The 144,179-nt window shown below is 42.5% G+C and overlaps 2 protein-coding genes and 1 long non-coding RNA gene across 8 annotated transcripts; 1 reads left to right on the forward strand and 2 right to left on the reverse strand.

Moving 5' to 3' along the window:
• Positions 1 to 28,796: 28,796 nt before the first annotated feature.
• Positions 28,797 to 31,599, reverse strand: LOC125442801. The gene is made up of 2 exons (XR_007246034.1): positions 31,371 to 31,599; positions 28,797 to 31,038 (listed from the first exon to the last, which is right to left on the reverse strand). It is a non-coding gene; the product is annotated as an uncharacterized LOC125442801 (long non-coding RNA).
• Positions 31,600 to 38,079: 6,480 nt separating this feature from the next.
• On the reverse strand, positions 38,080 to 99,295 carry LOC125442413. 3 transcript variants are annotated; one of them, XR_007245996.1, is made up of 4 exons: positions 60,226 to 61,200; positions 59,982 to 60,045; positions 49,871 to 50,066; positions 38,080 to 39,622 (listed from the first exon to the last, which is right to left on the reverse strand). XR_007245996.1 is itself a non-coding variant. In XM_048513740.1 (4 exons), the coding sequence occupies exons 1-4, from the start codon at positions 99,234 to 99,236 to the stop codon at positions 60,022 to 60,024; spliced, it is 624 nt and encodes a 207-aa protein (XP_048369697.1). In that variant the 5' UTR covers positions 99,237 to 99,295; the 3' UTR covers positions 60,020 to 60,021. The 3 variants fall into 3 exon arrangements, 1 of the variants encoding a protein (XP_048369697.1); XM_048513740.1 differs by lacking the exons at positions 38,080 to 39,622; positions 49,871 to 50,066; positions 60,226 to 61,200 and adding exons at positions 84,764 to 84,999; positions 97,739 to 97,802; positions 98,937 to 99,295 and having other exon boundaries at positions 60,020 to 60,045; XR_007245997.1 differs by lacking the exons at positions 49,871 to 50,066; positions 59,982 to 60,045; positions 60,226 to 61,200 and adding an exon at positions 41,215 to 41,325.
• On the forward strand, positions 99,032 to 105,859 carry SLITRK4 (SLIT and NTRK like family member 4). 4 transcript variants are annotated; one of them, XM_048513736.1, is made up of 2 exons: positions 99,032 to 99,134; positions 102,127 to 105,859. In XM_048513736.1, the coding sequence occupies exon 2, from the start codon at positions 102,180 to 102,182 to the stop codon at positions 104,688 to 104,690; it is 2,511 nt and encodes an 836-aa protein (XP_048369693.1). In that variant the 5' UTR covers positions 99,032 to 99,134; positions 102,127 to 102,179; the 3' UTR covers positions 104,691 to 105,859. The 4 variants fall into 4 exon arrangements, with proteins under 4 accessions (XP_048369693.1, XP_048369695.1, XP_048369694.1 ...); XM_048513738.1 differs by lacking the exon at positions 99,032 to 99,134 and adding an exon at positions 99,702 to 99,944; XM_048513737.1 differs by lacking the exon at positions 99,032 to 99,134 and adding an exon at positions 100,974 to 101,242.
• The last annotated feature ends 38,320 nt before the right edge of the window (positions 105,860 to 144,179 follow it).

Genomic DNA, 144,179 nt, shown 5'->3' on the forward strand with positions numbered 1-144,179 from the left:
TCAGTGCTGTTTTCCCAGCCTGAAATAAAGAAGAGTTTGGATTTATACCCCACCTTTCTCTCCTGTAAGGAGACTCAAGGTAGCTTACAAGCTCCTTTCCCTTACTCTTCCCACAACATACACTTTGTGAGGTAGGTGGGGCTGAGAGAGTTCTGAAGAACTGAGCCTAGCCCAAGGTCACCCAGCAGGAATGTAGGAGTACAGAAACACATCTGGTTCACCAGGTAAGCCTCCGCCACTCAGGCGGAGGAGTGGGGAATCAAACCGGGTTCTCCAGATTAGAATCCACCTGCTGTTAACCACTACACCATGCTGGCTGTCATGGATGCAGGGTGTGGGACTGGAGGGGGAGAGACATAAATACAGGTTATATATCTTGTACTTTACGCTGAAACTTCTTTTGGACCATATTTAGTTTACTTTAATATCTTCCTTGGTCTCCTTAAGAAAATGTCCTTCCTTCCTAATTAAGATTTTCTTAAATGGACACTGTCACTTAAAGAGCTGTGACTAAGTCTGTCAGTGATCTAATCATGATAAAGAAAATTTTGTACAGTTACTTAGGCACTATAGATCTCAAGTGGGATTTCAGGATGTGCATGCACCATAATGAGCCAGTGTAGAGTTCTGAACAATCTCTTGTGAATGGTCCTTGTAATTAGCCTCACAATATACTTGAGGATTTGCTTGTAGCCAGCATGGTGTAGTGATTAAGTTAGTTGAACTCTAATCTGGAGAACTGCATTCAATTCCCCACTCCTCCACAGGAAGCCTGCTGAGTGATCTTGCTCATAATTCTCTCAGAACTCTCTCAGCCCACACAGGGGTTGACAATGACAAATCACCTCTCAATGTCTCTTACTTTGAAAACCCTACAGGATTGTCATGAGTAAAGTTGTGACTTGATGGCACGAATAACACACACAGATCTGACTAGTGGTCCATGTTTCTGTAATGCTGGAATGCTTCAGTGCTCAATTCAAAACCAAATAGATTTTTCCAAGTGTGCCTATTAACACTTAAACATGTTCAACAGGCATTTGCTAACATTTGACAAAATGTTCACCAAATATGTACCTTCACATAGGTGCCTGCTCCCTTCCCTCTGGTTTCTTCTCTTCCTATATCACATTTTATTTCCATCACAGGAAGGGCTAATAACCTGCCACTACAATTAATTATTTGAACAAAGGATATGTCTGACCAAGACCTGTCTTACCTGTAAACTGATTCTTGCCAGCAAGAATTGTAACTGGGCTAGATGGGAAATATAATATTTGCAGCAGTCTGAATAGCCTGGAGTAGCCCCAGCTTGTTGTAGTTCCAAAACTAAACAGGGTTGATGTGACAAATTAGGCTTTTATATGGTTAATTTGAAAAGGTGCAATTCAGCCAGAGCAGAAGAACCAAGTGTTAACCAGAGCACTACCTGATCGGCTGGCTGAGATGCAGTAGCCAGGAGTCACAGGAAGGGTGCACTCGCTCTTATAAAAGCAGGAAAAGCCTGTCAGACAGACAGAGTTTGGGTTTTTGGGAGATTTTGAAAGTAGCTTGTGAGACATACTGATTGTGTCAGTCCTCAGATTCAGTCAGTGGAGATCGTATATACAGGCAGAAAGAGACAGGGAGAACGGCTAGGGGACCAGTGTTCTCAAAGAGATCTCAAAGACTGAGAGGAAAAATCCTTGTTTTTACCAGAGGCTAGGAGGCCTGGTGGTGGTAGAAAACAAGAAGGAAGCTAATCTCATGAGGACACTCCTAAAACCACACAGAGGGCTTGGCTATTGTCTCATGAGGAGACCACACCTAGATACTGAGGCAGAGAGCCCATGAGGGTGTGATTAGCTTAACTGTCAGAGTTAAGGGTGGGTTTAGTGAAAGCCAGAGCTTAATCTGTCCCAAACCAGTGTGAGTTTCCTTTGGAGTTAAGGGTGGGAGTTTTAGGAGAATGTTCAGAACCATGTTGAAAAGGTTTACCCTAAACAGAGACACCTCTGTGTGTGTGTGTGTGTGTGTGTGTGTGTGTGAGGTTATCTGGAAACTGAAATAGTATTAGCTCTGTAACATCTAAGTAAATATCTGCCTAAAGAAACCAGTACCTCTCTGTAACAACAACCTGAGAAGAAAACTTGTAAAATAAAATCTAGTTTTGTTTTATCTTTCAAAATCCTCTCTAAGTTCAATTTTTTACCTCAGAATTGTTGGCAGCTTAATATTAATTTAACTGACAGGATTTTTGACTAAAAGGCTTGTGTGAGAGAGAGTGGAAAGCGCCTGGGCCAACAACAGCTATCAAACATCCACCCCTTGCAACATGCTTTTCCCCTGTTGGGCTTCTGTCTCTCTTCAGGGAGTGGGAGGTGTTGCAGTTGGCAATGGTCAGTACTTAGACAGGACATCACAAAGGAAGACCAGGGTTGCTATTAAGAGGGAAGCAATGGCAAATCTCCTCTGCTTATCTTTTGCCTTGAAAACCCCATGGGGGTAGCCATACAACAGTAGCAATTTTATGGCATTCAATTCTTTTTAGGAGGAGGGGTTGTGGCTTAATGGAAGAGCCTCCGCTATGCATGTAGAAGGTGCCATATTCCATCCCCAATATGTCCATTTTTTAAAAAGAAAAGCAGGCAATAGATGACCTGAAGGACCTCTGCCTGCCACTCTGGAGAGTTGGTGCCTGTCTTAGTAGACAAAACTATCTGAGATGAATTGATGGTCTAACTCAGCATAAGGTAGCATCAAATATGTTTATGTGTGTTTAATATCCCACACTAGGATGCAGAGAAAGTACAGCTTCCATTAACAATCCAGCACATTCCGACAAAGCAACAGTAGCAGCTGTCTTTGTGATAGTTAATCCTGTCAGCTAGGTAGATGCACATACATTCAAAACACTGCTCATTTTAGACTTTTCCCTACCTCTTCTCATTTTAAACAATTCCAGAGGTTGCAGCTGTCAGCTTAAAAGATGACAGGCACTGTACGTGTTATAAGTTTGATCTTCAGCCCACTTTTTGGCAGGGTCACTGTGTATTTCTAACAGTGAGCAAATAGATGCTAATAGGATGTCCAGAAGGATGACATAAATGAAGAATCTTTTCCCCACTGTTTGTCTCCATTATCTGGCTTCAAAGGTATATTGGCTCTAAATATGGACATTTTATCATAGCAAAACATCTTTTTTTGAATGTCATCATATTTTATTGAATTTCAGGCCCATAATGAAGAGAAAGCCTCACCAATATTGCATGGGAAAGCAGGAATTATATCGCCCTTTACAAACAATATTACTTATATTGAAATTAATTTGCATAGAATGGCAGTGGGCATGAGTACACTGGTCTCATACCTACCTACCCACATTCACCAGCACATGGGCAACAAGACTACCTTGTTTAGTGATGCTTGAGTACCACCAGTTCAACTCGCATTCTGCTCACTAGCAATCAGGAAGTTCATTTAAAGATGGGTTCCTTGCAAGCCAACATGACCTTGTTCACTGTGTGATGTTTCACATATTAAGATGATATAGTACAATATTATTAACTGTAGTGCACATGTGCCTGGTCACACAGTTCTAGTTTTCCCTCTCCCCCCAACGACCTGTCATTACTGCTCATCATTTCTCAGTCAATTGTATAAATAAACTGTGAGCAAGCACTGGTCAGCCAATGGTGATAAATGAATGATCACAACTATTTAACTTGTTACATTTAGGTATGCCAGACCTGTTCACTGTAAGGACTGCGGCATCTCTAACAAGCCCAGTCTCGCTCTCTGTGATCAGAAATGCTACCATTTCAAATGAGGAGGGACCTTGTATGTGGAAGACCTATGTAAGAGCCAAGGAAGGTGTGATGTTAGATGGTCTGGGACTACACACCACATAACTTTTATTGGTTAACAGAAGTCATGAGGAGGAAGGAATGGATACAGACCTTGCCATGAGGATGTGTGTGAGAGTTAAGTATTGTCAAGGATGGGTGTGTGAGCTAAATGCCATCAAGTCACCTGCAGCTGATGGAACTCTGTGAATTTCTGACATCCAAAATGTTCTATCTTTAACAGCCTTGAGGCCTGTGGGTTCCTTTATTTAGTCAACCCATCTCATGTTTAGTCTTCCTTTTTTTCTGCTGCCTTCAACTGCCATGATGATAGGGAAACACAATATATTTCTGCCGGCATAAGCCCAATCTGAAATACTCCTGAGAGATTCTGTTTATTCCACTGAGGGAAACAAACAGGTTATAAGAAGACAAACAGGATCTTGGGATCAGGAAAATAGCACAGGAGGAAAAGGTTCAACTTTCTGTCCTATGCACTGCAGTGATAAACTGAATCCCACTCCCACCTCCCATGGTAATTAGTCACCAATTTTTTTAAAAAATGCTTGGGACATTCATTTGTGTCTAGCATCTTGTCTAGTTGACCGTTAGGCTATTGCTATTAAAATATTAGCATAACTGCAGCAGCTCTTTACCTCCAGCTTTCAAAGGCTCACACTATTCAGAATCAGACTTCCTCTCTTTTAAAACTCTCCTGCAAACTTATTTAAATCTCATTATGCCAGAGAAACTATGCGAATCTTGTGGTCATTAATTACAATGTACATATATGCATTTCTGCTAGTTGCTAAAGCTTCTATTCCATTACAACTTGGCTACAAATTTATTTTTCTTCCTCCAGGCACTAGGGTGATTTTTTAAAATGTGCCCGTTTCATAGGCAGAGCCTGAGGAATAACTTATCATAGTGTTTCAACAAAGGACAAACAATATGTCACAATCCAGATGTCGTTCTTGGAATTATAGAATGAAATCAGTTTGATTAACATCTCAGTGTTCCTTTCCGATTTTCCTGTCCTTTCTTACTTTATTTCACTTTTGCAAAAATACCTCAAACTTCTAATTACAAATGATAATATGTATTATTTAGAAGATCTGCTTGAAAACTACGCTATTAATTTAGTAGTACGGACATGTGAGACACTCTGACTTGTTACCATGGTCTGGGGCACACTTTTCCATGCTCAACTGGATCCTCTTTCATGGCTCATGACATCTGCAACCCATATGGAATGTGAGATTTCTACAAAGTGATGGCTCAACTATTTGGAACCATAAGCACAGCATCATTAGTGGACTCCATAACCAGGAAGATATTCGATATGCTAGGCTAGAATACTTGTTTACTGACTTTATCCTTGGATGCACTTCATAATGGTACTAAACTGGAAGTTCAAGCTATACCCTCAACCTAGTTATACACTCAAATGAGAATGTGATATACTAAATGCATGGGTTAAACTGGTTTTTATTTTTGGTTGATCTACATTAGGGATGGCTGTTGACTTGGCTCAAGTACCACTGGTTGTGAGCAGAGAGATGAACCATTGATGCTTGCAAACAGTCTGGGCCCTAGGGGCATAGCTACAGAAAATGGCACTCCTGGACTTTTGCTGCCCAGCATGGTCTCCACAGTGGGGTCATGGTGTGTGGCTGGGGTCGGGGGGAGGCACCGAGCCTCCCAAGTTATATTAACTGGAAGAAAGAAAGAATTAGAGAAATGGAAAGGCAGAAATAAAGTCAACAAGAAATAGAGAGAGAGAGAGAGAAAGAAAGAAAGAAAGAAAGAAAGAAAGAAAGAAAGAAAGAAAGAAAGAAAGAAAGAAAGAAAGAAAGAAAGAAAGAATGAACGAATGAACCCACCCACAGGAAGAGGAAGGAAACAGCCACACTCTCCTACAAAGTGCCCTTCCTGCTTCTGCATGGGGAGAGTGTAAGGAATTCCATAGAAGCAGAAATAAAAGGCTCTTTGGTGAAAAAAGACCGTTTATTCAGACATCTTAGAAAGCTCAAGTACACGCAGTGGCAGGAATGACACTTCCCGCCAGAAGCACAGGTTATAACTCTATCCATCCCATCCCCCTCCCGGCTTCCCATGGGAACGGAGACCTCATCTCCCGCGCAGAGATAAAGTCTCCGCAGTTGAAGCTGGCCCATCGCCCGGGCTGTGGAATGCACTCAAGGTTACTTTACCATCAACACCATTGAAACCTTTACACTCTGCCTCCCTTAAAGAAGCCCCCTCCCCCCCAGGTTTATGCGGAAAGGCGCGGTGGAAAGCAGAAATAAGGGTGGGGGCGTCAATATTTTCGGAATAAACCCATTGATTATACCCAGAGGAATATCCCACCCAAGAGACTAAATATTGCAAGCGTTTGCGATTAAAGCGAGAGTCCAGGATGGCGTCAATTTCGTAGTGCTTGTGGCCATCAATAATAGTCGGTGGGGGTCTCTCCGGCGGGTCGTGCCAGGCATCGGAAGCGGGAGCCTCCTTGTGCGAACTGGAATGGAAGACAGGATGAATGTTACTAGGAGAGTTAGGCAAATCCAATCCAGCAGTGACATCATTAATCACTTTAGTAATCTGAAAAGGTCCCACCGAATCTTTTGCCAAGTTTGGAAAATTTATGCACGTCTCTGAGATTTTTTGGTAGACAAATACACCCAAGCGCCCACACGAGAGGGAAATCCGAGCGGTGCTTATCCGCTTGCAGCTTTTGGGAGTCCTTAGCCTGTTGTAAAGGCGGTCTGGACCGATTTCCACCCTCGGCTAGGGATGAAATCCATTGTTGAAACTCTGGAGGATCCAAAGCTGTCGCGGAGTAGTTGTGGCAACGGCGGGAAGGAGCGACCAGACACAATTTCAAAGGGGGTTTTCTTTGTACTGCTATGAACCGCATTGTTATAGGCGTACTCAGCGAACGGAATGAGCTTCGCACCAATTGTCTTGGTGGTAGTTGGTGTAACAACGTAAATACTGCTCTAGGGTTCTGTTCGTTCTCTCCGACTCACCGTCACTTTGAATGTGGTAGAGCGGCGACACGGGCGGCCCCAACAACCCCAAAAACGCCTTCCCAGAACTTTGAAATGAATTGGGGGCGTGATGCGGTCGGAGACCACCTTAACGGGGGCGGAATGTAGACGGTAAACATGTTGAATGAACAGCCGTGCCAACTTAGGAGCGGAGGGGATGGAAGCACATGGAATAAAATGGGCTTGTTTAGAAAATAAGTCCACCACCACCCACAAAACCGTGTTGCCATGACTTTCGGGCAAATCTGTAATAAAATCCATGGAGATGACTTCCCAAGGGCGGGAGGCCACCGGGAGAGGTTTCAACAGCCCATGGGGCTTTCCCGGAATGGTTTTGGCTTCTGCACAAACCGAGCAACCTTTAATATACGCCTCAATGTCCTTGGCGCATTCTTGCCGCCACCAGAACTGACGGCCAGGGCCAAATGCAGAGTTTTCAGAAGCCAAAATGTCCAGCCGAGCGGGCATGCATTGGCAGGCTTCAAGAACCTGCTAGCGGAGGAGGCACATACCAACACTCCCCCCTCCGCCAAACTCCATTCTACACACGCAATTGGGAGTCACCTTCCTCCGGCTGGAGGCTCGTGCAGCCCCGCCTCCTTGAGTTCCCGCAGGAAAGGAGAGACGAGACTAGGAATGGGCGGTGAAGGAGGAGTGGACGTTTGAGATCGGGTGACAGCCAGCCCCAACTGGGAGGGGGAGAGAACAGTGCGTGGAATGTCACAAGTAAAGGCAGCTCCACCCCCCTCGGGTAGAAGCGCGAGAGCGCGTCCGCCAGTTTATTGGTTTTCCCGGGGAAAAAATGGACTGTAAAAGAGAAACGAGAAAAGAAATCGGCCCAACGGAGTTGTTTTGCGGACATCTTGAGGGGGGGTGGAAAGAGCGGCCAGGTTTTTGTGATCCGACCAAACCTGAAAGGGGTGTTTAGCCCCCTCCAGCCAGTGGCGCCAAGTGGAGAGTGCTACTTTGATGGCCGCAGTCTCTTTATCCCCTACAGTCCAGTTGAGTTCAGCACCAGAGAATTTCTTTGATAAATAAGCACACGGAACCAGCCTACCATCTTTATTTTTTCTGCAACAGGGCTGCCCCAAGTGCTTTGTCCGAGGCATCCACGTGAACCACAGAAAAGCGGGAGATCTGGGTCAGGGTGCTTTACGATACGTTCCGTGGTAAAAGCAGACTTTAAGAGTTGAAAGGCTGTCTGACACTCTTCAGACCAGGAAAGGGGGGCCCCGGGCTTGGCGGACAGTGGATCTTTACCCTTAGTGCGTAAGAGGTCTGTGAGAGGGAGAGTCAGTTCAGCGAATTGGGGTATAAAGTCACGATAGAAATTAGCAAAACCAAGAAAAGATTGGAGTTCTTTTCGCGGTTGGTGGGGCAGGCCATTGGAGGACCGCGTCAATTTTAGCAGGATCCATTTTCAAGCCCTCGGGCGAGATCTAGTAACCCAAATAGTCAATGGAGGTCTGGCGAAAACAGCATTTGGAGAGTTTGGCAAAGAGAGAGTTGTCGAGCAAAGCGTTTCAATACCTCGAACCAATGTTACATGCTCTTCTATGGTTTGTGAATAAATTAAAACGTCATCTAAGTATACCACAACTCCCTTGTACAATAAATCATGGAGAACTTCGTTGATAAGGGCCATAAAAGCCCCGGGGGCCCCACTTAACCCGAATGGCATTATCAAGTATTCAAACTGTCCAAACTTTGTGTTAAACGCAGTCAAGTGTTCATAGCCTTCAGCAATTCTGACCCTGTAGTAAGCTTCTCTCAAGTCCAATTTAGTAAAAAATGCGCCCTTTGCCCAGTGCATCTAAAAGGTCCTTGATCAAAGGCAAAGGATATTTATTGGACAGGGAGACTGCATTGAGACCTCGATAATCTGTGCAAAGCCGTAAAGACCCATCTTTCTTTTTTTACAAACAAAACGGGAGCAGCGTGTGTGTGTTTGGTAGCCCGCCGTATGAACCCGCGAGCGAGGTTCTTGTCCAAGAAGGCACGGGTTCCTTCTCCTCATTGGGACTCATCTGGTAGATTCTACCTTTGGGCAGTTGCGCCCTGGTTGTATAACGATTTTGCAGTCAGTGTCTCTATGGGGTGGCAACTGATCGCATTATTGCTCCCTGAAAAACTCTGGCTAGATCTTTGGTATGCCGGTGGGATGCCAATAGAATCGGGAGCAATTGCTGATGAAGCCAGGGAGGGGTGTGTCAGGAGAAGTTGGGTTTTCCCAATTCATGTGTTCACCGCAGGGAGGATCAGTGAATTCTAAGATCCGTTCTTTCCAAATGAACTTCGGTTCATGTAACAATAACCATGGCATGCCCAAAACTATGGAGTGTTTGGCCACTGGCGCCAAAATAAAACTAATTTTCTCCCAATGGTCGGCGTAACGGAGGAGAACCGGGTGTGTTTTGAACTGGGCCGGTCCGTCGTTCCCGAGTGGGCTGCCGTCCATGTGGGTGAATGGTAGGGGCTTAGCCAGGGGAATTTGGTCCAGACCTAGCTCCTCTGCCACCTGGGGCCGCATTAAGCAATGGGAGCAGCCAGAACCCACAAGGGCCGAGGCTATAATGCGAGTATGTTTAGCGGGGTTGGCCAGAAGCGCTTGGACAGTAATGGGAGCCGCTGCCTTCACTCACAGCGTCAGGAGTCGGACCCATATCCATGGGGGCTGAAGAAAGGCAAACAGCTGCTTCCCCTCCTCTGGGTCGCCTTCGATGACCGCTTTAGAAGAACCCGTCGGAGGCGGCCCCGACTTGCGTGGTGGTTTGGCAGATGGGGTGCGCGTGGCTGGAGCGGTTGGTTTTGTTTCTTTGGATAGTTGGCGGCTAGATGACCTGGTCCTCCGCAGTAAAGGCACAATCCCAGTCGGCGACGGCGCTCAGAGGTGGTCTCGGTGGGGGCGGCTGGGCTTGCCTTGGTGGACGCAGTGGCAGGCTTGGCGCAAGCGGCCTCCGGCACGAGCGTATTCCAAGCGAGACGCCACCTGGGATCCCAACTGGATCCAATCAGCAACAGTCGCGAGGAACCCGAATTAAAAACACCGTTTCACGCAGCTTGCTGTCAACAGCATCTGAGAAGTATTCGCATTTCATGCGTTCAGGCCACTCAGGAGGGAGTCGAGCAGCCGCCGCATCGAAATTCCGCGGGCAAATTCTGCAAGCGGGCCGGTTGCCCTTGCTGGATAGTTTTGATGAGTGCGGATAGCCTCATTCTCGGCGCCCGGATCTTGGAAGCTGCAGCTCTTAAGGCTTGGAGGAATGCGGGCACCGTGCGAGAGTCTTCATCTTGCAAATCAAAGGGTCACAAACCAGTCGGCTGCTGCCCCATCCAGGACTGAGCCGATGTCCCGTATTTTTTCGCGCTCAGACCGGTATAAATCATCATAGTCCTCCATGTGGGCATCGAAAGTTGCAAAATGAAGTAGGAAGTTTGCAAGCGGTCCCATCAAAGCGGGCAGGTATCGGGGCCTATAGTAACCCCTTTCCATGGCTCTTGGCGCCGGCAGGCGGCGGTTGCACGGGTTGAGCAGGTTGGGCTGCAGCGGTTGCACAGGGGGGGCCGGAATCGGGGGTGGTATCAATGCCGGTGCCGCTGGCGTTTGGGTGGCAGGACCCAGCAACGTTGCTCCTCTGGCGCCGGCAGTATTAGTAACAGCATAGACTCCAACTTGGGGCTTCCTGGTCTGCTGCCTCCTCAGTTCCCTCTCCCATGCAGCCAGCTCTCTCCCCTTGCGGGTCCACGCATCCTCGTGCGCATTCAGAGCTGCTCTTTCTCGTTCCAATTTAGCCAGTTCGGTCCCGTTTAATAGCTGCAGTAAGCTCACTTTGCGTGCGCAAGGCCTGAACGCTTTCGAACGTTGCCGCTGTAAATCCAGTCTGGAGTGTTCCAGGACCTTATCATGGACTGACAGATTCTGCGCATATTGCCGTTGGAGCGCATCTTTGGCACGGTCCAACTCGAGTTGGACTTCTTTGCGTTGCTGTTCCCGGTCCCTCTGCAGGTTTTCGCGCTCTCGCTGTAACTGTGCCCGTTCCTCCTCCCATAGCTGGCGTTCACGGGTCCATGCTTCTTGGGCATCTCGCAGTCGCCCCACTTCCTCATCCCAGTTCTCTCGATGGGAGAGGGAACAGATCCGGCTGGGAGTGCAGGCTTTCTTCGGACTCTTCGTCGTCTGGAAGCGAGACATCGGAGACACCGTAGCCACCGGTGGCTCCCCGGGGCACCTCAGGTGTGGCCGCTGGCCCGGGATCAGGGGGGTCCAATTGGAAGACGGTACGGATACCCCTCCCAATCCCAGGTTTAGTCCCAGTGTCCTTCGGACGGGCCCCAGTGCTGTGCCACGGTGGTTCTTTGGGAGCATCACCAAAATACGAGTCCAGGAATCGTTCAATGGACTCCTGGGTTGCCGCATGAAAGGTGGTCAGGCCCGTCTCCTCCATGACAGGTTGCATCTGAGGTTTGTAATCCACACGAAAACGGGTAGAGATCCGATCCACAGGCGCTCGATCCATAGACAGCGCCCCAAACGACTCATGTAAGTCCCCATGGTCGTCGTCATGTCCCTCGTTCCAACGGAGTAAAGGAAGACTCGTGCTGATACGAGGACGGGAAAGAGTCACCAGCGAGGCCCGTTCTCCCGCCGGTTCCTCCAGATCCAGAAGGGAAAGGTCGGAGCCCTCTTTGGGGGCTACCGCACCTTCCGCAGTAATATTCAACCTCTCCATGCCGAGACACCAGAGGTCCACTGCACTAGGGATATAGATGAATTAAGGATTCCTGCCACAATGTAAGGAATTCCATAGAAGCAGAAATAAAAGGCTCTTTGGTGAAAAAAAGACCGTTTATTCAGACATCTTAGAAAGCTCAAGTACACGCAGTGGCAGGAATGACACTTCCCGCCAGAAGCACAGGTTATAACTCTATCCATCCCATCCCCCTCCCGGCTTCCCATGGGAATGGAGACCTCATCTCCCGCGCAGAGATAAAGTCTCCGCAGTTGAAGCTGGCCCATCGCCCGGGCTGTGGAATGCACTCAAGGTTACTTTACCATCAACACCATTGAAACCTTTACAGAGAGTCTCTGGCCCTCCCCCCTACAGCTTAGCCAACCCTGCCTAGAAGAGGTGGGAATCTCTGGGCAGTTCATAGAGAAAGAAACAGTGGATGGGACACACTCACTCATAGTCTTGGTCGAGCAGGGGAGGCATTGAGGGTGGTATTGAAAGGAGTCTGGCCCAAGAATGTGAAAATGCATTTGTAAATGAGGAGCCAGCCAAGCAGCTCTTGTAAGAGCCCCTCATGCCACCATGCCTACTCATGAGTAGAAAAGGGCAGATCAGAGGCCGCTCCTGGGCTGACAGAGATACAAATGGATCTGTTGCCCTCTACACTCACTGCAAGCCTGTTGTTACCTAGCTTAACAGGGGTTATGAATTTATTACAAGGGAATCTCCACCTGCTGCTAAGAGTGTAACAGCACACATATGTTTTAAAATAGCAAAGGGGAACGAATACTTGACTTGGCAATGCGAGAGACGGCTAGGAGGGGATTTTTTAGACTATGTATACGGGGAAGGGATGGTAAGGAGCATTCCGCAGAGTAATGCAAGAGTCCAAATTGAGTTTTAAAATATTTATATAAATTTGGTTTCAAAAGCATACATACAGCAAGGCATAAGAGCATATACATACAAGTTCCTAGTATATAGAAAGGTTGGAAAAGTAGGTGGGAGGATAGAAAGGGAGTTGGGAAGCAGCAGGGTGATATGTTACCTAATGATCTTAAGAAGCACACGAAGCAGTAGAAGGCAGGGATTCCACGCCAGCACAGAAACCCAGTAGAAGACGATATATCGTGTCTCACACCAACAGGACCAAGGGAGGTAATGAGCTAGGTGTGAGCAAACTGTTACAGGTGAACCAAGCTTTTATAAGGTAGATCATTCTCTTGGTGGGAAAAGGAACCAATCACACTAAGTTTCATTTCTGCACATCTGTGCTGGGTTTGGGGTGCTGATCTAATTAATCATCTCACCTATTACTAAGTCCGGGACAATAGGGCCAATTGCATTGTTAAGCTAAACGAGGAAATGCTGTAAGGCTTCATGCAGATTAACTCTGTAGAGACACTGCCCAGGTTATTCAGATTTGGCTGAGACATTAGATTGGGATAAGGTGAGTGGTTTAGGAAAGTCATAACAATAGATGGAGGAGATGCAGAGAAGCAACCATCTGTTGCTGACCTGGTTCCCAGAAGAGATAGTGAAATGCAGCATCTGATTCCAAGGTGGCTTTCCATATTCTTTTGTCTTACAGTGTCTTAGCAAGGTGAGGTAATCAAGCATGCCCTCAAACAAAATGAGATTTCCAGGTTATGCTGGAGTAACTCATCCTCTTGATTAGATTTTGTGAAGCAAACCTTTGACCTTTGGATTGCTGCCAAGTGGACACGCTGCTACCTACACAGAGAGGTGTTGTGAGAACTGGCTTCTGCCAATATGATTTTTAAAGAAAATATTTGCAGCAATATATGTGGGGGGTGGTCAGGGCTGTAACACTGTGCTGCCATTGGTGGTCTTTTCCAGTCTGATTGCTGTGGTTGCTGCTGGAAATGCACATTCAGCCATGCACCTCTGGTTGCCTTTGAGGTCACCAATGTCTCTTCTGCCATTGGCCCTCCAGGAAGGGGAGGGGGAGGTACAGGAGGAAGAGCCTGGAGGTGTCCCATGTGTCCAACCCCTCCTTCTTGCTACTTTTGCCTTGGCAAACTGTGCTGTCAGCCACTACCAGAGCACTCCCTCACTTGCCTGCATGCAGTGTAAGATGAACCAACTGCTATCTGTCACACTGTCCTCACAAGGTGCCCTCAGGTGTTTTTCCCACCACAATTGTAACTGTCACTTTCAGGGCTTACTGAGCAGCTGCCAACTATTTTTCTTTCTCAGGTGTTTTTCCCATCTGACAATAAAATAATAGAAAAAAATATTCTGCTCAGTGTGGACAGAGGATTAGGTGATGTATGTAGAAACACAAAAAGAACCCTTTTCTTTGTTCTCAAAGAATGAAGGCACAAGAGGCTTTTGGTACTCTCAAAGATGAATAAACAAAAAGAAGTTTTATTTACAGGAACAGTAAAGATTTGGCAAGGTAAAATATATACAAGATAACTAAAGTGGGCAAGTTATGAAGATATTTTAAGTTCAGTTCAGGCTACTGCTCACTCCATGTATATATACCAGCTTAGCTACTTTTCCATAAGAAAACTTTCTGTTAACTTTCAGTTATCCAACCCTTGTGTCAGCTTTTGTGAGTGTTTGCTTGTAGTAGGGACTTAGTATGGATTTTCTTTATCTGATCCCGCAGTCCCTCTTCACAGAGCTTTCTGGTCACTACTAGACAACAGAGTTCTCTATAGACACATCCATTCACCGTACTCCAACTAGACAGAACAGAGCTCTCACTACATAGACAGCTCAAAACTATCTGAGCAAAACTCACATCAAAATTCCAGTGTTGCAGCTAAAGAATTATCCACAATTCCAGCCAGCTAATCACAAGAAGTTCTATTTTAACCCCCAGGACTCTGCATTCCAACTTCCTGAAAGCATCTAAGTGCTGGAATTTGCCACACAGTGCAGCAGGCTGGGCCCAGGTGTGTGCTGGCTGCTTTGCAACAGCTTTCACCCTTGGGCCTAGGGCCGTGGTGGCAAACCTTTGGCACTCCAGATGTTATGAACTACAATTCCCATCAGCCCCTGCCAATTGGCCATGCTGGCAGGGGCTGAAGGGAATTGTAGTCCATAACATCTGGAGTGCCAAAGGTTCGCCACCACTGGCCTAGGGCAAGTTGCAGTCTTTCAGTGGTTTAATTCCTCACTTCTGAGGGGGTGGGGGTGACTGACCCCATGTGATTCACCAGAGTTGCACCCAGAGCTTGAACCCCCTGGCCCCCTTCACAACATCTATGCTGGGCCCTTACCATCACACCTTCCCACAGATATCCAATGTCGCCCACTGCTCAGCAACAGCTCGCATGCTCTCCCCTCTCCCACAGACCTACCATCACTCAGCCGCTTTCTCCTCACATCTCCCTCACAGAACTCATGGCAAAAGGCCTGATCCAAAGAAGTGGGACTCTAATTAAACCCCCCATCCCCCCAAAAAACCCCTCAGTTGGTTGAATAGAATGCATGACTAATAACCCTATTCCATGGCACAGCAGGAACCTTGTGCTGCATTAAAAATAACTCAAAGTAGGCTGCAAAGAAATTACTTGTTACCATATTCAGCCTGAAAACAAAAGCCAACAATAGCATATAAAGATTCCTTGCACTGAGTCAGACCATTGGTCAAGCTGGTTAAGTGTGTGCTGAATAGCATTGGTATTTCACAGAGAAAGGGTTTTTTCCCCCAATACCTGCTACTAGAAAACCTTTCAAGGGGGGTACTATGGCTGGCCATAGGTGGAAGATCAAGGGAGGATTTACATTTCCAGCATTCCACTGACACCACGAAGACACTTCCAGAGTGGCATGGAAATGACAGCATTGTGCTGGGGTGATATCATGGCATTCACCTCAAACTCTTATTTAACAGTAGAGTTTTTTTTGGGGGGGGGAAGTTGGAGTGTTGTCTGAGGCAATTATACCACTTCCAGCTTTTGCTGGAAGTAATTTCATAGTACTGGTGTAATGCCCTATTAATCCCAATGTTCCCCAACGTATTTCATCCACTGCCCAGCTCAGCAGCAGCAAGCAGAGCCAGCAGGAGAGGGGGTCTCTTACCACACCAGGAGACCTGATCTAAGATGGGTCCTTTGACATGCAAGCCATGTGTTCTGTTCCTGATCCACACCATTTCCAAATGTGAATCCTTTCTGAGTCAATAGAGTATCCCTGAACTATCCAGATTCAGCCTGAGAAAACAAGAGCAATAATGGCCATAGGCTGTGTGCTTAAAATCCAGCCCGCTGCAGCTAAACAGGCTAAGAAGTCCTCGCACAGTTCCATACTACTTTTGCTTCTTTTGATATGCATCTGTGCTGCAGTCAGCTGTTCAAGAGGTGATTACGCCTTCGGATTAACAAACAGCAATGCAAATTCCCTGAGAAGGAAATGAGTTGTATCAGTTTAACATATTTTTGTCCCTCTTGCCTTGTTAGGCCAAGCTACGCTTCACCACTTCTGACTCAAAAGGATGTTCTGCTTTGGAGATTTTGCAAATAGAGGACAAAGTTTCCACTTTGATGTATATCTGATGTGTGCATATGTGTTTTCACCTTCACACTACCCATCAGGTATCCAAGATGTCCTAAGCCTATCAGATCTCAAGGCTGTCTTCTTCTGTTCTGCAAACAACCCTTGGGTGATAAAAGGGCCTACTGTTATCAGTTGTTTTATATATATTTGTGTATGTGTTTTTATCTGTTGATGGCTATCTTTTACTGGTTTCGGAAGATTTACAGCTTTAGCTGCTAGCTATTTTTTTTATGAAAAGGAGTCTTTTTTAAGGGCATACTCATGTATGCATCCCAACACATGCAAATCCCAGACCCTGGATCCAAGTGGAGCTTGTGGTCCATGCATTCCCAAACATGGCTAAGTTTAATATATTTCCAGAAAGGAAAGACAAGTGGCAGACACTTCACCAGATGGCAACTTTGTCCTTTCAAAAATGCAAAGTTGCGAAAAAAGAGAAAGCTATTGACTAAGGACAAATGGCTTACTTTTAAAAATGAACCCCATACTTTTGTGGCTCTGAAGTGACCTCAATGAATGCTTGCAGCTCAGGTGAAAATACCACAAGGTGCACAGAGCTTTGTTCATGGACAGTGTGCTAGCCCACTCCCTCCCCATCCCTGCAAAGTTGTAAGATGTCACTAGATGGCTTTAAACTACATTTTATTAAATGAGCACTCTGCATAAACAAACTCTTTACCACTTTTAAGTGCAGGTTGCAACTAAGGCAACATGGTAGCTACCACCATTTGGGCAACAGCACACTGATTCCAGACTTGGCCAACAGAACCACTGGCCCTGTTTCTCCTAGCCTGCCAATTTACTGTATTGAGAGGCATCAGGCATACAGCTCAAGCAACTAAGGTATGGTTGACACAGTTCAGCACCAAGGACAGATATGGGCTGTTTTAGGAATGGTCCTTCAGCATTAGATGTGTTAAGAGTGCTCACGGATTAACCCTATCTGTGTTCTTAGCTGCCTGTGCTATTCCTGACATCTCTAGTTATGGAAGCATTTACAGTGGTGTTGAAAAATGCCCTGACCTTTTCAATGATTTTCTTGGTATTTTTGAAAAAAGATGATCTGTTATTTTACACTGACACCTCTTACAGTTTCTCAGTTCTTGATTGTCTATACAATGCAGTGTGTTTCGGCTAATGTTACATAACCCCTGATTAACAGGACTGCCCATGTGATGCAACAGTGTAGTGTAATGGTTAAAAGGGGTAGACTCTAATCTGGAGAACCAGGTTTGATTCCCCATCCTCCATATGAAACCTTCTGGGTGACCATGGGCTAATCACAGTTCTCTCCAAACTCTCTCAACCCCATCTACCTGTTGTGGGGAGGGGAAAAAAAGAATATAAATCACTTTGAGATTCCTTAAAAGCAGAGAAAAGTGGTGTATAAAAACCAACTCTTCTTCACATAGCTAATTCAGCAAATACTGTTTTTTTTAGTCTATTTGGCTTCACACTGCATAGCAAATGCAATTTGTTATGGCAGTTCATGACATCAGCCTATTGCCTGGAATCTCCCATGAGTAGTGGGGAAAATTTGCTTAGTGAAGTGGGAGACTAGTGCAGAACAGCTAGGAGAAACAACAAAAAGAACCAAGATCAAAACAGATGAAACATTTGCACAATCTAAATGTGTTTTAGGAAATATTTCTGGTAGCACAGCTGCAAGTCACTATTTGAACCACCAAGTGGAAGAAGAAGGAAGAGTTTGGAGTTATACCCCACCTTTCTATCGTGTAAGAAGACTCAAGGTGGCTTACAAACTCCTTCTTTCCTCTCCTCACAACCGACACTTTGTGAGGTAGGTGAAACTGAGAGAGTTCTGAGAGAACTGTGACTAGCCCAAGGTCACCCAGCAAAATTCAAATAGAGGAGTGGGGAATCAAACCCAGTTCTCCAGATTAGTCCACCTGCTCTTAACCACTATACCATGTTGGAAATTGGAGAGTATTGGGCACAGCGCTATTCAAAACTCTAATTGCTTCCTTTGACCTTATAAACAAATGTTTCTCCTTGGAAGGCCTTCCAATGTTTTGCTTTAATGATAAGCCAATGGCAGTTCTGATTGTTAGAGCTAAAGGGAGGGCAAAAAGATCAAAAACATTGTGGTTGCAAGCAAAGTATTTTCACCAGCACCATTACTGGGTGCAATTCAGCTACTTTTCAAGCTGTTCCATAAATACTAATTGGTTGTTTGTGCTAAATTAGACCTCTAATTTCCTGTTAAGGATGAGTGTACTTAGTGGAGGACTGAAGATTATTTCAAATGCCTCATGTAATGATGATAGTGGATCTGCTGTACTGCTGGAAGGAAACTGATTAGGAAAGAGGAATGTTTGAACATTGAACATTGACTTACACACTCTACTCCATGTTTATTACTGAACTTTCAAAAGCAGACAAATGAATGGGTAAAAAGTCAATCTGATCATTGAAGGGTTATTCAGGTAGCAGCAAAGAGAAACAGACTTCATCAACCTGTTGCAGCAGTTAGCAAACCTATAAGGATAGCAGACTTTGATCACTTTGACCAATAGAATAGTTATCTAATATTCATAAACTGGTGGGATTCACTTGTTAACCAATGCAAATGGTTCTTTCTCCCACCCTGGACATTCCACCGGTGTATCTACTCCACTTGCTTTACTACCAGCAGATCCTATGAAAATGCCAGCCATGGATGCAGGAGAAACGTCAGGAGAAAATGCTACTGGAAAATGGCCATACAGCCCGGAAACCCCACAACATCCCTGGTGGGATTCAGTTTAATTGCTTGGGGCAAATAAATGCTGGGTCTCTGACAGTTCATTTGTTGTTGTTTTTTTGAGACTCTTGGTTCTGCTGTGTTTGCACAACAGGGAAGGAAAAGTAAGTGTTAAAGACAGGTTTCTAACAACAAATGGTCCCTTTTGTTTCAAAATGTGTAAATGATAACTCATTTTTAAAGTCTCATAAAGGCATTATGGCAGACCTTGCTATAAAGCAGGGGCTACTGTTCCAAATTTGTAGATGTCTGGGAGCTGCTTGGTTTGTCGTATAAACAGGCCCTTAAGACCACCAAGAAACGTCCTGGTGGAATTTTAATGTTTGTGATTATTTTAAAATGTCAAAGCTACATTGCATAGTGTATTTATTTTAACTGTATACTATTTTAACGGTTGTTAGCTGCTGTGAGCCTGACTTCTATTGGGAAAGGGTGGAGGTAAAAATTAAAATCAAATTTAAAAATTCTGAGATGTGGTGAAGAAGGGCTCACAAAAATGAGGATGTACCCATCCAGCATAATCTTTTCATGGCAAGAGACAAGATATGCCATTCTGGTCTAGCCTTACTGCAGTAAGGGATGGGATGTGCTCACCCAGCAGAGCCTTGAAGTGTTCTCCTAGCCTAGCCTCATCACAGTGAAAGATAGGATGTGCCCGCTTGGCTTAAGCAAAACTCATTGCTTTGAGGAATGCTCCTACACAGCTTGAACACAACAAGGGGCACACCCATTCAGCCTCAGTGAACCTAGCCAGGAAGAGACCTGGCCTAGTCTTACTCTACCTGGCAAAGGATGTGCCTGTTTCATCTCACCCTACCCACCTTGGCTGTGAACCTCCTATCTAGCTAGTCTCTAGCCCAGGGGTAGGGAACCTGCGGCTCTCCAGATGTTCAGGAACTACAATTCCCATCAGCCCCTACCAGCATGGCCAATTGGCCATGCTGACAGAGGCTGATGGGAATTGTAGTTCCTGAACATCTGGAGAGCCGCAGGTTCCCTACCCCTGCTCTAGCCCTTCCTCCTTTTAGGGGTGGGGCCAAGGTAGGGCTCTTTTTCTGCATTTTCTTACTTTGCCTCTGCATAGAAAGATAAAATATCATCAATGTTAAAGCCACACATAAAGAAATAGCAGCATAAACAATAAAAAGTGATATGAGAGTCACTTTTTAAAATCTAAATCTGTCAGCATAAGTGAAGGGTGCCCACCCTCTGACAATGTAGACCACAGATGTCAAACTCGCAGCCCTCCAGATGTTATGGACTACAGTTCCCATCATCCCCTGCCAGCATGATGTTGGGAACTGTAGTCCATAACATCTGGAGGGCTATGATATAGACTAAACAATATAACAAAGGAAAAATTTGTAATAAGCCTATCAGGGAGATTTATGCCAGCAGTCTTGAGTCAGTCAACAGCAGACCAGAAAACAGGATAAATGCATGCACACTTACTGAAAAAAACAAGTGACTTTGCTGTACCTTGCACATGCAGATAACATACATAAAATTGGTGAGCTGACTCAAAAATGGGAATGTGGGGCTTCTTAAAATGGAGATCACCTTAGCTGTTCTAGCCAGTAGGAGTCTGATTCATTGCAGGCCTCCAGGGCCAGCTCAAGGATTTTTGGTGCCCTGGGCAAATGACCTCACCACTTTTCCCACACACTACAGGGAAGCTGCTGCCTGCCCTCTCCACCCAGCACCATGAGGAAGCTACCCCCACTCATGTTGCCCTCACTGGGGCTAGGGCTTGCCATGTTGCCCCCTGCAACAGAGGTAGATTGGGAAGCTAGCCCTGGAAAAGGGCCTCTTCTGGCCTACCCATAGGCCAACTTCTAATGAAGATGAGGGAAGGAGGAAGAGGGCCATCCATGTCCCTGGAGATTTCCTATGGATTTTTTTTTCTGTCTAGAATGAGCCAAAGGGCTGGTTTTGGTACCCCTCCACCTGTGCCACCCTAGGCAATTTCCTAGGTTTGCCAAATGGATCAGCCCATCTTGATGGCTCTTATTATGAGAGTTACAACTATGCATGGCTATATTTGCATCAAGTGATTCATGACTCTCCTTAAAGCCATGTGACTAACCAGCTAAATGTGGTTTTCAACCTAATCAGTTGAAAATATCCAGGCTGCTTTTTGTCTTTCTCTCCTTGCATCTGCGTCTCTAACATACAGAAATGAAGTAGGTGAAATTTTCCTGCATCATTAACTGCAAGCCAGGAAAAGCTTCCCTGGTTACGCTTCTGCATATCAGGCTTCTGTAAAAGTCATAGGAGCAGAACCTGGGGAGGGAAAAGATGGCATCTCTTGATGATAGGTCTAGAAATGAACAACGCTGCTAATTTCAAAACAGGGATGAGAAATGTTCTGCTGTGCTGCACTATATGGTACAAACATTTATGTTTACAATGCTGTAAGGGTTTGGGTGTGTGCGTGAGCATGGTCTTGAGAGGAATAACAAAACAGCTTTTGGGGAAAAGTTCTAATTAAAGCCAACCTGCAAGCTTTCAAACCAACATAGCTATGCTTCAGTGATCATCTGAAACTCTCTGAAGAGGGTCCCGCTACTACAGACAAGAAGGAATCTTCTGCTCATTGTCTTCTGACAAAGAGATTTCAAGGGTGCCAAATGACAAGTTTCGCATCAGTGGGTTTGGGGGATTAGCTGCCCAAAAGGCAGGAAGGAAAAAAATAAAATTGCCAAAACTGAGAACAAGAAAAAAGCACTTAGAATCCAAAAGAAATATGTACTAAACAACGTAAAGAACTGCACAGTTTTGGAAATCTCATTGAAGGCTGGTAATAAAGGAAATAGTCCTTTTGAATTTTGGCACTAAGTTGCAAGTGAGGAAAAAGCAACCTTCCAAATGAGTATGAAATGGGGTGGAATAGTCATGCTAACAGTGAACTTTCAATCATGTCAGTGATGTAGGGTTACCACGTCCCCACAGCCACTGGTGGAGGTAGAGTTTCCAGATGCAGGATGGGAAAATCCTAAAAATTAGGTGATGAAAGGACATGAACCTCAGTGAGATACAATATCATAGAGTTCACCATCCAAACCATCCACTTTCTCCAGGGGAACCAATATGCGTAATCTGGGGATGATTTTTATTTATTTATTTGTTACATTCATAGATCGCTGTCCCCCACTGAAGTGTGAATTTTGGAGGTGGGGCAAACCCAGTGGTGGGATTCAGCAAGTTTGCACCACTTCAACAGAACCGTTTGTTAAAATGGTGCTTGTAAACAACCAGTTGTTAAATTATTTGAATCCCACCAGTGGAACCGGTTGTTAAATTATTTGAATCCCACCATTGGGTGAACCCTACTGGTCGACAATCAACTGCACCCCTGCCTTGAACTCCACAGGGAGTTTTGAGGCAAGGTGCCATTGTGGGAGGGTGGACCTGTAATGGACCCCCATGGGATCATAGAAAGTGCTTTCCTTTTTAAATTGGCTGCTAGAGTTGTTGCAATTAGGTGTCTATACTCTTTCTCACCAATAGATGGCAGGAGATTTGTAAATTAATCTGCCATTTCCTGCCCCTTCTTTGTCCTTGAATGCTTCACTTGGGTCTTAGTGATTACCTAGTTCTGATCCCAAGGCACTAGGACCCAAGCAGAACAATCTAAAAGTGTCATATGGAGGCTGTAATTTACAAACATTAATTCAATGTTTTATTATTGTTTCAGGATACCAGAATCTGGACCAGTTACAGGCAGACCAGTTTTACTGATGGATCAGGATAACTTGGATACAGACAAGCAGCTATGAATGCCTTCTTGTCTTTCTCTCACACCATGTCCTTTGAATAAACTTATATCCTGTTTAAGTAACTCAGCATATTCCTGAGTTTTTTATGCTCTTATCACAAGGAATGGGATCTAAAACTGGCCATTCCACTAAAATTGCTATTTGTGGCATTGAAGGTTGATTGGGCAATGTGTATGGCCTAATGGAGAAATCTGGATTTGCAATCATCTAGCAGTAAAACAGATTTCAGATAACAAGGGAAGGTGCAGTCTCTAATGAGACTATGAGAACACTCAGAGGTGCTGTCATCTCCATTGTACTCTGACATTTTGTGTGAATGTTTAAATAGAAAATCATGCATGGGCACAGATCTTAGCTGAAAATTGGCAATGATTAGATGTGCCACTGTACCGTCACAGAGTTGCATGCTGACATTGATGGATAGCCTCCAGGTCCACTGATATCATCTCTACTAACAAGGAAGTGAGAACCTTGGGAATTTGATGTTCAGGGGCAGTATATCCCAGCTACTGGCAAACACATAGTGCTGGAGGGAATCACATGCTCTGTTTGTGATCTTCTTAGATACAACTGCAACCAGAATGTTAGACCAGACAGAGGCCCCTTCCGCACACGCAAAATAATGCATTTTCAAACCACTTCCACAACTGTTTGCAAGTGGATTTTGCTATTCCGCACAGCTTCAAAGAGCACTGAAAGCATTTTGAAAATGCATTATTCTGCATGTGCGGAATGAGCCAGAGTTTTGATCTCAGTCAACAGACCATGTTGAGATGCTGGTGCTCATTACTCACAGGAAGAGTCTGTACCTTCAGCAGAGTTGTTAGATCCATAGGAGACTGGAGGGAAGGGTACATCAGTGACAGTATGATGTCTCTAGGAATCGTTGGAACTCTTTTGTGGGAAAATCACAAGGGGCATCTGTCCTCTCTAGGAATTTCTGAAAACTCTGTGGTGATTCCTAGAGTTGTGACATCATTTCCAGGTTTCCCTTGTAAGTGACAATACACCATAGGCCTGATGGCCATTGATTTATTTTATTGTTTCTCTCACTACTGCTCAAAACTCCTGGTTCTGGACGGCTTGCATGTGGTTCTCCCTGAGACTGCACCACTAACCATGCTGGGACCTATGAGAATCCCTGAACCAGATTGCTTGACCTGCATCTGAGATCCATTTTCTGCTTCGGGATTGTTGTTTGATGAATCAAGAAATTGGAACATGACAGTGTGTGGGTGGCTTCAGACAGCTTTTTTTTCACCTCTGCACAATTTTTGATGTTTCTGCACTGTGGGATGCACAAGTCGATTGTCTGGAGAATCCCATCACACTGACAGCTAATTGCTCTTAGACAGTGCTGTGTTGTCATTAGAATAATTATTGTGTGTTCTCCAAACACAACGAGGCCATCAACATATACCCCACTTGACTCTGAGGCAGATGGGAGCTATAACACAACCCCATCATCAACCATATATTATTAACAAGAGGTCTTTAAAATAGCATTTTGTAACCAAAAAGCACAATAGAGATGGGGGGGGGGGAGTTAACATCAAGCAGATAATAAAAGCAGAAGCACCTGCCTAATAAAAAACATCTGGATCTGTGTAGCTGTTGTCTCTGTTCAAAAGTTGTTTTGATTGGTATGCGGATAGCAATGCCAAATGAGGATTCATCAATAAAAATACTTTTTGGACATTTTGATCCCTCAAATTCTAGTTTTCCCAATGTCTTTAGGTAAGTTTTCCCTTCATTTAAAAATGTTGATGAAAAGGTCTTTTGGTAGGGGGTAGGATGGCAACAATATGTGAACAGATGTGTGCTTTGCAAACATCACTTTGAACATTCACACATCACAGGATTTTTCAAATCAGTGTGATGTAGAGATTAGATTGACCAACTAGGAAACCTGATTTCAAGAGTTCACTCAGTCATAGGGTTTACTAACCACATAGTGGGACCAGGAATCCTCCCAGAATTACAACTGATCTTCAGAAATCAGTTCCCACAGAGGAAACTGCAGGTTCAGAGGGTTATGGTATCACATCCTGGCTAAACTCCCATCATTCCCCAAATTCTGTCCTCCTCAGGCATGGTCCCCAGGTCTCCAGGAATTTCCCAAGCTGGACTTAGCAACCTTACTCCCTGAGTCAATAACGCTCACACTTCCTGCCTAATCCACTTCACAAGGTTGTTGTAAGGTTAAAATGGAGGAAATGTGAATTCTATAAACCACACTTGATTCCTTGAGGGCAACATGAGTTAAAAAGTGATAGAAATGAAAGGGGAAATAAAAGGGGCAATTAAAAATCACATCATAGATTTGCCCAATTCTAACAAGAAGACCAATATTAAAAAAAATTAAGACATGTTTCTGCACCATTTGAAAGTACTTCATGTCACTGTCTATGATCCTCCAATGTACGGGGAGAATCATCCTAATTGAGTGAGGGTAACACAGCTGCATTTTGATTCTAGGGTCCAAGAACAATTAGTCTTACAGATTTTGGTGAGAATGCTGCACATATGTTAAAAACATGCTATTACAATTTACAAGCTTTTATTATGCTTTGAACAAGCGGGTAATATGGTGCAAATCACTTCCTATAAAAGTGAAGATCCAAATATTCCCTTTCCAAGAGGGGCATTAAGCTGACATGTGGTAGTCATTAGACTACAAAAGCCTTTTCTCTCCCATTACAATGAACGCACGTAATTCCCTGTAAAATACATTACTGGCTCTTGATGTCCATATTGTCCTCTGCATTCACTGACCATTATCAGAGCATGCATAAAACCAAGGGCTATAGCAATAAAATGCAGAGTAAATTAAAATGTGCATTGATTACATTATGAATTGGCACAAACAAATATGTGAGGAGTCATTTATGAGTGCCAGTATGCTGTCATCTCTCTTATTTAATACCCCAGAAAACACACAGGATGCAGTAATCGCCACACCCAGTCTTTTCCATGACCTGGAAAAATTAGGCCAATCAAACAAGAGAGACTGAACAAAATGTAAGGCAAAGAAAGACAACATGACAAAGAAGAGAGGGTTTGCCACCAAATGGGCCTTCAACATGGCAGGATTGTTGTCCATCCTTTTCCAAAACCTGAATCCAGGAACCTTGCCTCAGACTTCCAAACACAAGTTGTTGACCAACTGCCAGCAGTCTCTTGTTTCCTTTTATAGGGGTAATGGAGATCTAGTTCAGAATGCAGTGTCAGATGAGTTTACATTTCAGGTCAAGAGAAGAAGAAGAAGAGTTTGGATTTGCACCCCACTTTTTACAACTATGAGAAGTCTCAAAGCACCTTACAAAGTCTTCCCTTCCTCTCCCTAAAACAGATACCTTGTGAGGTATATGGGGCTGAAAGAGTTCTGAAAGAAATGTGACTAGCTCAAGGTCATCTGGTTTCCCAGATTATAGAGTCCACCACTCATATGGAGGAGTAGGGAATCAAACCCAGTTCTCCAGATTAGAATCCACCAGCTCTTAACCACTTCCTGACAAGATCCTGTTGGTTCCTAGTTCTGTTTTTCCCCATCATTCAGTTTGTTTACCATTTCATAGGGAGACAACACTAGACTTGTGACAATTAGCATCACAGATTGTGCCCCATCACAAAATGCCTTTCTAATTAGCATGTTAATTCCACCCCAATATGACTGAAGCAACATCAGCAAGTGGTATAACCATATGCTGCCAAGGCAGGAAATAATTTGCAAATTGTTTAAATGTCTTCTGGGAGAGAAGGAGAGAACTGATTTGAGGTGATGTGGTGTCTTGAGAAAATTATGCTCTGCTGCTGTCACAGCTTTTAAAAAATCTATTATGAGAATGTCAGCTTTTCCATTTCCATTTGAAGAGTTGTGTGATTTATCACAGAGCGCAAGTTCTCTGAAATTAAGCTTGCTTGTTCATCAGTGTCCAGGGATGGAGCTGCCTCCCAGCACCAGGAAACTTGTTGCACCCCTCTCCTTGTCACAGACACTTACCCAGGAACCCTGGAGCACCCCACAACTGGCAACCCCACCTTTAACTTACCATTAGAAGCTGAGACCTCTAGGAAGCCAGAAGCTGGGAGAAACTGCAAAAAAATGGCAGAAGAGCCCAGGCTGCAAGAACAAGGCTTAGTAGTTTCAAGGAAAAAGGTGGAGATAGCACAACCCTAGCCAAGTTGCAATCAGCAGCCCATCACAGCCTTAGAGAATGGGGTGGGGCTGGCACAGGACCAACCAGGCTGCAATCAAGGAGGAGGGCCAGGAAAGCTGAATAGTTAGTTCCAACTGTCAGAGCGCAACAGATAGCTTGCCAGCCACTAGGATCTTGGAGCAGGAAGCTCCCAGGAGGGAGTTTTCATCCTCCTGAGAAGGATGAAAGGGAGTCAGGGCAAGAGGGAGGTTGGTTGGTATTATGCAGGGGCTCAAGCTTACAGGAGTTCTGATAACTACCTAATGAAAGTAAAGAGTTTATGAACAGTAGCCACACCTTGCTCATTCTAAAAGGGTAGCCTAGCTCTTTCAAGGCCAGTGTGGCCCACCCTGCAGTGGAGGCTGGTGAAGGGTGCTGTCATAATCAGTAAGAAGTAAAGAAAATTCTAGATGGTTTATTTTGCTTTAAGAATAGGTTAATTTGTTAGCAGTAAGGTGACATGACTGAATCTATCTACTATCACTGCGCAATAAAGCTGTGCATTTCTTGATACCGTGTTTCATTTGCTGGAAAAAAAGAAGCTGGGCAATTATAAACCTTGTTCCAGGCCCTTTCCTAAATTCCCATTGACCTTGCACCAGTTATGACTGATAATGCCTTCCTCAGTAATAAGCATTTTAGGAAGTACAAACCAATCCATTAGAATTCTGAGAATTTATATTTAGCTTCAGAGAGCAGGAAGGAAAGTTGGATGCTTGAGCCTTCAGCCTCACTGATGAAATGGAACATTTTTTTTATATTCTCTTGCATCTAAACTGGCTTCTCAATGCTTCTGTTGAAAGAAATAAATAACAGTCCATTGCAGATATTTAGAATTTAACCAACAGAAAGAACAAACTGGGTGTTGGTTACTTTTTTGCCATGAAGCTTCTCTTATTTATAGTTCTTTCATCTTCAGTATTTGGCATTTTGATTGGCTTGCTTACATGACTCACCTGAAGATATAGCAACAGTCATCCATGTGATGATTATATCTTGCTGTAACAAGGGATGGACCTGAGAAGGTGAAGCCCTCACACCATCATTTGCTCCAGTTCAGAGTCAAGATGGAACAGGGACAGTGAGGGCCTCCCATTCTTGGTGTTTAGAGGGTAGAGGAAGTTCCTAAATGGTAAATCAAATGTATTGCTGCCTCTGTTGTTACTTGCATTCTTTCTGTGCTGCATGTCCACTTGTCCTTTTCAGTTTTCCTACCTTCTGTTTTGACGGCTTGGAACTAGGAACTGGGCACACACCTTGGTCTCAGCATGAGTTCTGGTTCACCAGGGTTTATGTTTCTGTCTGCCAGTAGCTCTGTATATAGGTTGTATATAGGACAGCCCTTGCCAAGTGCTTGGAAGCATCATGTGGTTCAGAAGACAATAACCTGTCTGTTGATTGTGGCACATAGTAGTGATTGTATGGTCCCAATAGGAAAAGATTTTCACTGGCTACCAGATTAATTCTGGGTACATTTCAAGGTGCTTGGCTTGTTTTACAAATCCCTAAATGTCTGAGACCAACACATATAGAATACCACTTTCTTTATGTGTTTCTCTGTCTAGCATTTAAAACAATCTCCTGAAGCCCTTCTTCAGGGGCCTTCCCATTTACAAATAAAGCAATGTCAAGCAGATGGAAATCCTTTCCTATGATGGTACGTTAGATCTGAAATTACCTTGTAGAGAAGATTGTCCCAGTACCATCATTTTATTGTAGGTCAGGGGTTTTTTTTAGTAACGGAGGCTCATTCCGCACCTGCAGAATAATGCACTTTCAAACTGCTTTCAGTGCTCTTTGAAGCTGTGCGGAATAGCAAAATCCACTTGCAAACAGTTGTGAAAGTGGTTTGAAAATGCATTATTATGCATGTGCAGAAGGGGCCGGAGACTTTTAAAAGAATTTCAGCTAGGATGCCATCTTGAATTTGTATTTATTTATATACAATTTCCCTTTAAAAAAAACCCTCAGAGTGGTTTACAACAAAGATTACAGAATCCGATACATAAGTCAAAATACATTACAATCAACATCCAGAAATAACAAGGGGCACAAACAAAGCCACATTCATTCAATAGCCCTCATAATTAACGTGGCTTTATGCCTCTACATTGCTGAGAAGGGACATATGGCCTTCACTGCACTAGAGACTTCATTTCCCTAAAGATAATGCTGCCACAGAAAATGCTCTTGAGTCAAGGACAACTATCCTTACATCTTTGAAAGAGAGAATAAAAAGCAGCCTCAGAATAAGTCCATCAGTGGCCCTAGAAAGATTAATCATGCCCATATAGGGAGAGGCCTTCAAGATTTTCCAAAGGGGAAGCTCAGGGTATAACTTTGATTTAATGAATAACTAAATCTGATAGTGAGATCTTCCCTTAGCATGTACATCCTCAGCTAAGAAGGGAAGGGGAAGAAACTAAAGAAAAGTCCTTCATCAGAATGGAGTCACATGGAGCCATCCAGTCAAATGATTTGCTTTCATATGATGTTTTATTGGATATGAGTGGTGCGATGAGAGACATTAAGAATATTTGTCAAAGGGGCCCGGGTGACTCTTGTACAGTTCTCATAATTCACTCCTTTCTGATTGCATAAAGATTCCCATTAACAATCTCTTTGCTGAGGACCCCAAAGTCCTAAAGCTGATCCAACTGGGGATTTGGAGGAAAGGTCAAAACTATGAGACAAGTCTGGTCTGTCTATTCTAAGGGCACATCATTGAGTCCAGACCCACTGTCACTATCTAGTGGCTATTAAATAGATATATGCAGCAGAGATTAATAAAATATATTTGTCACTTTGAAAATCCTACCCTCAGATGAACCCTCAGAGAGAGATGTGTCTCATAGAAGCGACAGAAACATCAAAAAGCATTCATCATGTAAACATAAATCAACTGTGTTTGCTAAATACTAGAGCTAAGGTTATGCAGTGATTTGATTAGCTTAGCATCAATGGACTCCATCGTAGGTCAGTTCCCTTGAATAGCCTTGGGTAGCTAATTGCTGTTAATATGCATTCATTACTTTCACCATGACAACTCATTTGATAATGGTACAATGAATTGTACAAACCAACTTGCACAATACCAGGCATTTTCCAGCTGGAAATGTGTAGTGTGGATGCCTTTTCATCACCCCACTTTAATTATTTCCCCCCAAATTGTAACTTATTGACCTTTTCCATTGTGCTAATTGTTAAAACACAGTGGGAATTGCAGGCCCTCATGATGACAAGTTTGGATAGAAAATGAATGGTTTATCATTTCATGGACAAATCTAAGCTTCTTCAAAAAGCAAAGTACATAGTGTTTTGGGGTAGCCTGGTCTTTTGACGTACACGGAAATTTTCTGGTGGGCTACTGACTTAGAGGGCTTCTGATGGCCAGGTATACACAACCAAGACCCAGACACTCTGTCAGTGCTTCCAGGGCCACTTGACTCAGATCACTGGCAAAAGTAACCAGTTTCAGCTTGTCCACTGACTCCTGCTTTGCTGTCAGTTTGGAAGAGGAAGCAACTGATGAGCTAATGTTTATTGCTGGAACTATTGGGCTGAGTGGCCCCTGCTGCCCCGGCTTCTAGGGACCACTCAATTTGGCTTATTCCAAGGTGATTTTCATTTCCCAGTCCACTCCTGGCTAATGCCAATTTATGCCACTCCTATATAGAAATCTCAAGGTGCCGCATGGCACAGAGTGGTAAGCTGCAGTACTGTAGTCAAAGTTCTGCTTACAATTTGATTCTGATGGTAGTCAGTTTAGGTAGCTAGATCAAGGTTGACTCAGCCTTTCATACTTTTGAGGTTGGTAAAATTAGTACCCAGCTTGCTTGGGGTAAAGTGTAGATGACTGCAGAAGGCAATGGCAAACTGCCCCACTAATAAAGTTTGCCTTGTAAATGCCTTGATATGACATCAACGCATGAGTCAGTAATGATCTGGTGTTTGCACAAGGGACTATCTTTATTTTTAGAAATCTAAAGGAGGTTTGAAGCCATTTTAGAATCCTTTTATGCATGCAAAAGATGGGAGGTTTAATCATCCCCAGACAAAGAACCGTAAGAATTAGGATTGAAAAAGACCCCTTTCTTTATGTCTTGGAAAGCTATTGTCAACTGGCATATATCTGACAGTCTTAGGCTACATGGACCTAGATCAGGGGTAGGGAACCTTGCGTGGCTCGGGAGAGTCGTGATGCGGCTCTTTCTGTCTCTTGCAGACCTATGGCGGCTCCAATGTAGAAAACGAAGCTAGCTAAGCTGGTCTCCCTGATCCTTGCCCTCGCCTCTGCAGGCAGTGCAGGGCGGACTTTATCCATGCTTCCTTCTAGAATGAGCGGAGTAAAAGGTAAAAAAACCCAATATATACAGCATTATCTTTATTTTAAATGTCAAAAATTATTTGCGGCTCCAAGTGTTTTCTTTTCCCATGGAAAACGGGTCCAAATGGCTCTTTGAGTGTTAAAGGTTCCCTACCCCTGACCTAGATTAATATGGTGATGTGTTTATACTTCTGGTGCTAGGGAGTGATGCAGATGCAGATTTCAGAGAGAGTTTCTTCTGAAAGAAGTTATCTTATCCCATTTCAATAAGCCTCTAAAGGATGATTCACACAGGCTGAATTTTCACTGAAAATTTAATCTAAATACAACCAAGTTTCAAAAGAATCGGCACCTTTTCATCCAGGTTCCAACATCCTCACTGCAGCATGTTTCTAGTGGAGACATCTAGGCCTGCCCCTTGGGGGGGGGGGTGCCTGCTGTCAGGGGTGCAATTGTTAAGCTAGCAGTACCAACATTTCAGAGTATCTTTCAGAGACCCTCCTGAGGATACCACCCAAGTTTGGTGAAGTTTGGTTCATGGGGGCCAAAGTTATGGACCCTCAAATGTGTAGCCCCCATCTATTAGCTTCATTGGAGTGTTTTTTCCCCCAAAAAAGATGCATATATGCAGGAAAATCCCATGATGGGAAGAGGAGCGCCAGAAACGGGACTGATCTGTGTTCCGCAGTTCAGCTGTGAGGAGATCTTGAGGAAACCTGGATATTTCGGGTGACTATCCCAGGATTAATTGCCAGTGGGAATTTGCCCACAGTCACCATCCAGGGATCCTGTTTGTGGAATGAGATAAACATAAGAACAGGTATTGGATCAGATCAAAGGTTTATCAAGTTCAACATCTAGTTTCCAACATTAGAGAATGAAGGCCCCTTAGAAGAGCACAAGTAAAGTATTACTGGTATTCAGAGGGACTCTGCCACTGACTCTGGAGGTTTTGTTTAGCTTTTGTAGCTGTTGTCAGACCCATCCTCTACACATTTATTTAGTTTCTTCTAGCTATCTAATCCAGGGGTCATCACTACTAAGAGTGGATTCCATAAATTGATTGTGCACTGTATGGAGTCCTTTTTTTCACACAACATCACAACACCTGGAGTCATTTTATGTCTTTGCTATTAGCACTTCCCCTTTTGGGGCCTTACCTTTTTGCGTACACCATATACCCCTCACCTCATCCGCATAAGTGGGAGGACTGGCTGTGATGAGCAAGTTAACCACAGATAAACAACAAAAGGAGATAAACAGCCAATAGATCTCTTTCCTTCAGTGTTTAATCTGAAGTCCAAAGGGATTTCTTTGTCAGTAGTTATCAAGTAATAAATGTGCATGAGTGAACCAGCTTTAAACTGGGCAGATACATAGAAAGCAAAACACTGTGGTCTTTGCATGCACATACTGGCTTAAAGGGGGATGAGACAAATTGATGCAGGAAGAATGTGTCACTCAATGGTTATTCATGAATACTAAATAGAACCTCCATTATCAGAAATAAAGGTAGTTATTGCTGGGGAGCTCATTCATAGACATCTCTGGGGACTTTTGGCTGACCACCAAATGAAACAATACTGGATGAACTGCTGGTTGATCTAGCAGAACACTTCTCATGTTCTTATTGCCCCCCCCCCCCCAATTTGCCTGGTGTGCTGTGGAGGTCAAAGGAATCAGGACACTGAATATTGATTTTCATCAGAATTATTCCACCACTCATTTGTTAGACTTATGTCTAACAAATCAGGAACTAATTGTCTACTAAGTTGTTTTGATATATCAGTGGTGTCTATTTTTATTCTTGGACTGCTTTCTTGCAGCTGACCCTACTGGGCTCCAAATAGTTAAAAGGCATATAATTGTTGGAGAGATCCATTTGAGATTTTAACATTGTGACTTACTATTTAGGTATCTTTCTGTGCCTTTGTTATCTGCCCATGCACCTAATTAATCTTGTGATTACTTTTGCACAGGAACAAAAAAATCAGATATTATGTCCAATGTCAGTCATTATAAGAATGTATCTGACTACAAAGGCAGAAAAGGGGAATGTAAAGCAAGAGATTTCATGCTTAAAAAGTAGGTCAATTTAATAACCCAGACATTACTACAGGGAATATGTGCCTCTTCTCCAGTAATTGATAAGACTGATAAAATTTAACTCATAGACTGTATGGAAACGAAAGCAGCGTGTGTATGTGTGTGTGGGGTCATATTTTACTAATTTACTCTCCAAATCAGATAACAACAAAACCCATGCAAGATGCAGCATTTGAAATCTCTCTTGACGTTGCCTGTCTGGTTTCATTATAACAAAACAGAACCTCCCCGGGCATTAGCTTCATTAATGATGTATCATTATTTATTTATATACAACCTTGCAAGTTGCAACACAAAATTTTCTCCAAGTGCTTTAACGAAACATTTTAACCCCCACCCCCACCCCCCACACACTTAATAAAAAGATTTGGCTATCTGATGCCTTCATTTTCTCTGATGGCTTTATGCATAGAACAAGAAACTGTTGGAAGCACAATTTTCAGCTGGAGCTGGAATCTATGCCCATATTCTTAGAGAGCCAACATGGTATAGTGGTTAAAGGCAGCAGACTGTAATCTAGAGAACTAGGTTTGATTCCCCACTCTTCCACATGAAGCTTTCTGAATGACCTTGGGCCAATTACAGTTCTTTCAGAATTCTCCCAGTCTACACAGAGGCAGGCGATGTCTCTTGCCTTGAAAACCTTACCGAGTTGCCACAAGTTAGCTGTGATTTGACTACACTTTCAACCACCACATTTCTCCATACATGCCTCTCCATACACAGGCACACCCACCAACTTAGTTGCAGGTAAGAGGTTGCTAGAGGAGACCCTGCTTTTTCCCTGCCCTTCTGTCATTTCAGAAAGCTTGCGAAGCTGTTCTTTTTCAAAAAGCATTTGGTTGAGAGTTTTGAGAGCAAGCAGCTGCTTGTTTGCTGGGATTTTGCTGGTTTCTGGGTTGTGAGCCTTGGATTTACTGTTGATCTTTGTTTTCATATTGTCATTCTTAGCTGCTGTTTATTGTGAGCAGCTTTGAGCAAATCTGAAAAAAGTGGGGTATACATTTTAAAGTAATGATGTAAACAAAATGATGGAAGAGTGTCTGGCTGTGGCCTCCCCAACCTCTTGATGGTGTCACTGATGGCAACTGGAAGATGGAGTGGGAGATCTGTCAGTTGGATTCCAACATCCCACTGGATCAGGAAGAGTTTAGAAAATTAACAGTCTCTGATAGAGGTGGTGTTGAAAAGATGAGAAAACAAAGGAGGAAGCATCAACTCTCAAGAGACTGAGCAATGTATCTCGGGAAATGCTGGGAGATTTTGAGGGTGGTGCCTGGGCAGGATGCAAGTGATGCAAGTTCACTTCTGGGTGATGTTCAAGAAGTTTTCCCTGTGGTAAAAACCACAGAGACCGGGAAAGTTCCTAGAGCATCATTATGGAGGTCATTTTGCAGCCATTTTTTCTCAGGCTTCTCAATTTCTTGAGGGTGAGGAACTAGATCTAAGATTGAAGATTTATCGACCATGGGAGAGACAGTGGTAAGTCTTGTGTGAAAACGGCACATGAATATGATGCAAGCAGGATATGTGTGAAGCACAGGACTAGGGCTCATTCCACACATGCAGAATAATGCACTTTCAAACTGCTTTCAGTGCTCTTTGAAGCTGTGTGGAATGGCAAAATCCACTTGCAAACAGTTGTGAAAGTGGTTTGAAAATGCATTATTTTGCACGTGCAGAAGGGGCCTAGGTGTACAATTGAGAATTTTAGGAATTCTAATGCAACTTCTCCATTTGAAGTAGTTCAACTCGCTTTGAATTATTTACAGATACTGTGAATCTCATTGATGATGCAAACTGGTGTTTGCCCTTGCAGCAAGGAGCATGTGGGCCTAGCAGGGCTTCACTGCCACTAATGACCCTGTCTTCATCTCAAAGGTGAGGCTTTTGACTTGGTAACTGGCTGGGAGGAATGATACATTTCCCCTCGAGTTTTCTGTCCAAAGTTTTCATCCACTTATTTATCTAAGTTTTCTATAGAATGCTCTTTAAAAAGCCTGCCTTTTTGTTTAGATATTTACAGGAAAATAAATCAGTTTGGAGGCATGCTTGTGGAGAACAGGTCATGCATCAGTAGCAATAATATATTTCTCTAGCATATTTGGGCCTAATTTAAATGTGACCATGGGCACATGTAAGGGGGAAAAAATTGCCTGCATTGTATTTCATGCATCTTATTGAGCTCAGGCTTTCATCTGTTAGGTGTGCAGTATTAGTATACAACATGGCAGTCACTAGAATCACAGACCCCTGGAATGCCAATGAGATAACCAAATTGAAAGATGATGTCACCTGCATAGACCACAGTTTTTCTTACCTACTTGGAATTGCATTTATGTGTTATGTGTTGATTGCCTTAGAATAAATAAATGGGAAGCTCTGGAAATTGTCACCCCTTCACTGTGCAGCCAGCAAACAGTATGTAAACCTGTCCTCCATTTAGCAGGGATGTAGGAATGTGGTGGTCTTTCTCCCTGGGAGAATTGAAAACATCATCATGAAGTATGAAAATATGTGATACACAAAAATTTGCCAAGCAGTTGAGTATTCCTGGAATGGATGGGAGAAGCAAATTGCATTCTGCTGACCTCAACCTTGGTTCATTTCATAGAGGAAAGACAATAATTATAAGCATACTAAAATAACCGCTCAGTGCTTTCTGTTAATTGAACATGTTTTGGCTCAATAACGAACAGTATAATTTTACAGTAGTTATGCAAGAGACATCATGGAAGTCAGTTAAAGTCAGGAAAAAAATGTCAGAATTAATGTAATAAAAGGTATTCATTTTCACAGCAATTTTGCTCTTACTTATAGGAATGCTTCTGAAATTAATTTCTCCTTTTAATCACTCCACAGACTTTGGAATTCCAAATTTTGTTTCCTAGAAGAAACAATACATTGAAAATTCTCTGGGGGTTTTTTTGTACAGCATATTGTACATATACAGCTTGTCATAGCTATTCCTCTTCATTTGTGTTGTTCCTCCAGTGCTATACTACTGATGTGCACAGTTGCATTGACAAAACATGAAAATCCCATATATTTTGACATAATTGTATGTAAACAGTTCCTTTTCAAACCTCATGGAGTCTCAAAGCAGCTTACAATTGCCTTTTCTCTCCCCACCTGCCACAACAAGTACCTTGAGGGGTAGGTAGGGCTGAGAGATTTCATGTGGAGAAGTAGGAATCAAACCTGGTTCTTCTGATTAGAGTTCACTTCTCTCAACTACTGTACCACATTGGCTCTTACCATACTATAGCATCTTCACAAATATTCCTGAATGCATTTTCCGGGCTGTGTGGCTGTGGTCTGTGGATGGCATCTTCAGAGGGGGAACTGTGAACAGAGAAAACAGAGAAAAGTCTGTTACACACTGTGTCCAGTGCAGTGACGAAGGGAGGGGGAACTGTGCCCAGACCATGAGCTGCCCGCATTCCCCCCTCCTGCCCCCCTCCATCCTGCCTTCAAAATGCCCCCGGCCCCGACACGTGACGGCAATGGCAGCACCCAGGACAAGCCGCCCCAAATGTCCCCATTGCCGCTACACATCTGGTCCAGTGCACAGTGGACACAGTGTGTAACAGACTTCTCTCTGTGATACACCTCTGAAGATGCCAGCCACAGATGCAGGCAAAACGTTAGGAACAAGATCTACCAGACCACAGCCACACAGCCTGGAAAACCCACAACAACCAATCTCATGGCAAAGCCATTCATTAAAAAACGTTGCCAACATTTTTCAGACTCTTTTTTTGCAGTTGATTTTAATGTATTTTTTTGGCATCGCATATATGTGTTGCATGGGTTTATATTCAGTTTATATGTCCATCAGTTATACCTTTAATCTTTATACATAATTCGCTAAGAATAGAATGGGTGGCGACGACTCACTTCCAGCCAATCACTATGCACTCCAGCCTGATGTTCCAGTCCCCCGCATGCCATCCCCCCAAAAGGAACAAGCAGAGCCTGACTTTGGCGCCAAAGCAACCTCCTTCCTGGCCCAGCACCACCTCTCCCAGAGAAAACAACATTAAATATTTGGGGGTTGAAATTTCAAAAATGAAAACTTCAAAATCATCCCTAAAATAGAGAAATCTGTACATCCCAATGTTTAAACATTCCCTTCGTATCACCGGCAAAATAAAACACGTAATTCCTTGTATTACTATTCTTTGAATCTCTGATGTGAGCTCTGTTTGGACTAGTAGATGGAAAATATTCTTCTCACATTTAATGTTCTGTGAACCTGCAAGGATTAGATCAAAATGTGAGACTGCCAAAAAAGTTTTTGTCAGCTTTAGTTTTGATCATGGAATTTAAAAACTCCATATAGTGATACAACATCTTCCAGGAGGAAAAACTCCAAGGTGATACTCTGAAGTTTTCTCCTACTAATTAATGCTAAAATGCATCGGGAACATAAGGAAAGATCCCCCATTAATTTAATTAGTATTTCACTGATGTAACTGAGAAGAGACATTCACCTAGGATGTTGGCATCCAAAGGGCACTCTTCATCAAAGAGATTCTTTGATGGAATACATCTTCACATCCCCTATCATTGAATTCCCTCTGTGATTTCACCCATCTCTCTCTCCACTATCTTCACACACACACACACCCCTCATCATTCTTCAGTGCATATCTCATATATCAGGAGTCAGGTGGGAACTCTGTTTCTTTTCAAGATGCTGCAGGTTACCCAATGACAAACTGAATAGAAAACACCTTAGCGACACATTTGATTCTTGGTTTTTAATATTAATGGTGCAATACAAAAAAGGGGGAAGGTTTCATTACCACCACTAGCATACTGAAGACATTCTAGGGGTGAACAATGCCACACCACATTTACTGCCCAGCTGTTAACTTGAGAAGTTGTGGGCCCGGCACAAGTGCGGGAAACAATTGGCTCAGCTTGCCAAAGTGGTTTCTGTGCCAAACGCATGAAGTTTTAATTATGAGCAGTTTGAAATATTTATGCTCTCACATTTCCTTATTCCTGTACAGAAATGAGATAAAAGTTCTTTTTGAAATCCGATGACATAAAACATTTGATACCAACACCACACAGTGGCAGAGTAGTGAGTTAATTAGATAGAGTGAATGTTTATTTGCTTGTGTCGTCTCTTGATGTTCCCTTGGCTCAGGCATGCCTTCAGCAATGAAGAAACAGTGTCATTTAAAAAAAAATGACCTATATTGATGAGCAATAGAAAAAGCAGCTCCTTTCTGATATAATAGATCTTGCGTTAAAAATGTAAGAGGAAGGCTGCTTAAAAATTCAATTTTCTATTATTTTAATGCATGTTGTGAGTTTTGAAGACATCTTCGGAAATCAAGAGGCAGGTGAATAGCTCATGATAGTGCTCCAGGATCTGAAGAATGTACATATCTAAATGTGTACTTCACTGAGATTCCCTCTTCAAATGTAGAAGCATGGTGCCATGCCACAGAGAGGTGCAACCCTCTGAGATCTTTTGCTAAACTACATTGAGGCTTCCTTGCATCTTCCTATACAGCTTTTGCCTAAGAAAATTTGTTTCTAACCTGCAAACATTTTAAGAAATCCTGTATCTACCATATACTAGTCATGGATAATTTTGCATGAGAAAGGATTGTTAGATTTGTTTCACATTTGACCATAGGTGGAATTTTAGTGGCTAGTCTAGAGACTCTATGTTTTCTAGAATCTATCCATCTATCAATTCGGTTAGCACATCTCTATTCTGCTCTTCTCCCAAGGTATTCAACTTCTCCTTTCCTGCTTTATCTTCACAGTAACCCTGTCAAGCTGACAGAATGTGCATCCACAAAAACTAAAAAAATGCCACCCTCAGCAAAGTTCACTATCCTAAGCCCACTGATTTCAGTGAATTTAGAAGGATGTAACTCTGCTTAGTATTACACTGTAGGTGTCTACCTAAAATGAAATCTATTTTATTAAAACTAACTAAAATGACACAATCCATCAATGTACAAGTTTTTTCAGTTCTCCAGAACTGCTCATCAGGCTCTTTTTAAAAAAATGCAGCCAGTAAAGAGTTCTGGAGAACTCAAAAACCTGCACAATCTTGTGATGTGTTACTTTGGCTAGTCATAATGAAAAACACTATATGTGGTTCTGTTTTCTGCATTTTGCTATGGAGCAAACTGCTTGCATAACACACGTTCTAAGTGCCGACTTACTCCTTTAAGCTCATCTTCCTTTTTCATCTTTCACTTTTCCTTCAAGAATGTCAAGGTGATCCACGTGGTTTTCTTCACCGTACTTCATTCAAACAGCATATATTAAGCTGAGAAAGAATGGCTCAAGGTCACCAGGGAGATTCATGGTTGAGCAGAGAACTTGAACTGAGGTCTCCACAGTCATTATCTGACAACCAATCTGGCATCCTCAGTGTTTCCACATTTTAAAATAAAACTCTACTTTCTAAAATAACTTGTTGAATTTAGGCCGATACAGAATTTTAATACAGACATAATAGCACAGAAAGAAGTCTCACAGCATCATTCTTTCATTCATTTTTCATAGTGTTCAGTCCTGTCCCAATGTCAAAATAAAAATGAAGGGGACTGCCTGTTTCTAGTAGGAGAATTAAATGAAGATAAAAATAAACACAAGCACTCCTTGGGGGAAACCCTCTGAGATTTTGCATTCATTGTGCAACCACATGCAGCTGCTTTATACAGTCTCATTGGTTGAGGTAGCCCAGCACTGCCTTACTCTGACCAGTAGAGGTTCTTCAGCTCTGAAGTAGAGAAAGGTCCTACCCAGCACCAGTTACCTGAGGTTTTAATGGGATGTCACATGCAGAATAAACAGACAGAGATGGACCCCCGGGTATGCATTAAATTATGACTTTGTAAATTAACCAAAAATAAGCTCTGGTAATCAATTAAAGGGGGACGGGGAAAAAGAAATCAGACTCCTCAAGCCCCAGAGGCAGTTGAAAGCACCGTGGCAGAAAATCTTAATAGTTTGGGAATTTCCAAACTGCTTCCCCATCTGCTATTCCACATACCATGCTTAGCCTGTTATTATTAGTAGAATTATTATTTATTTCATTTTTGTATTTGTTGATCTCAGGAAATATAAAGTGAGATTTAAGAATGACATTAGTGTCTATCATTATTGAGACAGGATGTGTTGAAGGTCCCAGGATTAAATCATCTGATTTATTACGTTTCTGTTGTAAAGGATGACAGAATGATCCTTGTAGGTTCAACACAGGTTTATTTAAGCTAACAAAAGGAATGATAAGAACTCTAGAGCAGCAAACAGAAGGTCTTGGTGTGAACTCTTCCAAGTCCAAACTACAACGTATTGTGCCGTTTGCACCGGCTCCTGGTGGAATTCCTGATCGTCTTCAAGGTGCTGGTATTAACCTTTAAGGCCCTTTGTGGCTTGGGGCCCTCATACCTGCGGGACTGTCTTGCCCCATATGTCCCGAATAGGCCGCTGCATTCTGCGACAGCGGAGTTACTGGAAGTCCCTGGCCTTTCAGTGATGCAGCTGGCTGCTACCCAGGCCAGGGCCTTTACGGCCCTGGCCCCTGCCTGGTGGAACACTCTTCCTCGAGCTGTTCGGACCCTGCGGGACCTTGGTGAGTTCCGCAGGGCCTGTAAGACTGTATTGTTCCACGTGGCTTTTGGTGAGGCTGGCCGCGGATTGGCTGCCCCTCCATGAAACCCTGCTACATTTTGTTATCTCTGGCAGTGCCCATATTGGTTTCATCTTTGGGCACTGCCAGTCCCTCCTGGCCTTAAGACCAGGTGCCATCAATATGGGTGGTAGACTGCTGTCATGTTAATAACAGAATTGTTATGCTGCACATTGAATTTTAAATGTTTCTAGCTGTGTTTTTAGTAATCTATTGGACATTACCTTGTATTGTGAATCGCCTAGAGCCCTCCGGGGATGAGGCGGTCTATGAAATCCAATTAATCATCATTATCATAATCATCATCCATTCAAACTATTAAAGGCACACATCACCACCTCTTCCCCCTTTTTGAATACATACTAAATTACAAAGTTACTTAAACAACAATATTAAAAATCCTATAAATAAATACAGGTTATTTCCTAACTTGAGGTGATGAATAGACTATCATAGGTTCCAAAAGCACCTACAGATTATTCTGCCCTGTATTCGGTTGCTATTACTATCTACACATCAGTCTATATATTATTGTCTAAAGCATGCACATTTTGGCTATCCTCTATAATTCATGACTTTCTAGAGTTCAAACTTTTGACACCATGTTGGGAAGGATGGTCCTCATGGGTTCAACACAGATTTGTTTAAGCTAACAAAAGGAACTATAAGAACTGTAGAACAGCAAACAGAAGCTCCCAGTCTGAACTCTTCCAGGTCTAAACTGTAACTGCTTTTCTCTGCCCATTCTTAACTCCAATTAAAAACGTTAACATCACCACAATTACAGTTGGCATGTCACAGCTGCATTTTTAGTCTGATAAATAGCCCATCTCTTCAAAGGTACATGGTTGATACTAAAAAGATATACCATCTGATACATACTTAGTGGAGTATACAAATATTATTATCAATACTGCTATTCGATGGGACATCACCAGGAATTGTTGAACATCACCCGAAATATCATGAGGCCCTGTCCGATGAGCTTTAAGGCTGAGGATGATCGGGACCTAGAAACTGTAGTCCCACCACCACCAATGCGTGGCTCCCCCATCACCATAACATTTCTAGCTACAGGCCTGCACCTCTGTAAGATGAGCCTTTAACAGAAACTTGACCTGTAGGCATAACATACCACATAAAAGCCCATCTGGTGTTCTCTGACCAGTGAGCTTCTGACAGGTTTTCTTTTCCCCCTGATCAATTGGCAACCCTTTAGTATATACTGAAATACCAAAACCTGATTGTCTGAACAGTACTCAGAGCCCACTAGCAGCAATTCCCTATTTGAATCTCCTGACCAGATAGTTCAGTTTTCAGCCTGGAGGAAATACGTAATATGGAGTTTGCAATTGTGCTGATACAAACAACCATGCTCATAAATTGGTTGTGGTGTGAATCTTCGCTGTCCCCGGAAGAAACCAATTTATCTCCCACCCCTCCATTAAAAAAAATCAATTACAGCATCCACTGCCTTAGAATTTCCTGAACTTATATAAGTGGTAGCAGTGTCACTTCCCTTTCTTCTCGTAGATGTGCATTGCATATTCTGGGAGATCAATACTTAACTAAACTTTGTCACACAAAAAAACACATTTTAATCCAAACACATCTAATATTGTAGCTACTGGCACAGAGGTAAATCAAGGCAACCAACAGATGCTCAGAATCACAAAGAGAAGAAATGGATATCTGTATTGTCAAAGGCTTTCTTGACCAGAATCAACTGGCTGTTTTGGGTTTTCTGGGCCTTTGGGTGAAACATTAGGGACAAAAACTACCCAACTATGGCCACACAGTCCAGAAAACCTGCAATAGCTAAAAGAATATCTCCTTATCATTCCATATAAAGTTGTTTTGCCTGTTGCTTTTATACATTGATGTAAGTTTGGGAAACTAATCATTTGAACCCCAGCTCCTTTAAATATACCCATATAATGCCACCTTCTCTGAGATGAAAGGCAATATTATATTATTAAGATACATTTGTTGAAGTACTGTGGTTCAGTCGTAGAGCATCTGTTTTGTATGCAGAAAGTCCCAGTTTAAATATCTGCCCTCTCCAGGTAAAAGGATCAGATAGTAGATAATGTGAACGTCTCTTTACCTGAGACCTTGGAGAGCAGCTGCCAGGCAAAGCAGACAAGACTGACCTTGATAAATTAATGGACTGATTGAAGGGTGTATTTTACTGATGGGGGCCAGGAAGGCCCAGCTGAAGTCCAGTGTTGTGATTTGGCAAATTTATGTTGTATGTACACATACAGTGGCAGATTCCGCATGGACCAAAAACGGTGAGAAAACGGTGTGAAAACTGTGTTTTTGGCCTATGCGGGAAGTGTGCCACAGAGTATACTGGCATCATACGATATAGATTTATTGACACAAATATCATCATTTGTAAGGGGATAAAGTAGTATCAGAATCCAGAAAATATGTTCTAAAAATAACAAATCAGGGATTTGGCTGGCATAAACTCAAAACAGGAATGAATAAGTTGAAACAGCAGGGTTGAAAAATTCAAAAGGACCCCTACTGGCAAGTCTGCAGGGTTGTTTTTTTCTCTTTTCCCTCCCCTAGCTCTCTTGTGTTTGTGCCTCTCAAATACAACTAAGCACATCTCTGGATATTTCTGAACTTGTGCGTAACATGTGAAAGCTGCTGAGCCTAACATCTGGGAACAGAGAAAAGAGGTGAGGGAAAGATTGAGGCAGTCACAAGTCTTCAGTCACTTGGCTCACACACAACTCTAGCTTCTGCTCCTCACTATGTGAGTCACTGTGCACAGAAGCAGCCATAAAAAAAGAGCCGAGACCACACTTGTGTCATTTTTGTGCAGGGATGATCAAAATGAAGCCTGAGGTTAAGACCAACTCAATATTTAAGAAATATTTTAATCTTTTTTTCAGGCTTCTACCCTAACATTTGTGTAATTTGCTTAATGCTTTAATTAGCCAGTCACACTGAGTTATATCCACTCCATTGTGTTCGCTTCCATTCCCAGCAGCAATTATCACTCCCCAAATGTGTGTGCACACACCCACAGGCACTGCATAAACAACTTCATTCAAAAGCACATGGTGTAATATTGCTTTGGTTAGGTCCCTGCTAGACTTTCCAAAGTGCTCTGATTGGCACTCCCAGGATTAGACTTAACTGGTTTTAAAGCTAATTACCAAATGCAAGTTATATTTACTTTTTATGACTGTGTGGATTGTGAAAATCTATGGTTGGTTGTAAAAGTAATGGATGTGCCACACCATCTGATTATTTTGATGCACAAAGTATACCCTAGGAAAAAAACAACAACTGTTAGAACAGCTTATGGAGAAACAGAATGGTTTCCAGTTGGTAAATGTGTCAGAAAAAGATGTATTTTATCTCCCTGTCTGTTCAATCTATATGCAGAATATATCATAAGAAAAGCTGTGCTGGTTTAGATGAAGGTGGAGTGAAAATTGGTGGAAGGAACATTAACAATTTGAGATATGTAGTTGACTTCACATGAACTGGCAGATGACAAGCACACCTCTGATATGACTACTGATGAAGGTTAAAGCAGGAACTGCCAAAGAAGTATTGCAGCTGCAAATCAAGAAGACAGAAGTATGGCTACTGAGAAATTACACAACTTTATTTTTATTTATTTTATTTTTTAATTCAATTTTTAGATTTTAGAGAAAAGTCAGAAAATTTCCATTCTACTAATGGTGAAATTATTCTGGATCCAACCCATAACTCATTGTTGAATTTATTGTTTGCCGAATTTTTAGGGCTACTGGTTGACTGCTGTGTAAAACAGAATGCTGGTGTAGAATCCCTTGGGTCTTTTCCCGTAGAACTCGTCTTATGCTCCTGCTTCTGAAAACTTGATCAAAACACACTTTGGCCAGCTTTCTATAAGGCTCATTCCGCACACGCAAAATAATGCACCTTCAAGCTGCTTTCACAACTGTTTTTGCCATTCCGCACAGCTTCAAAGAGCCCTGAAAGCAGCTTGAAAGTGCATTATTCTGCGTGTGCGGAATGAGCCTAAATCTGTATACCAATTCTGATGTTTTGACATCATTGTATATGCATATTTTGAGTTCTTATTTTGTTCAAACATTATATATAATTTGTTAATCCTTTTGATATATGTTTTCCATTTGTTTTGGTGCTTGGAGAGTATTTGATACTTATCAACATATTTTATGCCCTTCCATCCATCCATCCATCCATCCATCCATCCATCCATCCATCCATCCATCCATCCATCCATCCATCCATCCATCCATCCATCCATCCATCCATCCATCCATCCATCCATCCATCCATCCATCCATCCATCCATCCATCCATCCTGCCTGCCTGCCTGCCTGCCTGCCTGCCTGCCTGCCTGCCTGCCTGCTCTGGTTTGTCTGTAAATCAGCCAAAGTCAACAAAGAGCTGTAGAAATTGCTGGCATATGCACAGAATGACAAACAATGCCAGCTACTCAACTAAAGATGTCAATCAGGCAGAGATGGTGTGAATCTGGAATTTCAATTCTATGCATACTTAATATGCAGTAAATCCCATTAAATTCAGTGGAACATACTTCCAAGTAAGCACTTATTTTTTTGGGTGGTGGGGTGGAGAGTGATGCTAACTTACAATTAAAGGACACCAAAAATGACTCAAAACCACACTGGAGAACACTGATAAAAACAGCAACAGTATTCTTTGTTAAACAAAAATACACAGCTTCTAGATTATTATCACACACAAACACAAATTTTCACTGGGTTCTGAAGCCAAGAGAGTGTGACTGTTATACCCTGAGAGGATATACTGCTTAACATTGCATTGTTAACTCCCTTAAAATCAGGGTTAAAGGAGGTTCACTTGCTAAAAGATGGTGCTTACTGAACATTTGTGAGAAAGGAGTTATGACCATAGAAAAGGCTCATTTTCCAGAAGACACTGGAAAGAGGAGGACTTGAAGGAAGGTCTCTACCTATAATTTCAGCTAATAGACAAGTTTATATGGGAGAAGGTGATCCGTCAGAGATCCCAATCAGTGACTGTTTGGGGTATAGATGACTTAAGATGTTTTGTCCTTCTTGTTCTAGCCTGATTGTGCCTCTATCGTGTCTGAAATTAATCTGTGGTTCATTTTAGGTTTCCTCATATATTACTCAATGCTGTTTGCATATTAGTAAAACAGAACTATACTTTTAATGAACAAATTATCTATACAATATTAAGTAGCATTTTTTCTAATGAATCAGAAGCCCTTTCCCAGCTTATCCCTTAATCAGCTATGAGCCAGTTTCTGACCACAGACTTCTGGGAACTTGTTCAGCAGCTTTTGGTACATTCATGATCTGATCATAAATGTCAACCAGGCCAAGTCTCGTTGCCAGACATGTTTGTGGTAAAATTCATGGCATCCTTAGTAGACTGAACATCAGGATGGAAGCAGGGGGAATGCCATAATGAATGTGTCACAGCACAATCCTGTGCACATTTACTCAGAATTAAGTCCCACTGCATTTCACAAAAATGTACATTCACAAATATGTACATTTTTTTGTGAAATGCAGTGGGACTTAATTCTTGTCTTGACTTTTTAAGTGCATTTAGGCCAAACTGAACACTATATTTTACATGTGTTCACCACAGGAACCTGCAGCCATAATGAACTTGCAAATTCGCAGGGACAGGTTCATCTACCAATTCTTCAGCCGCTCAATTTGGAGCCAGACTGCAACAGTCTGGGGGGGGAAGAACAAATACTGCTACTGATTCTCCCCTCTTCCTGGGTTGTTTTGGCTTGGGAAAACAGCCTGGGGGTAAGGCCGGAGCTCCTCTTCCTTCCTACGCAGCAGTCCTGATCCAAGCCAGGTATTTACAGAGCTTCTAAATGGAACTGCCACCAGGAACTCACAGCTGCAGTGCAGCTGCCAGTCCCAGTGGAAACTGTTTGTTAAAGGTTACATCTAATTTGGTCCAGAGACATATTTTATTGAACCAGTAAGTCTTGGTTGTTGGCATGTTTAGTTATCCTGGGACAGCATTGCTCCAGCTCAGATCAGCTTCTGATTTATTTGTGGATGAATCAGAGCACGAAAGCAAGGCACTGACCCTTGTGATCCCCTTCTCTTTCATCCTGGTATAAATAATGGGGATACTGAAAGTACAGTTGTTGCCATTATTAAGTAGAGTTTCCAGTTCCACAAGTAAACACAGTGACTTGTGAATGACCACTCAGCAGGGATGAGTGGGTTAAATGTCCTTGGATTCCATATTTGTATTAAAAAGTACAGGCAGTCCTCTGGACAAACTTTGAGCCATTACTGACTCATGCATACAAACTACAGTTTATTAATTTTTTTGAAACAACCACAGTCTTCAGCATGGGACTGGGAAAAGTTGTGAGGCTTGAATCTAACAAGATTAAGATTCAACATATTTTTTGACATCTTGAGAGGCCCAAGGTGTTTTGTCTGTTTCTCTCGGGTTCTTTTCTTTTTGATGAAATATAACAGGAGATCTGTGATAACATTATTAGCTAAGCCTATCCTGAATTCCTTACACACAGCAGTCGGCCAAATTGCCATTAAAATCAGTAGACATTTAAGGGAGAAATACAAAAGTAATATCACAGGCAACTTCAGGGGCAGGGCCAATGTATATTGTGTAGGCTTCACCTCTACATATTCATCTTGATTCTTGAATTAGATGTGCAACCTTTGCCCCTTTTAAATGTATGGTGTCAGGGATGCTAACCAGGTTATCTATTCTGTTACGGCCTTAACAGGGAAAGGGGATTTTGGGATAGGATTCTCCACCAGCTGCTAAAAGTATAACAGTAAACATAGGATTTTATAAGTAGCAAAGGGGAATGAGCTCTCACGTTGGCAGTGAGAGGGGCCAGGAGGAGATCTTTTAGACTGTATGATACAGGGAAGGAATTCTGACAATGGATATTCCACAGAGTAATGCAAGAGTCCAAACTGAATTTAAATGCTTTATATAAATTTGTTTAAAAATACACACACACAGTAAGACACAAGGGCACATACATTCAAGTTCCTGAGATATAGAAAGGTGTTAAAAATATAGATTGGAGATAGAGAGGGAGGGGTTTTTTGGGGGTAATACGTTACCTAAATTCAGCTGAAGAAGATCTTGTAGAAGGCAAGGATTTCAAATGACCAGCAACTGAATCCAGGTGAAGGACGATATCGTGTCTCAAACTGACCAGACCAAGGGAGTTACAGGCTAGTAAGAGCACATGTGTTGGGGTGAACTGACCTTTTATACTCTTTTGCCCAGGAAGAGGCGGGAACAAGTGAGTTTTAAGTTTCCTTTTTCTAAATTCTCTGGAATTTCCCATGCTGGGCTTGCTGGGTGAGCTAATTAGCGACTCTTCTATTGTTCTACACCTTGGGACAATGAGAGTCAATTGGTCCTAGATTAAGTCAGGAAGCACAGAATGGCTTCATGCAAAGTAACTCTTACAGTCTTTGCCTTCAGTATTCAGATTTGAATGAGGCTTGATTGATTCAGGATGGGATCTTCTTGTAGGGAGATCATATCTATAGGTTGGGGAAATGCAAGGAAGGAACCATCTGTTGCTAGAAGAGATAGTGAAATTCAGCAACTGATGCTAATGTAGCTTTCCATCTTCTTTGTCTTTAACAGTTTCTATAGCAAGGTGTGGTAATCAAGCATTCTCGTGACTCAAATGAGGCCTCCAAGTTATGCTGGAGTAACTCATTATCTTAGCTTTTGTTAAAGTAGTTTTGACCTTTTGGCTGTGGTCAGGTGATCATGCGGCTACCTACACCCATAGGAGTGCTTTTGGCAACTGGCTTTTGCCAATATGATTTTTAAAGGAAAATATACTGCTGTGAGAAATATATATATTTTATAGGATTGGTCAGAGAGCTTACAATTCTGACATCAAAATAGTGGCTGGAATAATGGCTGCTGATGTCACAAAGTTATTAATGATTCCCTAAACATGAGGCAAGCCGTGATATTCTTTAATAAGCTCCTGGATGGTGGTAGAAGATTCTTATCTGGGGAAAGGCCAGGGTTCAGCGGTAGAGGATCATCTGTGCCTGGAGAAAGTACCAAGTTCAGTCCCTGGTATTTCCCAGATAAAATGTCCCCAGGTGATGCGAAGAACCTGTACCTGACACTCTAGTGAGTTGCTGCCAGTCAGAGTAGTCAATACTGTTCTTCATAAACCAAGTGTCTGACTTGATATAAAGCAGCTTTCTGTGTTCATTTTCGAAACGCAATAATTTTGCCCCACCTCAATATTTTGATGATATTTCCTTAAATACCTACAAAATGGTTTAGGTCGGAAAAGATGGTAGAAAGTTAGCCAGCCAAACTTGCAGATAGAACATGGTTTTAAAAGTACATGTACAGAGCTGGTTCTTGATTCATTTGAGTAGACAATCCAAAACTACTAACTGAGAGACTTCTGCAAATTTTGCTTTACTTAATCTGATTTTTTTGCAGCAAGTTACTAAAGTTACCCACCAACACTTCAAATTCTATTTTGTCATGAACTGGAAATTGCTTTTTGTGGCCTGTAGTGATTGTTTGTTCATATCTTCCAAGTAACATCGGCTCAAGAAATAAAAATTAAAAACAAGGATGGAGGGCCGTGCTGGAAGGTGAGGAATCAAATAATATCATAGAGCCACCTGGCAGATTCACACATTGTCAGCTCCACTTAATCATGAGCACAACAGACGGGGACAGGATCCTCCTCCAGTTTGAGAGATGAAGAATATACAAACATACACCTTTGCCCACAAGGCTGTCATGCTAGTTGTGTTTAAAATGCTATTCCATCACAACATTCAAGGCTTGGTTAAAAAGATATTTACTCACAGAGTTCAAGGCAAAGAGAGTTCAAGAGCACAGTAGTTCCTTGATGAGGATAGGTGTTTTTTTTTAAAAAAAGATAGTGATGGCTGGACCCCTTCAACGTAACAGTACTTTAGACATTCATCTGCCCACCATCTCTGCCCATCCGTGATTCCTCCTTTCTTCAGTTCAGAGTGGATTGTTCAAGATTTTTTTTACCCTGCAATTGAAAATCGACAGTCAGATACTTGAACATGCACCTCACCTCCTCCCACATGAGAGGAGCACAAAACAGATACCCACCACACACATCACCGTGTGCCTCAGAGAGAAACATATATTACTGTGAGATGCCTCTGAAGATGCAACCACAGATACTGGCGAAGCATCAGGAGATAAAATTACCAGACCACAGCAACACAGTCTGGAAAACCCACAACAGCCACTTTTTACCATGCTTCAGACACCCTGATTTTAGCTATAGGGAGCAAGGTAAGGTCCTTCCAGATGGGTGAGGCGTAACTTCAAAAATCCTTTTAAAAGGAAGATGCTCATTAGAACTAGGTAAAAGCTTCCAAATGCAAACACAACACATTTGAACGCATAAATTAAATCTAGTCCAGTTGGGGACATCAGGTCCTGCAGAGCCCAGGTCTCACTTGAGAGAGTCCTACCAGGCCAGGGCCAGAGCTGAGAATGCTTTGGCTCTGGTTGAGAACAGCAGATTTTTTTTTTTTGGGGGGGGGGGGGCGGCAGGATCATGATTCTATCCATGATCTTGTAAGATCTTGATCAGAATTTTTTTGTAGTTGCAATTAGGGATGCTGAGAATTTCAAGTGTGTTTTTTAAAGCACAGTATTTATTTATTCCTGATTATTTACATCTGATGATTTCTGACTGATTTAGCTTTTAGTTTATCTAAATGACCTCCTGCCAAATGGAGAAATGGCACAGCAAGGGAGAAAGTAAAATTCTAGTGGTCTGTATAGGAATGTGCCTGTGTGAAAAGTCAGTCGTGCTGCATTGCGTTGTGAAAAAGGAATATGGTGAAGCAACCTGCCAATCAAGTAGGCTGACAGATAAACCAGCACAGAAGAAGGCAATGGCAAACCACCCATCCTCTTCTTCTGGGGATGTCTCAGGGAAGGGGTCATCATGAGCCAGTTGCTACTTGATGGCACATTCTTTGTCTTGTTTATGGACCTGAACTGACAGATGATGAAATTCCTTGTTCCTAGTTACACTGTGTGTGAAAGCTGTTCTTCATTTTGAGGGTCTTTTAACACCCCTTTGTAAATTTGGGATTTTTCGGTTATCCTAGAAACACAGATTTGTAGAAACTCCTCCCCTTTTAGAACAAGGTCTCGTGCCAAATTTTTGATCAACAAATGATGCCAAATTCAGAATTAGCTAAATGTTGGGAAATTTGCCAAATGGGTACGATAAACATTTCCTTCCCTGCCATGCACAAAAATGAAAAGAAATGGAGAAAAATGCAGCTTCAAACATCCCCATAGGCAAGGTTATATGGTGGCTAACATATCAGATTGTACATGAGAAACAGAGCTCTAGGTCACTTCAATGCAATCTCTGTTTACTAGTTTTATGAACAACAGCCATTTTGATAATAACATTCTGTGCTTTAATTTTAGAAAGGACATAACCACACTAGCCAGATCTTCATCTTGATTTAATTGCTGAGGTTCTGCAGCATGTTCCAAAGCTCTTAAAAATAGATCAACTCCCATCTGCTTTTGCTTGTTTGAGCTTCTAAGCCTTATTTCTGAGGCAATATATAAGCAATAACAATTGGTCTTTATCACATCTTTCCACTACAAGTATCACATTCCCTTGAAATTTCACCCCCGTCGGCATTTATAAGGTCTTGTCAGCAGGTTTGGAAGCCTTGGCTCTACAGTCCTATCCTAGCCCTTAAAGCCAAATAGTAACATGTCATAGCTAGGGATAATTTTCATCTAATGTTTGGAAATCAGAATAAAGCAAAAAGTTGTAATGAATCTCCAAAGACACTTTCGTTCTCCAAGAATAAACCAGAAACAGTTATTGTATGAGACAGTACAACATTTCTGTAGCCCGGAAAATTTCATTTGAATTGCAGCAAACAAAATCTCATGCCCACAATGAAACATGACTAGCAATGAGATCTTGCACAGCAGAAATAATGAAGAAATAGTCTGAATTTGAGTTGACTACATTTCTGAAGAAATGTATTGTGATCAGTTTGGACTGAATGGATGAAAATAATTACAAACCAAGTCTGTTTGTGGAAATCATCCATTATTCAGATGGGGAAGGGGAGATAACATGGGTGGAATTCATAAATAGAATGAAGGCAAAAGACAAGTCAATTACTAACATGGGTCCATTCTGCACAGCACAAATAAGGTGTCCTGAGGACACAACAAATGGTGTCTTGGGGAGAAATGCCACACAGCTTTTTCACCAGGATGTCTTACTTCAGCCCATGCCATCTTAGTTTGAAGACGCCAGACGGAGGACTTTTTTCCCTTTAAGTTGTCTGTAAGACGTCTCCTGCCTGGCTGTGTGGAGTTCAGGAGCTCAGGAGTTGTCTTATGTTTCCTACCTGACTGTTAAGCAGTTTTCTGGTCAGTTTCTTCCTCAGTTTATGCTCGACATTCTACTGCTGAAGGGATTCTCCCTGCCACCATTTGCTGAAGGTTATCCCAGGATGTCTGCTCTGCAGCCTCCACTCCTGAACACTTTTCAGCCCAAAGAGAAAATAGTTGTCCTCAGCTTGTCCTGCCAATTTTGGCAATATATAATTTACCTTTTTTAAAAAGAAAAAACCCTTTTCAATTAGCTTTTCAAAGCTACACAGACATGAATATGAGAATCTTCACCACTTGGAAGACTCATCTACTGTCCATTGAGAAGTGTTCGGTAGACCTGCCCTTCGTGGACCATCTTTTGTTTTTTCTTACTAAATAGAAACACCAAGATGTTCTGTGCAGGGCTGGTCTTCCCAATACTTCTCAGTGGCTGGTGGACAAGTCCTCCAAGCAGCTAAGATGCTCATATTTGTGTCTGCACAGTTTTGAAGATAGCTAATTGAAAATATTTTTTTTAAATAGGAAAACTATATATTGCTGGAATTGGCATAATGAGTTGAGTACAACTATGTACTTTTAGGGCTGAAAAGGCACCCAGGATCGGAGCCTGCAGAGCAAACATCTTGGGGCAACCTTCAGCAAATGGAGGAAGGGAGAAATACTTCAGCAGCACACAAAATGTCAGGCAGAAGCTGAGGAGGAAACTGACCAAAGAGCTTAACAGTCAAGCAGGAAAAAGCCTCTTTGCTCCTCTGACACCTTGGTGTATGAAAAAAAAACATGAGAGGCGGCTTTTTAAAAAGATATCCCCCAGATGTCTTTTTTGTGCTGTGTGGAACGGACCTTTATGAATTTCACAGAGAAGTAACTGCCCTCATAGCACTCTAATATTGAGAACAACACCCCACAGAAACCCTAGAATGTGGAATCAAAACTATTGGGGGACCTCACTCCCACACATAGACACACACGGTCATACATTCACAAGCACTAAAAGCTTCAATATGTCTTGAATCCAATCAATATTATTTTCATAATTGGAGGCTAATAAAAAGTCTAATTCATGTGTCTGATAAGCCTATCTTCCCAGCTTCCTGTCCTTCCACCCTTTTCTTCTTCTCTCCAAGTCTCCTGTTCTGATAGGAGTCCTTCCAGCAGCCCTGGCTATTGCCATCACTTGGTAAAGCGGTAGGGGATAAATGAAGGTTGGGTGGGAAAAGATCACTGTTACTTCAATGCCAAAACATCCCTTCTGGCATATGCTGGTAAGAGCAATGCTCTAGGACTCCCCAAAACTCTATGCGGGGTTTGAGAACAACACCCTGACATCATTGCTGAGGTCATGAGGATAGTGATATTTTAGCATCAGAACAATGGACTTTTCGCATGTCCTTGCCACTCCCCCAAAGCCTGACACTGCTGGAGTAGCAACCATACTTTTATCCCCTCCCTTTTTTTCCTTATTGAAATCAACAATCTGGTTTCATTTTCCTATTAACCACTCCTACCTTAAATCCATGGTAGAGATGTGTTCTGAACTACTAGTGGGAGATGGGAGAAAAACAAGGAGAGATCTGGCCCTTGGTCCTTGGCTTTTAATGCTTCTAAGGGCATCTGATGTGCACTATGAGAACAAGGATGTTAGGCTTGATGAGCTATTGATCTAATCTATCATGCTCTTATGTTTTTATACCATATTCAAAAACATAACATTCAATGAAGTGTTTGGGTTGTATTTTGACTTCTGTTTGATTTTAAATTATTTGTAATACTGATGATGATGCTATTATGGAGATGATGTTGTAAACAAAATGACCTCAATTGATTTTTTTCCCTCCAAATTTAGAATCAGAGGAAATGTCAGTCTTATTGTATGCTGATGACATGGTATAGTTGTCAATACACCAAGCAGGTCTGAGATGGATGTACCTAATTCTGTGAGAGGCAGTAGTTTAGAATTAATTACTCTAAAACAAGGACAGTGTTTTTTTAAGATGTCTGAAAAAAGCAAATAAATTATAGATGAACGTCTTATAAAACAGTGCCACACTTTTAAATATCTGGGAATACATTTTAATGAACAACTTTGTTGGAGAACTGACTTGGAGTCAATCAAAGTCATGGTTTCATGAACTGTGTGGTAGATCCTGAGATTTTTCTATAAAAAAGGAAATCAACTATTAGAGCCTGCCCTTAAAATTTGTGAGGGGACAATAGTTGCTCAAATGTGCTATGGATCTGGGATTTGAGGACTGGGAAATATTGCCCTATTAAAATTCCTGCAAAATAGCTTCTTAGAAAGGTTTCTATCAGCATCTCCTGGAACTCCAGCAGCTATTTTGAGATCAGAGACAAGTCTTTCCTCTAGGGAATTTAGAATAAATAAAAAGGATGATTCAGTACTAGTACAGATGAAATGGTATGACAGATTCTAGAAATTCCAACATAACATGAGGCAATATTCAATATCCCACAACAGACAATTACTTATAGATTTCAATAAACCTTCCTCAGTAGATCTATAAAATTTATGTAAGTTTAGCTAGAGACGTAATAACTGGTCTTCTAATTGGCATGCAGCTATTTAAAAGATAATTATATTTCTGCGTATTTACAGAAGATCTCTTTTCTAAATGTAAGGACAGTATTCACAGAATTGAAATTCCAACAGATACCTACAATATATTCAGAGAGCAAATTTTACCATACCCTTATTAAACAAATAGACTTTATATTTTATAAAATGGCCATAGTGAAGATTTAGTTCAGCATGATTTGCCAAGAGGAACATTTGTGTCTATCTTTCTCAGTGTGTTAATTGGTCATCACAGGGCATTGTTGTTTATCTGCTGTCTCATAAAGATTCTATCAGGCTGCAGTATTTGCAGTTGCATCAAGAAAACTTTGGGCAAGATATGTGGGGAAACAGGTGGAAAATGAAATGCCTATTTTAATGTAAGGGATGTCCTTGACTAATATGACTATATGTTCATGATTCCTGTATTTTATTGAGTTTAACTTGTCAGTATGTGAAATTTTTGACATTTACCAGTGATTTTAACTTCCTTTGCAGTGGCCTTTGATGGGTAGCCCCAGGCTAGCCTGATTATTATTTAAATAATAATAAATAAATCTCATCAGATCTTAGAACCCAAGCAGGGTTGACCCTGGCTGATATTTGGATGGGAGACCTCCAAGGAATAGCTGGGTTGTGACATAGAAGCAGGCAGTGGCAAACCACCTCCAAATGTATCTTGCCTTGAAAATCCAGGGTTGCCATAAGTCAGTTGTGACTTCACTCCCTCCCCCCATACACACAGTGAAACCCTTGACATTTACCAAAGATTGTAGCCTGTTTTACAGTGGCCTTTGGTTATAAGCAATAAAGTTGGATTGCATATTCAAAAACATTAAACTTTCACAATTTTTCCTTGTGGTTTTTGTCTTATAATTAACTCTGAAATAAAATGGGAGGTGGGTTTGTTGATCAATGAATGTTGTGGAACACATCCCACATAGTTGAAATGATTCTTGCATCTAGGTTGTGGGGAAGTTTTAATTTGTATTTAGATATCTATCACACCCTCCCTGCTCCTTTTTCATTTCCAATCAAAGGATGCATTGATTTCACCTGGTCATGTAGAGACATTTCCTATAACTAATGATGATAAAAACAGCCCTCTTATAAAAATAAATAACCAAGTGGCACTGCACAATGAGATGAAGGCTTAGAAATTGATGGCAATCAGTTCTTGAAGGGCATACTTTTCCCTGCATTTTTCATGGAAATAGGCATGGAAGTCAATATCTCTCTGGGAATGAGTAATGGCTACAGGTATGATGGACTCTGATCTCTTGATGCTGTTCTAAAGCCTTCTTCTCTTGGTCAGTTTGAACATGGCAAATTCCATGCTTGTTAGTTTATGGTCTGTATTAGGCTATATATGTCCTGCCCGAATATGAATGAATCCGAATGCAAGGCATTCAGGCTTTTGGGGGTATTTTTGGTGTTTTTTCATGTTTTGGCCTGCAGGGGGCACATTTTTAAAGCTAACACCAAAAGTTCAGGGTCTTATCCGGAAACTGTCCTGATCATGTCACCCAAGTTTGGTGAAGTTTGGTTCAGGGGGGCCAAAGTTATGGACCCCCAAAGTGGGTGCCCCATCCTCCATTGTTTCAATGGGAGCTAACAGGAGATGGGGTCTACCCCTTTGAGGGTCCATAACTTTGGCTCCCCTGAACCAAATTTCACAAAACTCAGGTGGTATCATAAGGACAGTCTCCAGATGGGATCCTGGAATCTTGGTGCCAGTAGCATAAAAAGTGCATCCCTGACAGGCACCCCAAGAAATTTGCCCAGATTCTCTGCTTTGCAGTGCCTTGGCACCATTGTAGCCAATGGGGAATTTCTGAGTGTGTAAGCAGGCTGCACATTTTTGAAGATAGAGGCACCAGACTTTCAAGGTGGCCCCAGGAGGCCCTTCTGGTAATAGCATCCAGGTTTGGTGAACATTGCTTCTGGGAGTTCAATTTTATGGATCCCCAAAAGGCTTATTTTGTTTCCCCGCTCCTACACAAGAAGCCTGCAGGCTGAGTTCTCTCAAAACTCTCTCACCCCCACCCCATCTGCCCTCAGAAGCAAAGTTCACCAAACCTGAATGCTATTATCTGGAGGGCCTCCTGGAGCCACCTTGAAAGTCTGGTGCCTCTATCTTCAAAAATGTGCAGCCTGCACAGAAATTCCCTATGGGGTACAATGGAGCCACTGAAGAGCACAGAATCTGCCAGGCTCTTCAGCAAATTGTATGGTGGGAAAAATTAATTAACTTTTCCCACCGTAGACTTCAAAGAGGCTTGCTATTATCCCAGCTGTCTCTGTACTGGAGATTTGGGAGGGGCTCTGGGGCTGTTCTGGTAGGGGCATCTAATTTCCTGCAGGGCTGCTGGTGTGAGTCTCCTGAAAGGAGCCAGCCAACTTTGCTAAAGTTTGCTTGGGAGGGGCAAATGCTGTGGTCACCCAGTTGAAGGTGAACCTGATGCCCAAAGAATGAGTGCCCAGCCATCCAAATGTTAGCAAAGTTGGCTGGTTCCTTTGGTTACACATCATCTCATATTAGCTCCCATTATAAACAATGGGGAATGGGGCACCCCGTTTGGGGGTCCATAACTTTGCCCCCCTGAACCAAACTTCACCAAACTCAGTTGGTATCATCAGGAGAGTCTCTAAATTATACCTTGAAATTTTGGTGCCACTAGCTTAAAAAAATGCACCCCTGCAGGCACAAACACCAAAAAATCACCAAAAATACAAAAAAGAATCAGACGGACCCGAATTTTTCTGGTATACTATATCTGAATATATTATTTGTCTTATTTGGGCATACATATAATTTTATGCCTGAATAAATCCAAATCCAAATTTTACCAAATTTCTAGGGTATTGACCAAGCCTAGTCTGTATGGAAGTAAGGTTAAATAATAATACTTGGCATATATATATGCCAAGTATTATCATTTATATTAATCATATTTATATTAATCAGTTCAGATCTGCAATGTAGGCAGGCAGGCAGGCAGATGTGGGTTGGAGTCTGTGAGTAGCTTGCCTACTGACTTTGTGGCTGAGATGAAAACTGAATCGACTGAATTTCAGATCTCACTTGAACACTGCTGTTCAAATATCTGAAGGAATCTTCAAAAGTTGGCCCATAATCACATGAAGCTGCCCAATACCATCTCGTCAACCTCACCTGCTCTGACTGGCAGCAACTCTTCAACATTTCAGACAGTGTCTTTCCCAATATCCTTAAACTAGGGATTGTCATACCCATCAACCTCTTCCAAATAATGAGACTCAGGTTCACTAAAATCAATTTATTGTATCAGAGTAAATGAACAGGTACATTTCTTGTTTGTTTTTGCTGAATCTAACTTTCTCACACAAAGCAGCAGCCTATATCTCCAAATATGCACCCCCTTGTTCTAACAGTTTTCCCAAAAGTGAAAGCATTCACAGGCCGTGCTGTTCCTCCAAAGTCAGAGCTCTGATAATGACCAGATGCTGTCTGGCTAGGAGGGGAAAAAAGCATTACTAAACAAAGCAAGCACAAGCATAGATAGGGATTCTTTAGTGTCACAGTCTTCCTGGCCCCTCTGGATATACATGGCAAGACCCCAGGGGGAATGGGGTCTTGACAGAGATGTGGTGGATTCTGCATCTGAAGGCAGAGCTTTACCAGTGAGCCACAACCTTCCCCAAAATCAGAAATAGGTTAATATACAGCAAAGACATTGATCCATTAACTTGTTTACTCTGTCTGGTAGAAGCTCTGAAGAATTTCCAGCAGAGATAGCTCTTGCTATCTGAGGGCTTTTGACTGGAGGTGCTGGTAAACCCTTTACTTATGAAATGTATGCTTGATGCTATGGGATATTGGGCTGGTGTGAAGTTGTATGAAGCGGCCTTATACCAAATGCTCCATCTAAGCCAGTTTTGTCAACTGTGGTAAAAGAAGATCTTCACATTCTCAAGCATGGAGGAATCCTTCCCAGCACCTGCTACCCAGAGACTCTAACTGGTGATGCTGGTTAGTGAAACTGACCTTTCTACATACAAAGCATGGCCTCTGTCACAAAACCACAACCCCTCCTAAAGATGACTCTTGCACAGGAAGAGAGAGATGGACATTTATGCTCTACAGTACTTGTGTACAATTGGATGTCATTTGTAGAAATGTTTCTTGAATGTCTTTATGCAATGCAAGATTATATATTGGAATTTTTTTCCATGCCATAAAACACAGTATTGTCACCAAGGACCTTAAAGATGTGTGTCAATTATTTTATGAGACAGATGATCTACTACTCCTGATGGAACAGTAGGAGATGTATCTACAGCCTCAGAAGTAACACTCTTTGGGGCAATTCATCATCTGTCACTCTAAGTCAAAGAAAGCATCATTTTATTTATTGTGCAACTATAAACTCACATAGTTCTACATGAAAATATCCCCAGTCGTGTTAGGAGTCCCTCCTCCCTTCTTGCTTGCAAATTCCAGATAAATGCATGCACTGTAAACTGAGTCCATTGGATATTTTCAGCAGCTGGAATGGACTGCTGTGTGTACTTAATTTTCCATGGAGCATTTAATTTAATTTGTGCTATACAGGTGGATGGAAGGGAGAGAAATAGAAATTGGGACATTGATTGAATTATGTCTTGCTACAGAGTCTATAAATCAACATATGTCATATTTATTTAAGCTGCGCATCCTGCACTCCCCACAACTGTCTTGCAGAAAAGTTAGTAACTTATACACGGTATTCACACAGATATGTGAATCATTTGATTGCTGTACATGAGATTAACCAAGAAACATGTAGAATGACTCCTCTGCAAAGCACAGCAGCGGCAGATATTCTGAAAGTTTACTTGGTGGTTTTAAAGTCATGTTTTCAAGCATACCATTCTATGTATGATGCATGAGCACAATGCATGCATTAAGCAAATCTTGGTAAAATGAATGCCATAAAACGGATGTACCTGGGAAGTAACTGTGTCTGAAGTTTTTCTAAATTTTCCTTTAAGGATCGTCAGAATGTTCAACCTGTAAAGGCAAAAAACACATGTTTATTCAGGATGGTGGGTTCCGTTGTAATATCTGTAAATAGACTGTAGAGTGAAGTCTACAAACAGAACTGGGATTTCAGTCTTAGACCATTTCCTCCAAGCTAGAACATTAGACCTGTCTGCCGACCACCTGACTCCATGCTAACAACGTATTTACCTAGCTCACATAGTGCTGATGGCCCCAGAAATGATGTCAGGTAGAGATGTCCCTGGGTTGCAAGCTGACCTGGAAGTGGAAAACAATGAAGAGGAGAAGAAGCAGCCCAAAGCAAAACAGTGGAACATTGTTCAAAAAAGGTATTTCAGAGTAAAAGAGAGATGAATGGTGAACAAAGAGAGGTTTGTGACTTCCATCACATCAAGGGGAATTCAACCATTTCTCAGTCATGTGACAAACAGGCAGTAGCAGCACTCTCCTGTGATGAAATGCTAAGGGAGCCCTGATTGCCATATACACTCTGGCATCTAAGAGCATCTAAGAACATAGAGACCAATAGGCAAACTAAGATAGTGCAGAAGGGGAAATGCCTGGACACATTTTAATTTATAAAAAGATATGTACATGTTGCATCCATCTTTGTCTCTTTGCATTCTCTGTATACCCAGGGATCCTTTTTTGCAATTTCCTGTTTCCCCATCTTGGAAGACATTACAGATGTGGATTTCTACTTATGAGGTCTTCATGAAAAGGGATGTCATCCATAGATTGCTTTTATTTTACTGTTTTCAGATAAACATGTTCGTGAACACAACAGATTCTGTGGAGTGACTTTGCAATGAGCCAGAAGCAAAAGAGGCCAGAATGGGATTGAATGGTGAATGTGACTTACGGAATTCCAGAAAGTCATGCCAATACATGGTGACAGTCACTTGAAACATAATCAGACACCACAGTGAAAATGGACTACGTATTGAAGGTGAGTTACTGAAGAAATTGTGGGATGGTATTTCTGATTACACTTCAACAAATGCATCCTGTATTTTCATCCTTCTTTGGCTTCTGAGATAATGGCTTTAAAGAGACCTTTGCTATCATTTTGTTCTGTGAGGAGAAAAGAAATCCATCAAAAGCATAAATCCATGGCAATGAAGAAAGGACATAAAGATCTGAGCAAATCACATGCAAAGCAGATTAAAAGCATACACTGAACAGTTGCACACCCCTGCCCCTTACCCCCAGTCCAGAATGTGTAATGAATAAGGCAAGGTACATCAAAACATTAGCACCAATTTGGAGTAGCAAATAAGAAATAAACTCTTCCAAAACCCTAGGAAAATCTTTCAGTTTAAAGTTGATCCAAAAAATCCTTTAAGAACTATTTCATACAATGCAGTGCATGCACATGATTGTAGAAGTAAGGTCCATTCAGCTCAGAAGGACTTAAAACCAAAGTAAGTGTGCATGGGACTGCAGTCTTACAGTCCTAAACAGATTTTTATCCTTCCAAGTCAATTGACTTCAATGAGAACAGAAGGGCAAAATTGCTTAGGATTGCACTCTGAAAATTGAACCCAACCATATTTTCTGCTGCTTAAAAATACAGGAGGGTGTTCTATGTTGAGTATTAAAAAGGCTATTGGGAACATGGGACACCTATGGAGAAAAGTCATGTGAGACAGAATATAGGAATGAGGAAAACTGGTTCAAACTCCAGCCATTTATGCACTTGTGGTCTCTTTTGCATTGAGCATCCATTCAGATTGGATTATTGGTTATTTCCACTTTCCCCCTCTTCAAAACTCACTGCACTATCAGATTAGAGAATCCCCACAGTTTCCAAAACTTGGCAAAGGGAATAATCATATGTTTCACTTTTTTCAGGTCTTCTTGCTTCTCCTCCCTTCCCCAACCCCCAACAGAAGTTTTTCCCACTGACCAAGCCAACATTACAGAGCTATCTGAAGGGTTTCCTTTTAAAAAATAATAAACACATTGGGTCTATTGGGTCTTCAGCAAATAAACCCTTGAAATTGACGTAAGGTTCATCGTCTAGCAAAGTAATGCTAGACTAGAAGCAGGAGGATCCCTGTTTAAACAAACAAAAACTACCGGGGGGGGGGACCCCCACTGCAAAGCAAATAGCCATGTGGAAAGCAGTAAGTGCACAAAAGACCAATGTAAAAAAACTGTTCAGAAAAAGGCTAGTCTGATCTTGTCACATCTCAGAAACTAGGTAGAATTGGTCCATGTCAGTATTTGGATGGGAGACTGTCAAGGAATGCCAGGTTTGTGAAGCAAGAGGCAAGCAGTGACAAACCACCTCTGAATGCCTCCTGCTATGAAAACCCTTAGGAGATCACAATACATTAAATAAACAAAAAAAGTTGATATCACATGTTATCCAGATGCAGGTGGGCTAATTCTGATTATTCAATGAAATGGAAAGGGTGTTTTCCATATGCCTGAAATAGCTTTTATTCTTTATTTGCATTAAAAGTAATTTCATGTACTTTTTTGCTTTTGATCTTTCCAGACATGACTACTGTAATGAGCAGTATGCAGGACAGCCCTTGAAGGTAATTGTCATGTTCCTCAGATCTTCCAGTAAATAGGCTCAGTTTTAAATGACATATATTTATTGATTGAAGTGTCAATCAGGTTATACTATGAAGATCTTTGTCAAGACTAAACTTTCGTGTGAGCAATCTTAGAGAAAAAAGTGGGGGTGACACCTCCTACCAACCCCGGTTGCTAAGTAGCAGCTCTCATCTTTGTGCTCTCACAAGCTTGCTCCACTTCCAAGGCCATCCCTTATAACAACCCAGGCCTGGAAAATGGCATTACACCAGAAGCCCACACATTCTATCATTAGCACAGCACTAGCATAAGCAATATAACATGAAACATGCCAAACCCCATCAGATGCCACAATCTCCTGGTCTCCCCTGGAGATATGACAAGACTACTCACAAAACAATCGGTCTTGACAGTAATCTGGTAGCTTCTATTGGAATTGAAAGCAACTGCCCAAGTTTGCTAGCTTGTTTCTGGATTCAGTTGAAAATATTGGTATAAATTAGTCTTTAAACCCATTTATGACCTGGGGGTCACATACCTGAAGGACCATCTCACCCTATGAGCCTGCATTTGAGATCTGGTCTGCAAGCACCAGTCATAAGTATACCAGGTGAAAATAAGGGTGCAAAGGATTTTTGAGTTTTATTCAGTAGCCCCTGCCATTGAGATTCACTTTTTGAGAGACAAAGAAAACCTCTTTAGTTTTGCTTCTTGGAAGGTGTGTAACACATTTGTCTTCCACCTAGACCATGATTGTAATAATGCTGTGGGTGTTCTTTTTCAACCTTTTGACTTTTATAGAGGTATAATATATAGTATATATTGTCTGTCTGATGTGTAACCAATTTATGAGACCCTTGTGCAATACTTTAGAGCTTGGGAAAAAAGCGGTAGTATATTAAAATAAATGATTAAACTATCTCTGAATTCACAGTGTGAAAACTAGTTCCAGTGCTAAACTTTGGTAAATCAAGCCACAGAAGCTGGGAAAGGATGAATCTGAATATCTCAGCTCGGCTGTACTGATCCCAAAATCCCCATTTCAATTGCACTTCACTCTTGTTCAAATGGAATTCAAGATTGTTTATTCGTACTACACTCTGCCTCCTCAAAATGAAATTCTCCCATAAAATGTACATATTTTCCAGCATTCCTTCTATGGCAATAAAGCAACATTATACATTACACTATAATATATGTCTAAAAGGCATAATTATAAATACCATATAAACTAAGCATAAAAACCATACTGCATGTATACAGAATACAAATGCATCTAGAGACCAAAAAAGCACAAACTCTGCTGTGATAGACCCAGTGGCGTAGCCACAAGGGACATGGGGTGCACCACGCACTGGGCACGAGGTGGTGGGTCATATGGGGGGGCTGGAAAATTGCCCCCTCCCCCCTCGTTTGCCACTCTGCCAGCATGCAGCCTCGGCTTCCCAGCCCAGTGGATGCCAGCACCAAACAAAAGGAGGGGCCAGCAGCCTGGCAGGGGGATTGACAGGGAGCTCTCCGCCCCCCTTCCCAGGAAGTACTCAGCCTCCATTGCTGCTTTCAGCAGCATAGAGGCTTGGAGGACTCAGAGAGGAGCCAGGCAAGCTAGCAAGGGCAGGCCTGTCTGTTCCAGCCACATGAAGCAGCAACTCCCTGCCTTTTGATAAGTAAACAGACCCCTGACCTGGCAGCTGTGACTGGGGTAGGTGACGGGAGGGCCTTGGGCATGTAGACAAACCACCACACCACCCAAGTGCTTCCCAATTGCACCCAGTCTGTCCCACCCACTGATGGATAGTGGGAAAAAGAGGGGGCCAGCACTCGATGAAGCAGGAGGGGGCAGCTAAAAAGCAGGGTCACCCTGACAAACCACCCATTAGAAAACTCCAGAGGAGGGAATGAAGCCAGGATGGAGGGGAGGGAGAGGCCAAAAAGAGAGAGCAACTTTACCAGCAGAGAAGCTTTCAGGCAGCCAGTGGGGGTTCCAGCTGCAGAGCAGGGCTGCCCATCCAACTCCCCATCCTCCACTTCATGGGGGTGGGGGGTGAGTGGGTCCCCGTCCTTTTGTGCCCGGTCCTTCCAAAAGAGCAGCAGCTGTAGTTACTCCAACTTGCAGCGCCTACTTTCCCCCTCCACTGAAGACCATCCAGTCAAAAGCAGGGAGAGTTTACAAAAGTGCAGCAAGCCTGGGCTGCTGGCAGGTTTCTGCTCTTCTGCTATCCATCATCCCAATGCAGGACATCAACACTTGCAGACGGGCAGAAGTTAAGGGAAGGAGCAGGGGGAGGAGAAAGAGGATATTTTTGTTTTCTCCCACAGCCACAAGAGGAAAGTTAAAAGAAAGGGACACACACATGCATACCAAGGGGGAGGGGAAAAGAGACTTTTTTCTCTCTCCCACACTTTGAAATCTGATGTGATTTGGCAAGTGCCAGTCCCACAATCCAGTAATGAAGGAGTTAATGTTGTGCATGCTAATTAGTGAGGTCAGATGTCAGTGACCAGGCAGTTGACCCCTATTGGTCAAGCAGGCTCATGAGATAGCAGGGTGATGGCCTTGAGATTGCCTAAACATTTCCCTCTTTGTTTCTGTGGTTCTAAACTAATGACTCTGTTGTGGGATTCTGGAAGATGCTGCTGAAATATGTTGGAGGGAGGGAGCTTGGGATTGTTGCTATTAAATGCTAGCAAGGGACTCTCAGTTCTTGTGTTTTGCTTTTATGTTGCCTGACCCAGTTGAATAAAGGCTTCTGAGCAGATCGCTCCATTATTGACTGTTGTTCAGAGACCTTACACTTAGTCCCCCTTCCAGTTTGTCAGTAGCTCTTATTTCTTTTGTTAAGTAAACTAGGAATAAGCTGGCCACATAAATCATGATTTAAGGGCCATCACCTTTCCCTAGGTGTCTTTATCCAATGGCTGTCCCCTTCTCACCAACCTTGGAATCTGGCCAGTTGGCCTATATATTTAAGCATCAGTTTAGAAACGTAGTACCCCAGCTTTCTCCTATGTATGTTTCTGACAGCTCCTGTACATTATGTAGCTCCCAAAAGCCCAGAATTTTTTTAATTAGCTAGGAATGTTCAGGCTTCACTTTTGTCTATTAAGAAGACAAGACAGATTTTAAATGCAGACTGCTTGTTGTAGTTGCGTGGCTCTGGATGAAGAAGTTAGACTAGTAGGCAGAAAGTTAAAGATCAGAATCTCCAAGATAGCATTCTCAGAACTGCTATCAGTTCCATGCACGGATCCACTGGGCAGGCATTGATCAGGGGTCTCAATGCACGATGAGGAAGTGATGCCAGGATGTCAGCATTAAAATTCAACGTGTGCAACTACTTCTTTCCTTCCTGGCTCTGTGCTGGGCTCTGTGTTGTGTGCAAAGTTTCCAATGCTAGGGGGCAACTGAGGGTGCTGCATATGACACCATAAAATGTTTTCACAGCAGTGATAAAACATTTTAAAGTGTTATAACAGTTGTTAAACATTTCAAAGTCATTTTTCTGACTTTTTTCTGACTCTTTTCTATTATATAATAAATATTACCTTTTTATATTGTAATAGCTCTTTTTAAATATGTGATAAAAATACTTTATATTAATTTTTTTGTGGCATGGGCCATTGCTGTGTTCAGATTTGTGAGTTGAGGCACGTTCTATAATGTGAAGGTGACTTTGAGATGACCTGGTGCAAAAACAGTTCTTTGGTCATAGTGGGGGAGGGTGGCCACCCGTTTGGGTGGGTGTGGGACTCAGATTTTGCACTGGGCTCCATTTTCCCTAGCTATGTCTCTGGATAGGCCAGTCCAATGACCAATCGTATCCATCATCCTGTTTCACACAGTTTTCAACCAGATGTATTCAGAAAGCCTAGACTAGGGGTACCAACTCTCGATTGGGAAATCCCTGGAGGTATGGGGGTAGAGCCTGGAGAGGGAGGGACCTCAGCAGGGTCAAAGTCCATCCACCAAAATAGCCATTTTCTCCAGGGGAACTGATCACTTAAGTCTGGAGACTGATTGTAATACCTGGTAACCCTAAGTTGGTACAAAACACAGAAGGCCAAGCCAACCCTGCTGTTGCTGCTCCCCAGCACCAGTATGCAGAGGGTTACCGCTTCTGAACATAGCTGTCACACTTAGTAATCATGGCTAGAAGTCATGGATGGATCTATATGAATTTGTCAGACCCCACTTTAAAGCCAGCCAAACCAATGGCCAGCTTTACATTCTGTGATGGTGTCGCCTGCAAATTACATTCTCCTTTACAATTTGGAAGTTACTGGGATTTTGAGGTTGCTCTGGCTCAATCTAAAATTTCACATGTATGTTACAGTTTCCTCATATTCTGGATGAAAGTGCAGTTGTCTTTTCCCTCAACCACATTAGTGGAATTCAATAGTAATATTGCTGATAATAATGGCACACGTTTGCATGAGTTACACATGAATAGCAAAAAAATGACAGAAGATGTAAATTGGCATAACAATTAGCATAAATTTATTTTTTTTAAAAAAAACAGAGTAAGACAATAAGCAAGAGTAAAAGGGAAATCCTCTCACAATGGCTGGGGATCTGTTTCCCCTGACCCCATGTTTCAAATGAAATATTAGCTGGCTTGGGCAGCTGACAGAAAAATGAGCCAGGTGGGGAGGCGTGGATGCTGGGCATCCTCTTGCCACACCTCCTAAGTTCAGGCTTTTTCTGCTGGCACCCTCCCTCTCCCCATAAACATCACACAAGTTGCTGGTTGCCATTTCTGGCCCAGTAGGACATTCTGGGGCTTCCCCAGATTGGCCATGGGGGAGTGGTTTTGGTTGTGTTTTTTTGCCTGCTTGTGATGTCAAATATGAGGTTAAATCGAATAGGCCTGGTCCAAGGCCATAACTTGCTTGGTAGGGATAGGGTGGGTTGCTCAAGATTGGTACAGATGACTGGCAATCATTCTGAGGGATCGGGAGTGTTGGAGGTGTGTCTGGAACAGCACATCACTGGTTGTGGGAGGGTGGGACTTGCAAAGGAGCACCCTCGGTGCTGAGCAACACCTTTTAAAACTTTACAGTGGCTGTGTAGTGCAGTGGCTGTGCATTGGGGAGGGGAGGGGGCTCAGTGCCTCTTGCTGATAATCAGCAAAGCTGACAGAAGACACTGGCCAAGTTTGGAGTCGGGGTGGATTTGCCCAACAAAGACAGCTATGCTCAGGCAGCTTAGCACAGGCCGCCCTTTTAAATAGGCTAGCTTCTTTAATAATACATGACATAGATCAGCTGTTTCAATAAACTAGTTAAACCCATACTGCTGTCTTGCATCTTAATTTGGGGGGTGCTTGGGGCCATGGTCTCCCCAGCCATGCAGAAAGATTATATGAAATGAATATGTGTGTCTGTGTCTGTGTTTTTATATTTGTACATTCTTGATCTACAAAATCAATATTTAAAAAAAAATTAGGATCCAAAAACTTTGAATCCAAAAATGAAACATACATCCACTCATCGCTACACGTGGGGGAAATGTATAAGTAAGACACAGCACTAAAATAATCTGACAAGTCTCATAAATGCCCCAAGAGAACTGTCAAGGACAGTGCATAGCCTTGCATATTTCTTTTTAGCATTCCATTTTTAGGACCCTCAAGCTGTCCACTTTTTCAGCTCTTGTAGAATTAAAATGATAGCTGAGCAAGTTTTGTGTGGTTCGCATCATCCATAATAGGGATTCCTTTTCTTCAATATACAATAAGACCTTTGGACATGTGACTGTTCTGAGTATACTTCTTCAAGAGCCAATGGACTTCAGGGCATTTCAAAAGCTACCTGCCTACAATCAGTTAGACCAGGCTGTATTTTTAACATTTTCTTCCTGCCAGATTGCCTTACAGAATTTTTTTGCACTGGTAATATTATCTGGATTTAAGGGAGGATTTTTTTAAAAAAGTGTGCATTTTCTAATTCCTTTCCATACCACTCAACTTCAATGAAATCCAGAATTCAAAGCAAGAGTGCACATTTTGTATCTTGGCTCAGTGATGTTATGTTTGTAAAGTAGGATTTAAAAGCAAGCTTGTCAAAATGAAACCATCCCAACATGTTAATTAGAAATAGTATAGCAAATTTACACACTTATAGATAAGATGATTTATTCCTGTTGTATTATTTCTGTGCAGTGGCTTTGGAATGTGGAATAATTCCACTGACGTAGACCACATTGTTATTCCTTCGCCATTATAACTTTGTGCAATAAATCTAGTGTGATGGAACCCTGGAATGTAATGCAGCAAAGTTAGAACTGCAAGCCAGTGTGATGCACTTATGATATTGCAGTGTGACCAGTATTCAGCTTGGACGAGGAAGAACTGATTTCAAATTCCCATTCGTCTATGAAGCTTGGGGCTGACAATGAGCCAGTCCTGATTTCTCAGCCTAATCTATCTTCCAAAGCTGTTGTGAAGATAAAATTAGAACCAACCCCCCAAATTTGACTTTGAAAACTCAGGGAAACTGGCAATCCTTGACACAGCTTAGCACCACTGCACATTGCAAATAGGAAGCAAGGGACACTTCCAAACTTGGAGAAGCTCCTAGTCACAGATCTAAAGCTTAGAAAAAGTGTTTTTAGAAATTGCCCACCAATGCCATCTTGGGCTGCCAGTCTCTAAGTGGGGTCTGGAGATCTCCTAGAATTACAACTGATCTCCAGATAACAGAGTTCAGCTCCCCCTGGAGAAAATGGCTGCTTTGGAGGGTGAATTCCATTTCATTATGCCCTGGTGAAGTCCTTCCCATCTCTAAACTTCACTTTTTCCCTAGCTCCACCCCCTTAATCTCCAGCTATTTCCCAGCCAGGAGTCAGCAACTCCCAAACAGGAGTCATCAAGACCATACAATGTGTTACTGCCAATTAAGCCCCACCTACTTCTGCCCTGACTTTAGTCATGGGGGCTGGAGGGAAGGGTTTTTACAGAGAGGAAGTTTTGCCTGGGCTTTAGTTGAGCTGAGCTAGGAAGCTTTCTTAAGGATTGATAGGACAACTGCAGGGATTGCTCAGCTAAGTTTTTTTTCCCCTGAGATCTGATAGCTCAAAAATGGCACACTTCTCAAGAGCCCAACATCTTCCCTTTGGGTCATTAGCACAAAAGTGGCATACTTCCTGTGACCCTTCCAAACAGCCCAGGTTTTGTCTAAGTTCTCATTCTATCTAGACAAAATGTTAAATAGAACTAGATAGATGGTTTGGGTTCAACTGTAGATAAACAAAAATATTTGGAAGGCTGAGACTGTGATCTAGTTTAGCCCACTGAATCTAGCTCTTAGCCCACTGAATCTAGCTCTTAGCCCACTGAATCTACAAGGTCTGCTTCAGGCTCTGGCATTTTTAGTGGAACTTCCATCTGAGCTGCTGTGCTCAGATAGAATCCTTGGTCATGATTGGTCTATAATTTTGTGCATAAGTATCTGTTCATGATGAAAGTAGGGATATTAAAGAAATATATTGCTATACCTCTGCTGAATGGGTGTGCTGAGCTCACATCCCACAACTCCTAAAGTACCATTTAGCTGCCTCTCCAAGTGCCATTTCTTGTGTTAAACACCTTATCTCTCTGTTGACTTAAAATGAAATAAATCACATTTGGCTCTGATAAATCCAACTCTGTAGGAAGGCAATGATCTGAAAATGGGAAACATCAGGATACAGATAAATAAGTAGGTAGGTAAGTAGATAGAAGAGATCTCAGAGATCGACAGATGATAGGCAGACAATAAATGAAAAATTGGTTGTTGCCATTCTATGAGGCTGCAGGCACTGGCTGAGCTGAAGTGATTTTATGGACAGTTCATAAACCTTTAGAACTGTCAAATGGAGGAGCCTGGCCTGGAATATTGAAAATAAGTACAGCTGCTCTAAGAAGAATTGATGACCAATATGGCTGCCTTGTTGTTCTGAGGAAATGGTTTGTTTCTATTTATAGCCAGACACAAACAATTTTTGTAATAAATGTTTGCATGAAGATTCATGGGATGGAGTTTATAATGAATAACTTTTTTTGAAATAACATTTCAACTTTTTTTTTCCAGAAATATGGCTTATGCTTTAACAAGTTAATAATAAAATGGGCATTGCCACACCACAAGATTCCAGAAACTAGCTGAATTGCAGTGTTACAGGATGATTATAAACATTATAATTGGTGGGATAGAATGTTTTGTGCTGACCCAATGACAATCAACAAAGGGGGTGAGCAAACATACTCACACCTTGTTTGAATTAGTCTTCCCTCCAGTTTCATCAAAATGTGTTTTTTCAGTTAGTGGCATCAAAATTCTTCCACAACTGTTGATGTCTGTCCAAAGAAGGACACCCCATATTTGAAGGATATTGGGTGAAGGGGTCCAATTTTGTGGGTCGCCAAACAATATGTCCCTATCCATTCTCCATTATTTTCAGTGGTGAGGGGAAACCTTTTTTCCCAGAGTAAAAGCAGAGAGTCATGCCTGCAGCAACCACTGGTCAATGCCTTCCATGCCAAAAAACAAACACAAGCCCAACAAAACCAAAGTAGTACCCAGGAATCCCATCACAACCACAAGTCAATGTGGCAAGCCCCATAGAACTAAAGTCAAACCAGAGAACCCCTCAAGAAAAAAAATTCAAGCAAGGGAGGCATTTTTGCAAGTTCAACAGAACAAGTGGCAATCCACAAACTCCCAGAAGAGCTTAGGGCCCATGTGGCAACACAAGCCCAGCAGAACTAATGTCAAACCAGAGGATCCCAACAGAACAAATTGAAGCAAGGAGGAGCACAAGGAGGAGCACTTTTTGAAGCAAGGAGGAGCACTTTTGCATGCCCAACAGAATCAATGGCAACCCACCAGAAGCCCAGCAGATTTTTTTTCAGAATCGACAGCAATTCTGCAGAACAATCTTAAGCCCGGGGGGGGGGGGGCACTTTTGTTGCCCCAGAAGTACAAATGTCAGCCCAGAGAAACCCAGCAGAACAAAATTAGGCAAAAAATGGCCACTTTTGCAAGTGCAACAAAACCAATAGGAATCCAGATAAGTCTGCAAAAACTATCACCTCCTCCCTTCTGTTGCCTGTTATGGCCAGGGAGGGAGAAAATAATGATTAGACCAGAGATGATATGCCACCACCCCCTGGTGAAAAACAGGGATGAAGAAAACACCTTTGATGAAGAAAACATATGGAGTACACCTATCCTTTCCCCTCCTTTGGGAAAAAAATCAGTTGTGTGTGTTAAATTTAGCAATCAAACTGAGTGCAGAGAAAGGGTTAATTACCTCTCTGCTCTACCATGGCTGTGATCAAATTTGCACTCCTTCCATTCCTGCAGATGCCATTAAAATGCCAGATCTCCTATCCTGTGTCTAACTTGCCGCTCCTTGCAAAGTATCTCCTTGTTTAACTCACAAGGAAGTGAAGTAGAAGGCATAGACTGATTTCCCCTCCATCTTTTCAATGTTGTTCTTCCCTTCTCATCACTGAAATTTATGGCCGCTTGTACATTTGCCATTTCTGCCACTCCTGGCTTTGTCCTTCTGCTTGAACACCTTTTCATTTGCGTTATCGATTTCCATAGCTGCATTAGCTTGCACTTTCCCGGCTCAATTTCATTTCATTATCCGCTGCTCCTCTCTTTGCTCTCACTCGCTTCCTCTGTGCTCGGAAGCAGCTTGGCTTTCAAAGTAGGAAACGGGGAGAGGGGGGCAATTGGCTCTTTTATTTCAAGGTCTAGGAGCAATTTTCAGTTGAGGAGCTTGAAGAATTTTCCAAATCAAGTTAAGAAATATGGATTTTAGACTGCTTGCCAACCTTGCAAATGGCCCCGATGCAGCATTGATAGTGAAAAAAGCCCATGTGATGAGATGGTCAGAGGGTTGGACTAAGGTTGGGGAGACTTTTGTTCAAGCCCCCATTCAGTCATGAATCTCAGCAGATGATCTTGAGCTGGTGGGTCTCCCTCAGCTAACCTATCTACAAGGTAATTACAGGGATAAAATGGTATGGAGGAGGAGAGAACTATATATGCTGCTCTGTGAGCCTCGGAGTGATAGTGATATATTATTATTATTATTATTTATTAAATTTAGTATACCGCCCTATCCCCGAAGGACTCAGGGCGGTGTACAGATAAAACATCAGCTAAAAACATACATATAATTAAAACAACAGTAGTGTCTGAAAACATCGCCCGCGCCCTTACGAAACCCTCCTAATGCGAAATAATGGGTCCTGATGGTAGCAGGGCCCATGGGGGTAAAGAGGAGGGAGCAGGGGCATCCTCAGCGGCCGGTCTCTCCAAAGGCCTGGTGGAACAACTCAGTCTTACAGGCCCTGCGGAAATCCCCAAGGTCCCGCAGGCCCCGGACAGCTGGAGGGAGAGTGTTCCACCAGGCTGGCGCCAGAGCCATGAAGACCCTGGCTCGAGTGGAGGCCAGCCGCATCATTGAGGGACCGGGGACCTCCAGTAAATTGGCCTCTGCTGAGCGCAGAGGTCGAGTTGGGACATATGGGGTAATGCGGTCCCGAAGGTACAAGGGTCCCAGGCCGCGCAAGGCCTTAAAGAGATAATTAACCATTTTGATATGATATCAGTGTAAAGTAACCAAGTCAAAGGAAAGCTGAGCTGTAGGGGAGAGGAAGTGTACATGTTGTCAATCACGGCTGGTTAACTAAGTTTGATACAGAATAGTACACATCAGGGCTGCCATTCGAATCCATCAAATACACAAACTACAGTTTAGAAATCAGGTCTATCAGTCAGCATGCAGAGCTCTTTGGACTCCAGAAAAAGCCCAACAACCCGGGAATGGATAAAGTGCCCATCCTATACTATCCTGGAAAGAAATTACAAACAAAATCAATAGTTTCCCACTAAATATCTGCATGGTAGACACCGGAAGCTTCCAAGGGATCAGCATATTTGTCCTTGTGGCCTTGGCCAGCCAGAAGACTTAGCCCACAATGTCTTACAGTACCCCCTATACAATGTTATTCAACGTAAACATCTCAATCAAATCTGAAAGTACTGGTTCTGATTAAGACAGGCTGTGATTTTTTTTGGGGGGGGGGCAGTTTTTTCCTAAGGTCACTTCTAAGCCACTGCTTTTATTTTCTTAGTAACCACTTTAAGAAGAAAATTAATTGCAGGCCAAAATGTTAAAGCTAACTTGTAAACATCATCTGTGAAGTTTGAATTTTACATTGATATGTTGATAGAGATATCATGCCAGTGTATGTAGAGGATTGCATGGCTTCATTGTATTTTATGTAATTGTGATGGTCTATGGAATACAATAAATTATACTACTTCATTACTTCTACAAACAAAATCCTGGAACTGGCAGGATAAGGTGATCTAGAATGCATAAATCCATTTCTCTGTAAGAGAAATGTTTGTGTGTGTGTGTGTGTGTGTGTGTGTGTGTGAGAGAGAGAGAGAGAGAGAGAGAGAGAGAGAGAGAGAGAGAGAGAATGAGAGAGAGTCTAAAAGCATCTAAATATTGCATTTTATGGTGGGCATGTTAGTTCTGTATTGTTTTCTTCTTTTGAAGTAGACTCAGGCAGATGAGCTGATCTCTATTTCTGACCTGGAAAGAGTTTACTCCAACCTTTCTGAAATCTGGGACTGTCAGTGGTAGATATGTAAATGTCAGACTTATTTCAGAGTCATTAGCAGTAACACAGCATTTTCCTTTCTCTTTTTTTCAGAGAATAAGGTGACCGAGATTCTCTAGCTGAACGCAGAGTAATTGTGCTTTGCGGCTTTAATCAGAAGCGCTGAAGTTTCATGGCTGGTCATATTAAGTAAAACCACCTATGAAATAAAATGAAGTCAATGCAAATTGATGTGCATAGAAGAAAAATGGAATTATAATATACTGAAAACCAGTGGACCAAGGAAAGGATACAAACACACACACACATACTAGATCAAAACCAAATATCCAGCTAGGGCTGTTATGTGTTCCCTTGCACAAAACAAAATAGGAAATATGCAATAAATACCCCCTCCTAATTTTTGTGATCATTCTATTTCTTTTTGAACACATGCTTGTTTGTTTGTTTGTTTGTTTGTTTATATCTCACTTTTCTTACCCAAGCAGCTTATAACATCATTCTTCCCTCATCCCAAATAGAGGAAAGATGGTGCCCATAGAATTGGGTGCCAATAGAATTGGACCCCGTAAACCCAAACTTCACAAACTTGGGGAGGGGGGGTGAGGAGAGTCATCAGTGGCTGTAATACAAATTTTGTGCCTCTGCCTTGAAAAAAACAGCTCCCCTAGAGCCCCATAAAAATCCCCATTTGAATGCAATTGGAGTAAAACAGGTATTTGTCCCCTCCCCACCGCAAAATGAAGTCAGTGGTTGGAACTTTCCCAAGGAGTGTAACATTGCCCTATTATAGTCTATGAGAATTTTTGGAGAGCAATGGTGGGGCTGTTTTTAATATAGAGGCACCAAATTTGTAGCATAGCTCCAGGTGACAATCCTTAGAATAAACCCCCAAGTTTGGTGGAGTTTGAGTCAGAGGGTCCTCAAAGAGGGTGACCCCATCTTCCATTAAAAACAATTGAAAATCTCATTGGATAAATGGGGACCACCCACTTTCAGAGCCCATAAAATTGGACCCAGACCCAAACTTCACCAAACTTGGCAGTTCTTCAAAGAAGAGTCACCTGCAAATTTGGTCCTTCTACCTTGAAAAATAGCCCACACAGAGTTCTCCAAAATCCCCATAGACACAATGGAGCCCCTCCCCCCAAAAATATGGATATCTAGGCAGGGGAGAAGCAAAACAAACAAAAAAAGCTTTTCTGCAACATTTTGGGACTGACAAACCCCGATCCAAAAAAATACCACTGTACATCCGTAACATATGCAAATCAACATCACATTCACTCTTCCTTATTCAAAAGGGTTCAAAAAGCTTTAAGTGGTTCTTTGCTTGTTTCATAAATCAGTCTCCAAGTTAAGCCTACTTATCACAGACATGGGCCAACTGCAGCTAGATTCCACATAGCTACCCACATTGCTAAAAAGTCCAGAAATTTCAGATTAAGCACACTGTTGTAAAGCTTCAGTTCTTCCCAGTGAAGTCCTCAACTGTAATCTTGCCAACCTCTTTACAGTTGCGCTTTGAGAGTTTCATTGTTGTCTGTTCTGTTCAGTATATATACATACCTAAATAATGACAATGACACCTATTCAGAACAGATGTGGCAAAGATGCTGCCACCTGGTGGCTGAGAGATATATCATGAATTACAAATGACAGGTGATATTGGATTGCCTTTCTTAAAATTTGCTCCACTGTTCTTTGACTGCCTGATCTGAATAGAACTATTGTCACTTTACAGCTTTGTGGAATGATAATGAAGCTTTACATAAAAGTTCACAAATAGTACTAGACCACAAAAAGACTCATTAGTCTTTCCACACAGATACACTTATATTAGCCACTTCCAGCACATTGTTGGTAGCCTGGGAAGAAATATTTTATGAGCTCTTGGCTTGCAGATTGCACTTGAGATGATTTTCAATTTACCATAGGTGAGAAATCAACTAATTGTTTACAAGCCGAGCAAACTGAAGAGGGTTAGGCCTTTATTTTCTTTCTTCCCAGAATCCTAACTGTTATTTCCAACAGAAGATATTTATCAAAAAAAAGAATTATATTATTATCTAGGATTCAACTGCCCCAGTAACTGTAATCTTTATTATCTTTTTACTGTATGTTTTATTACTAAACAGTGGCTCACAATTATGCCATGTTTTAACCAATATGAATCTTGGCATTTAATCCAGGATGAGTTCATTGCAATATTTTGGAGGCTTTTTAGATTGATGGCAAATGATGGCCCAGGGACCAAAACTCCCCTCCAAATATCTGAGACCACACCAAGGAAAAGATCTTGCTCACTGGACCATGGACATACCAGCTTGGACTACATGTTGTTGTTGGGGGTTTGTTAGTTAACTTTTGAAAAGCCTACAAAACATCTCAGGAAGAAGAAAAGGCCTCAGGGTCATTAGAGCGCCATCCTAGAGGCACAACAAATATGCCTGTCATTTATGTAAATTGTCATAATAAGGCAGTTACTTCTATCGCACTTTTTTTTGTTGTCGTTGCTTTAGTTCTCAGTTTGTTTCTTTCACAGTATGGAAATTTATGTCATTTACATTACAGGTTGCTCATATGTCAAAATAACCCGAAAATAACATTCAAGCTGCATACAATTAATGGGAAAATTAGTTGTGAAGAAACATAAAACGGTGCAAAATGAAAGATGCTTGGGATTAATTGGCACACAGGAGAAATAAAATGGGGGCTTTTGACTCAAAGTGGTGGGACTCCTAAACTCATTAGCATCTCTGCTCCAACCCTTCAGATGCAGCACTCAGATCTCATTCTTCCTCACTAGCTCTCTTCTTTTCCCTTCCTCTGGAAATGTTCTTCTTCCCTAATCATAACACTCTAATTGGGAGAACTCTGCCACTTGAGTTGTGGAGGCTTATTTGAGGAACTAGATTAGCCTTTGCACTCCAACACACACAGCTGGGTGCCCTCCGTAGAGCTGTGACTAGCCCAAGGTCACCCAGCTGGCGTGTGTTGGAGTGCCCAGGCTAATCTAGTTCCTCAAATAAGCCTCCACAGCTCAAGTGGCAGAGTGCATACATATGATTCAGTTAAAAGAAATCAGGTACAAAACTTTCTAAGTTTATCTTCAGTTCTATAAACAAATCACAAATATGTTATTAAACTCAATTCCGCATCTGATCAGAATGACTTTCATTTATCAAACTTATCAAGCGGTTTACCATATATCATAAAGGTTAGTTTACTCAACTGTTCCTTTTTCTCATAAAAGTTTGCATTTTCATCAAAAGGTACAGTTCTCCCTTCGTCACTGTCAACTTTGTAGATTTGTTTATACTGTGCACAGTTCAGTTGTCATGCAGTTTTCATACACAGTACATATGGTATTTTTTGCTCATACAATTGAAAGAAGAAGAAGAGGAGGAGGAGGAGGAGAAGGAGGAGGAGGAGTTTGGATTTATACCACCCTTTCTCTCCTGCAGGAGACTCAAAGGGGCTTACAATCTCCTTTCCCTTCTCCTCCACAACAAACACCCTGTGAGGTGGGTGGGGCTGAGAGAGCTCCGTAGAGCTGTGACTAGCCCAAGGTCACCCAGCTGGCGTGTGTTGGAGTGCACAGGCTAATCTAGTTCCTCAAATAAGCCTCCACAGTTCAAGTGGCAGAGTGGGGAATCAAACCCGGTTCTCTAGATTAGAGTGTAGCTGCTCTTAACCACTACACCATTGCTACTCCTTATGTACATCACGTTATGTACTATATGTGATGTATAACATTGATCTATCAATGCACAAAAATTGGAGGGGGAATCAGTAAGAGGAAACAGAGAATGCTACATGAATAAAGAATCATTGATTCCATTTGCATGAGTGAATAATGAAACCAAAATGGGTGTTTGGACATGGAAACAGTGAGGATGAGAAATACAGACCATTCTTATCTAGAGGCCATTTTGTCAGAATCATGAAATATTACCCTCCATTGCAAAGGAATCTATAAATATATATTTAAAACACGAGAATAGACAGGAGACCTACTCTATGGCCTCATATTCTCCACTTTGCCAGGCTTCCTTTTACAATCTTGAGCCAATAAATCAATAATTGCCAGATTTTTTTTTTGCAGTATCTAGAAACTGCAACATGGGATATTGTTCCTCTTTGCCGTCTGCTCCTAGTCATTCCAAGTAAATTAAACTTAACTGCTTTCCCCCCTCCCCCGCTTTTGCTCATGGCTGTTTAGCAGTTCATGACTAATTAAGAGTGGTTGCAAGCATCGAAATAAGAAGCTGAGGAATCTAAGTGGGAATCACCATACCCTCACACATTGACTTTGACCTGTGAAGTAATTTGCTTGTGTGAAAAATGACAGTCCTTTTGCCCTGTGCTGAATTACAACTTTCTGGGGATTAGCATAAAAAGACATTAAAAGGTCATTACTGAGTGCATTAGTGGTGCAATTGAGTATTTCATGCAGAGCCAAAGATCTGGTAAATCTTGCAACCACCCAGTGTGGTGGGCCAGTAGTCCTATGGGCAGAAGAGGTATGAATGAGGAGGGCTGTAATCAGGACATGCTCAAGTCTACCTAGAAAGTTTGTAGCTGAGATCAGATGTTAAAATGACATGAGAACTACATACTAGATAAACTACAGGGACTGAAAAACAGAAGTTTGGAACCCAGAAAAATACAACACCAAAACTAAAGTTCCTGTCCAAAAAACACAAGGGGGTGGGGGGAGGTGCAGTCTTTCAACTAAGAATCTCTTCAACGTCAAATTAGCCAAACCACAGCAACATAACAGCTTTAAGAGATATACAGCAGGAAATGACATGAGATTGGCTCTCTAAGATTATCTGAGACCTAGGAGCAGGTGTGACTGAAGCAATTAACTCCTTCCAGACCATATCAGTTGTCATCTGCTCTGATCCTTTCCCCAGCCTTTTCGCTCCTTCCTCCTTTGTCATATTTCTAATGTCCACAGAGATAAGTGAGAACACTAGACAGACTATTGGAGATATCTACTCTCTTAGTGTTGCCTTCTTTGTTTTTTTAGTGGGAAACCTGCCTTAGGAATTAGTGCACTGGGAGGGGGACAGACTCTTGGGAGGGTGAATCAGGAGTAGATAAAAGAATACTGAGTTTCACTCAGTTTGGGACCTAGTTTTAGCTGTTAACTATAAATCACCATACTGTGACTTGAATTTGTAAAGCAATGCATGTCTCTGTGGATATGCAGAATGTAAGGTTGAATGGCCTGGGAGGCAAGGACATGGAGAAGGGGCACCATGGGACAGTCACAGGAAACTCTAGAAATTCCAATCATTCCTAGGCAGAGTTGTCAGCCCTGGTCTTATAACCAGCAAAAGACGAGGAAGCGGGGACATGGAGGAGCACTCACTGGCAACAGCATTATGTCACTTTTGGGTTTTCCCAGAATGTCTCTTTAGGAAAACAGGAATTTCTGCAATACCTAGAAAAGGCTGGTGTCATTTCTGGATTTTCTCCAGAAGTGACGTCATGCTGTCACCAATGGAATTCTGTAAAACATCTCCTGCAGGTCATATGACAACCCCAGGGCACATTGATATTGCTTCCAGATAAATGACATCACTCAGTTGCCTGACAGCAATTGTTCGTCCCCCTCCCACTGGCTACCCAAGTGGATGGGAAACTGGAGGTGGGGGATCCTCTGATCATGATGGGAACCTGATAATCCTGGCAGAATGTTGTGTTTGCATCACTGAATTCCCATCATCAAGATCCTGTCCCCACCTTCCTGAAAATCTGGAATTACAGCTTAAGGACTGAAGAGGGTTAATGCTCTACATGTGACATTCTTCTCCAGGTAGTTGGTAACCCCCTAGTTTAAATTCCTGAATCTTTTACAATAAAGCAGAAGTACTTTTCTTCCAAAGGCAAAAGATTGAAATGTATGGTTTGACATTCGCAAGGGATTTTGGGGGGTGGAGTGGGGGAACTATCCCTTTAACAGATTAAGGGATGTTATTTAGCAGATGATTTTATTTACCTTCACTCATGAAAAGCTCCAACTGCTTGTTTCTATGCATTAAACCTCTATTAAAGGGAAAGGAGATCTTCCTCCAGGCCCGTGATCCTCATCTTGAATTGCCTGTAGTTTTTTTTTCCCTTTGAGGAGCTGCTGTACTAGTATTTGAGGTTTAGCTCAAGGCTTCTAGCTCAAGGCTCATGCTGTTTTACTTATGTGGCTTTTTGCTTTGATCAAATCAGTCCTGGGAAGTGCAAAAACTGGTTGTTAATTGGATGTACCCAGTGCCAAAATGGCTGCAGCTCCGTGGACTCTTGTTAGCTAATATATTGTTCCCATTTGGCCAGGAAACTCTTTGAATCCTTAGGGAAAATTCTCTTTTGGCCTTTATGACTGACAGAAAGGCAGGCCCAGTCTTCATTACAAGTATGACAGTTTTTTAAATTAAGACACCAGAAATTGGTCAGTCTAGTTACTGGGCTTTTAAGGGGCCATTCAGAAGGAGGCTTGGATAAATCCATGCATTCCCTCTCTACTTAACATTCTTAAATCTTTTCTTGCTATTAGTAACCTATTCTCCTGTCTTTTCATGTAAATATGATTATACTTGATTGCTTTCGGGAACTTCTTGGGGTCTTTGATAGTTGGATAGGAAAAGGAATTTTCCCTCCTCCTTCCTTCACACTACTTGCGTGAGAAGGTTGTCTAGTTATGGTCAGGTTCTAGTTAGAAGGTAAACAGGATTAGTGTAGATTAGGTATTTCGGTATTTCAGCCTCATTAGATTAGCAGATACCCTGATAGATTTGTGGACAGGGAGATTTGCCTAAAACAGCACTTGAGGGAATTCTCTCAGCACTGAATATCATTATCTGGACCTGCTTGTTGGTCAATGTAGGGTAATAGTGTTGGTGAACACTGTCTCTTGGAATGCTTTTGGTGTGCAGGAATGGAAAATATAAGGTTTGGTTACGGTACCAACTCCATACTGTGAGCTAAGGTGATCTATCCCAAATGCTGAGAAAACCTAGTTGGTAACCTCTTAACTCATGTATTGCTGTTTGGTGTCTGTATTTATATTGTGAGAAAAACAATTATCTGTCCTTCCCTTTATAGCTTCATGCACAGATGTTATAGATGAATCATCATACACTCTAAAGCATGGAAGCAAGTACCTAGAAAAGTATGCCAGTGTAACTTTCCACATCTCCATCTTTTTCTTTCTCCAACCCATTTTTTTCATATGGCAGCTTGCTTTGATGATTATCCTCCTACAATCTTGTTTTATTTAAATTTGGGACCTTAGTTCCATAATCATTAAAAGTGTGTGGATGGGTGGGAGGGGTGGGGTGGGGAGGGGTGGGGCAGGGCAAGGAGAAGAGCGGGGGCAGGGCACGGCATGGTGGGGGGGGACAAATTTCAGTATTTTGAGAGCCACTTGCACACATGCAAGCATTTCTGAAAGTGGTGTCTGATTTCCCCATTCCGGCATTCCAGTATCATCTATGAGGGGACCATAGATCAGTGGTACAGAACATGTTTTTAATGGAGAAGGTATTAAATTCTTTCACCAGTGTTCTCAGGACTCGTGTAGCAATTCAGGTAGCAGTGAATTACCACTACCAGTCAGAGTAGATGATCTTGGATTAGAGCGACCAGTGGTCTGATGGACTGTAAGACGACTTCAGATCTTTTTGGAAGAGACGAAGTCATATAGGAATGGGGCATTTAAAAGAATTTGTCCACTTCACATTTGCTTGCAAACATTCTGCTATCCCCCTAAATCAATTATTTCCTGTGTTCTGAATTATGCTACTGGAATGTATTTGTAAATGTGTTTGGATAATTAATTCAGCAATGTGATATTATTGTTTACTTCCCTACCACTAAATCTTAAGAGACTTTCAAAAGTACAGAACAAAATTACTCCCCCAACACTTTTCATTTTGAAATCTCAATCATTTGAATCCAACATGCTGAAACTGGGCCAGATTTCAAAATGGTTGAACATTTTATGAAGGCACAAGACTGGCTATTTTATACAACTAGTGTACAAAGGGAAAGGAACTTGCTTTTCTGTAACAGTGAAAATGAAAAAAAATCTCATGATTCCATTTCCCTATCTGTTTATCTTGTCGATATAGAGCCTCATTCAAGGTGTGTGTGTGTGAATTCACTTCAGAGAGTGGTGTGCTGCTATGCCGGCAGATTCGCCCTCCTCAGGGCACTTACCCCAGTGGAAGAGCAATGTCGCTGGTGTGTGGCAACTGTTGTGCCCCACCCCCCCAAAGTGCTGGAACACAGTGCCGAATACCTCACTAGTGTCTCAGTGCCCCCACTACTGCCAGTGTAGCAGGGACATGCCAGGGGCAGGGCAGACATTAGTTGACTCCCCCCCCTGCACCCTTTGTCAGCTTTACACCAACCCACCACAGGCCGCACTTAACCTAGCCTTTTGGCTGGCATAAGTACAGTGTGGCCCACTGAGGCTTTTTGACTTCCCCATGCTTTCAGGAAGCCTCTTTGGGGGTGCTGGTCGAGTACAGCCACGGCTGGGCGCCTGGCTCGCGGATGGGGCTGCCCATCTCTTCCTGACAACTTTCAATTCAGGTTTCTATCTGGTTAATTCTATATATTATTTAAGATTCATGTATTTTTAAATAGTAGCATTTGGGATGTACGTTGCTAACCATAAGAAAGTCTTACAATATTGTTTTTGAAAGTTGGTGTTGCAGACTGGAGTGGTCTAGGTTCAAATGCCCACTTGGTCCTAAATTCATTTATTGATCTTAGGCAGCCACTCCCTTCCTGCTGAACCCCCAACATAAGGTTGTTGTGAAATAAAATTGAAGGCCCCGAGCTCTATGAAGGAAGGGAGGGGCAGAAGTGATAAAGCCATGTAAAAATTTCTGGATGGAAAGCATTGGCTGTGGTTGAGCACAAAGGGGGAAGAGCAGATTTCATTGTGCTGATCAGGGCTGGACTGGCCATTTAGCTTATGGGAAAATTTCCTAGTGGGTCACTGCAGCGGCGCAGTGGTTAAGATCAGGTGTACTCTAATCTGGAGGAACCGGTTTGATTCCCTGCTCTGCCGACTGAGCTGTGAAGGCTTATCTGGGGAATTCAGATTAGCCTGTACACTCCAACACACGCCAGATGGATGACCTTGGGCCAGTCACAGTTCTCCGGAGCTCTCTTAGCCCAACCTACCTCACAGGGTTTTTGTTGGGGGGGGGGAGAGAAAAGAGTTTATAAGCTGCTTTGAGTCTCCTATAGGAGAGAAAGGGGGGATATGAATCCAATTCTTCTTCTTCTGCCTTTATGTACAACTGGTTGCCAGGAACAAGAAGGGGCAAGCTTCAGGGACTGTTTGGCTCAGACCTCTCACCAGCAACAGCAGTTGGTATCAGGTCAATTGTTTTCTCCTGTGCTGCTTCCAGTTTGGGGGACAACAAAAGGGGTGATCTAATGCCAACTGTTGACCCCACTAAGCAGCCTGGTAATGCTGAGTTGTAGCACCATTGGAGTAAGCCATGTAGCATGGCTCACTCCAGGGCTGTTTTCATACCCCAGTCTGCTCCTAGTGCTCATTCTTCTTTGATGTAATGCTGGGACCAAAAAAAAAAAAAAGCATTCCATATAAATCACAAAGGAGACAGTTGAAAGCATCCCTGTTTGACACTTCCTGTGCTTCAGTATTTGGACTACAGCATCTATTCTCCAGCACACAAAGGATCCATCCCATTAAAAACACAACGATGTCAACTGAGTAACATTTACTTAAATCCCCACGTCAGATTTGTTTCCCCCTTTGGTCAGCAGACAGGAAAAGAAATACTAAAAGGGGGGAGAAAGCCCGCTGACCAGGTTTTCAGAACAAACCTGCAAAAAAGGGAGTGTGAAGTCTCATGTCAGCTACCAACAACAATTAGAAGACATCACTGTCAGACAGAGGTAGGCTCCCAAGGCAAAGCAGGCATGGGAAGGTAAATCTGCTGTCTCATTTGACCTACTAAAGGAGTGCAAAAATATTGGAGAGGAATCCCTTCTTTCTCTCTCTCTCTTTCCCTCTCACTCACTAAAATGGCAAGGAATCTTCCTTATGCTACAAAAGAGCGGTACTGATATGAACCCAAAGGAACTGCTGTTGACCAAAAGAAACTGTATCTGGTTGTGTGCGTGAGTTTTGGTGAATGAATCAAAAGCTGTTCAATCTACATAACTTTTGTTTTCTGCTATGCACATTTTCATTCTGAAAACAACAAATGGGCATTTTTATTTTAGAGATAGTCCACACCCATGGTTGCTTGGCCACCTGCCAGTTCAGCTTGCAGTCTCTTTGCCAGGTGCAATTAGCACAGTCAAGCTTTCGACAAACTGCTCGCCAGCATTCAAAGCCTTTGAACATGTCTGATCATACTAAAAAGCTAATTGTCCAAATAAGATCTCATACTACTCCATATGGGGTTTCCCGCAGCTGCCACTGACACCTCTGTGGCCTCCCCATATGCAATCAGCCACATTCGTACAGTAAAACAAAAAAAAATGTGACTTACATATGTGTCTGGGGTTAACTGATAGATGAATCTATGCATGTGTGATGCAGTGGAAGACGTGACTTCCCCTGGGCAACTGCCATGCGTTGGTTCTGCATGTGAGAAAGAATTGCTCTGAGTGGTTGTTGTCTTGTGTTCATGACCTTGTAGCATGTGAAGTGACTTATTTCGAAAAGCCAATAGAAATGGCTCACGGGTCAGTACCAAGTTGCTCAACATGAAATTGAACTTGACCTCTGAAAAACAAAACAAAACAAAAACATCAAAGTGATTCAGTGGTTCAAACTCAGTGCTAGGTAGACAGTCTCCACTTTAATTGGGGGAATTAGCTGCAAAGACAGAGCAAAAGGTGGTAACTGGGATCAATAACTTATCTTGGGTCAATTATCAAATGTGAAGACAATTGTACAATTAACAAATTGGTTTTATTAATAATATTAATTATTGAGAAGAAGGGATATATTTTAGGCAATCAGCACACACACAAAGCATACAAGGGCGGACTAAGAGGGAAAGGGGTAGAAGGTAGATAGGGTTTTAGGGATTTATGATAGTTACCAGTGTAGAAGAGATGTCCAGTAAAATCAGCATGGAAGCAAAGGATAAAGCCCATAAGCAAATGGGTGTGCGTGCATGGATTCAGAACACAGACATACTACAAATGGTCAAAGGACCGGTATTTGTATCCCCCAATGGTTCCTGAGGTGATATGAGGTAAGCTGACAGCAAAGACAAAGACAAAGAATTGATTGCTTTCCTGGAGTTCCAACAATAAGATAGGAGAGACTTGATGAGTTATCAGTATCCAAAATAATGCTTGGATGATTCTCTTGAATACCAATTTATTGCTGGGATGGATGCAGATAGGATACAAAAATGGTCTCTTCAGAATTACTAATTTAGTTCCACCTGTGCAGCTGGGCACATTGGGCAACAAGCATTCTCCAACAATTTTGGTGGGTTGCAACAAATTCAACTTCATCCCATGAGATGCAAACCTCGTTTAGGTCTTCTTTGAAGGTCTGGCACCAGTGGTGGGATTCAGCAGGTTCGCACCACTTCAGCAGAACTGGTTGTTAAAATGGTGCTTGTAAACAACCAGTTGTTAAATTCTTTAAATCCCACCACTGGAACTGGTTGTTAAATTATTTGAATCCCACCACTGTCTGGCACCATGTCTTCCATCGTCTACCTCACTTTTGCTTTCCTCCAGATAGTACCTATCACATTGTGGTCTTCAGGTGACGGTGATCTGGTAGACGTAGGATATGCCCAGCAAGACACAATCGTCACTCTGTCACAATGTCCTGCAACCTCCGTATACCACTTCTGTGCAGAATTTATTTGTTTGTAATGGTGTCATGGTAAGTGACCAAGAATCTTGCGAAGGCACGTCTGCTGGGACACATTCAGCTTTTGGGCTACTCTTGTGGCGATCTTCCATGTTTCACTGGCGTAAATTGCAGTTGGTACAATGATGGTGCTGAAATGTTGTATTTTCATTCTAGTACTGATGGTAGATGTTGACCAGATTTGGGCCATCCTCTGGAATACTGCCAATGCTCTGCCAGTTCTACAATTCACATCGACTCTGACATCTCTATCACAGGCCAGTGTGCTACAGAGGGAAGGAAATTGTTCTACTTCTTCAATACGTTGTTGGCTGACAAAAAGTGGTATGTTCATGGAGGCATTTCCAGTCTGCATAACCTTTATCTTGTTCACTGATCTCGAGACCAATCTTCCCAGTCTCCTTTTACAGGTTAGTAGTCATGTTCTGGAGGCATTCCTTGGTGTCAGCCAGCAGGGCAATGTTATTGGCAAAGTCCAGGTCAGTGAGACAAAATTGATCTTTCCACTGAATGCCAATATTCATTCCATTTATCGCTTTCTTCATGACAAAGTTCACAACGGAAAGGAACAAAAATGGTGAGAGGGTGCAACCTTGTCTTACTTCAGTCTCAATGTTAAAAAAATCAATGGTGCCATTGTCAGTCCTCACACAGCAGCTGGAGTTGAGGTATAGGTTTTAGAAAATGTTGATGTAGCATTGGGGGTTGCCATACCTTCTTGCAATGTTCCACAGTGTTTCCCTGTGCACACTGTCAAATGCCTTCTTGAAATCAATGAAGTTAATAGACAGTGGTTGTTCAAATTCAAGGCTTGGCTAATGGTGCACAGAATAAAGATTTGCTCACTGCAGGAGCATCCATGATAGAATCCAGCTTGCTCTCCTTGCAACATCTTATCTACTGCATCCAGCAGGAGCCTGAGCAGGACAGGGAAAAACAATTTCCCAGAAACTGAGAGGACGGTGATTCCTCACCAGTTGTTGCAGTCGGTGAGGTTGCCTTTCTTTGGTAATTTGATTATGGTGCCCTTTCTCCATTCCTCTGGTACACATTCTGTTCACCAGCACTAGTTCAGCAGTTCTGTTAATTCTTGAATGATGCAATTTCCACAATGCTTGAGAAGTTCCACTGTGATTTTGTCCAGACAAGCCACTTTGTTGTTCTTTAACATTTTTATTGCTTTCTTAGTTTCGCCAGCTGTGATCTAATTCAGGTCAACAATCAGGTTATCAGGTAGACTGATTGTTCTGAAGTTGTAAGTTTCAGCTGGGGGTGGTTGATTCAGGCTTTCTTTGAAGTGCTCTACCCTGTGCACATCTTGCTCTTCTTTGCTTAGAAGGAGCTTCCTGGTCTTGTCTTTGATGGATGCACTCCTGCTACTCCTTGCTCCAGTAAGGTCTTGGTCAATATGGTATAGAGTCTTGGTGTCATTTCTGTCTGCTGCTTCTTGGGCCTCAGCATCTTTACACTCAATCCAGTCTTTTTTATCAGCCTAGCAACTCTTCTTGACTTTGCAATCCAATGATTGGTATGTTGCTACAGCTTCTGCCTTTGCATCAGCTGAATTTGCCTGATCTCTCTGCTGGTTTGTGATTTTTCATTCATCAAGAAACTGCCAGGTTCTATCCTGTATCTGCTGTTCCATCTGTGTTCCCCTTTATCATCCAATTGCCATTTCTGCACTCTCAGTCTGATTAAATCACGTTAGGGCAAACCAATGGAGATTAGCAAACCCTCTTGTCCAGCCAGGCACATTTTAGGGCCAAGGTAAAAGTTCAGCTGCCAACTGCCTTTCTGCCCAGTCTTGGCACACAAGATGGATCCCAAAACTCTCTGAAAGTCATCTGTTTTGTGGGGATCAGTGTCTTGCTTTTATGCCAGTCTTTAATCCCCTTGCCTTTATGGCACCTTTTAGGTGGAGGTGGGGTTGAGCTGCTAAGGGCCAGGGTTTCTGCCAGGGTTCACTGCTGTTGACCCCCTCCCCATGCCCACTCTCCTTTGAGCAACCTATGCTGCCAGCCATATACACTGCCATTGCCAACAGAGCATTTATTTTATGAACGTATATATTATTTATAGTTCTCCTTTCTAACAGGGACTCAAGGTGGGTTATTCAGACTGAGTCAATACAATCAATCAAATGATACAATTCAATGAACAATGCTTTAGGATTGTAGAAGTTGGGAACCAATCAGAAATCTAAAAGCCAAATCTGAAGCATAACTGAAGTATTTACATGACACATTAACTGGTACAAAAATCACATAATTGGATCGTACTTTCAGTAAGCTATACACACCAGGGTAGTCCACAGGCATTAATAATTTATTCAAGTATGTTTGTGAACCATTTTGTATGGTGCAACCATATTACCTGTGGAGAAATGCCCTCTTGAATAATTCAGTTTTGCAGTTTTCAGAAAGCTAGGAAAATGGAAACTTTCCTGACCTCCTAAGACAGGCCATTACATAAGGTGGGAACCACAACGGAGAATGTACACGTACAGGCAGTTGTTGATTTGCCCATTTGCAGGATGTCACCTGCAGAAAGCCCTGTTGACATGAGCAAAATTGTCATGGGGGAGCATAGGGGGAGAGACAGTGCCACAGACAAAAGGGACCAAGGCCATGAAGGGTTTGGCATGTGACAGAAAACCCCTTAAACTGGGGCCAATAGTAAATAGAGAGCCAATGGAATGTCTGCAAAATGGGAATAATAAGCTGCTGGTGGCCAGGCAGCTGTGAGGATGAGCAGTGGGAAGGCTTACAAGTGGACAAGAGAAGGACGTATCAGCAAGTGAGGGTCATGCAGGTTGGTGAGAATGAAGGAGGGTATGAACAGGGGCCCGATGAGGGAGGGGATGGTGACACTGAGAGCTCTCTGCCCTGGGTCCACCAACACCAGGAAGCAGCTTTGGTTCAAATTCAGAAGTGGATTGTGTTCCTATTATACACTCAGCAATCCTGGTCACATCAGGCATCATCCTAGAAAAGATTTCTCCCCCACCCGCCCATTTGTCATGTAGAGGAAGGAGTACCTCTTTGTAAGACGACTTGCCACGGGCACTTTTTCCTAAGTGCTTGACATTTAAACTACGTTGCCTCTTTAATTGAGCAGCATGTTTTTAGGCAGTCAAAATGATTCTTAATTGACAGATTTAATTGATTCCCTAGTAAGAATAGACTCTTGTATTCCACAACAAATAAAAATGTTATGTACGTGGGCTGGCTTATTTGAGGATGTGCAGTTGTTCATTTGTGTTTCACACTGAAAATATTATTGACATCCTTACTACGGTAGTTCTGTCAATCGGCTAGCATTATTACCTCATATTGAAGATGGGAAGCATCTTGGCTTGCCTAGTGACACTAGAGCCGTGACGGTAGAAGTAAGATTTGAATCATGAATCCTCTCCCACTGGAAAGTTGCCAGGAATCTGTGATTGTCAACTCTGGATTATGAAATTCATGGGAATTTCTGGGAAGCACCTGGAGAGGATGTGATTTGGAAAGGGAAGGGGTATCATGCCATTGAATTTATGCTCCAAAATATACATAGAGGAAATGATTTCTTTCATCTGGAAATCTGTTGCAAGTCCCAGAGATTTTCAGGCCCCACCAGGAAGTTGGTCACCCCTCAGGAACCAAAAATGCATTGTCTTGTGTTCATTGCATACCATGCATTCTTCTATCTTCTACCTTCTTGTCTTCCTGTCATATTAAAATTGATGTTGTAATGTTTGGGAATGGTTTGCACAATTTTTTAAAAAATCCTCTTCATGTGGCCCTGTAAAGAATCATGTATGGGCAAACTTCCAAACTGTCTAGATCCAGAAGGGAATTTCACACCTCCAGCCCCAATTTCTAACCCTCAAGAGGTAGAGGGGCAGGAGAAAAAAATGGCCTCCATAGCAAAGCTCTAGGAATTTCCCTTAGTCTCCATGGTCTTTACCATAATGATATCATATCCTCCCCCAACTCCACTCTCCCCAGGAAGGTCTTGCTCTCCCCAATTCTCTCAACATTTGTCTTAAGAATTCTATGTATGGCACTCCACAGCTGGTCTCCACAGTAAGCAGACCAGAGCTGGAAAGGGCTGGGATAGTTATTCCTGGGTTTCTTGGATTCTAGCTGTGGCAAGCAGCCCCGTCCAAACCTATAGGTGGTGGGCTGTGGCACCAATGTTATACCACCCCACCACTTCCCAAAGGGCTTTCTGGCAGCACGGGAAGAAAAAAAATTCTGAAACCCCACTACCAAAAAGCCCCATAGGGCACACAGGACGTATGCCACCAAAAGATGGCATAAGTCCAAGGGCTGGGAATACCCTGGCTCGTACCCCCGCTCCCATGCTGGTCTCCAAGTGGGATGCCAGTGCAGCCCCATCATAGCCTGAATTTCCAGGTTTTGTGGCAGTGAGGTTGTGGGATGGGCGGCCGCTGGTGTGTCTGCCCTCTGCACAGGGCTAAGTACAAACATGCTGGCACAGGGAAGGCAAACATGCCAGATCAAGGCCACACCACTCCCTGGAGCCTTTTTGCCTCTCCTTTTGGATGGGGCTGTCAGTCTCAGAAAACTAGCTAATATTTGTTGATTTGTTGATGTCTTATGTGTTTCAATGGTTTCATGTATGTTTTATGTTCAGTGTGTTTTTAAAGAAGGAAATTAATAAAAAGTATTATGTAAAAAAGAAAAGAAAACTAGCTGAACATTTATGCCAGTGCAAAATTCTGTGCTCCAATTTTGATTCTGCCTTCTATTTTATTGTGCTGTAGATTGCATCCCCAGTTGTGACCTGTAGTTTTATTTCCAAGGCTACCTCTTCCTCTCACTGTCCTGTTCTCTACGGCACTTGTTTTCATTTCCCCTATTCTAGTGTTCAGTGACATTTCAATATAGACAATTTCATTTTTACCCCGATTCCTCATTTTCAGAATGAAATGTCCTTTGCAAGCTGGACTAAAAAGAAGGAAACCTAATTTGGAAAAAAAAATAAACTTGCTTTTGGCATTCTGCTCTCCTCCCTTTTGATAATCATCAAAGGATCTACCCAAGGATATTTTGTATTATTTATATACTTCTTTGAATTATTTTATGTCAGCTTATGGCCATTAGGCCCTCAAGACAGTACACATGGATAAAACAACACTCAATTAAAATAGTGACCATTATTAAAAACCATAAAAGCAGCTGCAGTTATATTAGAAGAAGGAATAATAAAACCAGCAACATTTTTACCCAACATTTTCTAAAAGCTTAAGGCAGCTTCCAATACAAAGGGGGGGGGGGGGAAATAAACACCCAGTTTAGCAGCAGAAACTAAAAATCAGTATAAGGAACATGTATTGTAAATATTTGTGTAAGGTATTTTTATTTGTTATTTTAAGGAAATTGGTACTAGGGTAGCATTCAACATTCAGGTCAAAATTTGTACTTTTGGAAAAGGTCACAGAAATATTTCTTGAAAAAGAATTCTAAAATATGTATCTGTTTCCCCAATCCTGTTTGCTGCCACTCTTTCATCTATCTGTATCTGTGTGTGTGCATGTTTTTTTCTTCTTTCCGTAACTGTCTCATCTTCCTTTTGTTTAGGGGCCTGTTTTTAGCCAATCAGGGATCACGTTACATAACTAAATGATACCATAAAAACGACATCGCTAATCAGATTTGGTCACGTGACAAGGGTAATTAAGTCAAACAAAACTAACTCTTCTCAAAAAAAAATGAGAGGGAGACATTTCAACATTGCTAAAACTGTTCATTAAAAATGCCCCCCCTGCCCCTCCCACAAATTCGCACCACCAGCGCTTTCCTCTCAGCTCCAAGCAGTACATTATCAAAGATCCTTCTGGGAGCAAACACTTTTAAAAAAAAGCTGGCATAAAACAACTTGCCGTGTTCAAGGGCCCTTAGAGGGCTTAATTGAAATTAATAGCGAATGTGAAAGTTGACAAAATTGGGGCAGCTGAAAAAGTATATATCTACCCAAACTCACAAGTGAGAGAAGAGAAGATTAAACTAGAGCAATGAACAAAACAGCCTTGGCAGTTATCTTAATTTTTCTGTGAATGTTCTCCCAGCAACATTAATTCCACTCAAAGGAAGCAACAAGTCTCAAGCTCACAGTATCTTTCTCAGGCAGATTATCATAGCAAACATGCCAACCAGTAATTTTTGTGCAAAGTAGAAGAAATGTGAAAAAAGAGCTGGAGACTTGGGGTGTTTTCAGACATCCTAACGCAGCTCAGGTCAAGCCAAGTCTGTGTCCAACAGGCAATGGATGTGAGGGGGGTGTTGCTTTTCAGTGAGGCCATGGCTCAGAGCATGCAGAACTTTCCATGTTCAATCCCTCAAACCTTTAGATTAAAGGATGAGGTAGCAGGTGGTGGGGAAGACCTCTGCCTAAGACACCTGGAGAGCTGCTATCCAGCCAAGTAGGAGATACCAAATTAGACACAACTAAAGCCTGACTCAGTTTAAAGCAGCTTCACCACCATTTCCAAATAAAGCACAAAGCTCTGGTGGGCAAGTTCAAACAACTTGCCATGTGTCCATTTTGCTGAATGACATAAGTGATGTGGGCGTTAACAGTGGCTGCTATGTCCAAACAGACTTTATGTGTTGGTCCTTCAGGTTGGTTTGGATAAGGGCTTTTTTACTTGCTCTTTACTGCATGGCAGAGTTGGATGACAGTAGTATTGGGCCTGATCCTGAGGTATGTGCTAGGCATAACTAAGGATGGCAGGAATAGTGCGGAAACAGTGGCACTAGTATGGACATTGGTAGGGGACAAGCATTCTGAGGGGTCGTGACTCCCTTGGTGCTGAGCAGCATCTACTGAACTTTGGGACCATATGGCAACTGGAATCAGAGGTGATACTGGATAGGGCACTTTCAAACTCTAGCTACCATCAGATGTGGTTGACAAATTTTGGAACATTCTTCTGCATTTCTTCTGTTTAAGAAACAAGGCCAAAATCCATACAGAATTGTGGACATATCCCTAATTTCCATCCTGTTCCAACAAGCAACTGTGTCCTACGTACCAATCCCATCAAATAATGAAACCACCCCACAGTAACGTTAGTCACCCTTCTTGGGAATCGTGACCTTGACCATTTTCTCCCCCCCCCCGCCCCCCGCTGAGCATTTCTTCCCTACATTCCTATTTCCCAGTAGCAACCTGAAGACAGAGAAGATCCTAAGTACATGGTTAATGGTGGTGTGTGGCTGAAAGGTGTCAACTCAGAAACTTGCAAACATTGCACAGAACTAAATATGGAGTGTCTGGGAAATCTGAATCAATACATCAGCTAGATCAGTGATGGCGAACCTTTTTGAGACCGAGTGCCCAAATTGCAACCCAAAACCCACTTATTTATCGCAAAGTGCCAACACGGCAATTTAACCTGAATACTGAGGTTTTAGTTTAGGCTCCGAGGCACGCGTTACTTGGGAGTAAGCTTGGTGAAGCAACCATGCAACGCTTTGAACAGGTCGTGACCAGTGGCCCAGGCCAGCCTATATGTGTGAGTGTGGGGGGGTTTATTTTCTGCCCCCCCACATAATGAACTCTGTGCGCATGTGCCCACAGAGAGGGCTCTGAGTGCCACCTGTGGCACGTGTGCCATAGGTTCATCACCACTGAGCTAGATGGAGCTTCCAGACCTCTATGCTCCTGAGGTTATGTTTACTGAAGGGAGAAAAATGACTGGTGATCCCCCCCCACCCCTCACGAATGGTAGTTTCCCTTTGTCAAATGTTATCCAGCTTCAAAGGCAACAACTGTTTGTGATAAATGCAACTGAAGAAGCAGCCAGCCTAGCTTCGCTTCTTGAGGAGCCAGTGAGCAATGCGTTCTCAGTTGAAGCTTGCCTTCTTGATGTAGGTGATAGGTTACTTGTAGCTGGGAGAGGTCTCCTGGATAAACTGGAGGAAGCTAGCTGGAAGTAATTGGGAACCGTGTGGAGACATATATTTGATGGCATTTCTTCTGCTTTATTTGGCACACCAGTCAGTTGCAGTGGCTCTGCCTTCAGTCTGTTTACAGCCTTGTACTGCTTCCTCTCACTTCAGCCCTTTGAAAAGTCGCCTATGAGGAGACATATTCTGCCCAGGGTTTTTGTGGAAGGATTCTCTCCCTCCATCAATACTCTGACAGACCATGGACTCAGTACAGGAACGGAAGGGCCAAAGAGCTGGGCTTATGCTCTCCTGTCCGATCAGCCAAAGAATTGTTACAAAACTTCCTTGTACAACAGTTGTGTTTGGTTATATCAGATACTGCCTGCAAAGGGTGGCAATCGTTATCAGGGCTCTGTATTGAGATAAAATTGAACCAAAAGTACACCCAGGAAAGCCATTTGGGGTTTTTCAGGTTTTCTGGCAGAAGAAACCCCCAGCTATTCCCATGAAGCTGAAAAGCCAAAAAAAAAGAAGAAGAAAAAAGAAAAGTTGGCTGGGGACAGGCTTTTTGGCTTTTCTTACATTTAAGCTCCTGAAGACTCCAAGGGCTTGATGAACAGGTTGCAACATGATGAAGGTCTCCAGGAGAACTCTCACCCATTACAACCACAAAAGAAACCCTGAAACAATAAACTCCAACATTTACAACACAGCAAAACAACAACTACCTTCCCAGTAGTTCCCAACAATATTGAAATTACCTTAACAAGGTGTTAAGGGCTTATAGAAATCAAGGTCCGAGTCACACGGTAGCCTTGTTTCTTCTGCACCAAAAGAGCTCTTGCAGCCCTCTCTGCTGCACCGAAATCTCCACCCCTTACTGGGAGTCAACCCATTCCTGGGCCAACCCATTCTGGGCATGGGGGGTTACATTCTCCCCACTAAAAAATTTCCAATGTCGTCCACGACAGTAATTACATAATGCAACCTTCTTGAAATCATTGCACAGTGATTTCCCCAGAGATTCCTGTAACTTGGAGGAACCAGCCATTTGGTGCATCTTGAATGCAGAACATTGTCTCTTCCCTTGCAAGTGATTTCCAAGCTGTTCCAAACTTAGCTGCACTGGAAGTTTGCAAAACTTTCCAGCAAATGTTGCAATTCAACCAATTAGTTTGCAGAAGGGATGGGGGGTTGCAACTGGAATCCCTTCATGCAACTGGCCAAACAGAATTCATGTAAGCTTCACATTCACATAGCAAACATCTCTTGAACTTACATCACATAACAAAACAGTTATAATGGGGATCAAACCCCAACTTGCTGCACATTTCCATTGCAAGCAATTTATATTTTGTAATCTCACTTCCAAGCTTCCCATCACTGGTTGAAACCATTTGTAACCTCCTTCTGTGGAGTTCTGTAGGGCAGAACCTGGAATGAGTTGCAAAGAACCAAATTTAAAACAACAAAAATGGTTTACTTTTCTAAAACAATTAACACTTTTAAAAACATCAACATTTAACGTTACAATTCAAGGTCTCTGTTCAGAGCTTGCATTTCCAAGTCCTTCTATTTACCAGCTCTACTGATATTGCCAAGTCCAAATCTTCTCTTTGCAAGTTGGTTGGCTCCTGAAAGACTCGTAAGGGCTTGATGAACAAAAGGTTGTAACATGATGAAGATCTCCCAGGAGAACTCTCACCCATTACAACCACAAAAGAAACCCTGAAACAATAAACTCCAACATTTACAACACAGCAAAACAACAACTACCTTCCCAGTAGTTCCCAACAATATTGAAATTACCTTAACAAGGTGTTAAGGGCTTATAGAAATCAAGGTCCGAGTCTGGTAGCCTTGCTTCTTCTGCAAAAGAGCTCTTGCAGCCTCTCTGCTGCACCGAGTCTCCACCCCCTTACTGGGTCAACCCATTCTGGGCCAACCCATTCTGGGCATGGGGGTTACACCTGCCTGCATTGGATTCCTGCTGCCTGGAGGGAATGTCAAACAGTTTGAAATAATTGATTTACTTTTTAAATAATTTGGTTTATTTTATCTTTTTTGAAGTGTTGCACATTTAATTATTGCTCAGGGCTCTGTCCTCTTTGAGGCCTAAAGGCCTTTCAGTTGCACTGAGTTTGTTTGGTCATGGTTTACCTAAAAGATGTTTTAGAGGTTTGTTTGTTCGTTTAAAATTGGGCTTTGTGTATTCCCCCCTGAATTCCCCCCCCCCCATTGGAAACAATGAGAGGATGAGGGTCTGGGTAACTGTTTTTCACTAGTTGTATTTAAGTGCAGATCTTTGCAGGACTTGGGTGGCAGGGGAGGGGTTTTTCAAGGTTGAGGCACCAAATTTGCAGTACAACTGTTGATTCTTCTCAGAAAAACTGCCAAGTTTGGTCAGGTTGGGTTCAAAGGGTTCAATTCTGTGAGAACCACCACTCAAACGTCTCATTCGGACAAGACTTATGGCCGAAGATGGCCATTCAAGTATAGACCTGTACCTATCAGGAAACATACCACCATTGAATTGGGGTACTGTGTGGTTTCTGGGATGTATGACCGTGTTCTAGCAGCATTCTCTCCTGACGTTTCGCCTGCATCTGTGGCTGGCATCTTCAGAGTGAAGATGCCAGCCACAGATGCAGGGGAAACATCAGGAGAAAATGCTGCTAGAACACAGCCATACAGCCCGGAAACCACACAGCACCCCAGTGATTCCGGCCATGAAAGCCTTCGACAATACACCATTGAATTATTTAGTGAACAATCTTGAATTGGAAAGGTATAGGGCAGGTTGAATGTGGGACAAAAAACTGTAGCATAGGCTTGAAAGCACCCTTATCCTCGGAAATAACACATTACAGCTCATTTAATATGCCAGAGTATAACCAATGCTGAAGAGTTAGCCCATGTTTGACATTTTCCTACACTGAAAATGTTGGCAATTGTTCTCAAACGACAACAAAGAATCTTGCAGCAGTTTAAAGACTAGCAAATTTATGATGGAATAACCTTTTGGAAGCCAGAGCCCATGTGGTTGAGATACATGAAGAGCACTGCATGAAGGTTAATACTTCATGCATCTGAAAAAGTAGACCCTGGTCCATGAAAACTCTTGCTGTAATAAAGTTGCCAGCCTTTGAAGTATCACAAGTCTCTTGGTATTTATTTTTTTCTAGCAGTTGTTTTTCTGATACTCCCCACTGGCATTTGCCCTGTGAATGTTTTTCCTCCTTACCCCATGCAGTTTGTCCCTTCTGAGAGTATTTAGGACAGACAAAAGAAAGTTCCTTCATAGCACAGCTAGTGTCCAAACCTCTACTCTGCCTTGAAGTTCATTGTATCACCTTGGAATACTTACTCTCTCTCAGTCTAACCTACTTCAAAGAGCTGTTGTAAAGATAAAATGGAAAGGAAAGAATTATTAGTGCTCCTTAAATTCCCTGGAAGAAAAGCAGTACAAAAATGTGCTAGATCAGCGGTTCTCAACCTGTGGGTCATGACCCCTTTGGGAGTTAAACGACCCTTTCACAGGGATCGCCTAAGAGTCTCTACATCAGTGTTCTCCATCTGTAAAATGGATAAATGTTAGAATTGGGGGTCACCACAACATGAGGAACTGTATTAAAGGGTCGCGGCATTAGAAAGGTTGAGAACTACTTTGCTAGATAGACAATAGTAAATGCATAAATACACAAAAGTAAGAGGCTTACCAGCGGCAGTAAAGCAAAATGGAACCTCCATGTTCAGAGGCAGTATACTTCCGAGCACTAGAAGCTGAAACAGACAAGGAGTGAAGGCTGTTGATGATCTAGGGCTCGCTATTAATGCTTCTCAGAGGAAACTGACTGGCCTTGTTGAAAACTTTGGACTAGGTTGAGCCCATTAGTCAGGCTCAGTGGGACCAATTCTAGCTTTTGCTTTATTTATTTATTTTTAAAGTCAACCAGCAAGCATCAACTGGTCTATGGTTTTATGCAAATCACTGACAACTATTGGGGCTTGAGTGCTCAGATCTCCCCACATAATGCAAACCAACATTCCTCAGTTCTTTCAGTCATAGGCACTCACTCTGTTGGACAATCCGGAGTTCCTTGCAATGTTGAAAATGGTTCTGCTCCTTTAAAATCCTCACCCCACCCCCCATTAAAAGCACATTTGCATGCTCTTTCTTTCACCCTCCTGAATCTGACATCTCTAAATGAGAGCTCTGCTTGGACTACTTGACTGCTCTGCCTTGGGACAAATCCGTCCGATTCCTGGGGGTGGGGCGGGGAGGAGCTTCATTGCCACTTTAAATTATATTATGGCACGCAAAGCCGACTAAAGGCAACATAAATGACAGGTTTTAATTAACTGCCCATAGCTTGCTTGCTAAAACATTAAAGAAGTTGATTTGAAGAAAAAAAAATCCCCCGCCCTCTCTCCCAACCCTACTGCAGCTGTTGCTGTGGCATAAGGAAATAGCAGTGTGTGTGTGTGTGTGTGGCGGGGGGGGGGGGGATTATAAGAAAATCCACCTTGCAAAGATAATCTCTTTCTTGTCTTAAAGTGTAGGGGGGTGGGGGGAGAGAAGAGACGAGACGAGATAGAAAGTGATCCTTTAGGAGAAGGGAACCGCGGCTGCTCCTGCTGCTGCTCCCAATAAAGAGCTGGCTGGGTAGTTGCTCTCCCCCCCCCCCCCCCGGGTTATTGCAAAGGGAGTTAAATTCTTGAGGATGTGGGGAAGGGAGGGTTCATGTTCGCTCTGCCCCCTCCCCAGCTCTCCTCCCCCTCCCCCTTTATCCTGGTGTTGAGATGCCATGCAGAGAGCGAAGGAGGCTTCCAGCTTGGAAATATGCCCCCTTTGGGAAGGAGATGGGCTAGTCACCCAGGTCAGAAGCGCTCTTTCTCGCTCCCCCCCTGCAATACCTGAGCCCTGCTTCTCTCGGGGTGGGGGGGTCCCGCGATCCAGCTCAGGATGACGCGACAGGCTCTCCAGCTGCTCGCCAAGGCATCTCGTTTCAAGGAAGCCGGGGGTATTTGAGGGTCTCTCCCCCCCGCTTCTCTCTCCTTTATCTGGCACGACTTTTGGCCGGCTGCATCAGGGACACCTCCGATCGGATGAAGGTACGGCGATCTCGGTATTCTGGGCCGGCCGGGGGGGTGGTGGTGGTGGTGGGGGGGAGGGCGTAATGAAACAGTTTCTGCATCAGATTTCTTCCTCTCCATCCTGATCGTGTCTGGGGTGCCGGGGGGGAGGGGGGTTATGCATGCAAGAGAGATTGTGGGGAGGGGGTTTGGCACACGAAGCCGGGATCTCGCCGGAAAGGGGGTTCTCTGTGCGTGTCTCCAAAGGCAGCTCTTGGAGCTGCGCGAGGCCGAAGAGCCGGAGCTGGCCGTGTGAACGTCGACCCCAGGACCCAAGCGAGCTGGCGTGTGCGCAAAGAGCACGGTTGTGCCATCCGTCCTCCGTTCCGAACGCACGTGTGAACGGTCCTTTTCCCCTCCCCCTTTCCCTGTGTTGTGCCTAATTCCGCGTCCCTACATACATACACGCGTGTGACTTTTGCACAGCGCCGTGGTAAGATTCCTGCCTCCGTGTTTCCGGAGTGTCTCTGCGCGGGGTGGCGCACGCTCCAGACTCTCGTCTGGGCTCGTGTGCACGCCGCGGCTCGCGTGTGCGGCTGGTGGCTCTGGATCTTTGGAGCATCTCCCTGCCTGCCTGCGTTGTGGCGCATGGCGAAGTGGAGCCGAGCGTGTGGGGCTCCCTAGCTGGCTTGCCTTGGGTCTTCCCGTGTGTGTGTGTGTCAAGAGGGGGGGGGGGGTCGGCAGGCACCAGTCCCCATCACGTAGAGAGACAACCCCAGAAACTGCAGAGCGGAGAAGGAGAGACAAGCCAGGAGAGCCCCGTTGGGTGGCTGGAGTCCGCTAAGAAAGGTAAGGCGGGGCGGCGGGGGGGAGGGGGGTGTTAGGGATTTGGGATTGGGGGTTGCATTTCGACAGGCTGCTTGTGTTGCAAAGGCGGGCTAGTCGTCGTCGTCGTCCCCCCCAATTTCGTACAGAGAGCTACTCGCCACCCGTCGGGGGGACGCCTCTGCAACCCCTTTCTCTTCTTTTCCCCGCCCCCACCCTTGCACGACTCTGGCCCCCTCCTGGAAAGCGGGGGTGGGAGAAGAGAGAAAGAGAGACCCCAGCGGGAGCTGCCCGCACGCCGGAACCGGAGGATCGGGAGCGGCGAGGCTGCGGCAAAGCATTGCGGTGGAGGGCCCCGAGGGGGGGGGGGGCAGAGGGAGCCCGCCCGCCTGTGGGGTAGAGGGAACAAAGGGCCCCGACTGCAAGAACCTCCCGGAATCCCCAGTTCCGCGGACTCTTTGGCCTCCACCCTGGAGGAAGTAGCTTGCTTGCCCCCTCTTGTCTCTGAGGCCTCCCGTCCAGGACACCCCACCCCCCTCCGCCTGTCTCCTTGCAAGTCCTAAGAACATCAGAAGAGCCCTGCTGGATCAGACCAGGCAGGGGACCATCCAGTCCAGCCTCCTGTCTCATCCAGGCTTCCTCCCTTGGCAGCCGCGCCTCTTCCTGCTGCCTGGTCCATCCTGCCTGCCTGCCTCCCCTCCCCTTAGCTTCTTCTGCTTCCCACCTTGACCCTTCTTCAGCATCTTCAGCCGTCCTCCTACTCTGCCTGGCATCAGCTCTTACCTGCCCACCTGCACTCACTGCTCCTTCCAAGTGCCCACCTAGCATTTTGACCTTCTCTCCCACCCCCACTGTTGCCTATTCCCCTCCTGGGTTCAACAGCCTCTCTGCTGCTCCCTGGTCTCCCTCCTCCAGTTCCTGCTTCCTTCCATCAAACTGTCCATTTGACATCTTCCTTGGCTCATCTCACCTTCCCCTCCCCACCCCTCCTTTGGCCCTTCCCCAACCTCCTTCAAACTCTCCTTGGCCTTTTCCCTCCTGTTTGCCCCCTCTCCCATTTTCATTCTTAAAGGCTCTTGCTGTTCATCTCTATTGTTCTCCTTGGCAGCTTCTGGATCTTTTTATTCCTTGGGCAACTCTCTTTCTTTCTTTCACTCACCCACACCCACCAAACTGGAGAGGGGGAATATTTTAAATAACCACAAAAGGGTGGTGGTGGTGTGGGGGGAGAGCGATCAATGGACTCATCAATCCAGCGTCAGCCAGCCTTGCGGGGTGGAAAGACATGTAGAGTCTGAGTCTGGAGCTGGATTCAGCCCTAGGTGTGTAGGAAAGATTTGCAATTTCCATTTCCTGTGGCGATGCAGGGGCTCCGGGAAAATTATATAAGCTTCTGCATGGGGGAAAAAAAAGTTGGTGGACAGTTAGGTGATGTCACTCTAGTGAATTATGATTTTGTTTTGCACTACCAATTAAGGTGTCCTCTTGAGATGGTGGGTGTATCGGCACCCTGCCCACAATTGTTGTATTTCATTTTATTCTTGCAGAACTAACTGTGCTGATTTATATAGGGACTAATTGTTTCCTCATGTCGCATCATTTTGTTTTGTTTTTTAGCATAAACATAAACAAAAGTGACAGGCATGTGTCGGTGGCTGGTATAGAACTTGGAATCAATAGAGTACAGCATGCATTTGCAGTGCTCATTGTATAAGGGTGGGCGGCCTGTCTTTTCTCTCTGGATCTGTGCCTTACTTTCTTTTGCTTGCATCCTTGCATTTTTTCACTAGACTCCCCCTCCCCCCGCACAGCTTCCAAAGACGTGATCTAAATCTTTCAGACGGTATATAAATGGACAGTATTTGAAATGCTAAACATACATGGAACTGTAAATGCTACTTCGGTGATTTTAATTTTGTTTGGAACGCATGTTATAGCCAAAGCAGAGAAATGCACTGGTTCTGTGTATAATTTGTGTGTGTATGCGTACATGACAGAGAATGGACAGAGAATTGATCATTTCGAATGCAAGGTACATCGGTGCCCTATTTGAATTGCTGCAATGTTTTTTGTGGTCTTGTCATGCTCTAGCTGTCCTTGCTTGGCAACACTAGCTCTGTGTATAGTTTTCACCTAATTTTTTTTAAAGGAAAGAAAATTAGAATGATGACAACTGAAATGTATTCTTTTTGTTCTTCTTTTGTAGATTTTTTCTGTCTTTGTTCAGGAGCAATAGCTTTGATTGCCGATCGTAAGAAGATGCTTCTGTGGTTCTTTCTGGTTTTGTCCAGCCCAGCTTCCTGTACAGATCCGGAGACTGACTCATCTGTGGAAATTTGCAATGTTTGCTCCTGCGTGTCGGTGGAGAATGTACTTTATGTCAACTGTGAAAAGGTTGCGGTCTACAGACCAAACCAGCTGAAACCACCTTGGTCTAATTTCTATCACCTCAATTTTCAGAACAACCTCCTGATCATCCTCTACCCAAATACATTTCTGAACTTCACTCACGCTGTATCTCTCCAGCTGGGTAACAATAAATTGCAGAACATTGAAGGAGGAGCGTTCCTGGGTCTCAGTGCATTAAAACAGTTGCACTTGAACAACAATGAATTAAAGGTCCTCCGGGCTGACACTTTCTTTGGCATTGAGAACTTGGAGTATCTCCAAGCTGACTACAATTTAATCAAATATATTGAACGGGGATCCTTCAACAAGCTTCACAAGCTGAAAGTCCTCATCCTTAATGACAATCTGATTTCTTTCCTTCCTGACAATATTTTCCGTTTTGCTTCTCTCACCCACCTGGATATACGTGGGAATAGAATACAGAAGCTGCCATACATTGGGGTTCTGGAGCACATTGGGCGCATCGTCGAACTGCAGCTGGAAGACAACCCTTGGAATTGCACTTGTGATCTCCTGCCCCTGAAAGCGTGGCTGGAGAACATGCCCTATAACATCTACATTGGAGAAGCCATCTGCGAGATGCCCAGTGATTTGTATGGGAGGCTTTTGAAGGAAACCAACAAACAAGAGTTGTGCTCCATGGGGACGGGGAGTGATTTCGATGTGCGCATTCTGCCTCCGTCACAGCAGGAACCTGGTTACAGCACACCTAATGGCCACACGACACAAACGTCAATGCACCGATTGGTCACCAAGCCTCCCAAAACAACAAACCCTTCCAAGATCTCGGGAATTGTAGCAGGCAAATCACTGTCTAACCGGACTCTCAGTCAAATAGTGTACTTTCAAACCAGAGCACCTCTGACTCCTTGTCCACATCCTTGTGTTTGTAAAACACATCCTTCAGATTTGGGATTAAGTGTCAGTTGTCAAGAGAGAAATATCCAGTCATTGGCTGAACTTGTCCCCAAGCCATTGAATGCTAAGAAACTGCACGTGAGTGGCAATTATATTAAGAATGTGGAAGTTTCCGATTTTGCTGAGTTTGACGGGTTGGATTTACTCCATCTAGGCAGCAATCGGATTGTTACCATCAGAGAGGAAGTTTTCCGCAATCTGACAAATTTGCGGAGATTGTACCTCAATGGCAATCAGATTGAAAGGCTGAGTCCTGAAATGTTTGCTGGCCTGCATAATCTTCAGTACCTGTATTTGGAATACAATGTCATCAGGGAAATTTTAGGTGGCACTTTTGACTTGATGCCAAACTTGCAGCTCCTGTACTTGAACAACAATCTCTTGCGAAGTCTGCCGGCCTACATTTTTGCTGGGGCACCGCTCGCACGGCTCAACTTGAGGAACAATCACTTTATGTACCTGCCCGTAAGTGGCGTCCTTGATCAGCTGAAATCTTTGACGCAGATTGATTTGGAAGGGAATCCGTGGGACTGCACGTGTGACTTGGTGGCTTTGAAACTCTGGTTGGAAAAACTGAATGAAGGCATTGTGGTGAAGGAGTTAAAGTGTGAGACCCCAGTGCAGTTTGCAAACATTGAACTGAAGTCACTCAAAAATGAAATCTTATGTCCCAAACTATTAAACAAGCCATCTGCTGTTTTCACTAGCCCTGCACCTGCCATCTCATTTACCACACCGCTGGGGCCCATTCGGAGTCCTCCAGGTGGTCCAGTTCCTTTGTCGATCCTCATCTTAAGCATTTTGGTTGTGCTCATTTTAACAGTCTTTGTTGCTTTTTGTCTCCTCGTCTTTGTTCTTCGCCGTAACAAAAAACCGTCCTTGAAGCACGAAGGGCTCGGGAGCCAAGAGTGCAGCTCCATGCAACTGCAGCTGCGGAAACATGACCACATGTCCAACAAAAAGGACACTCTAGGTGCTGAGGCCTTCATCCCTCAGACCATTGAGCAGATGAGCAAAAGCCACTCCTGTGGCTTAAGGGAAACAGAAACTGGATTCATGTTTGCTGAACCACCAGGGCAGAAAGTCATCTTAAGAAATAACAGTGACAAGGATAAAGATTTGTTGCACCTGGATAGCAGGAAGAGACTTAGCACAATTGATGAACTGGATGAATTATTCCCGGGACGGGATTCTAATGTCTTTATTCAGAATTTTCTGGAAAGTAAAAAGGAATACAATAGTATAGGGGTCAGTGGATTTGAAATACGCTACCCAGAGAAACAACAAGACAGAAAAAGTAAGAAATCTTTAATAGGTGGCAATCACAGTAAAATTGTAGTGGAGCAAAGAAAGAGTGAATATTTTGAACTCAAAGCGAAACTTCAGGGCTCTCCAGACTACTTACAAGTTCTTGAGGAGCAAACAGCTTTGAATAAAATGTAGGGGTCCCTGCAATCTTATTTCCTACCGAGGACATTTATTTAATGATGCAAGTGCCTTTTGTTGACTTTTAATTTCCAAATATGATATTCTACCGGTATAGGCATAGAGGCAGGCAATCCAGGGGTGTTTAATAAAACTCTTGCTCCAAATAGATTTTATTTCATGAAACTTTTGCCCTGTGGAATTCCTGTAAGGAATGTTGCAGACTCTCTTGCCAAAAAAAAAAAAAAAGTTGCTTTACACACATATTACACTGAATTTAACCTCAAGAGGCATATATGTTTTCTACCCTAACTGCAAAACTTTCATCTCCTTGTGATTTGTTAAAACAAATGCACGAGAAACAACAACAACAAAAAGAGAGGAAAGAAACCGGTCCTGGTGATTGTTCTTCAGTGGCATCATCCATCTTGCACGTGGATTAAAGTTGGAGGAGGAACTGATGTCAGTCTATCCCTTTGGTCTGTGGTGTTGTTAAACGGCACTGTTTTAGAGATTACTTGAAAAGTTTTTTTTGTTTTAAAAAAAAGCATGCAAAAGAGAGAACATTCGATAGTATGTGTAAAATTGGTTGCCTTTATGGCCTGCATCTTGAAACCGCTGGATTTATAATGTTAAATTGTGCAGAAATCTTTTGTTTCAGAAATACGACACGTTGCATCCTTACCAATCCAAATTGGACCATCTGACACATACCATGAATCGGCGTAATGGAGCCAACCAACCCACAACAGCATCGAAATGCAACACAAACAGGATTCACAACAGTTGGGAGTAAATACTTGACGTGAGACTAAAATTCAGCTTCTCAACCCGTTTAACCATTCTCAGTGACATGCGACTCCTTTCAACCCCCAAAAGGTTGTCCAGAATTTTCAAAAAATTGCTTACTGTGTGAGCGTTTCAGAAATTATTTTTGTAATATAATTCATATTTATGAAATACTTTGTATACTAAATAGGGAAAAAATTATGTACTCGATATGTATTTAAATATGCCTGATTTGTTTTCCTGGTCACAAAGATGCATTAATCATTCAGTATAATTTAAAAAAAATGAGAACAATATACCAAACGGAAACTATTGATGAAATGTATAGATTTATTCAAGAGTCAGTGTGATCAGAACTAAGAATAATAATGATAATAATAAAATTATGTTCTGTACTACTTTTTGTGAAGTTAGCAGATGATCTTATTTGAGATGTGCTACTTCTATGGTGCATTTGCTTTCACTAGATCCATGATTTGTTTGAACATTTTTATATTGTGTGCCAGGCCTTTTGGTTGCCGTTTGTAGCTTTGAATTGCTCGGGCTTTGTGCTTTACTTGACATGGGTTTTTAAAGTTAAAATATATACACAGAAATTTCCCCACTGAGGGTGTATTGCAAATTGCTCTTTAGGTATATCATCCATCACAAAAAGGATCGTTACGGTATTTTGTATGCTGTAAAGTACACCTTAGTGTGTGTTATTACAATTGCTGATCAACTGAGCTTGCACACATGGCATGTCATGGCCTGCCAGGTACTTGGCAGTCCAGCATGGCTAAAGTGGTTAAAGGATGGGACAAGGAACTAAGAAACCCAACTTTGAATCCTCACTCTGCTGTGGGAACTTGCTGGATATCCTTGGACCGGTAGCTCTGTCTCAGCTTATCCTAACTCTCAGGGTGGTGATATGGAGGGTAAAATAGAAGGGATGATGGTGTATGTTGTTTTCAGCATCCCTTGGGGAGTATAAGTAAATAATTTTTGCATCCCCACAGGCAGGCTCCATTCCTTCCATTGTACTCTTAATTATGGCCTGTATGAATGAATGTATAGATTTATTCAAGAGTCAGTGTGATCAGAACTGTGATCAGAAGTGTGATCAGAAGTGTAATTCTCATATCAGCAGCCACATAGCAGTTCAGCAGGCTATGAAGTATAGAACCAATGCATATTTGGTATCTGCTGTTTGGAAGCTATGCTCTTTGGCTTATCTGCGCAGTAGTCTCAGGTGTCGTGGTTGCCAAGTCGATGAAGCAGTAAAATTGTTCCTGGATTAACCCACTTGGTATGGAGGTGGGGAAATCACATGATTGAATACTGGGTGGTGGGGGATCTCCTTGCTGATTTTTAAAGAAAATACTTAGGGTTGGAAAATTCTTAAGAGCTTTGGAACTGGAGTCTTGGGAAAGCAAAGTTTGGGGAAGAGAGCAGTCTCAGTGGGCATAATGCCGCACAGTGTCCCCCTCCAAAGCAACCATTTGGTCCACACAAATGAACCTGTGTCATCTGGAGATCAGTTATAATTCTGGGAGATCTCCAGGCCTAACCTGGAGGTTGGCAATATTATGCAGAGAGAAGCTGTACCCTGTCCTCTCCTCCCTGTCCCAATTCTAAATTTCTATGCACAGCATTTTGTTCCCTCTATGCAATCTGTTAACTACCATCTGACAGAGCAGATTCCAGGAACGGTTTTATCATCTTGCCTGCTTTTTTGTGTGAACGAGGCCCCAAGCACAAGTCAAATGTTCTCTTTGGGGAATGGCTGATGTTGAAAATTGTAGCCATGTGAACAGTTAAATATCCTTCCTTTGTAGAACTATAAGTAACAGAACAGAAAGCAATGATCACAGCATCTCCTTGGTATCCAGTAATAGAGGAGTGGTTACTTATGCAAATTAATAGATGCCTGATGGGAAGAGCACTTTTTGATAGTTACGGCTTCGTGGCTGTGATTTTCCAGTGGGGGAAAAATATTGATGTTTTAAGCAGACTTCATGTCCTTCCAGAAGTAGACAACTTTTCTGAGAAAATGTCTGGTTTTTTTTAGCTAAAACAGATGAGTCAAGTATAAACACAGGAAGAATGTTCATATTTACGGATCCTGCTGGCCAGCAAAGACCCTGGAAGGATGGTTGCTCTTTTGGAGCAATGGCTGTCTTAAACACCTCTTGCAGTGTATTTGTCTTGGCTTTTCAAATGTTGTAGTCCAGGCTGTGCAAGTTGATATTTTGAAGGTCAAATGAGACAAGATACTAAGGAAAGATATATGAACAGGTCTCTGATGCATTTTTAATGATTGACAGATTTAGTACGGATTTTTTTACATTCCACTCTTTCTTCAAGGAGCTTAAAACAGTTGACATGTTTCTCCTCTCCTCCATTTTATTCTTACAACAACACACTGAGGTAAGAGATGGAGTGAGAATAGTTGGTAATCTTAGGTAATCTGATGAGTTTCCCAAGGAGTAGGGATGTTTTCCTCTCTAACCAATAAATCACAATGACTAGCACTGAGGAAGTCCTCAAAGGGGTTGTGGCTCATTGATAGAGCATTGGCTTTGTATGCAGAAGGTTCCAGGTTCAATACCTGGCATATCCAGTTAAAAGGATCAGATAGCAGGTCATGTGAAACACCTTTACAAGCCAGTGCCAATCAGAATAGACAGGAATGATTTTGATAGGCCAAGGTTTTCAGTATGAGGCAGTCTTGTGTGTGCGTGTGCATCCTGAAGCAGGGGTTCACGGTTTGTTGTGCCACTTCACTCCCTTGCTTTGACTGCTGTTTTGCACTGTAGAAGAAAGATACAGGACACTTGTTCTAGCCATAACAGATCAGAAAAAACAGTGCTTGCAGAAAGGGTTATGTCCTCTTCCTTCATACTATAAACCTGGTTCAAATCAGATCCTCCAAACCCCTCCCCCCCCAATGTTTGCTGTTTAGCTGGAGATTCATGTAGAGATGGTCCGCTGATGGACACAGGAAGTTGACTTACACTGTCTTACACTGAATCAGACTTTGGGTCCAATTTCTACATTCAGGGAGTTATTTTGCATGGAGGAGCGTTCAGTCACTTGAAGCCTCACAAGAAGTCTGAAGTGTCCATATAACTGAGCTATTGTCTCATTCACCATTTGTTCGAACTGGACAACTGGATGATTCTGCTGTGTGAGAGAATAAGGTGGACAAGCTGAGGTCTTGTGAGGAATCGCAGGAGGAAGAAAAATTATACCACCCTACCCTTCAAAAGTCCCCTCTTCATGTTTTTATAAGCCGTTAGGGGCATGATTCAACTGTTTTTACTCCCTTTAAACTCAGCTGTTTTCAACATCTCATCCTTTTCTAAGCTGCTTTATTTCTCATCAGGGAATTGTGTTTTTTTTTTTCTCTTTTGGTTAATTTTCAAAGTCATACTTTTCTTCTGGAGTCCCCTGAGTAGGTAGGGACATCTACCTTGACTTAAATGGCCTAGTTTTGTGGATTTCTTAGGCAAGCTATTTTGCTATAATGATAAATCATCTGTTTCTTCTCCATGTGTTGGTGGAGCACCTGAATCAGCCCCCATGATATTCAGTTCAAGACACTGAATCTTGAAGAAAAGCCAGTTCTGTGGCATCAGTTCATCCATGTACCTCTGAGAAAGCATGTGTTGAGAACCTGACAGTGCCATCCTAAACAGAGTTCCCTGTTTATTGCAACTAAAGGGTGCAACTCTGTTTAGGAGATCATTGTAAGTGGTGTAAATATGTGTGTAAACCATCCATCAAACAGGTGTTTTACCAGTGCATAGGAGTATATATGCCCAATGGTAAAACACTACACAAAAGTAAAGTATGACCATATTAAATGTACTGATTAGCAGATTTCCCTTCTTTTCCTTCATTAGTTTGGATGTTATCGCTGTTGCCTTTTACTCTTTCTTGGAAGATTTCTAATATTATTTCTGGGATTTCTGTCAGATATTTTTGATCCTTTGCCACCCCCTCCCACCACACACAATTATGCATTATAAATCTGAACATAATACAGTACTGTAAGAATCCTGTTGCACAGGTCAAGATTCTTTGGGTACGTTACTAATCTGGTCATGTGCAGCGTTAAGATACTGGACAAAAAAATTCTTGAAGCCATTGTATAGATAATCATGTCAAGGTTGCTTGAGGATGGGGAAAGGCAAATGGCACATAGTGCTCTATATAATAACTGGGAATTAAAAAGGAAATCCATGGAAAATTCTTAATGTGTCAGTGTTGCATTAGGGACAAGGGTTTGTAAGCAATGGGATCCAATCAAAGAGCAGTCCTCACAGAGCAAGACTTCTCTGCTATGCTCAGATCAGTCACAAAGTTTCAGGGGATGGGGGAGCACTGGTCCCAAAGGCACAGCAGAGGGGGCAAAGTAGGGGGTCTAAAGTGGAAGGAGTCCATTTCCAATTTCTGCCTTTCTGTCTTTGGAATTGAGTGGCTGGGCACAAGCCAAAGTTAGTCATTCTTTGTCATTTGCAAGTAGCAGTTTGCTGGCACATGACCACCCAGCTTGTGTGAAAAAAATGCCAGCTATCCAGGAGGTGGTGCCACCTCATACCTTGTGTCCACCATGTGTCTGGGCCCATTAGCCTCTTCGGCATGGAGGATTTTAGGATGTATGGACCCTACCCCATAGTAGCCCTCCAATCATGCACTACTTCACACATATTTGCATTTCTTGTTGTCAGACTAGTGCTAGCACTTAATAAATCTGCAACAGTATGAATGCATAATACAAACATAGTGTGCATGTTGGTAATATAAAAGTGCTGTCTCTAATTTCAGATCAATGGTGGAAATGTTTACTGGAACCAGAAAATTGGTTTGGGGACAAAATATGTTTTCTTGTCCTTTTTCTTCATTTTGGGTTGTTTTGTTTTAATTTGAGAGGGTAAGGGAGGGGGAATGTTGTATAATGAAGATGGGAGTCAAATGATGAAATCATAAAAAAAACCAGTTTAAATTATTAGGAAAATCACTCAGAAGACAACAGTCCCTCAATCGACATGAAAGCTCTGATATCAAACATGAATAGATCTGGTAGGCTAATGATTCCATCTGAAAATCTATCACTTGTTTGCCTGATATTCTTTTATTGATACCTGCTGTTTTTTCTCCATTGATTTCAATTGATCTTGATTTCAGCTTTGTAGATGATCTCCATATATAATTGCTTGTTTTATTTCTTCCTTGTAGGATCAATATGAAACAAAAATCAATTAGGTCGTAATAGAAAATGTACATGAATCCAAAACATAAATTCCAAGCAGCAAATCTGCTGGCATAAACTAGAAAATATTGGAGCTCTATCAGCTCTTTTCACCATGATCAACCACTAATTTCAAAGCTTTCAAATGTCCTGTAAAAATTATTTCTGTGGCTATTCCTGTCAGAGAGCTGGCATTTAATCGAAGGCAGAGGAGCAAAGTCTCACTGGGCTTACCTAGTCTAGCACTCAGTGTTCAACTCTAGCCCACCAAAAGCCTCTCCTTGTCTGCCCCTGGTGTCTATACTAAGATATACTGTGATTGTTTCTAGATGTAGAAGTTCCATTTAGCTTTGGATGGATCTGTCTACTATGAATTCTGTCTAATGTTCTTTTGAAATCACCAAAGTCAGCAGCATATTTTTGGACAGGGAGTTCCATAAGTTAATGTTCACTGGGTGGAAAGGTATTTTATTTTGTATAGTTTTTCCACCCGTTTAACCTACTATCCTAATCGCCAAGTTCTGTTTAATAAAGAAAATGGTGACACATTATGTTTTATTTAATCAGTCCATACATCTATAATTTTAAACTCATAATCCCCCTGCCTTAGTTAGTGATATTTCTGCAGAAGTTTTAGATGTTTTTCAGAGAAAAAGGGCTCAAATTCTTGATCATTTTGGCTGCCCTTTTCTATACCATTTCCAGCTTTGTGATATTATTTTTGTTTGAAGATTAGAAGAACTGAACACTGACAGCAAAGAGCCATTTTCTATCTTGCATTTTGAACTAGAGTTGTGTTCCTGTAATTTAACAATATAAAAGATGAGGTATTTTTATGTTATTGTTCCCCACTTTGCACAAAAAAAATACTTAGGGATTTCAAAATAAAACATATTGTCAATGCAAAAGGTGAAGATGCATAAAATTGTGTAAGGCTCTGAAATTGTATTCTGTGGCTTTTTTTTGTAGATATGAAATCAAATGATGGAGAAGTCACCATAGAAAGCTGAAGGTGGGACACAGGTTGTTGAAAACTTACAATTTATCTGTAGTGGCTTCATCTCAGGAATCTTAGTCTTGCATAGCTGTTGATAGTTTTGTAGTTCCGGAAATACCTGTAGAAATAGCTTGCACAAACACTCCTGCACTCAAGGGTACCACCTCTTTTACGGCCTCTTTCACCACTGCACTCAAGGGTACCATCGCCAAGCCTACTCATAATGTCTCCTCTGACATTCTAGTCCACCTGCAATGGAAGATGTGGATGTATAGATTCAAATATTTTTATAAAACTCTCAGAGAAGGCAGTACATTCAGCCAGTAGTATACCTTCACATATGAACTTTGGGCCAACTGCTCTGCCAAATGTGAGATTTTTTCGAAGAGGATCCTTTTGCATGTGTGAAAGCTAATTTAGAAAGGTGATCTGTTCAAGGGTTACTTGGTAAATATTATGAAATTCAGACCAGTTGTAGTGCACAATCTAGTGTACAGTGTAGAGATTAGGGTTAAAGTGAATATTTGCTGGGTTTGAGATCTGCTTCAAAATTAGAACATTGATGCAGCAAAACTAATGACCAAGATGCTCTCTGTTACTTCTTTTGACACAGTTTTTCTGCTTTATCCTTACTCCTCTTGGCCTCATTTGTCTCACTGCCCTTGGCTTCTTTTGCCCTCACTTTCACTTAATCTGATTGGCTGTGGCATGGCATCAACTTCTAGTGAGTTCACTTACTTTTCACTTCATGGATGATATTCATGACTTAGTTCTGTGAGACTGCACAAATCAGTCATTTGAACATATGTAGCAAAACTTCCACCATTTGCATCACAATCAATTCTTGTGGCTGATGCTTCTGCTAGAAGCCTAACTTTAATGGAGTATAATGCCATAGAGTCCATCTTCCAAAGAGGCTATTTTCTCCAGGTGAGCTGTTGCCTGCAGATCAGTTGTAACAGTGGGAGAACTCCTGCCAGCACCTGGAAGTCGACAACCCTCTCATTGGTTATACCAGGGAGGCTCAGAGTCAGGTAATCTTTGCTATGGAGAAGGTTCAAAAAGGATCTGTTCCTGTTGTAAAAGCAGGACAGAATGAAAAGGAATGATTAGGCTCATATATGTAGCTTTCTCAACAAGAAATATAATCCATGCCTTGTAGACACTTTATCACCAGCCTGTCTAGAATTTGAACATATTTCCCATGAGTTATATTCTTGATTTTCTGGGGAGGGTCTGGGCAGTACCAATACAAATCTGCCCCTCAAGCCTTCAGCTCAAGAAAGACACATGATGGCCACGTCACTGATGTTTCTCATATCCATTGAAGTGTTCTTTTTAAATAATGCAGTGGGTGTGCTTTGGTCTCTAGTATTTTTTTAGAGGTAGAGTGAAACTGCACTAATGCTGCAGTTCCATGAACCCCTCCCACCACCCCAGCTGACTTAAGTCCTGGTACAGGGAAAACTTTGCAGGGCTGAGAACAGGTCAAATGGATCTAATTCATCAGGGAAATGTTGGCCAGCATTGTGCCCTCCCTACTCTGCCTTGGATAGCCCTGGCTAGTGCAATCTCATCAGATATAAGTAGCGAAGGAAGATAGGCCCTGGCTAGTATTTCTGTGATACCTCAAAGAAATACTAAGGTTGTGACATAGAGGCAGGCAGTGGCAAACTACCTCTGAACCATCACTTGCCTTGAAAACCCCAGGTCACCATAAGTCAGCTGTGACTTGATGGCAAAAAAAAATTGTGCCCTTCACAGCTACTCTTGAGGACCACATAATAAATCAGGGCTTTCTGTCACAGAACACCAAATTTGTGTAATTAACCCTCAGAACTGTATAGCATGTGAACCAGCATGCAGTGTCATTATGAATTAATCTGACTGGTTCAGAGGATCAGACACTTGGATTCCAAATGGGAGTACTAATTTATGATGGCCAAATGAAGCAAAGATTTTAACAAAACTAGCTGTTGGTAATGGCTTCCTCTTACGATGGGGTGACTCCATTTTTGCAAAGTAGCAGCTCCGTGGATCAGTCTGAGGATGTCAATATAGCACGAGGGAAGCTGATATAGCCTTCCCCCTATACTAATGTGTTCAGCAGAAAAGGTCCTGGGTGCATTTTGGAAGACAAATTCCCCATCACACATCAAACACAAAGTCCTTTTTTCATTAACAAATAAACATGAGGACTGAGTAATGTGTGCAGAGTTGGAAAAACCAGTCCATCAGGAATAGAATCTTGGGGGCTGGTGAAAAATCCCTGCAGAGAATACCTGGAGTTTCTTGGCTTTGAAGGTACCACTGATTATCTAACAGAAATAGGGCTGAGCAACTGGGTCCACATTCTCTTACCATACTGTTCCATTGGTTACTTTGTTCTGCATTCCCTGTTACCTGCAGAATGGGTATGAAACTATACTTAGTTTCATACCCATGCATGTATATGCTATGTCCTGTATTTTCATGCTCACATATTATTTAATTTGTTGTTTCTCTGCAAGTGATTTATTTTCACGAGTGTCCAAACACAATGGTTAAACACGTACAAAGAGGAAAATCATTGATGCAGTCTCAATGCAATTATTGATCAAGGTTCCATTGGCACAATTGTTTTAATGAATGCATTTATGTGATTGGGTGCATTGTTAACATACAAGGAGGGGGGAAATGGAAAGTGTAAATAGCAGCAGCCTTTGTGCGTAGGCACAGCCATTTGAACAAGGTCCAGATCTTTTTTAAAGGAAAGCTGACTAACTGCTACCAGGGAAGGAGCTGTAGTTAAGTTTGGAGTACATGCTTTGTCTGTAGAAGGTCCCAGGTTCCATCCCTGGCATCTTCACTGAACAGGATATATGACCTACATTACAGCAGAGGCATTTGTCTTCCTGAGACCATGAAAAGCAGATGTCAGTCCACCCAGACAACATTGAGTTGGATGGGCCATCAATCTTGATAAAAGATAGTGTCATGTGATATCCCACCGGTTCTGTTCCACAAACAAGCAAGCAACTTAGGGGGTGGGGGCAGGGGGAGGATTTTGTAAGTCTCCTAGACAGCACACATGGTTAGCAACTTGAATTGCAAACTCTCTCTGCTGTGTTGTCTGATCGTTTTTGTGCAGTACAATATCTCCTTCCCCTCTCTAAATTGTTCATAAGATTGTCATGCTGACTCACCTTTGGTTAATGTGTCAATCCAAGATAAAGGGACTTTATCTTCCATGAGATGGAAAAAGAAATTAGAGAGGCCAACAAAAGCAAAAATGTCGTGGTAATGGGCGATTTTAACTATCCCCACATAAACTGGAAAAATGCATGTTCAGGTCATAGTAAGGAGAGAACATTCCTGGATATGCTAAATGACTGTGGCTTAGAGCAGATGGTTGTGGAACCAACCAGGGGAGAGGTGATCCTAGATCTAATTCTATGTGGGACCCAGGACCTGGTGCTTGGGAAGTCCAGTGTTGTTGAGCCGATAGGGAACAGCGACCACAATGCTGTCAGATTCAGTATCTCTGCATGCGAACAAGTGACAACTACTAATAATACCAGTAGTTACATTCGCCTTCAGAAAGGGAAATTTCTCAAAGATGAGGGGGATAGTGCGCAGGAAGCTGAAAAGGAAAATCAAGAGAGTCAAAAATGTCCAAGCTGCTTGGAGGTTATTTAAAAACACAGTCTTAAAAGCTCAGCTGGAATGTGTTCCGCAGGTTAGGAAAGGCAGCACACAGTCCAAAAGAAAGCCACCATGGTTAACAAAAGGGGAGGTTGAGGAAATTATGCGAGGAAAAAAAAAGATGTCTTTTAGAAAATGGAAGTCCAACTTAACTGATGAAAGAATACCAGAGAGGGGAACACAAATGAATTTGGCAAAAGAGAAGCAAGTTAGCTGTAAGGGGAGGCAAAAAAAAGGATTATGAGGAGCAGCATGGCTGCGAACATCAAGACTAGCAACAAACAGTTCTTCCAAAGTACACATCAAAAAAGCAGGGAAGCCAGCTAGGAAGCTGGTGAGCCCGTTAGATGATGGAAGGAACAAAGGTGTGCGCTAAAAGATGACAGGAGATTGCAGAAGCTGAATGAATTCTTTGCATCTGTCTTCACCCAAGAGGAGGTGAGGAAAATTCCTGCACCTAGAACCAGAAGCTTCTTAGGAGGTGAATCCGAGGAACTAGCGAATGATAGTGGTAGACAAGGAAGAAGTTCTGGCAGCCATTGATAGAAGCTAGAAATGCTACCAAATCCCCTGGCCCCAGATTGCATTCATCCAAAGAGTTCTTAGAGAGCTCAAAGCATAGAAATTGCTGATATGTTCTCCACATTAATATGCAACTTATCCCTGAAATCAGGCTCCATCCCTGAGAGACTGGAAGATGGCCAATGTCACACCAATCTTTAAGAAAGGGTCTAGAGGGGGACCCAGGAAATTACAGGCCAGTCAGTTTCTGACATCTGTTCCTAGTAAATTAAAGTAGAATCTATCATTAAAGATAAAATTATTAAACATGTAGAAAAGCAAGACCTGCTGAGGAAGAGTCAGCATGGCTTTTGTAGAAACGAGTCCTGTCTTACAAACTTACTAGAAGAGTTCTTTGAGGGGTGTAAACAGACATGTGGATAAGGGGAACCAGTGAGAACATTGTCTACTTGCTTGGATTTTCCAAAAGGCTTTTGACAAAGTTCCCTCACCAGAGACTGTTGAGAAAACTCAGCAATGAAGGAATAAAGAGGGGAGAGTCCTCCTATATGGATTAAAACTGGTTGAGGAGCAGGAAACAAAGAGGTGGGTATAAATGGGAAGTTCTCACAATGGAGAGATGTAAGTGAGTGGGTGTCCCCAAGGATCCGTTTTGGGACCAGTGCTCTTTAACTTATTCATAAATGACCTGGAAGTAGGAGTGGAGTAGTGTGGTGGCTAAGTTTGCAGATGATACCCAAATTATGGTAGAGGTGGTAAGAACCACAAAGGGAGTTGCGAAAGAGCTCAAGTGGACCTATGACAAATTAGGTGAGTGGGCTAAGAAATGGCAAATGCAGTTCAATGTAGCTAAATGTAAGTGAGTGATGCACATAGGGGCAAAATCCAAAAGCTTCCACACTACATACTACAGGGGTCAGTGCTATCAGTCCCAGACCAGGAAAGGGATTTGGGCGTCTTAGTTGATAGTTCCATGGGAATGTCAACTCAATGCATGGCAGCTATTAAAGAAAAAAACTGCAAGAGCTCTATGCTGGGGATCATTAGGAAAGGAGTTGATAATAAAACTGCAAAAGAGATTGTCATGCCCTTATATAAAAGCAGTGAGATGCGACCGCACTTGGAGTACTGTGTTGAATTCTGGTAGCTACATGTCAAAAAGGATATAGAAGAGATAGAAAAAAGTGCAGAGAGAAGACAACGAGGGATGATTGAAGAGTTGGAGCACCTTCCTTATGAGGAGAGGCACTGCAGCGTTTGGGACTCTTTAGTTTGGAGAGAGGGAGGCACGTCTGAGGGGATATGATTGAAGTCTATAAAATTATGCATGGGGTAGAAAATGTTGACAGAGAGAAATTTTTCTCTCTTTCTCACAATACTAGAACCAGGGGGCATTCATTGAAAATGCTGGGGGGAAGAATTAGGACTAATAAAAGGAAACACTTCTTCATGCAACGTGTGATTGGTGTTTGGAATATGCTGCCACAGGAGGTGGTGATGGGCACTAACCTGGATAGCTTTAAAAAGGGCTTGGACAGATTTATGGAGGAGAAGTCAATTTATGGCTACCAATCTTGATCCTCCTTGATCTCGGATTGCAAATGCCTTAGCAGACCAGGTGCTCAGGAGCAGCAGCAGCAGCAGAAGGCCATTGCTTTCACCTCCTGCATGTGAGCTCCCAAAGGCACCTGGTGGGCCACTGCGAGTAGCAGAATGCTGGATTAGATGGACTCTGGTCTGATCCAGCAGGCTAGTTCTTATGTTCTTATGTTCTTAAGGTATGAGTGAAAAAAAGGTCTACTATGTCTTCTAATTTGGATTTGTTTATAAGATACCTTATACATTCAGACTTGTATGCATGTGAAACCTTGGGCATATAAATGCATCTCAGTGAAGAGATGAGCAAAGCATAGACCTTCCTGGCATATTTTCTAGATAAGTCAGTGAAAGGATTCACAGGAATCCAATGTAGTGTATACTGGATTTCTCAGCATTTTGGCAGGATCGTATGGTGTCTGCCAATCCCTCTCTGTGTGATATCATTTATTCTGTAACAACAAACAGAAAAGTTCAAGGAGCTGGTTGGTATTTTTGAAGTGAAGTCTCTCCAGTATCTAATAATAAGAGGCAGGGTGAAGAAGTGGAATAGAAATCTCCCTAAAACAATTGCAGCATTGTAATATTCCTCAATTTTCCCAGCGACAAATACTGACACAATCAACATGCAATATTGTCAGTGATGGAGCTTATTAACTCATATGCAAAGACTAACTACTAATTTTGCATCTATGGAATTCATTGCCACTAAATGCAAGAGAATTGTGAAATGTGGCATGGAATGGAGTTTATTGTCAGAGGAAGAGATGGGGCTCAGCGACAGAGTGTCTGCTATGTATACCAAAGGGCCCAAGTTTAGGGCTTCGTATCTCCAGTAAAAAGGGCCAGGTAGTGGATCTCTACCTGAGACCCTGGAGAGCCTGTGCCAGTTAGAATAGACAACCAATCAACCAATAGTCTGACTCAACATAAGGCAGATTTATATATATACCATTGACCAAAAAAATCCCACTGTGCATCCCCAAGTGCTTGAGTATGTACATAGATGGCCTCTTTATTCTTGTAGACTGTGGTATACTATTTATTTTTGAAATATCTCCCATCAGCTTTTTGGTTCTTAACAGCTCTACTTCCTGGAAACCAAAATCTATAAATGAAAAACAAAGTTGTTTTGCAAGAATAGCTGACATAGTATCAGTTAATCAATACACAGTGAGACTCAATAGGGGACACTTCTGTCCTTCATCTGGAGACAGTTATTTACAAAATAACTCTCAGGAAGATCGAAAGCAAATCACTGGTACCAACAGCAGTACCTTCCTTATTTAACGTGTGGTAATATTTGGGCCTAGCTCCTCCAGTGTTCTTTTTGTGAAAATGGCAGCAGCTACCAGTGGGGAACAATATATCTGGAAGCTAGGGTGGCCATTTTCCAGGTGATGACTGAAGATCTCCTAGAGTTACAATTGGTTTCAAGATGACAGAGAATAGTTTCCCCAGAGAAAATGGCTGATTTGGAACTCAGTCTCTTTGGCATTATACCTAAGATGACCAGATGGTCACCTTTGTGATCCGGGATGGGGAGGCGGCTGCGTGCGTCTTGCGCGATCGCGACGCGAGGAGCACGCTAGGCTTCTGGGGCTCAGCCATTTTGGTGTTGAGCCCAGAAGCCCGATACCTGCACGCGACGCCAGGAGTGCACGAGGCTTCTGGGAGCTTGCCGTTTGCAGCCCTGTGAGCAGAAGCCGGCAACTGGCAGAAGCCCCAGAGAGGCCCATGCGCTCCCTGCGGCCGGCGAGAAACACTCAGGAGAGAGCTGCCACACTGCATTGCGCCTCCAAGGCAGTGCAGCAGCCTCCCCACAATCGGGACAATTTGTAGAACCCGCGGGACGCGGGACAAATTGTCCAAAGGTGGGCCGGTCCCGCCAAAAGCGGGACGGCTGGTCAGCCTAATTATACCCCACTGAAATCCCTCCCCTCCCCTAACTCCACCTTCCCCAGGCTCTACCCCCAAATATCCAGGATTTTCCAACCCTGAGCTGGCAACCCTACCGAAAGCATAATTGCTGTGCAGGTGCCTGAAAAAAAGATCTGTAAGACACAGCAGTTTCAAATGGACATATACTTTCTTCTGCCCTTATGTTTGGGAAAATCCAGTAAGACCTTCACTTTCAAGGCTCAGAAAATCAAACAAGCCTTTGTGTATGGATTTTTGGCCATCTGAATCCATTAAACTTAATATCCGCAAACTTTGTTGTGAATATCCAGCACAGCTCTCTTCTAATCCTGCCTCTGACATACATTTTCCTCTCTTTAGCTTTGAGGAAGCTGGCAAAAACATCCGACATCGATTTCCCTATCTGAAAAAAACAAGGATAATAATGCTCAAATGCTTGAAAGAGGGTGTTGTGAAGCCTAATTTATATTTGTAATATGCTTTTGAGATTAAAGCACTATGCAAATAATGAGCATTATCGGCACTCAGTCAATTTCACAATAGGGATACCACCAGCTTGCATGCAAGAGAGTATTCTGTTCAGAAATAGAACAAGCACCAGGGATGAATGGATGCCTTCTGCCTATTTTTGCTGTATACATTTTCTTTTTCTTTCCTCTTTTTTTCTGCTGTGTTTTCTTTATACTTAGCTACAAAAATAACACCACTTTTCATACACAGGCTGGAGAAAAGGTACATGCTTGAGATCATATTGGGAAGTAAAGATCCAAATTAACAAAAAATCAGGAGTAGAAGAGGATTAACAGGACAATCAAGGCAGTTAAAATATATTTATCAGTTCTCTGCATATCATTAAATGTCAATATTTGGAAATGTGTTCTGGTCCTAATATTCCATCAGTGCTTTCCTTCTATCTGATTTGACTGTATGATATAGCAGCAGTGCTTGTCCCGACTTGGTAATGGATGGATTCAATGACCTCCTGCCCCCCTAGTAAGTTATCCTTGTAATCACTAAGTGTTGGAAACATGGAGGCAGTTATAAGCTCTGTGAGCACCTATATTGTCACCAACTTAAGAGAGGAAGGGGGTGCTGATCTGCTTTCAGGGTTGGCACCAGTAGTATTCTGCCTCAAACAGGCATTTTTTAACCATTTATTTAAATCATTTGTAGTCTGCCTTTCTCACAGATGGCCCCTTTTGCACATGCAGAATAATGCACTTTCAATCCACGTTCAATGCACTTTGAAGCTGGATTTTACTGTGCAGAATAGCAAAATCCACTTTCAAACAGTTGTGAAAATGGATTAAATGTACTTTTTTTGCATGTGCGGAAGGGACCTCAAGACTCAAGGAGGATTGTGTGGGATGAGACTAGGGATAGTTCATAAACAATACAAGAGGGGCTTGGATTGCAGAAATCTGCAAATGAGAAAAAAATGAAAATGGAACTGAAACGAAACTGAAACTGAAACTTAAACTGAAACAAAGCATAAGGATTAACACAGCCTGCTAAAGTGTGCAGAAAATACATAGAAGGGTTATACTTATGGAAACATATTCATAAGACATCTGTCATGGATCCAAGCCAAAACTAGCAGGGCTTGTGGTAAGGGATGGCTAGAGTTTCCAGGTTCCCTCTGGCAACCTGTCGGGAAAAACATCCAAAACATCCATTTTCTTCAGGGGGACTGATCTCTGTAATCTAGCGATAGCTGTAATTCCAGAGGAATCCTCAAATCCCATGTGGAAACTAACAGTTCTAGCAGCGGCCTGTCCACTAGAGGGAGCTAGGCAATTGTCTAGGATACCAATGGTCAGGGGCATCAGGGGTACCAAGAGAAGCTTACTGGGCTAAGCAGCAGCCCTGAAGAGTGTCTCTGGCCCCTTCCCTCCCCTCCCCTCCCTTGCATGCCACCACTCACTCACTATCCTCCCTTGCATGCCACCCTTCACTCCGCTCTCTCTCCCTCTGCTAGGGTGGGTGGGCCATGTCCAGATGCCGGGCCCCCTTCCCTCCCTTGCATGCCATTCCACACTCACTCCCCTGTGGCTGTAACCCCTCCCTCCCCTCACTTGCATGCCACCCCTCCCTTCCCTTCCTTTGCATGCCACCCTTCCCGCTCCCTCCCTTCCCCACAGCACCCTGCTCTCCTTGTCTACCATTCCCCAGGAAACAAGATGGGTGCCAGCTCTGCTGTACTCCCTCCCTCCTACTTCATGGAGAAATGGGGTGGGGTGGCTACCTTGGCCTGCCTTCCTCCACTCTGCCCCTGAAAAGGAGGGAAGGAAGAAGAACAGGTGGACAGGTCTACGTGCACCTAGAGAGGCGCCCAAACAGAGAAAGCCATTAGCAACTGCCCTAGGGTGCAGAAGAGTTTTCATAATATGGATATGTACACTGTCTATGATTTATACGAACCATGTGTTGTAAGGTATATTGCTGAGTTATTGATGTACAAACACTGGCAAGGGGGGGGATTCTTAGTAAGGGAAAACAAAAAAACATGGAAAGAAAGAATCACTACAATTTACACAACCACAAAGCAATATTGAAAAAAAAAAGATGTTTGAACCGAATCAGCAAGAATGGGACATGACAAATCACACCCAATTCATTCCTGGTTTTGTATACTGTAGTATTGTGTGTAAGTGTGTGTATAATTCTCAAACTGAGGATAATGGCTATAGCTTCCCTCCAACTGTTGCATAATGCTGAAGATTCTGCTTCATCTTCTGTATGCTATCTTTATTCTTCAACTAACTGGAGAGCCAAGACAGAGGTAATTTTTTAAAATTCAAAAATATTTTGCAGTTGCAGCAGCAGTATGTGAAACATCAGGTGGTTGGGTGCAATGGTAACTTCCTACAGCCACAATTTCACACCATATGACCAGAGGGCCTTTGGGAAGTTGTTATACCCCTGACTGGATAGCCCTAGCTAGCCTGATTTCTTCAGATCTCAGAAGCAAAACAGGGTTGGCCCTGGTAAGTACTTGGAATGATGGCCATCAAGCGATCCCACAATTGTTATACAGAGGCAGACAATGGCAAACCACCACTGAAGGTCTCTGGCCTTGGAAACCCTACAAAGTCAAGTTGGATGCAACTTGGTGGAATGTTTCTTCACCATAGTTTTATAACACCATAATGGCCTTGTTTGCACAAACAATTACATTCCAACATTCATTTTTAATAGTGAGCCTTCCCCTTTTTGTTGCAGAGATAAAAAGGAAAGGTATGCAAGACAAAGTGCTAGAGGCCTTTTTTGAAAAAAAAAGGAGAGCTAAAATCCATCAGATTGTGACAATAGATCATTATGATGTTATACCAATACAGCAATCTAGGACTGATTTTTTAAAGCCCTCCCCCCAATACTTTTCAGCTGGGGCAGGGATTAATTTGTGGCCACAGGAATCCAGGAAAAGGGAATCAAACTGGGCAGGACTTTCAAAAATGTACACCTTCCAGTCTAATTGGTAGGCAAAGGCAGTTTGACTGATCTTCCTAGTCATTTGCTATGTTTATGCATATGGGCCTTTTATAGCATATTACAATATTCTGTGCTGCCCTGAGAGAAGACGCTAGCATGAGCTACCTCCCCTATGATCCAACTTATCTGCATGATACAAAAATCCATACTTCTAGACGCAGAATAGGAGCCAGTCAGAGAGAGGGGCTTTGCAGTGTTAGTATCCAAGCCTGAAAGATAACAGGGCCAGTAAACCATTGCAAGAATGAAGGCTGAGGATTGAGAATAATAAGCAGAAAGAGGGAAGCAGCAGCTGCACTGCAGCTGGAAAATTAAGCTTTTGTGATTTGAGAAAACTACCACCCACAATGTTTGAAATTATATATATATATATATTTAAACACACACACACACACACATTGACTGACTCTCTAATCTGTTTCTTGTTGTGTTACAAATACAAGTGGTCCCAGTAAATCAATATGTGACTGAAAACCTGGCACAAAAGACAGAAATGGGAATATTTCTAACATTTGAACAACAACAAAAAGCAAGCACAAGCTTCCATTTCATCTTTGAACCTGTTTGCTTTGCCACCAAAAAAGGCAAGTCAGCCTCACCACTGGCCACTGTCTCTGGGAACCTGAGTCTCTGAAATGTGTTTAATGTGTTACCACCCTTGCAGAGTCCTGCATTCCTGCTTTAGTCAAATGGGAGGGGTTATTGCACTGTTATTCCTACTTGGGATTCCAGTTCAATATCTTCAAGCTACAGAGAACATTAATACAAAATTCCACTGAGGAAAGGTGGGGGAAGTGAAAAAAAAATCTACTTTGGATAATGCTCTGAAGATGGCACTGTAGTAACAACATCATGCTGCAAATGGATCGGAGATGCCTGTGTCTGTTGCCAGGACTCTGGATTTTTCAAATAAATTCATTTCCTTCAGCAAGTGCAATGCTGAAGGTCAGTTTAATGTAGCATCCACCGACATTGGTACCATAATTAAGGCTGCATTGGGGCTGATTTTATTTAGCTCAGTGTGCAAGACAGCTGTACCTCTGCTCTGTATTTCGAAGATCGCTTAGTTGATCGTGCTGACTTGGTTTATGGGTTATATTATCTACTTTTTGACTTTCTTTTTTCTCGTATTTTAAGAAAGCCCTTGAGTATATGGAATAGTTATCATGAACAACAAATTAAGTGGTAAACATGTATCTGCCCACCCTATATTTTCTTCCTAGTTGAAAAGGAAATGGGCCCACATGCAATGAATTCCTAGACCTTCATATGCATCAGAGTTTAGTTTAAATAGCTGGATTTCTGTAAAAGTCACAAATGATGCCACAGTGTCTTAAAGGCAATTGGGTGAAGTGCAGGAGGTAGGAATGACAAGCAGCAATGACTATTTCCAGTGCAAGAACTTAGCAATAGAAAGGGCCAGCTGCATATTGTAAGTGGCAGTTATGTATGTACAAAAGTTTACAAAACCACCTTGGAGAATGTCCCCCATACTTGAAATGGCAGTATGGAACTCATGGAAGGCAATGTTACATATAAATGGAATATAAAATGGCAGAGGCGTAGCTCCAAGGAGGCCAGGTGTGTGTGATGCACTGGACGCATGCCCCTGTGGGGTGTGGCGAGGGCATTCCGGGGGCGGGGCTGGACAGGGGGTGTTCTGGGGCAGGAGGGAGGACACACCAGTGCACCGGCCACTTTCCCCCCTTCCTACACCTGTGTAAAATGGTTTACATATTCCACATAACATAGCAGTGGTGTACAAATGACAAACACATGAAAACAGGGGTGAGCCAAAGAAAGTGGAGGGGGCAAATACGGTGTTCCTGACCATACATGGAGTTAAAAGGAATTAATAGCATACATATTTATACAGCTCTGCCTCAACAAAAAATAAGTCCTGCTGGATTAGGCCAAGGAATCATTTGTGGCATTTTGTTTCCAACAGTGCAGTCAGATGGCTCTAGAAATCCCACAAGGAGGGCATGAATGTAAGAAGAGCTTTCTACTGTTTTTTGGCCTCTACAAAATGTTATTCAGAGATACACTGTGTCTGAGTGTGGAGGTTCCTGTAAGCTATTTTAACTAATAGTTCTGAAATCTCTTTTCTCATCAGGGGTCAAAACCAGCACAGTACTTTACATAAACATCCTTTTAACTAATTCCTGTTTTGATGTATGAGCACCTGTTTAATTTTTTTTACTCATTAGCTAATGGGAAACTGCTTGTGACACATCCTTTTTGATAACAGGTACAAATCGTTCTCAAAATGACTCTTTGTGTGTGTATGTGACACACACACACAGAAAGAGAAAAAGAGAGAGAGAGAGAGAGGCAAATATAGATATATTCTGACTTCGTACAGAAAAAGAACATAGTGCAAAAAATTTTAGTCATGGAGAAAATGTATTGCCTAATTTGAATGACTGGCAGACAGGAAAATTGCCAGTGTGTGTCTGAATGTGTAGGCCTTTCAGGACTCCAAAATAATATCCCAGAAAAAAAAAACATGAGCATAAACACTGCACAAGACCTAGCTTGATTATTCCCTTCAAGAAAATGTGTGAGAGATCTTTTCATAGCTTCCCTACTTTACTGTCCTCCCCCACCTTCCACCCACCCATGCTTGGATCACAGAAAAACACTATGGATAAGTAAACACTTCAGACTTGCAGTCGTTCAGTGTCTGACTAGCGTCAGAGTCTCTAATATTGGAATTAAAGCACACTGTATTGGGGAATTGATCCGAGAGTCTTTTCCATTGGTTTCAACATTTCTAGTGTAAGTTCCCTCCTCTTCCATTTGGAACGAAATTCTCAGAAACTGCACTCCTTACTTAGGGGAGATTGTATCTCAGGTGCATATGACAAATCATCCCTATTTTATAGGCAATTAAAATTCTCACTTTCAGAGTGCACATAAGCAAGAGTAAATTGGCACCCAAGTGAACTTTTTTCTTTCTTTCCCAGAAGTCTCAGATAGAAGAGTCTGGATTTTCTAAAATTATAAAAATGGGGCATGTAGAAAAGGGAAACAAAATCTGAGCCTCCTTCACCTGGCCTTACCATGCTCCATCAACATTTTTCTCATAACCCAACTGACTTTACTGTCAGGACCTGCTTCAATGAAAATATGCTTCAAATACTAACTGAAGTCATTTTTTGGATAGGGCACAATTTGGCTGTCAAACCCAATCACCTTTGAGCACCTGATAGTTCTTTGCATGATCTTAGCTAGGTTGTATATGTGAGGAAATGAATTCCTTGTTTCTATTTTAACATGCATTTATATTTTTGATGACTATTTTGAGTCTTAATTTTTTACTGTTCTTTTTCTAAATACTTTTAAGTGTGGCATGTATAATGTACAGCTTCCATGCAATTCTATGCTGTCTGCACAGAATTAATACATATCAAATTCATCACTTGGGGTGTACATAACAGAACTCCCAAGTTGAAAATATACACAAAAATCGCTGGTTCAGGTCATTACTTTGGGTTCCCAGAATGGTATTAGGCATCTGCACGACTTACTGAAACAAAACTATCCTTCCCAAACATCCATGTTCTTCAAAGTGCGGATGTTTATCAAGCCAGCAGGAGCATGTATTGGATCTTGGTGCACACCCCTGAGGGACCATCTCTCCCAATATATCTATCAAAATTGCTTTGCAAAATCAAATCGACTGGTGATCCTTGGCCCCAGGGAAGTGTGGCTGGCCTCAACCAGGGCTGGGGCTTTTTTTGCCATGTTCCCAGCCTGGTGGTAAGCTCTCTCAGAGGAAACCAAGGCCCTGTGGGCTCTGCAAGACCCTGAAGACAGAGTTGTTCCACCACGCTTATGGTTGAGACAGCTATAGTTAACAACTGGAGTCCCCTGACAGTCCATCCCTGACAATGAAATTGTCAGTGTTGTTATAATTTAGTGCCCTGATACACTGATAACCTAGAAGTGTCTCCTCTTGATATGGAATTTTGATGTGATATTTACTGTTTTAAGTGCTTTTGTTTTAAATTTTTGTTGTGCTTGAAAGGGGAGAGGTGGGATATCAAAACAAATAATAGTGATGATGATGATGATGATGATGATGATGATGATGATAATCACTAAGAGTAATAATAAATGTATGATGTCCCCATTTTGGTTGTGAAACTGGGGTGCTCTCTATTAATGGTGTATTTTTGTTGTGGGTTTTGTCCCTGGCTTAGAAGTCTTGTCAGCCCAGGTTAGCTGAGCTTCTTGGAATTTGTGAATTAAGCAGGGTCGTCATGGTCAGTACTTCGATGAGAGACCACTGAGGCAGACTGGGGTTGCCATGCAGAGGCAGGCAACGGCAAACAACTTCTGCTCTGCACTTGCCTGGGACTACCTCAAGGATGTGTTGCCATGATTGCATTGTGACTCAAAAGCAGTCTTGTCTGCCTGCTGGAATCAACTGATGACAATAATCCTAGTGTATTTACATTTCAGGAAGAGATGTGTTTAGGGATGATACCATTTGCAACCATCAAATTTCTGGGTTTGATTTGAATATTTTCACTTCAAATTTGCTTCTGCTTGTGAGAAACAAACTGGTGGATCATTATTTTTTGCACTATTTCCTGCTTCCTCCTGCCTAGTTTTTGCCATTAAAATGTACACATTTTTAATATTTTATGTCAACCAAGGTCTCAACATGGCATGTATGTATGAAAGAAATAATAGAATCAGCAATGAAAAAAAAAATGAGGCGAATCAAAGCAATAATATTGTCAACACAAAGAGTCAAATGAGAAGAGGCTGTAACTCAGTGGCAAAATACCTGCTCTCCAAGCAGAGCATCCCAAATTCAATTCACAACATCTCCAGTTAAAATAGAAAATGGTGTGAAAGACCTCAATCTGAGACCCTAGAGTTGCTGCCAATCACAGTAGACAATACTGATAATGGTTGGCCAGTGCTTATGTATTGCATAATTTAAATTTTAGCTTTTACTGCTGCTTTCAATGTTTGATTGTTTTATACTGTATTTTATATGCTGTACACCGCCCAGAGCCCTTCGGGGATGGGGCGGTATAGAAGCCTAATAAATAAATAAATAAATAAAATATAGACCTCCTAGAAGCACCTGTTTGACCACTGTATGGATAGATTGCTGGACTTGATGGACGTTGGTCTGATCCAATGTGGCTTTTTTAATGTTCCAATTATATAACTCAATATAACACAGCTTTATGTGTTCATACAGAGTAAGTGTTGTAGATTTCATACTGCCAGGAGGCTGCACAGACACCGCCACGATCAGAAGTGGCATGACAAGCAGCATAAGAAGGCCCACCTGGGCACTGCTCTGAAGGCCAATTCCTTTGGGACAGCTTCCCATGCCAAGGCCCTGGAAAAAGTTGGTGAGAGGCTAAACAGCCAAATTCTGCAATTAGGAAGCATGTCAGAGTCCAACTCATCAAGAACAGGGAGAAAATAATAGCCTTTGTTTCTAATGATGGTTGTTTGAACTTCATTGAGCAGAACGGTGAGGTTCTAGTCACTGGCTTTGGTTGAAGGGGTCATGCCAGAGGTGGGATTCAACCAGTTCTCACCATTTCTCTAGAAGTGGTTACTATTTTTTTTTCTGAGTGCCGAGAAGGGGTTACTAAAGCAACCTCCCTGCCCAATAGCCCCATTGGCGCTACGCCACTGTTTGAATCCCACCACCATTGGAACCTGTTATTAAAATTTTTGGATTCCACCACTGGGTCATGCTGTTGGTGAGATTTCTGGAGTTCATTTCAAGGTCAAGCAATTTTTTTTCAGCTACCCTTGTACAAAGGCAAAATGGAGAAACCAAGATCATAAAACTAGTTGAACCTTTGAGATGGTCAATAAAGTTTTCTCATAAATTAAAAAAAACAAAAAAAACCCAAAATATCAGCTTATTCCTAGATGGCTTAAGAGTGCAGGAGTATTGTCTTCAAAGCACTCAGCATAGTTCTAGAATCTTGGTTTCTTCATGCTTATTCCTTCTCAACTGGAGGAATGGCATCTTCTGCAAACACTGACAGATATTTCATTCAATAGCTACCAGAGAACGTCTCCTAACAAATAGCTCTCATTGAGGAACTATACACACAATCTTGAAAGGTCATAACTAACATCATTTTGTCCAAGATTCTGAGCTCTGCAAAGGCAAACCATAATGATAGCTCTATTTGCTGTAACCAAGACTGCAGTGCAAATCCACAATAATGCTCAGTAACTGGACACTGACCAGTGTATTTTTTTCTTCCTTGAACTGATGAGAATCAGATTTCTAAAGTTAATGTGCTTCTTGCAATGGTTTCTATTTTGGTAAGTATATGCAAATATATGTCTGAATTTCCAAATGCACAGAAAAGAAAAATTGTCTATAGGATTTAAAGCTATATTAAAAGTAGCATGAAAAGCAGAAAATTTGTGAACATAGACAATATTTCATTTTTCTTCTCTTTTGAAGGGCTTTAGCATTTAACCACAATGTATTTCTTTACACATCTGGACAAACAATTACAGTACAATCTGGCTTTTTAAGTACTTTTGCCATACAGATGAGAAGCTGCAGAGAAATCCCCAGTTCGAGAATGAATATGCTTGTTTGCACATCAAGATGTACAAATGATGTTCACTGCAACACAGAGAGAACTGAAAAAGTGAATATTCTGCAAGCTTCATGGATATTCTGTAAGTTGTTCCATTACTTAGTCTTCCCTCCCTCTGTTGCTCCCCATTCTATTTAAATCTAAATTTGAAATCTGTTTGGATGCAGGAATATTCTTGTTACTTGTTCTGAAAAAAGATATTGAAAATCAGCCTGATCTTAGACATATTTTCAAAGGAGAGAGCCCCTACATTGCAAGGAATAATAAGAGGGACACCTTTTCCACTGGGTCCTCACAGCTCCATGGTGTATGTGGATGGGGTGGAGGTGGGGGTGGGTGGGAGAGAGATGAAGAAAGGTTCAGAATGTTCCTATTTAAAAATACAAGCAAACAACACAGCTTTGGGTTGACCTGCCCTCCATGAACTGAGAGTTGGTCCTAAAGGTGCAGGAGTTAACTCAAATGCTTCTCCAATGAATCCTAAGACAGGTCTTCCAGAATGCCAAGCCTGAAAGTGTCTGCATAGCTACAGAGCTAGCCCATTACACATTTTTTTAAAAAAGGAAAACTATATATTGTCAGAATTGGCAGGACCAGCTGAGTACAACTATATACTTTTGGGGCTGAAAAGGCACCCTGGATCTGAGCCTGCAGAGCAAATGTCCTGGGACAACATTCAGCAAATGGTGGCAGGGAGAATTCCTTCAGCTGCACACAAAATGTCAGGTGCAAGCTGAGGGTGAAACTGACCAGACAGCAAAACAGTCAGTGGGAACAATAAGATGCTTCTGGAACTCTGCATTTCACACAATCAGACTTAGGGGGGAAAGGTGCATTTTGAAGGCATCCTGAGAATGTCTTGGGAAGAACGCTTTGGGAAGTGCCTTCTCAGAATGCCTTTTTTTGCATTTTTGGGACATCTTGTTTAGGCTGTGAGGAATGGACTCATGTATCTGCTATACAAACAGCAGAATGGAGAACTGAAACTGTTTAAAACAATGCAAACCACAAAAGAAACAAGATCAAGAACATTTGCACACCCTTCCTACTGAGAGGGGGTAACCAGAAATTCAGATTGCTTTTCCACATAGGGCAAAATGTGCAAGGGTAGACTGCTAACACTATTTTCTGATTTATGAAACTCTGCCCTTTTCCTGAGTGCTCCACTTCGTGTTGTCAAGGCTGTGATAGCCTTTGGTGTGTGGGCTTGAATATTGTTCTCTGTGTCAGCACAGAAGCAGCAGCGAGTCAGAAATAAGTGTGACTTCAAGCCTTGTCATTACTCTGGATCCATTTTCTCCTCCTTAGTTATCACATCAAATACATGGAAACTTTTTTCTTATAGCAATGCTGTCTCAGGAGGAGGGCAGGCAGTAAATCCAGGTGGTTGCTTTATTGCAGTCTCTTCCTCTCAAAATGCCATTGTAAAACAAAATGAGTGCATATCAGAGTGCCAACCTCCTGGTAAGCGTTAAAAGAGAGGGGGAAACGGTTGGATTCCCCCCTCATCTTGCCCACAGGTCAGACTTATTGGCAAGAATTCTTTGGTAAAAATGAGACACCCTCAAAGACACAGCAAGTATGTCTATCACATAGCCTGGCAGCCAATACAGTGGGAGAACTGGAACTTTTTCACATACAGGGCTTTCTTCTACTTTTCCTTATGGCAAGATCAGAAGCCGCAGCTTTGACTTGGCCCCTGTCATTCCCCTCAGCAGCCTTTTTCAGTGGAAACACAGCCATGAGTTCGAGTTGGAGCCGCTGCATGTCACCTTCCAAATGTTGGGATTTCCTGCAGGAAATGTTTAGCACAATTGGTGGAGTAATGCCTCCCCTTTTGATTTATTTTTATGCAGGTGCAGTACCATTACTGTGGCCATTTGAAAAAGAAAAGAAAAGGAGGCAGTGTAAGTGTGTAATTGGGGGTATTGCTTTACAAAACATTTTTAAACACAATGGGCAGACAAAAAGCCTTCACTATAAATACAGACAGGCAACAATCCCCCCGCCCATCAGCAAAAGCAAACTAAGCAGCTAATTCAAAGGGCTTATCCAACTTTTTAAAGCAGACCAAATACCACCATCAATATATATTTTCCAGGCTGAAATCAAAAGATTACATGCCTTTGCTGCTATGAAATAATTAATCTCAACAAAAGCAGAAAGTCAATGTGTGCTTAAATATTAAATTGGGAAAACCTTTTCATATCAATGGGGACTTGGGGAAAAGGCTGAGTGCAGAGGATAGGGACGAGGAGGATGGGTCTGCATGACATGATGGTGACGCTCAGAAAGGGGCAGAACAAAACAGCCACGGATTCAAGACTTCCCCACTAACAATCCAGCAAGTGGAAACTGACCTCCCCCCAAAAAGAAATCAAGGCAAAAGTACACTCTGAAAAAGCAGATGTCCTTGAACCTGCAGTCAAAGTAGATAAAGGAAATCTGACTACTTAACCAAAGCCTGACGTTTTAAAGGACCAGACTCACAGGGAATAGCTTGAGTGGAAACAGTCTTGGTCATATTAGCCAATGACCAACTAATGAACATTCAAATGCTCAGTTCCTGCCTTCCATGATGATGAAGGACCTGCTTTTATCCTCTCACCACTTCCATAAAAGGAAGATGCTGTGAGCTGAGGGCAAGAATAAACCTGGAACAGTCTCCCTGGCCAATCAGATTCTAGGCAGGAGAAGGTGTTTGTACACACATCCCACTTGCTCACTGTTCAGCATCCTTTTAATGTCCCCCTGTAGGCTGCACCTCCATTTTTCAGGGTGTAACTTTTTACCTCTAGTCTCGAAGTGGGTGTTCCTAAGCTAAAAGAGCTCAAGGATATGTCTAATGTCAGCCATGCACCCCAAACCACCCAGAGCTATGCTAGCACAGTTCCCTGATCCTGTTGCAATACCCATCACAAAGCTGTGCTGTCACCTGAAAGCAACACAGCAGTGTTGAGGGCTGGGGCTGGAATAAGTGGCCCTTACTGCTGACATGAAGGTGAGCCTGTTCTCTCTACCTGTTTGTCCTCTCCCCTTAGGATTGGTGGTTAGTGAATTAATATGTATGTCACACAGATGTTAATTAATAAACCCAGCAGAATCCAATTTTGATGTCTGGTGTGTTTCTTTCAGTAATGAGGAGGGGGAGGGCTTTCTTGAATCAGACTGGTTTTTCTTACTTTGACTAGCAGAGGGTCTCCTGATCACTTCAGTGACAGATGGATAGAGACCTTTCTGCATGCAAAGCATGTATTTTATCTCTGAATTACGCCTCCTGTGTATTTAGGTTAATTCTTAGCAGCCTCTCTAGGAAAACTATTCATGATGGCATTCAGCAAATATAAAACAGCGTAACACAATAAACAGTGAGTTAACAATTTAAAATAATCTAATGATATTAAATTTATCACATTTGTTCCATGCATTTTCCTCTGAGAAGATCAGAGTCCTGTATATGGTTCTTCCCTCTTCTATTTTATCCTCACCAAGACCTTGTGAAGTGGCTTAGACTGAGAGAAAGAGTCACATGGCCAAGTAAATATTTGAATATGGGTTTCCCCAATCCTTGTCCTAAAACACATCAAACTAGTACTCTGTAAATCATAAAGTGAGCCACAATCAAAAGAAGAAACTATTAAAAATGTCAACTGGGCTGATGATGTGATGTCACTTCCAGGGAAAACCCAGAAGTAAAATCAGTACTATCTAGGAATCACTGGAAAGTCTGTATTTTGAGGGGCGATTCCTAGAGGGGCATGATGCAACTTCCAGATTTTCCCAGGAGTTACATTACATTGACAGCCATCCCTCATGCCCCCCCCCCAGTCTTCCCCAGTATCCTAACAACAATACTCAAGGACCTCTGGTGAAACTAAAATGGAAGGCGGTGTGGGGGGGGGGGGGGAGAGAATATAAACCAATTTGGATTTCCATTGTGGTGAAAGATAGGGTATAAATGAAATAAACAAAACAAGTTCATTTTGAAGCAAGTACCCACTCCTAAAGACATCCATAAAATACAAGAATCAAGATTCACAGGATCAGTCCCAATGTGTTGCTGACATACTACAGCAGAGTCGGGCAGTCCAGAATTAGGAACAGATGGCAGGCAGAGGCATGGTCAGGCAGGTACAGAGTCAGATCATGAAAAATCTGCAGCAAATAGCCTAACATACTTCTGTACCTATTATTTATATAATGAATAAAGTTTCTTAAATATGAACAAATGTTTCCAACTCTTTTTATGTACAACTGTTTGGGAAAAACCTCAAATTAGAATCTCTTGTAAATATACAGCGTATAAGCTTGAAATCATATACAGTCATACTAAAGAATCCAAAGCAAAAGGTTGTAGCAATGCAGAAACAAAAATTCATATCATGCAGTCACATAGGCTCCCAAGTGCAGCTACGCAGATCAGCCGTCCCAGCTGTAGTAATCTGAACACTCTTAAAGGCCCCACACTCAACATTATGGAGGTTTGAAGTCAGAGCAGGCAGCAGACACAGGTGTGGTCAGATCAGGTGTGGAACAGGGAACCAGACATGAGAAGCTTTGTGGTGAAACACATTCATTGCACCCAGGCTAAGCCAAAGTCCTCTTCAGATGATGAGTCCAGTTTGCAGTGCCTTCTGGCATGCCAAGCAGCAATATGGGTGCTTCTCTTTGTAAAATGAAGCTGAAGCCTCTGCCTTTTTCTCCTTTGTGAAGTTGGCTCCTTACTTGGCTTGTCTGAAGTTTCTGGTGACTGTCTCTGCCTCTGCTGTCAGAGAAGGGCTTGGACTCTGCCTCAGCTAGCAGGAAATAGTTTGGAATTGTCTGCATCTTCTCACGAGGAACTAGTTCTGGCCTCATGGTTTCTCCAGGCTCTACTGAATCCTTGTCACCCAGGGACTGGCTCATGATATCCAGGCACAGTTAATTAGCCTTTAATTTATAGAGGAAGTTCTTGGTGTTGCCTTCTAGTGGCCAGGAGCAAGAAGAGGCAAGGCACAGCAGTGCTGGCAATGCCATAGAGGCTGCTCATTTTGGACTTGGTTGGGTGCACTACAGGAGGAACTGGTGGGCTGGAGTTCTGTTTCTTCATCTCATATTTTCTTTCTCACCAATTGTGCATAAATGGAATGTAACATATAAATGGCATAGAAATGGTGTATACATACTGCTGTACAATTAGCATTAAAACAAAACTGGGTAGAATGAAAAGGCAATGATAACATACACACAAAAAAGAAATGAGGAATGGCATATATGTCCATATACTATATTTATTTATTTATTTATTTTATTTCTTAAATTTATATACCGCCCGATCCCCGAAGGGCTGATTTAATTTAGAATGAAATGCACCTGCATTTTTGGAAAAGCAAAACAGTGAAGTTTTAAGACTACAACACCCATGATGCAGTATGCCCCAGCCTTAGAAATATCTGTGTGAAGCTATATGCCTGTGGGGTCTTAAGATTAAACTTTTGCCATATGTTATGCATGAAAGTAATAATGCATGCTCAAAAGTGTCTGTGGCCTTTTAACTGAAACGGAATTGGCAATGTTGACCGGTTTACAACTATAGTAGATCCAGCCAATATTCAAATAGCCAGATGGATTTTCCACAGAAATCTGCTACTTGCTGTATTGGACAATGGAACTGGAAACAAAATTTCTCCTGCCTATTTCACACTCCACTAATTTCAGCCTGCTTCTACAGATAATCCAGTGTTTCTCGTTTGTTTTGTTTTTCATCTTGATGAAAACTGTGTTGCTGTGTGAGCATCATTTCCAGACTACTGTTCCTTATCTCAATAGCATCTGGACATTTCTGCTAAAATTCCAAGGGAGAATGTTATGTTTTGTTATTACTGATAATTAAAGCAGGTTAATTTTGAACTGGGCAGAGTTTCATTGCTCATGTTGAAGGTCTTTAAAAGATCCTAGTGCCAAGACAAAGACCCCTTCCGTACATGCAGAATAAATGCACTTTCAATCCACTTTCAGTGCACACTGCAGCTGGATTTTACTGTTGGAATAGCAAAATCCACTTGCAAGTAATTGTGAATGTGAATTGAAAGAGCCCTTATTCTGCATGTGTGGAAGGGGCCCCAGTCTTTATCATTTCAACACAGAAAGAAAGAATGGTGATTATTAACAATTATTAACTGATTGATATGTTAAAGCTACATATAAAGAAAATGATAGATTTTGGAGGTTTGGATGTGTGTTTGTTTTTTAGAACTGCCAATTTGTTCAGCAGCCAGTCTTATCTTGGAAGAAGCCTTTTCGTCAGTGTGTGAGATATGAAGGAAAGTTTCTACTAAGACTACCCACTGTCCATGATTTTATAAGTATTTGTAGTAAAAGCAATTGAAATTTCTCAATGAAAGAGAAATCTGCTGGGCTGTGGGTCTTTTTAAAGTAATCAAGCAATTAAAAAACCTCATTCAATAACTAAAGTTCCTTTCACAAGGGCTTTTTAACCTGCTTTGAATTCTGAAGGCTTTTTTTAAGCTTTCACAAACTTTAAAATGGTATCCTCCCACAGTTAATGACCCCTTCTGCACATGCAGAATAATCTACTTTCAATCCACTTTCACAATTGTTGGCAAGTGGATTTGGCTATTCTGCACAGTAAAATCCAGCTGCAAAGTACATTGAAAGTGGATTGAAAGTGCATTATTCTGCCTGTGCGGAAGGGACCACTAAAATCCAGCTGCAAAGTGCATTGAAAGTGGATTGAAAGTGCATTATTTTGCATGTGAGGAAAAGGCCAATGAAGGGTTAATCCAGGTTTTCCAAAACCTGTTTTGATCCATTTTCATTGTTGTTGCACTTTATTCAGAAGCTGTCTTGTCTTGTTTTCCTTCCTGATTTCCAAAGTGGAATGTGATCATGTTACATGAGTGTTCTAAATTGGATTATACATTCCCACACTGCTACCTGGGAACTGTAGTTCAATCCAATCTATCTGGGCACATACCTGTATGAAGTATACTGATAATGCTGCCAGTTTCACAGGTGCAAAATCAGACTTTCAGTGATTCCTATCTTGCCCATGGTGAGGCTGGGGCATATGCTAGCTCAATAATCCAAAAACTGAGCATAGACCAACATTTGGTATTTGACCACCTGCCATTCAAACAGAAAATCACTCAAAATACTAGTATTCATTTTGAAATGGGAACAATCCAGTGGTGGGATTCAGCCTATTCACACCTATTCGATAGAACCAGTAGCTAATTTTGCGTCTAGTTCAGAGAATGGTTGTAATCCCACTACTGAGTCCTTTCAGAACCAGTTGTTAAATTATTTGAATCCTACCACTGGAACAAACCACCACTGAAAGCCTAGGGCATATTTCATTTGAGAGGGAATAGGCATGGCAGACAGGGTTAAGCTCAATTTCTTTTACAAAGATGGGAGCATTATTACTTTTTTAATGGCAGAGGACCTGCCAGTATAGTGCTGAATCTTAGAGGGATAAAGAAAAAACGCTCAGGTATCTAGTTTTATAATGCTTATGCCAGCAAGATCCATTCCAAATAGCCATTGGTGGCTGGATTACTGCAGTTGCACCTGTGATAGAAAAATATGAGTTCAGAGAGATTTGGCAAGGGGCGGTGGAGGGAAGAATGGAAGTAAAGTTTGGCTGAGAGCTTCCACATGGTACAGGTTGCCGTAGCAACAGTTTTGCCTTTGTCTCTGTAGCCCAGTGTTATCTGAGTACCATTTAGGAGATCCTCCTGTCTTATTGTGTATTATTAAGACTCAAAAACTTGGCAAATCAATTAAGCTGAGAGGCTTACAAGAAAGATGCAGAGGGTGGAAAATAGAAGAGGCTTGAAAATAGATCATCCTGTTAATGGAAGACCTGCATGGCTCAGTCCTTATAACGATGATCACTGAAAAGGCAATTTGTGAAATAAAAGACTGGCAGGTAGAGAAAGCAACAGAAACAGTATAGTCCTTTAATATTCCTTTATTTGTAACTATCCCCCTTTCAATGCAATCTTTATCCTTCTTGCAGATGGTGGTGGGTGGGGGAGATCACTGGGTTCCTTCCTTCCATTATTCACTCGAATTTGCTTCCTGCCCAAGAAGGGACATATTTATGCTTGTTCTTCCAATAATGTTCAATGCTTGAACATTACGTGCTTCCATTTAAGCCCCTATTTCTTCCCCTCTCAGCAGTTTGTTTGTATGACTAACTGTGCGATTGTTTCCCAGGCAACCAAACTGAACGCGAATTTGATTAGATACAGATTCTAAGATGTAGCCACCGTTGTATGGTTTAGGAAAAATAAATAGCTGGACAATGATCTCCAAAACTCATCAGCTGAGTGCCCCATTTGTTTTAAGAGATGGTGCATCTTTTCAGGGAGCTTGTCCCCCCCCCCCCCCCCCGTCAGAACCTCCTTTAACCAGACAATTGAAACAGTTGTTGATGAACAAAGATTTCTTTATTGCAGGTAAGATAAGTCCCGTACAGTTCCAAGATGTCTCTGCTGCCCTAGCTGAGATGTTGCTATTTTAAAGTAACCAGTGTGCCCATCCCCCTGCCCACTGTACAATTCCACAGCTGTACTACAGACCAAAGTATGTGGCCTTCACTAGCTAGCAAAGGAGAGATAAGAAGTCAGGAAGCAGCAGAACAATACTTTCACACAGCAGATCCACACAGACCAGAGTTCCTATCCCCCACTACTCAAGCCAACCCGACGCACCCACCCCTGACAATCAAGCAAATAACAAATGGAAGAGGCTGCAAGATGGTACCCCTACACACCCACACACACCTCACAGTGTTTCAAACCACATGTTAACATTGTTCAAGAGCACTTTTATCTCTGATCAATTAACTCATTCTGCCTACTATGTGTATTGCTACAATCAGTGTAATGGGACTACACACCTTCTATGCATACCAAAAGCACAAACTCCATTATCCATGCCCCAACTGTGTAGTTTCTGAGTTCTAAAAAAAAGTAACTAGGGGAAATATTGTTCACCTAAGAAGAAAAGTCACAATTCAATGGCAGTGCTGTATTATGATATCATGTAGCCTCAGACTGGATCTGGAAGACCCAGATTTGAACCTCCTACTATGCCATGAAGGGTTGCTGGGTGATCTTGGGCCTGTCACACATTCTTGGCCTAACATACTTCACTTACAGCCACATCCAAAAGTGGGGGAGAGCGCAAATTTACCATTGGGAGCAGTGTGGTCCGTGTTGACAGATCTGCTTACCCTGGGGCACGTGCCCTGGGGCATCTGCCTGAGTGCAACCACCAGGACCCTCCCTGGCAGCACTGAATGGTGTGCCAGTTTACCTGCGCCTCTGCCACTGGTATAACAGAACCAATATAGGGACATGGTCAGGGGAGGAGCCAACGCTAGTCAGCTCCCACCCAGCCATCACCTCTGCTGTGCCAGGAGCTGGACCTTTCCGGTGGCATATGTATATCAAGTCCAATGGGGGATTTTCAATGGTTAGAAGGCTTTTTAGTGTTTGTAGCCTCCCTATGCTGCCAGAAAGCTTTGTTGGGAGTCGGAGGCTGGTGCGACTACAGTGCCACAGGCAGGCATCTGGCTCATGGGGCAGGACTGAGGGTTGTTGAGAGGATAAAGTGGAGAAGGGGAGAATATTGAAAGCCCATTTGGTTCCTCACTGGGAAGAACATTGGGATATAAATTGACTTTCAAAGTACTGCAGAAGATCCTGAGTGCAATCTGTTACATCTTTGGACTTGGGAAAAATCCTGGAGAGCCATTACTAGCCAGGCTAGCCAATACTGAGATTTTCAACTGAAAGCTTTTGGGGCAATTTGAGCTTGGGCTTTCCAGGTGCTATTCTCACATGCTAACAGTGGATTTTCATTGAACATATTGGGAGCCAGGGATAAAGAAGTAAAGCCTTATATCTAAGATGGACCTATCCCAAAGTTGCTCAGTTGTATTACCAGGCTGAAATTCATGAGCAACTTCACTGACACCTAACAAGGTTAGTCCATGCTGAACAAAATAATGGCATGTCCCCCAAAAACATGTCCCAGAATCTTCTGGAACATACTGGCATTTGGGAGCAGATCTGCAGAAATTCTTCAGCAAAGATGTCAATGTATAGGATGAATTTCTTGAAATTAGTGTAATGAATGTTACTATGATAGCACTGGCAGAATTTGTGGGAGGGGGAATGATATTTCAATATAAAACTGGCACTAGAGTTAAGGGATTTAACAGTAAGGAATGCTAAGCAAAGGCTAAAAAAAGAAAGAAAGAAAAAAGCCCCTCACATCAAGTTTGCTAGTTACTAAATCTGCCTTCTCTTTTAATCATGCACAGCCGGTTCCTCAAAGCACTCAGCTGGCATTCTCACTGTTAAGCTTTCTTGATCACTTAAAAGTGACATTGAGCAGGCAAAAAAGAAATTGTAGGACAGACATGCCAGAACAAGGGACTACCTAGTTGAATATCTTGTCAATGTAGCTGCCATGATGTTGACATGAAGGTGTCAGGTGGGGACTAGGGAGGCCTAGTGCAAATGTCCATTCAGCCACAAAGCTCATGTTGATGACCTTGCTGTCAGCCTCAGCTACTTTGCCCTGTGCTCCTTGGCATAAGATTGGGGGAAACAGCTAGTGCTCCTAGATATCAGTATGAAGATGCATCTCAAATGTTTCCACAAAGATGATGAGGTCAAATTATATTTGTCATTTTTTCAAATTTACATTTCTCTGAATTTCAGTGAACTGATAAAAAAGAGGCAGCATTGCTCCCACTGTGCAATAGTGCTAGTTACATCATTGTGATTGTATTCCACTGTGGTTTAGTGGTTAGTCTGTTAGTCTAGAATTTGGGAAACACAGTTCAAATCCCCACTCTGCCACAAAAGGTTCACTGGACGACCATGGGCCAGTCTCCCTTCCTCTTCACCATCCCTCCCTCTCTCTCTCTTTAGTCTATCTCTTAGAGTTTATGTGAAGGCAAAATATGAGGAGGTGTGAACTATGTACACCCTGCTTTCTTGGCAGAAGGATGGGACAAAAAAGGGTGAACAATTATTGTGGCATTATTTGTGTAGTTGTCTGCTGAGTAAAGGGGCTCATTCCCCAATGAGTTTATAATTTATAATATGACACAAGAGAAGAAACAGGAAAAAAATAATTCTAGTCCCAGTAGGCTAACTGTCTGTAAGGCAGGGGGACAAAGGCACCGGGGGCAAGGGTTTCACAGAAAAAGTGGGGGTTTGAGGCAGGATTTGGAAAAAGTAACAGAAGCTGGATCAAGAAGGTCATTGTTATGAGGCTGCTAAATCCTGTGAATGGGTCATGGCTATAGTTTAACCTAAGAGGACACCCGAGAGGAAAAGGGGGGGGGGCACATGTTTGACAAAAAAAAATTAATGGTTCTGAAATGTCTTCAGTAGGAATTGATTGTCAGGAGACAAACTCCTGATTGATGCTGTTCAATAGATCTTCTTGAAGGACACATTAGAGCTCAGAGGAGATGTGGCTCCTCCTGCTGAGGGGAAATGGCAGATGTGTCAGCATGTGTGAAGAAACAGTAATTAATAGCTTGGTGTATACAGAAATAACAGCAGACACTGAGGGATGAGATTTGGAGAAGGGAAACCTTGTTGTTCAGGGGGATCTGTGGCATAGCAGATCTGCAGTCATGTAGAAATGCCTATTTGCCTCTGTCTGTGCTCTACCTGTATTTGTAAATAAAGCAAATAGTGCAAAGGTACTGTATCTCTGAAATTCTTTGAACCAACGGAAACCAAACCCAGGCAATGCTGCTTCTGGTTTGGAGAAGCAGAGAGCCCATAAGATGCAAACAGATATATAGCAGGATGAATCTGTCTCTGTCTCTGCATCATGTACCTCTCTATCCAACTGTCTGTCAAATTGCTTTTCTACAGTTATAGTGTTAGATTTTTTAAAAAAACTTACACCCCAGAGAAACACTCAAACCTCTCTTTTTTTAACAATAAAAGATCACCAGTATTTCTAATGGTTTCCTGTAGGTTTGCTTTTTCTGCAGCAGATCAGACGCGCGAGAAAAAAATAATGTCACCGGGTGGGCTGTTTTGCATCTAATCCTGATTTCCCAAGGTCAGTTTTGTATATTCCCTCCCCCAGTCTTTAAGAGGGATGCGCTCTGATAGAGGATGGTAAGTCACATGTTCATGATGGTTTACGTCCTCCAAGAAACGAACAAAGGAGGCCTGTGAGTGATGTAGACATGGGACGTGCTAATGTTACTGAACAACTGTGCATGTCGTTGACAGCATAAGCATACATCAATTCTAATAAAGAGTGTGACCGTCACACACAGAAGTAGATCCCTTTCAGGCGTAATGCTTTGCTGGCTGCAAATTTGCATTCCTCCTCAAAATGTGTGTGTGTGGGGGGGAAGGATCACCTCTTTGCTCCTCAGTAATTGTACATTTGATTTATAAAGCATTTCCCCGCCCTATCAGTAAAAGACTTCTGCATGGATGGAAGATGGAGTAACTAGGGAGGAAATTTCATTTAATATCTTTTTTTGTTTCCACGTGTTGTCTTGTGAGTCTTTTTGGGAGTCCATTTGCAATGCTGGCATGCCTGATTCAGTTCTCCCCCCCTCCCCCCATGGCATTTTTATGCCATTAGTATTAAGTTGGTGCATTAAACTGAATGGGGGGGGGGAAGTGATGAACGGGATTGTATACAAAAGAGGCAACATTTTGGCATGAAGAAATTGGCATGGCAGGCACAAAAATAAAATGGGTTGAATTCACACAAAAGAGAAACAAAATGCAGTTTTCGAGTCAAATGGATTGTGGGGGATAGGGATTAATGTTTTTCCCACTACCATTTCCTTTATCAGAATCATCTGCTAAACTGCTCTTTGCCCCTGAAAAGTAAATATCTATATTGTAAACAGCTGCTGGGATAGAGATGCCAGCCTCCTGGTGGGACCTGGGGATCTGCTGTAATTACAGTTCATCTCTAGACTACAGAGATCGGTTCCCCTGGAGAAAACTGATGCTTTGGAAGGTGAACTCTATGGCCTTGTACCCCACTGAGGTTCCTGTCCTCCCCAGGCTCCATTCACAAATCCCCAGGAGGCTCCCAGCCCACATCAGACAACCAGGGAGGTCATGACAACCTTACATCTAACATTTGCAACTGCCAGTCAAGCTTTTTCAAGTGGTTGAAGGGAATGCTCACACCAAAGAATTTTAACTACAGCACAAGAGTTTTTGCACGTCAATAGGTATAAAAGCTGATCAGGGGAAATATGTAGATACCTTTTCTCCAGCCTAACCTACCTCCCATGTGAGGACAAAATGGAGGAGAGGAGAATCATGTAAACTGTTTGGGTCCCTTTTGGAGAGAAAGGTGGGAATAAGCAAACAAAATAAATACTGTATATATTCGAATATAAGCTGACCCGAATATAAGCCGAGACACCTAATTTTACCACAAAAAATTGGGGAAACTTATTGACTCGAGTATAAGCCTAGGGTGGGAAGTGCAGCAGCTACTGGTAAATTTCAAAAATAAAAATAGATACCAATAAAATTACATTAATTGAGGCATCAGTAGGTTAAATGTTTTTGAATATTTATATCAAAGAAAAACAGTAAACTAGCTCTGTAAGTGGAAAAGAGGGTCAACAAAAACAATATGGTATCAACAATAACTTTTAAAAGAGGTGATACAAAAAGGCTAGCCTTAGGCTCGAAATCAATCAGCAACCAAGCTAAAACACAAGAGTTAAAATCCTTCAAAACTAGATTCCTCCTCATCATCTGTATGTCCAAACAGAGCTTCAGCTATAGCTGGGGTGTGTGAGGCTACTGGAAGCACAGAATCAGTAGGGCTATTTATACTGTTGTATATAATATACCGTTACATACTCCAGTATACAGCAGTACCCAAATGTCTGGAAGCTTCAATGGGGGGGTTTCTTTTTTTCCAGGCATAAAATGTGTTGAAAAAGTCAGCTTATACATGAGTATTTACAGTATATAAATCTAATTTAGAAAATAATTGTACCCCAGAGTGACTTATTCAGTAAACTCTGGTATACAAGTTATAACTCGACTGATTAATAGCCCCTTCCAAAGGGTGTGAATACACTGGTGGAAAAGCTAGCATTGGGAGAGCCACACTGGATGGATTTGCCCCTCCCTCTGGGGCGAGTTCTCTGAGTAGGAGAGGGGCAAAATCCAGGATTTGAGGTGGTATTGTGGCCACCATGGCCCTCTCCCATGATAGGATGCAGTGCTGGATGCCACACCCTGCACCCTCACCTCTAACAGTTAAATGGGAATGGTCTGGGGGGCATGGCTGGGGGAGGAGCCAACATTAGTTGGTTTCCTCCTGGCCATTGTCTCTGTTGAGCAGGTGACCAGAGCTTTGGACTTATTATGCCGCCCAAATGGTGACATGAGTCCATTATACTCAATGGAGGCTTCCATATGGCAAAGAGCCTTTTTTACTTTTTAAGCTTCCCCATGATACCATGCTTCTAAGCTACAGCTTTCCTGCTACAGATCTGGCAGAAAAAGAAACAAAATATGGCCATTGGCTCAGCATTGTGAGGTGACTTCTGGAGAAAACCTGAAAGTTACACTGGTCCTGTGTAGGAATCAGTAGAAAATTTTTGGTGA

The sequence above is a fragment of the Sphaerodactylus townsendi genome, linkage group LG13, assembly GCF_021028975.2.
Source record: "Sphaerodactylus townsendi isolate TG3544 linkage group LG13, MPM_Stown_v2.3, whole genome shotgun sequence".
NCBI classification, from domain to species: Eukaryota; Metazoa; Chordata; class Lepidosauria; order Squamata; family Sphaerodactylidae; genus Sphaerodactylus; species Sphaerodactylus townsendi.

What these genes read in the sequence shown, in the direction of transcription:
- LOC125442413 (XM_048513740.1), bottom strand. Translation starts at nt 99,236, where the DNA reads ATGGAGAGGAAGAAATCTGATGCAGAAACTGTTTCATTACGCCCTCCC. An exon ending in CCGAGAGAAGCAGGGCTCAG is followed by an intron (nt 97,803 to 98,936) that starts GTATTGCAGGGG and finishes TGTCTGTTTCAG; the next exon opens with CTTCTAGTGCTCGGAAGTAT. An exon ending in ATTTTGCTTTACTGCCGCTG is followed by an intron (nt 85,000 to 97,738) that starts GTAAGCCTCTTA and finishes TTTGTTTTTCAG; the next exon opens with AGGTCAAGTTCAATTTCATG.
- SLITRK4 (XM_048513736.1), top strand. Translation starts at nt 102,180, where the DNA reads ATGCTTCTGTGGTTCTTTCTGGTTTTGTCCAGCCCAGCTTCCTGTACA.